General features: G+C 41.5%; 3 protein-coding genes across 3 annotated transcripts in view; all 3 read left to right on the top strand.

The window, feature by feature from the left end:
- The window catches only part of LOC124615986 (ejaculatory bulb-specific protein 3-like), an 11,866-nt gene extending 3,803 nt beyond the window's left edge, over nucleotides 1-8,063 (top strand). The window contains exon 2 of the mRNA XM_047144195.1: nucleotides 7,661-8,063. Within this exon, the coding sequence (XP_047000151.1) occupies nucleotides 7,661-7,860 (200 nt within the window). The 3' untranslated portion in view covers nucleotides 7,861-8,063. The remainder of the gene's footprint in view (nucleotides 1-7,660) is intronic.
- A 29,435-nt stretch (nucleotides 8,064-37,498) lies between these two features.
- On the top strand, nucleotides 37,499-54,867 carry LOC124616447 (ejaculatory bulb-specific protein 3-like). Its single transcript, XM_047144756.1, has 3 exons — nucleotides 37,499-37,689; nucleotides 48,370-48,509; nucleotides 54,839-54,867. Exons 1-3 carry the CDS (start codon nucleotides 37,499-37,501, stop codon nucleotides 54,865-54,867), a joined length of 360 nt encoding a protein of 119 aa, XP_047000712.1.
- An 18,267-nt stretch (nucleotides 54,868-73,134) lies between these two features.
- Nucleotides 73,135-84,843, top strand: LOC124616122 (ejaculatory bulb-specific protein 3-like). Its single transcript, XM_047144387.1, has 2 exons — nucleotides 73,135-73,338; nucleotides 84,441-84,843. The coding sequence occupies exons 1-2, from the start codon at nucleotides 73,149-73,151 to the stop codon at nucleotides 84,635-84,637; spliced, it is 387 nt and encodes a 128-aa protein (XP_047000343.1). The 5' UTR covers nucleotides 73,135-73,148; the 3' UTR covers nucleotides 84,638-84,843.
- The last annotated feature ends 59,336 nt before the right edge of the window (nucleotides 84,844-144,179 follow it).

The raw sequence follows: 144,179 nt of genomic DNA, 5'->3' as shown, positions 1-144,179 counted from the left end.
GAAAGTGTTCTTAGAAACTGAGCCGTCACTGTACGTTTCCTGGAGAGAATCTCTGATTCAGCGTGCTCCAGCGGCTCTTCATCATGGAGTCTCTTCCTCCACGTCATATGGCTATTATACACCGATTAAATATAACTAAACGTAATTTCTAATCAGGTAGAAAATGAGCGTAGGCAGAGACTGGAATACATACAGCAAATAATTGAGGACGTACATTGCAACTGCTGCTCTGGGACAAAGATGTCGCCAAACTAGAGGAATTGGTGGAGGGCCACATCAAACGAGTCAGGAGACTGATCATTCTCAAAAAATAATAATAAAAAAAGGAGAGAGAGAAAGTTAATGTTTGTATGTGAAGGGTGGGCTGAGTCGGTACGGACACATGCTCATGTGTGACACCATCCAGCATATAATTCTCACATTACGAAAAAATTGAACGTGAATTCACTGTTTATACAGCATCCTGTGCAATGTTTATTTGATACCATTCTGTACAGGAACGTAATGCTCAGTAGTTCTACCATCGTGTAGACGTTCTCGTTAGTGATGGCACCCGTCGTTAATGTCACTCTATATTTGTTAGTAAATCCAATATTTCCTCCACTATTGTTGTAAGCAGGCGATCGCTTTCCAACGACTTCTTAGTAACGTCAATGCCCTAAATAGAAGTGATACTAATGACACAAATATATTTTCGACGTTTGATTTGGGTACACCATAGAAGCAGATGCTAAAAGCTTCCACTCTTATGTCGGATAATTGCGAAATGACAACAGATCAACATCGTAATATAATAATCTCAGGCGTACTGGCGTATCTGAATCCTTGCAGAGAAACTATATTTTGAGGTAAAAAATGGCAAGAAACCTTTTGAGAGGTCATTCAGTAAGTAGACTGCGGTAACGAAATGGTTATCGAATGGTATTCATATTAGTTTGTCGAACACTTAAATGGCACTGAACAGAGAATCATTGCCATCATCCTTCGCCAGTGTAGGCGCCCAGTAGTGAAGATGTCTTAACCTTATTCTGTGGTCGTATATCTGTTGCTCCAGGAGATCTTCCCACATCTGTTTCTACAATTTTCTTGGATCTCAACTTTTTATTTTTCAATATAGGTCCTTTTTCTGTATGCCACTGTTTCTCGTTCTTATTATAGAAATACTCGGCATTAACATACAGCAACATGCTTCGTCTACAATAAGTAGTTCTACTTTATATGAGAACGAAGCCTTTTCCGACGGCACTGTTGGATAAAACATTCTCGGACTTCTTGCGTTAGTTCAGTATAATATCTCGAGATGTAGAAGATTTTCACCACCGTTAGCGTGTGACGCTAGTGACTTAAAATCGCTGGTGTGGTGGCCTTATACAGCCCAAAGACGGCTTCTGATTGGTCGGTAGTTACGTCACGCTGTCGCAGAGGGTGTAAATGTCTGCGCTGGTGGCGCTGCCGCTCCCATCGTAGCGTAAACATTGCGACGATTATCTATGGCTCTCCTCTGCACCGACACCTCTCTTCCATGCTCTGCTAACACTATGGGATGAATGTCTCGGCCACTCAGTGTACCGCAAGCCGACGCACACTGATTTATATCTGAGCGCCAAGAGTTTTCATCATCCAGTACAGAAGAGAGTGGCTTCGAATACACTGGGTAAAAGAGCAAAAACCGTTTCTGACGAAGACCACTTGGATACCGAAACCAATCATTTGGAGCAAGTGTTTCGGAAGAACGGCTGTGGATCTCGTGATATGATGTCAGCATTCAAAAAGAAAAAGGAAACATTAATATGTTGGACATTCACGTGATGAACCACTGATTGCATTCCTTCCATTCTGCGGCGCTGCGTTTAGCAAAATTGGCAGGGTCCTGGGAAGACGAGGTATCAGATTTGTTTTCCGACCTACTAAGAAGATATAGCAGATGCTACGCCAAGTTAAGGACAGTCTCGGCCCCAGGATTCCCGGAATTTGCAACGTCCCACCTGAATGCGGAAGCAATTACGTCGGTTAGTCCATCCGCACCGTTTCCGACCGCTGGTTGCAATCAAGTCTTCGAACGAAGCACTTGGGATACAGTTTGAATTCACGAAATGCAGGAGTATATGACACTTTATAACAATATCGTTTATTTTGAGAGATGCATATGAGAGCTGAAGATGACATAGAGGAATACTGCAACTGGTAGTCAAACTTAAATACAATAACATCACAAACATACGGCTATTGGGAAATTTCATTGATAATAACTTACTTGTCCAGCTGATGTCCCTTGTCCATGATGAAACAACAGAGACTTACCATCAGTCACATTTTAGCCTCAGTCAAGTAACCCAAATCTAACAATAGCAGAGTAGAGGGAGAAGGGCTTCGTGTTTGCGGAAAGATGAAGTTCCTGTGGTAGTTCCTGCAGACAAGGGAAACGGCACGGTTGTTCTTAATACCACTGAATATCACAGCAAAGTGGCATAGTTGTTGGAAGATAGCACGTACAAATGCCTAAAAAGGAACCAACTCTTTCATACAATTGAAAAACGGTAGACCTCCTGAAGAATTCTGGTCAACCAGAGAATGGCATCAATAATCTTAAGAGCACGAGCCCCTAGACCTAATTGGCTGTACGGATTACCTGAAGTCAACAAGGCAGGTATTCCTTTGACATCAATTGTTAGCACCATTGGTTGTCCTACTTACAAACTGGCCAAATATTTAACTAAGTTGATGACTCCGATAGTTGGAGTCAACAGATCAACATATCAAAAACGCTCTGATGTCCACTGAGGAAATTAAACACATTAGAGTTGGCCCAAACGATATGTTAATCAGCCTGTATGTGGTCTCACTGTTTACAAAAGTTCCTCTTGAGGACACATTGAAATTGTTGGCATAGCATTTTCATCCTCAAACGATAAAGTTGTTCCATCATGTTATGATGACCACCTACTTCTTGCACGGCGGTATATTTTATGAAATGTCGGCCGAAATGGCTATGGTTACTCCGTTGTCTCCAGCAACGGCCAACATTTTTATGGAACATTTTGTGAAACGCGAATTAAATTCAGCACTCCTTCGTCTAGCTTCATTTCATCGTTATGTTGACGACACGTGTATGGTCTGGCCACACGGTGAAGAAACTCTTGAACACTTCGAGGAACATATGAACAGCAAGCACCAAAACATCCACTTCACCGTCGAGGCAGAGAGAGAGAGAGAGAGCGAAGGTTGCCGATTTTAGATGTTCTGGTATTACGAAAGACGGTTGGACGTCTCTGCCAATCAGCTTACCTCAAACCGACCCACATCCGACGCATATATGAATGCCCAGAGTTTTCACTATTCAGTACAAAAGGGAACAGCTTTGAATACACTGGGACACAGAGCTAAAACCCTGACGAAGACCACTTGCATTCCGAAGAACGGCTGTGCATAACGTGATATCAAGTCAGTCTTCACCAAGAAAAGGAGACCTGAAAACCTTGAACATTCACATGATGAGTCACCAATTGCATTTCTTCCCTTCTTCGGCGTTACATCCATAAAAATAGGCAGAGACCTGGGAAAAGAGGTATCAGGTCCGTTTTCTGACCTTCTTAAGAAGATTAAGCAGATGCTGCGCCCTGTTAAGGACAGTCTCTGCCTCAGGATTCCTGGAATTTACAACAGCCTATGTGAATGCGGAAGTAATTACATCGGTCAGCCTATCCGCACCGTTTCCGACCGCAGTGCACAACATAAACGGCATATTAAAAATCGTGAGCTGAATAAACCCGCAGTTGCTGAGCACAGCCTCACAAACATAAAATAAAGTTTGACGAAACAAAAGTCTTGGTCCAGGCTCCCACGTACTGGAATTCTTATAATTAATGCGGCTGTAGAAATAAGAATGTGTGAGAAAACCTTCAACCGTGACGGCAGATATAATTCTAGCGGTGTTCAGAAGCGGGCTCTCGATGCGTAGAAGAGCCGAAGATATTGTTCGTAATGTTTACGCGATGCCAGGGGCGGTGGCGCCACCAGAGTTGACGTTGACACCATTTTCGACAGCATGACGGAATCTACCGACCTATCACAAGCCGTCCTTGGGCTATATAACACCACCACAGCAGCGATTTTGACTGTCAGCTGACCCTGACGCTGACGATGGTGAAAATCGTTGAAAGCTAACGTTTTTCCGCGAATTGATGCATCAAGAAGTCCGAGAATGTTTTATACCACAGTTCTGCTTAATGTTACCTTCTGTTTTATTTGCCTAACGCCTTAATTTGACTTTTCGATTTATTGAGTTTATAGTTCGAAATCCTTTTTTCTACAGTTGTCACACCATTCTTTCTGGTTAGAAAGAACACGTTTACAACGCATAGATGACGAGATGGGTGAACGGCATATGCAGTATTGTTATGTTTGCAAATCTCTGTGTTTTGTTGTTCCATAAAGCGATTTCTCTTTTTATGATAATTTTTATGTTTCCTGGGTCGTGTTGGATATTGTGTGTTTAATTATTTTCTATTAAAGGTCTGTGATGCAGCTGTGCAGTCGTGCGTTACCAAGAAAACTAAACATCTTTACTCCTAATGCTATATGCCTGAAGATGTCGAGCTCCAGAGTGACGTTATGAAAAGCAGTATGATGGATCGATCGCGCCACTGTCGAATTTCGACATGTAGAATTTTCTTCTACTTACAGGCGACATAACATGATATTTTCAAAAATAAACTTCAGTTGTGATTTCTGTGTGACAAACCCATTGAGTAATCTATTATTACGTCCCATTCCGTGCAGTTGCACTGGAAAGCCAATCGCTTGCATATAAAAGCGCATGATGCCAATTTGACGGATTTCGCGTGCTGCCTTCAATGTGTTGTACATTTAACAATTAGCAGCGTATTCATGACGAAAGGGGACTCGTTATTTTCCGGATACGTTTTGTTTACTGAACATCACTTACGAACCCACATGGTGTTTGTAACATATGATGTGTGAATGTGTGGCTGCTTAATATTACCTCTACGATGGAATTTTCACGCCTGCAACTGATTATAACGGCCCTACCATTGATAGTCTTCAGCTAGGGATTTCCATAAAACGAAGTATCAATGTATTTTCGCCACATCACTTTCGCACATCAGTTATTGGTCTCTGGATGCTAGTAGAACTAATCACAGCGTGGACACCCTAAATTTTTTGTTCCCGCAACACAAGCAGAGAGCAAAATTGTCGTGTAAATATTTTTATAGTACACACTATCAGATTCTAGCCCACATGTAATTTGGAGATTAGCTCAACATATGTTTGACTTTCTTTAAACTGTGACCTCATTTATTAGGACAGTAAGCTTATTTACCAATGGATTTTTACGAAAGAAAAGTAGCCAACAGCTGTTTATTTTCATAAGTTACTTTATGAAGATCACTACTTTAGGCGTCTCATTAATATCTTCTTCAGGTCCCTATGGACTCCAAGTATACCGTCAGATAGATCGATACACATTGGAGCCATAAATACCTGCAGTCTGTGAATTTGCTACGGGTCTTGAGAACAACTGAGCATACTTTCCTCGAGTAGCAGGTATCCACTGTTATTGTACAAAAAATTCACTGAATCCAGGTACTGATGGCTCCAGTTATGCATGTACCAATGTATCTGATTATGTATACGTGGTGTGCTTTAGCGCCTGAAGATGGCTTTAATGAGGGTCCGAAACTTGTTCTCTAAATAAAATAACATCTGAAAATATAATGCTGTTTTACGACTTTCCTCGGGAAATATCTGACCAGCCACTACCCTGTATCCACGATGGATAAACAGATATACATAGCTGGCTGATACAGCGTAGCGATGAGAAACAGAAGATCTACAACCTAACTGAATCTTTCAAAAAATGCTCAGTGGGGAACCACGTGAAACTCTTCATATTTAATTTGAGTGTTTATCCGGAGTGCACCTATCATACACTGATGTACGAACAGCAGTCGTACTGCACCGCTGATTTACTCATTGGGGGTATCGGCAGCTGTGCAGCTGGCGTACATATAAGTCTTTGCTTACACAATGAACGCAATATGCCATCTGAAAACTCCGTGGTCTGAAATTACCTCAATACATGTCAGAATACAAACCACTATTTCTTTTGTTTCCTCACTAGACACGAACAGAAATTCCAGTTAAGTGTTCTCCCATAAGGAAGCAATTTAGCGTATGTCAGACTCAACAGAGAGCTAAAGAATCATGACTCGACGAAACAGAATAAGAACTCTGTTACACAGCATCGCCTTAATGTGCACCATGTGGCGAAATCAAGAGTTCTCAAAATCTAACGCCCAGATTCTCTCGACAGCAAAATCTCATGCTCGAGCACTAGATACAAATCCCTTTGATCAATCCCAGTAGGGATGCGCTCTTGGTCAATTCCTGGATGGACGTCCTTGTTCACGTGAAACTCCGCTCCCTCCTGGACACTTGGAGTCTAACCGGCCGGTTTGGCCGAGAGGTTCTAGGCGCTACAATCCGGAACCGCGCTGCTGCAGGTTCGAATCGTGCCCTTGGCATGGATGTGTGTGATGTCCTTATGTTAGTTACGTTTAAGTAGTTCTAAGTCTGGGGGACTGATGAGAGATTTTAAATCCCATAGTGATTAGAACCATTAGTACTTGGAGTTTTTGTTTGCACTCAGATGGCGAATCCCAGTGGCCGTTACAAAAACATTATCTTCCGCTACATAGGTCACTAATCGGCAGCCAATCACCTAAATCTCATACTCCTTTCGACAGATTTTCTGAAAGGTTCTGGTTCCCTTGCTAAAACCTTGAAACTCTGCCTAGCAAAAACATTTCTCTACTTTTCAGCCGGAAGTGTCTACCTTTGCTTCCCATGAGAAGACTCCTCAGAGGTCAACTCATGACTCGCATTTGTCCGCACTGAAAGCATCTCCTTTTGCCTTCTACTCTCCCCGTCCCAGCCGGCCGATGTGACCGACTGGTTCTAGACGCTTCAGTCTGGAACCGCGCGACCGCTGCGGTCGCAGATTCGAATCCTGCCTCGGGCATGGATGTGCGTGACGTCCTTAGGTTACTTAGGTTTAAGTAGTTCTAAGTTCTAGGGGATTGATGACCTCAGATGTTAAGCCCCATAGTGCTCAGAGCCATTTGAATCATTTTTCCCCCTCCCATCCCCACCCCAGACGCTCTTTCTCCAAGTATGGTAGTCTGAAATACTTTTTATCGTACCAGAGACAAACTTTCCCTCCGCTTTGGCGGCACTACGGTGTTCTGCCGCCTTGGCATCATAAGGTTCCGCCGCCTGTTGTGCTGTCTCTCATGGCAGTAAATGTCTGCTGATACAGAACACGAAAAATCGCTTTCCAGCTCACTTTAGCTGATAGTGGTTTCTGAGGAACGGATGCTCCATTTTGCTTTTTCTATCAGTGTTCAGCGCTAAGTAACTCTTGGTATATAATAATACAGAAATTGTTAGTACGTGGTGCTACAGGTATAAACCGTTGATATGATTAATAATCCAGTTGTGCACTGCAAAGAGTGCTTTTTTATAAATATAAATCTACAAGTATATTAAACTTACGGTGGCAAAATCTTGCCACGTTACGTACTCTTTGTGTCGTTTGCAATGGCAGTATTTCACATGATTTTCTTTGGCATGGCTCCAGGTAGACTGCCAAAATTCGTGGCGACGGGATGCAGCGACTGCACGCCTAGCCAACTGGAGAAGACCGTCAAGACCTTGAAGCACATAACAGAGAAGTACCCAGCAGAGTGGGCCAAACTGAAGGCCAAGTTTTTCGACCCTACGTGCGAGTGCACCAAGGACTTCGCTGAGACCTGGAAGCAGCGCGGGATCAATTTCTGAGCGCCACGCCAGTCCGACTCGCTTGAGAGCTGTCACAGTTGTACACAATTCAACAGCAAATATTATTCCTTCCCCGAAATTGTCCGTTACCATAAATTCATGTGACAACTTCATCCAATTTGGGCACTCAACGCAATTTCTTAACTTGCACTTGTTCACAATGTTACAATAATTATGCTATGAAATAAATTTTTATTGTTAAATTTGTGTTTCACGTTTTGGTACGCCGACCGATAATTAACAGCTTGAAAATATCAAGCCCTTTCCAAGTCCCACTTTTCTGTAACTGTATTTGAATCATTATGTATAACACTAGTAGCGAACTTGGGGGTAATGACCCTCGACGGCTAAAATGAAACTTTCTGAGGTGGAAAAACGAAGCGGCTCAATTTCGTTTCATCTGTGAAAGCCAATTATTTTTAAAAATCGTTACTATTATCACTGATTCGTAGGAGTGTAGTAATGATTGCGTAAGTTACCAGTAATTACATTTATTTTTCAAATACCAGAATCAACATGTGAAACTATGGTAGAGATTACAGCTACACATATACTTTGTACTATGCAATAAGCATCTATGAGAGTACAGTTTATACATGCACATTGCACACATTTAAATATTTCACAAAAATGCGTTTCCATGTGGTTGGTAGTCGCCGTAATGGATCACGTATTGATTCATTATTTACTTCGCAACAGGTAGAGGGACTAATTGACAATACAACACAACTCTAACTTTACAGGACGATTGTTACTAACGTTTGAAAATCCTCGAAGCTACATAGATGACACTGAGACAAGTAATATTATGTGAGACACATGGGGTCGCAGATGTCGAAAATACCCCAAAAATAAATGAGGAATGTTGAACATATGACGCTACCAGATGACGTAGCTCACCGCACTTGCAGCGGTTTGGGTTGGGTGTGGAGGGAGTATTGACTGATGGGATGCTTGCTCTCGAACAAACGGTGCAAAATATAGCACTTCTCGTACCTGTTATCTGTTGTAAACATAGAAATTATGAAATTGTTATCCTCACTAAAACCAAGTAAGAGCTGTTCTTAGTTTGTGTTTACTTCGTTTTGACCTTTTTTTTCTTTACAGACATTATTTAGTAAAGAAAACGTAGACCATTTACTGTTAACGACGCGGTTGGGAACCTTGCACTGATTTACTTTTGACGCAATGTACTTTGCTATAAACCAGCGGATAGCGCGAGAGCTGGAAAAAGTAATAAATACTACCTCAATGTAAACACTTTATTGTCTCACGCAATGAGGAAAATACTGCCCGTCAGGCGCAAAACTCGACCCTGAACTTAATGTCGCGCGTAGGCCAGGCTCTACATCGACATGGACACTTGGCTCAACCAATGAATGTGTGGCCAGGAATGTAATGTGGTGACGTCATATTCTCTACATTTTTCATCCACTTCTCAGTTAATTCCCGACATTTTCGACCCCATGTGTCTCATATTAAACTATTTATCTCAGCATCATCTATATCGCATCGGAGGTGTTTAAACGTTAATAAGTCTCTCTTTATAATGGCTACTACATTTCTGTAGGTCCTACACATAATTATTGTTGTGATTATTAGTATTATTATTAATAATATTAATGTGTCATGCTATAGGCCGCTAGAGTACCATATGGCGCGTTTACTTTATGTGAGGTGTTCTCAGGAGCCACACTTCTTTCATCTTCTCACTGTGTATTCTCTTCCTTTCTTCCGACTATCTTGCTCTTGTCTTGAATTTATTTACCTTTTGTGGTCAAAGTTATGATCTTATTGGTTTATGTACCTCCCAATCTACTACATTACATATCTTTCCGGTCTGTTGTCCACTCTGCAATCTGTACCCTTATCCAGCCTTACTGTGCCACTGGATTTTTCTGTCTCAAGTGATATTTTCGACTGTATCTTTCTGATCAATGACAAACTTTTCTGACGCATGTAAGATATCATGCCTGATGATTTGTACTGTCTCACTTTTACATAATGCAAAGCTGTTAGAAATAAGCAGTACCTATAGCTACATTGACTGATTAGTGTGTGATTCAATAAAACACCCACAAAAACTAAATATCATTTTTCTTTCGTCATTGTAAATATAAATGTTCAAAGAAAATTCTTTTTCATTCTAAAGTTTAGTTATGGGGTAATTTTGACGATAACAGAGGCGTGGTGCCGAGATGGTGTGGGGCTAGTCTTTGGTTTCACTCGAAGCTAATAGTGCCACAAAAGATTATGAATCACTAATATACAGAATAACCTCCCAATTAACAAAGGGAAAGATAAAATAAAGAAATTCTTATCCGTGAGGCACATCATCGAAACAAAATAGTTTGGTGAAATACACGGCAGGGAGTAAATAATGCCTAACGAAGTGCCACATATCGATGGGCGAAATATTTTACGTTTTTTGTGGAAAGCTTGTAAAATTTTTTTTTCTATTTTCTTGCGCCTATTGGATGGGAGAGTTAACGTAATTGCTACCAATGAAATAAGTTGTTTACCCTGTGGTTTCCCACAAGGCTGAGGGCAAATGACAGGGTGAGCAACATATATGCACCCAACAAATTTGCACGACGGGACGTAAAGAAGCAAAAAGCCCCGGCCTGTTAGCGTCCCTCAAGAGTCATGGTACACAGCAATAGGCTTCAGAGGGCCCCACACTCAAGCCAGTCTCAGCGTGATGCCTTACATACTATGGCCGGTCGCCTTCAAGATGGCGCATATGCCAGCTACTTTATTTTCCCTTACAAGACATTCAAATAGTCCATTCATGCGTCCACCACAAAGGAGGCTGAAACCCGGACCTAAAAAAAATACTAAACTCCGTCCAAACAGTCCATGGAAGGTAGGCCCAACGGGACCGACCGTCCGCCGTGTCATCCTCAGTTGTTGGATACACTCGAAACTTATACTGTGGAAGTGTCGTCCTGCATATACGATGTCTTTTCTGACACTGATAAACTGCATTTTACTCTGCTGGCACAGGAGCAGGATGGAAGCAATCGCAAAGCAATTTTTTTTTAGGACAAAAAAGCACGTTTGTCGATATGTGTTTCTGTTCAATTATTTTATGACAGTAAATCACATTAGATGTGTAGTAGTTCTGTACAAAAACTATGTTTTACATGATGTACAGTTTTATGGAGTCTGTAACTAATGAACCTCTAGCATTCACGTCTACGCCGATGATATCCTGCTGCCGTCAGAAAGACTGCCAACCCTAAGAAGAAATGTCATCTGAGCTAGGCGGAACATGGCGTTCTGCTGCAGATGAACAGTTCTGAGGCTGATGGTAGCATCGGACTACCGGTGGTTAATCGATATATAACACTCATCTTTGTGACTTCCCAGCGAACGGTATCCAGGTGGCTGCACATACGCAGGTGAACAACTTTAGGCAAGAACGTATTGGGAATCCCGCTTTCAATGCGTAGCAAACATTTAAAAGCAGATTAATTCTCATCCAGTGTACCGATACCCGAAGTGGTACTTTACCACAAATGAAGGAGATTCAGACACTGATATCTCATGAAATCGGATAGTTGCGGCAGATGTGAACAGTGTTTAGAGACTTTCGATGCCTTGTTGCCTGGCTTCTCCTTAGCTCTGTACTGCTTTTATCATAATAGTGATGTACTGACTCAGAAACGAGGATGCGACGATCCGCTCTAACCACAGAAGTGCCCATTTCTGTAGGCCTACTGTCATGGACCACTGCACAGTAGACGAGTAATACATAATTAGTATGTGGTGTAAGCATCATTTTAGTTTACTTATCTCACATTCCGTCCTCTCAATAAAAGTGCAAGGAGAACAGGCAGCTACGACAAAGTTCAAGCATTTCTGGAAACCCAGATTCCTCGGGCATGGATGTGTGTGATGTCCTTAGGTGAGTTAGGTTTAATTAGTTCTAAGTTCTAGGCGACTGATGACCTCAGAAGTTAAGTCGCATAGTGCTCAGAGCCATTTGAACCATTTTGGAAACCCAGAATCTACTCTGTAGGAATCAACACGGATTCCGTAAACACCTATCGTGTGAGACCCAACCCGCTTTATTTGTTCATGAGACCCAGAAAATATTACATACAGGCTCCCAGGTAGATGCCATTTTCCTTGACTTCCGGAAGGCGTTCGATACAGTCCCGCACTGTTGCCTGATAAACAAAGTAAGAACCTACGGAATATCAGACCAGCGGTGTGACTGGATTGAAGAGTTTTTAGCAAACAGAACACAGTATGTTGTTCTCAATGGAGAGACGTCTACAGACGTTAAAGCAACCTCTGGAGTGCCACAGGGGAGTGTTATGGGACCATTGCTTTTCACAATATATATAAATGACCTTGCCGATAGTGTCGGAAGTTCCATGCGGCTTTTCGCGGATGATGCTGTAGTATACAGAGAAACTGCAGCATTAGAAAATTGCAGCGAAATGCAGGAAGATCTGCAGCGGGTAGGCACTTGTTGTAGGGAGTGGCAACTGACCCTCAACATAGTCAAATGTAATGTGTTGCGAATACATACAAAGAAGGATCTTTTATTTTATGATTATATGATAGCGGAACAAACACTGGTAGCAGTTACTTCTGTAAAATATCTGGGAGTATGAGTACGGAACGATTTGAAGTGGAATGATCATATAATCTTAACTGTTGGTAAGGCGGGTACCAGGTTGAGATTCATTGGGAGAGTCCTTAGAAAATGTAGTCCATCAACAAAGGAGGTGGCTTACAAAACACTCGTTCGACCTATACTTGAGTATGGCCCATCAGTGTGGGATCCGTACCAGGTCGGGTTGACCGAGGAGATAGAGAAGATCCAAGAATGAGCGTCGCGTTTCGCCACAGGGTTATTTGGTAAGCGTGATAGCGTGACGGAGATGTTTAGCAAACTCAAGTGGCAGACTCTGCAAGAGAGGCGCTCTGCATCGCAGTGTAGCTTGCTGTCTAGGTTTCGAGAGGGTGCGTTTCTGGATGAGGTATCGAATATATTGCTTCCCCCTACTTATACCTACCGAGGATATCACGAATGTAAAATTAGAGAGATTCGAGCGCGCAAGAAAACTTTCCGGCAGTCGTTCTTCCCACGAACCATACGCGACTGGAAAGTGAGGTAATGACAGTGGCACGTAAAGTACCCTCCACCACACACCGTTGGGTGGCTTGTGGAGTATAATTGTAGATGTAGATGTAGAATCACTGATGTTGGCAGGACTCTGACCTTGGGTCAGAGCGGATAGGTGGAAAGAGTACAGTGAAGAGGGGAGAGAAATTATCTGTTGGCATGATAGGAAAAGAATTTGGGGTCGATATGGAACAAACAGAGGATTCAGTATTAGAATTTATAAAAGTTTTGGAAGAGTTGAGATAAATAAGGCAGAAAGCATAAATAACATCCCATTGGAATTCCTATAATTATTGAGGGTAGTGACAACCAAACTACTGCTTAAGTTGCTGTATAGAGTATATGAGTCTGGCCACATAGCATCAGACTTTCGGAAAAATATCATCCACAAAATTCTGAAGACAGCAAGAATCAAGAAGTGCGAGACACATCGCAATACCAGTTTAACAGGACGTGAATGCAAGTTTGTGGCTACGAAAAATCTACAGATGAGTAGAAAACAAAATTAAGAGTCTGTTAGATGACGATCGGCTTAAAGATATGTAAGGTAAAAGCATCAGAGAGAGAGACTCCTCAAATTTCGCTTGATTATGGAAGCAAGAATGTATAAAACTCATGATACGTTCATAGGGCCTGTCGACCTACAAAAAGCCATCGACAATGTAAGATAGTGCCAGATATGCAAAATTCTGCCAAAAATGGGAGTAAGCTTTAGGGAAAGAAGAGTAACATACAGGGTGGTTGTAATTAAACTTTCCCTATTTAGTACGTTATGAAACGGAAAATAATTACCTTACGAGTACCAAACCAGGTAGCATTAATGTCAAGGACGTAAGGAAGAGAAATAATGCTGAATCAGTTCAACTGAAACACTTTTAATTTGCTTCGGCGTTGCCTCATACCATTACATTTCGGTACCATTACTGCTACAAGAGGGACTCAATACGGCGCCTATCAGTGTCCAGAAGAGTCTGAAGGTGCAGGACTGCATTCTGCACAGCAGAACAAAGCATGTCCATAGGTAAGCTGGCTACCTCTCTTGATATGCTGCGCTTCAGATCAGATCATGTGTGAATGTTCCCTTGGTAAACCCTGTCCTTCAGATAGCCCCGCAACCAGAAATCACAGGGAGCGAGATCAGGTGATCGTGCCAGCTAAGGATTAGGAAACGATCGGCTGATAATTTAATCGTTTCCAAATGTGTTTCGGAGAAGTAGGTGAACTTCATGAGGATGTGCGGCGGGGTACCACTAGGGCGGGCATGACTTGCTGGGGAAGTATATCGTAGTAACGCTGGCCAGTCACTCTGCACATCTTTGGTGCTTGAGCGCCAAACTCTTCAAATAAGAAGGGGCCAATGATGAACGTAGCCGTGAAACCACACCACACGGTGATACGTTCACCAAACAGAGGAACTCTGCGCACAGTGACTACAGGGGGTGAAGATGTCCACACTGGGCAATTCTGTGTGTTCATCTCAGCCGTCAGAGAATAATGAGCTTCGTCTGTCCAGGGGATGTTCCAGGACCAGCCCTCGTCAACCTCAATCCTTTCGAGTAAGTGGAGAGCGAGGCCAACACGTCGCTGTGCGTCCTGTGGTGCAAGTTGCTGTACGATATGAATTTTGTGCAGATACCATCTCTGAGAATGCTTCGGAGCGCCTTCTGTACAGTGGACCATGGGATGTTCAACTGTCGTGACACAGTACGCACACTGCCTGACCATTGGTAATTGTGCGCAGCGTTTTCTGCCATAGCAACAGCGATTTCATCAACCAACTGTGGTGCAACCGGTCGTCGCCCACTTTCCGGAACGATGCCCAGTTCTCCAGTTGACTCGAACTTCATCATGCTCCACGCAGCAGGTGGAGAAAGAGGAGCCTTCCGTAATCCTTTCAGCCGGCGGTATTTTCGAAGTGCAGCTGCAGCGTTACTGGTGTTTTGATAATAGAGCTTCACCAATAATTCCCTGATCCTTTTGTCGAAACACATGTCGACACGCCCACTAGTTCACTGCTACTCGTCAGGTGTGTGAGACTATGAATCACGATGACTGACCACGGCACCTGGTGGCCATAGTCAGAACTGGACGATCGCACTGTGACGCATGGAAATCAGGCACCCCGTACTCTGGACATTAATGCTACCAAGTTTGGTACTCCTACGGTATTTAGTTTCCGCGTTATAACTGTTAAATAGGGAAAGTTTAATTGTGTTTGATTATAACTACCCGGTACTATATCTGCAAGAATCAATGGACAACAATAAGATTGGAAGAGCAAAAATGAAGTGGTCGGATTGAAAAGGGTGTAACACATGAGTGCAGTATTTCGACCCTCATGTTAAATCAACGGATCAAAGAGGCAATGGCGGAAATAAAAGAAAGGTTCAAGAAACTGAAATTTTATAAAGACCCAAACGACAGTTTGTTCTGTAATTGAATAATTTCGTTCAGAAGCTGAAAGCTCACAGCTGAAAAATGCAGTGCTCTCAGTAACAACATCATTTTCCTCCATCTCTTGGATACGTAAACGCCAAGAGGTGTCTTGGAGCTGTTAGTCGCTATACAAAAATCGTGCGAAAGGCCAGGTTGAGGCAATAAAGGAGCATTTAGTAAAGCTAGTTTCAGTTTAACAAATTCCTTTTGTGCTTGTTCGTACGAAAAACCAATTTGAATATTTATCACTTAACTGACATAATCTAGCTTTGTCCAGAGCTTTTTAGTGAATGAAACGACGAAAAAAATTGACGAGTCCTAGAAAGCTTCTAAACTGCAATGTCACGAGTGGCTAGAAGTTTGCCTCCATCGAGTTCAATACCAGAAGTTGAAATGATATAACCTAAAAGTTCAATAGAAGATTTTCCAAACTCTGATTTGCTTAAATTGACCGTAATTCCATGATTTGATAATGTATCCAGTAACGAGTTCAAGACGCTGTTACATTGGTACCAGTTTTCCTCAGGAAAATAGTGATTTTGTCTTTTAATTGTGTTGGAAGAATGAAGTTCTAACCTGTGATAAAAACTGCAGATGAAATGTTAAGACCTAAATGCAGATTGAAAAATTGATAACAAATTTCGAAGCACAGAAAAGTCGTATATTTGTGACGAATGGGCTGTAATTTGATCTGTCAGAATCCTGACTTTAAATAGGGTGTCGAAAATACGGTGGCTCGGTGAAATTTCTGGAGCAACTCATCTGAAGCTTGCGGTCGAGCTGTTCCTGGTACTATGATCTGATTAATTAGTCTAGAACATAAAACAAGTGTGAGAGAAATGTGGTGTCACCGCCAGACACCACATTTGCTAGTTGGTAGCCTTTAAATCGGTCGCGGTCCGTTAGTATACGTCGGACCCGCGTGTCGCCACTGTCAGTGATTGCAGACCGAGCGCCGCCACACGGCAGGTCTAGAGAGACTTCCTAGCACTCGCCCCAGTTGTACAGCCGACTTTGCTAGCGATGGTTCACTGACAAATTACGCTCTCATTTGCCGAGACGATAGTTAGCATAGCCTTCAGCTACGTCATTTGCTACGACCTAGCAAGGCGTCATTATCATTTGCTATTTATCTTGTGATGAATGTACCGTCAGACCGATGTTCACCAATTATGGATTAAAGTTAAGTATTCCAGAAGCTACGTACCTTTTTTGCTAGTATAATTACTTTACCTGTTCCAGACCTCACGCCAGCCTGCCTGAGCTTAAACGTGTGCCTTTCGGCTACCTCCTGGTGGCTTGGCTGTCTTGCCAAGTCACAACAAGAAGCATCTTTTTTTGGAACTACCTGTAACGGACAATTATAAGGGCTAGCTGCTGTTCCAGTTATGGTTTATTGGAGCATAGATTTAGCTTCCTGTTTTACGGTGCCTCTATAAATGAATGGAGTGTTGGACTGTCTAGAAACAAAAGTATTGGGGTTTTCACTTGAAATTCGTAAACGAATTCGCGAATCGTGCCGGGATGGTCTGAGGCTACCTGTATTTGTATTTTATCCCTGTCTGTTGCAGCTTCACATCTGTCTATTTTTGCTGCTAGCGTTAGAGAAATAATTTTTATTCTTTGCTTTCATTAATTGCAGGAAATTTAGCATCAGTGACTAATGAAGTGGACATTCATGTTTTATTTTGTTTGAAAAACTGTAGATGTTAATCCGTAGTTCTTCCACTGAAAAGCTCTTCTCAAAATGCAGTGTAATCTGTGTATCATTGTTTTGTAGCCAAATACATGGATTCTCAAACCTAGTACTGATTTTTGGTTGTTTAAGAAATCCATGCCAAGCGTAATCTCTTTTGTCAGTAGTGGAACGATTTAGAAGTCTGCAAAGAAACTGTGGTGTTGTACAGGGCTGTTCTCTATTTTACGTAGACAACTATTCCTGAAACACCTCCACTGAGTTTTGTTTTTCGTAATGGTACAGTATAGGAAGTTTCATCTGAATTACATTTATTGAATACTGCATCGTGATTATTGAAACTTGAGAACCTCAACTTAAAACTATGGTTAAGGAACACCTCCACTAAATTTTGTTGTTTGTAATTACAAAATATAGAAAGTTTCATCTGAATTACATTTATTGAATGCTGCATCATGATTACTGAAACTGGAGAGCCTCAACTTAAAACTGTGTGAAGTATGTTTGCCTATTTGAATGCAGATGACTGAATGACAAATTGTTTCTCGATGTTGTTCTTCTTATTGTAACAACGTGTCCCTGATGTCATCTAAACAAAGGATATTTTCAGTAATGTCGATAGCATTGGTAATGCATCATTTTGTCTTTGCGTGTGAGGCTTCTGTAATCTTCTCCTATAGTCATTGTTGTCTGCCACTGTCGCGTCGATGTGAATAGGTTGCGAAACTACTTGTACAGATCGTCTCGGTTCTGTATTATTAGAATTAACTCCTCAGGTAAGAACAAAGTTATACAGTTGTCTGTAATTTTCATTTCTGCAAGTCCCATATAAGTCATTTTCTCGAAAGTCGCTGTTTTGCTGTCTCTTAGCATGAAAATTGTGATTGCATGCTTGTTACGTATGTGTATGGAAATTATTATTCCTTTGTATGCAATTGTGTACAAAATTACTAAGTTCCTCTGGAGGGTTCTGTGCGTTGCCCCATGAATTGTGAAAGTGCTGGTTGATGGGATAAAAATTCGGATTTTGTTACTGGACGTACCCTGGTGGTCTACTGAAATTGTAATGTTCCTGATACTGGTTTTGATACTGTTGGTTATTCCTGTATCTTCTACCTCTGTTGTCATCGAATGATATGAAATGTCCCATATTCCTACTGCCATTGTAACTGCGGTTGTTCTGATAAACTTTTCTGTGGAATTCTCGAATCTCAAGCAATTGTAAAACGCCACAGAATGCATTGATGTTTCCTATCCGATGTAACGTCAGTAAAGAGACACGTAAACATCTAGGAACCTGGACTAAGGCAGACTGGCTGAACGGTTATATTAAATGTTGATTCTGTTGTACCAAATTTTCTAAATTGTATCTCTCCAATACGCAGAAGAAATGAATTTCGAAATTCCTCTAAAGAAAAGCGTTGTCCTGTTACGAGGTTAGTTTGAAAAGTCCTTGGAACGGAATAGAAAAAAAGTACTTACATCATTGAAACTTTCTTTATTTTTCAATGTAGTCTCCTGGTAGATTAAAGCACTTGGTCCAACGATGTACCAGTGCCTTGATCCCATCTCGAAAATGCGTTTCCTCCAGGCCTGCAAAACAGTTGTCAACTCCAGATATCAATTCTTCGTTTGAAGTGAATCCTCGTCCACCAAGAAAACTTCTCAGTTTTGGGAAGAGACGGAAGTCTGACGGAACCATATCAGGTGAAAAAGACGAGTATGGCAACAATTCATACCTCAGTTCGCGTAATTGTGTCATGGCGACGGCACATGTGTGCGGCCGCGCATTGTCTTGATGGAAGATGACTTTCTTCCTTGCTAAACCTGGCCTTTTTCCGCGTCCAGGAGGTTACCATAGTATTCTCCAGCAATTGTTTCCCCAGTAGGGAGATAATTTACAAACAGAATACCCTTCGCATCCCAGAACACTAAACTTTCCCGCCGAAGGAATTGTTTTTTCTTTCCTTGGTGGCGAAGAATGATCATGTTTCCACTCCTTTGACTGTTGTTTTGTCTCTGAGGTATAGTAGTGCACCCAAGTTTTATCTGTGGTTACAAACCGGCGCAAAAAATCTTGTTCCTTTCTCGTAAAAAGGGCCGAACATTGATCCGATATGTCCATTCTTATGTGTTTTTGATCCAGCCTCATGAGTCACGGCACCCATCTTGCACATAATTTTTTCATTTGTAATTCTTCAGTTATAATGTGATATACTGTTTCATATGACATCTGGTAAGCGTGAGCAATTTCACGCACTTTCAATCGGTGATCCTCCATGATCATTTTTTGCACGTTTGCAATGATTTCTGGAGTAGTGTTACATCTTGGCCGATCACTGTGCGGATCATTATCTAAGCTGTCCCGACCAAATTTAAATTCATTTGTCCACTAGGCAACCGTTGAATATGAAGGAGCAGAGTTCCCCAGTGTATTCAACAGTTGAATTTGAAGGAGCAGAGTCCCCCAGTATATTATCGAAATCGGTATGAATGGCCTTTGCTTTCACACCTTTTTCTACGAAGTATTTAATCACTGCCCTAATCTCGATTTTTCCATCTTCGCAAATCACAACGCGGGAATAACAACAGAGCCACGTCACCACCACAGCTCTCATCCAAGAGCACTGACGCGGCACGTGTTTACAGGCAACAGTCCAATGAATATCACATGAACAACTCATTACACTAGCGCTAACCTCTCGTGGTGATCCTGAGAACTTTTCAAACCACCCTCGTAAACCACGCACATCAAAAAAATTTTGCATCACCTCAGTTCCGAGAGTTTCGGAACCTGTACAGAAAATTCGAATAGAGATCAACATAAACATCATTTCCGCCCTTTTTATTGGTCATGAAAATGGTACATTGCATGTTGTATCACCATACAGCGAGACCTTCAGAGGTGGTGGTCCAGATTTCTGTACACACCGGTACTTTTAATACCCGGTAGCACGTCCTCTTGCATTGATGCATGCCTGTATTCGTCGTGTCATATTATCCACAACTTTATCACGGCACTGTTGTCTAGATTATCCCACTCTTGAACGGCGATTCGGCATAGAACCCTCAGAGGGGTTGGGGGGTCACGTCGTCCATAAACACCGCTCTAAATCTATCCCGGGCATTTTCGGTAGCGGTCATGTCTGCAGAACGTGCTGGCCACTCTAGTCGAGCGATGTCGTTATCCTGAACGAAGTCATTCACAAGATGTGCACGATGGGGCGGGAATTGTCGTCCATGAAGAGAATGCCTCGCCAATATTCTGGCGATATGGTTGCACTGTCGGTCGGAGGATAGGCATATGCGACACTCACCACTGAATAGAACGTGATGCCAATCACGAGTGGTCCATTCGGCAAGTTGTTGGGCCCATCTGTACTGCGCTGAATGGTATCGTGGTTGCAAAGATAGATCTCGCTGTGGACGTCGGGAGTGAAGTTGCGCATCATGCAGCCTATTGCACACAGTTTGAGTCGTAACGCGACGTCCTGCGGCTTCACGAAAAGCATGCATTGTTCAACATGTGGCGTTGCTGTCATGGTTCCTCCGAGTCATAATCCCTAGGTAGATGTCATCATCTGCAGCCCTGGGCGGCCTGTCCGAGGCATGATATCGGCAGTTCCTGTTTCTCTGTATCTACTCCATGTGCGAACAACATCGCTTTCGTTCACTCCGAGATGCGGGAACACTTCCCTTGCTGAGAGCCCTTCCTTGTACAAAGTAACAATGCGGACGCGCTCGAACAGCGGTATTGACCGTCTAGGCATGGTTGAACTACAGACAACATAAGCCGTGTACCTCCTTCCTGGTGGAATGACTGTAACTGATCGACTGTCGGACACTCTACGTATAATAGGCGGTGCTCATACATGTTTTTTTTTTTTTTTTACATCTTTGGGAGGGTTTAGTGACATCTCTGAAGAGTCAAAGCGTCTGCGTCTGTGATACAATATCCACAGTCATCGTCTATCTTCAGCATTTCTGGGAACCAGGGTGATGGAAAACATTTTTTGATGTGTGCATATCGAATCAGAAAACTGCAAATAAGTTCTGACTTGTGTGTCACTGGCCAAACTGGTGGCAATGAATAACTAAACTGTTGTATCCAGTCTAAGGAATCTAAATCATTGATGCCGTTACAAAAAACTTTAAAATTTCTAATAAAAAATTTTGTCGTCAAATCCGTCGTGCCTTGTCATGTCAATAAAGTTCTGTCGGTTGAATTATGTATGTGAATGTTGGCGTTTATGTTCAAAGTCTCTTACACGTAAAAGTGGGCCAAAATGTTGGTCTTGCACGAAATCTTTCCCTCGTCCGTGATGTCTCTTATTCTTGTGTCAAATGCTTTTCTATGTCAGCTAGATGACTGAATAACCTATTGATTTCTTGTTTGTGCTATTTGTTTATCGTCATCTGTCCTTTCTGAAAACGCTCTAAATATTTAAAATCTTCGATTTCTTTAAACTGTAATTGTCGTGTTTGCCGAGTGATCGTCTGTATTTACTTCGTTTTGCTCAACATTGAAACTTCATCGATCTTTGCTTACAGTGTTCCAAAGTTTTCTTTAGTACTGGTGTCGGGTTTCTTCACTACTGCTTCCAAATTCTGCGCCCGCCTGCTTAGCTGGGTGGTAACGTGCCCACCTGCCATATAAGCGGGCCTCAGTTCGATTCCCGGCCGGGTTGGTGATTTTCTCTGCTCGTGGAGTGGGTGTTTTGTTATCCTCATCATCATTTCATGGTAATCCCGGCGTACAAGTCGCCCAATGTGGCATCGACTGAAATAAGACTTGCACTTTGCTGCCAAACTTCCCCGTATAGAGGCCTCGCGGCCAACGGTGCCATTTCGTTTCATATCGAAATTCTGCATCTGTTCAGAAAGCTTTAGTGTTTTACGCTTCAATTTGGCACCCGAGTCACTAGAAACTACTTTGTTCCTTTTTTCAATAATTGAGTCTTTCTCTTTCCGATATGTAACTGTAATTTCTTTAAATGTTGTCACTCTCTAAGAGAACTGACGTTGTAATTGTGTCTGTGTTTTTGCAAATTCTTCTATTCTTGTAGAGATTTTGCTTAGTTATGGTTTAATCAAAAGAAATATTTTTGTTTTTCGCAAAAAAAAACTGCCGTCTGAAATATGTATAATCTCCATATTCCTCGTAGCCTGACTGTACGGTAGGGAAGTACCTATCATTAGCGTTGCTGTCTCTGAATTGTTCTCTGTAGCATTAATAGGTGAGTGGTCCGAAGTTAAGGTATTGTTGTCACTTGAATTTTGTATATTGGGCGTCTGATAATGATTGCTAAGCGATATGCTGTTCATTGAGTTGCACGGTATGGTAATTAAAATAGCACAGAGAATATTTAAAAAAAGTAAAGATATTTTCAGAAATTGTATCAATGAGCTATAAAAAAACACAAATGAAAATCAAGTAGCGCAGCAGCAAAACAAATCTGAAAGGAAAAAGCGAACGGGAGCAATGCACTTCATCTGACAACTTTAAAAAATTTTAGAATATACCCCGGCGTCCGATCCGAAAACGAATTTCGCCAAGTGAAAATTATCTGTCTCGATTACTTTCAGTGAGTGAAAGTGAGTCTGAAGCTGAATGAGAATCTATAGGTAGCTTAATGCTAACTCTTAATGACAAAATACAGCTGCGAGAAAGACAGATAAATCTAACTGCGGCAATCTTACGAAAATCACTCTCTGAAACTCATTGTAATCACAAAATCTAACTATGAACTTTGATAAAAGAAAAGAGGATACTTTGAAAGTAAAGTTAGTCCCGTGAAATTTAATCAAAGGGAGAATCTTTTCTCTGCACGGTATGTTTTACCTTGGTACTACGTTAACAGAGCTACAAAATCCTTCTACAGAGGTACGAAGGGTACTCTAAATACATCGCTATCACACTTCGATCATAATTTTTTGATAATGGTTCTTAAATAATTGAAAATTAATTGACTCTTTGGACGTGGACAATGATTCTCTTTTAAATAAACTCAATTCCTATTTCATTTCTACAGACGTAATAAAATTTACTGAAACTTCAAAGATACTTAAGCTTTCTCTGAAATCATTTAATAATGACCCAAGAATTACAAAAATGGAACTTACAAATGTTGAACTTCATACGTATAATGCATCCATGAACAGAATTCCAAAATCTAATTCTTAAATACATTTCTCTCTCAATGATCGACATATCCGAAGAAAAAATGAAAAACAAATGGATTTCTGATCTGTATGTGTGATGAACCAAGATGCTGCATTATCTAATCGCTGCTGCAAATAAAACTCACTTGTTCATTACCCGTAATTCACGCTTCACAAATATTACCGTTCCAGTGTAAAAATTTATTGTTTTTCTCCACTAAATAAGTCTTCTACTTATTGAAAATATAATTTTAAAAAGTGCCAATGTTTGTTGTTGCTACTAAACAAAAACATCTAACACCATCTAACGCCAAAGCTCCTCTCTTCTCCTCGCGATCAAGAAATAAATCTGGCGTGTTTCAAATGGTTCAAATGGCTCTGAGCACTGTGCGACTTAACTTCTGAGGTCATCAGTCGCCTAGAACTTAGAACTAATTAAACCTAACTAACCTAAGGACATCACACACATCCATGCCCGAGGCAGGATTCGAACCTGCGACTGTAGTGGTCCCTCGGGTCCAGACTGTAGCACGTAGAACCGCACGGCCAAAATCTGGGGTGTTTCTCCGCAGAGCAAAGATCACCTATGACTCCTCTCTATAAGGGTCAGCACCTCTGTCGAGGCTGAGAGAGCATGTCTAAGCAATTCAAAGCTTACGAGCTCGATTTCTGACCCCCAAAACTATAAAAATTAATATAAAACTTAACACACACACACATTAAAAGGTGGAGAAATCGATCATTCGTAGGACACTGTGAAATTTCAAGCAAATTACAAAGGAAACTGACGACCAAAAATCGTGCGACCTGTGCTAGCGTATGGGAACCACTGAAAATTATACCCATCCAGGTTACTGAACGTATACAAAGACGAGCAGCATGAATGATGAAAGATTCCACGAAAATGCTGAAGATCGTGAACTAGCTGACACAAGAAAATTACGGGACACATACACATATTCAATCTGTCGTTCTTGCAACACTCAGTACCCGAAGGGAACGGGAAGAAATCTTAAGAGGGTACAATGGGAAATGGCCTCCGCCATGCACCTCACAGTGGGCTGTAGAGTGTGAGAGTAGGTGTATGTGAGGGGGAAGGACTTAAGTATGGAAACACCAAAAACACATTATCATATCTAATGCAGTGTAGGAAAAACACTGACATTCCAAAGAACTTCGGGGCAACTACCTCAAAATGAATAAAGGATGTGCAGTTTTTTTTACACCACCCTTCCCGCAAAATAATCGCAAATTCAGGTAACGATGATGGAGGTGGATAGAGATCACGCATCCTTCTATCCAAGGTAAATCACAAACCTCAATAATATTTAGATATGGTAACTGCGGTGGCCAGAGCAACAATTCATCCTCGTGCTCACAAAACCAGTCCTGGACGATGCGAACTGTGTGAAGAGAGGCCATGTCGTCTTAGGACACGGCATCACAATTGAGGAATAAACAATATACCGTGGGGTGGTCCTGATCAGCAAAAATGGTTACATAATCCTTGTCAATAAAGCGATCTTGAGGAGGAACTGTGTGTTCCATGGAATACCAGGGCGTTTCACTGTGCCTCGAAGGCTTGGAATGGCATACACCAACGTTAAATCTGCCAGAAGTTAGAAAGCGTGAAACAATCCTCATCCGACCAAACGATTTTCTTCCGTGGCTCCACAGTCCACGTTCTATGGTTCCGGCACCATATTTTACTGTAACGGGCATTTCCATCACTGATGTGTGATTTCGGAATTACGGCTCGCTCTTTACTTCCCAGCTTATGGAGTTCCATTGATGGTGTGTTGTTTTAGTATTGAATATGAAATTCAGTTCTAAAATGACTTATGCATCTGTCGGTCTCTTATTTTTCTTTACAGTCCTCTTCATTGAACATCTGTCATGAACACCAAACAGAAACTTTCCTCCAAGTTGTGACTTAGCCGATAAAGTTCCCGTGTATTTAGTTAATCTTCGATACGGTGGCCCTCGAAACACCACACACTTCCCCTCCCTTGGTTAAGGAAACACACGACGTACGACTACCAATAATATGCACAGGTTCGAATTCACTTTCATCCGACATAATGCAGTCTCAACTACACAAAACAATATTCCATGTACGGCTGACATTTGCAACGTATTGAGGGCATTGCAAAGGTGCTTTTCGTGGTAGAATAAAACAGCGGAAGCTGCTGGTTTCACTAGTATCTAAATTTATGTTCAAATACGCATTTCTCGCGGGTTTTGTCCAACCCCTTTAAACGTAAGATCACAAGATATGGCACGCACATCGATCTAGCTACTTTCACCTGTTTGAACCAAAGAACACTGTCTAAACAATAATACTCGCCAAATCTGCCCTCTCGCAGATTTTCTGCATGCAGAAGAATTATACCACAAACTGTTCCCTGATACTTGAACGCTAACAGTGATTTACATCAAACTCTGCAGCAGACACTTGTGAGTACTTTCTATCAAGAACGTTATGAGGATATTATTTCACCGCTCTACATACCTCATTTATCAATAACAGCTGCCAAGCATTTTTAATTGCATTAACATGCATCCGTACAAAAAGTTCAAAGCATACGTATCAGCGACTGAAGTATGAGATGGAGAGCCGCTACTCACTCACTGAATCTAGACTGTCAATGATTTCTAGTGCGTCCCGCCTCAAGGCAAGCGATTTAATTACAGGATTGTTCTCATTAGGCTCTGGAAAGAAACTGCCGTTGCGGCAGACGAGTTGGAACCAGTCTATTTTAGGAAGCACTCAGCATTCTGGCGTGTAGTCAACCTTCTTATCGTCTATATACTTATATAGATATTATGTCTGTTCTTTCGGACATGTCCGAAAGAACAGACACCATATCCATAAAGGGATATAGTTCTGGCAATACCAGCCATGGCCTTCTTCTTCCGTGCAGATGCACACATATTCTCCGAACTCTTACGGGACTTGGTAAGACTGTCTACTCACGAGTAATGAGTGCGTTGGGGTGGGACACTACGAATGTAGTGTGTGGACATGCAAGGTGAGAATGTGGGTCTCGCGGGAGTCGTGCACGAGATAGTCCCTGCAGTCACACTGCCCACTGTGCCCTTAATGGCTCAGATGGATAGAGCATATGCCATATAAGCAGGAGATCCCAGGTTCGAATACCGATCCGGTCACACATTTTCACCTGTGCCGTTGATATACAGGGTGTCCCAGCTATCTTGTCCACCCAAAATATCTCTGTAACAACAACAGCTATTGGAAAACGACTTTCACCGGTATCGATGTAGGGCTGGGGCCCATGAATGTACATATTTGGAAATATTCTAAAACGAAAGCATATGTGTTTTTTAACACAAACTTATGTTTTTTTAAATGGACCTCCTATATTTTTTCTTCAGCAATCCATAGCCTGACAAAGCACATAAACAATGGCGTTGATTGCATCGCATTATTCCCATTACATCCCGAGATATTGAGACGCGAAGTTGACGCTTGAAACACCCGACGTGGGCTGCTAGCGCACGTCCTGAGGCTCAGGCGTGAACCCCATGCTGCCCGTAATCGCGATGTGATTGACATGCGTAATCACACTTTCATACTTATCAAGAGGTCCGAAACGAATAATACGGTCTGCGGCCATCCTGCATTAACGTCGTACATTCCAGCAGGTATTTATCCCATAGGCTAGGGGTGATGCGGTTCTGTAACATATCTGTGTGCCGCAACGTTAGTCACAAAGTTAACTTAGCTTATCGTTAACCCGTTACTAAAAAGGTAATGCCGTTCAAGTTTAAAACTTTACTTTACTGTAGATCTAGCGCAAGTGACAGTTAATCATTCACTCGTAATAGTAAAATTCATGTTGATGGTTTTAGTGAAACGACCAAGTGGACTAAAAGTTTTACCGTTGTTTAGGTAAAAATGTTTTGATTTGGGAAGTTCAGGTAGGACATAGAAGATGAATGTAAACATGTTTAGCCAAGTAGTTTTATTATCACATAATTATCAATGTTATGTTTATCTAATGCGTTAAATGACAAATTGTTGCAAAAAAATGTTTCTTAACATCACTGGGTAAAATAGCCCTTTGTAGAAACTTCCACTGTGATACCAGCACTACATACTAAACATAGCGTTCACATCTCATGCTCAAAGTGATGCCCATTGGCTTGCATACATAGGGTCACTCTGCGGATGAAGGATGCCCTACTTCGTGCTACTGTTTCCTCTTTGATGGCTGTACAAGCATCAATAATGCGTTGCTTCATGTCCTCTGGTTTGTTGGTTCATGTTGGTAAACAGCATCCTTCACTGCTCCCCAAAGAAAATAATCTAGCGGTGTAAGGTCCGGAGATCGGGCAGGCCACCTGACTGAGCCACCTCGTCCAATCCACCTACCAGGGAACTTATGGTTCAGAAGTCGCCGTGCTCGTAAGGCGTTATGTGCAGGGCATCCGTCATGCTGATACCTCATGACCATTCTCCGGTTCAGAGCTACGGTGTCCAAGAGAACAGGAAGATTGTGTCGTATAAATCTGGAGTATTGTCTGCCGTTTTGGACGCCATTTATAAAGAAAGGTCCGATAATGGTATCTCCAATAATCCAACACCAAACATTAACTTTCCACGGACGTTGATGCTCTACCTGACGGAGCCATTTTGGATTGTCTGCGGACCAATAATGCATATTCCTCATATTGACAATTCCTTTGTTGGAGAATGATGCCTCATCGGTAAAGAGAACATCTGCAAAAAAATTTGAATTAATCAGAAGTTTTTGCTGAGCCCACCGACAAAATGTTAGCCTATTGCGGAAGTCATTTCCATGAAGGCTCTGAGCACTATGGGACTCAACTGCTGTGGTCATCAGTCCCCTAGAACTTAGAACTACTTAAACCTAACTAACCTAAGGGCATCACACACATCCATGCCCGAGGCAGGATTCGAACCTGCGACCGTAGCAGTCGCACGGTTCCGGACTGCGCGCCTAGAACCGCGAGACCACCGCGGCCGGCATTTCCATGAAGATCCTGGTGTAAATGAGGATGGTAAGGATGAAATTTATGACGTTTAAGAATACGCTGTGCACTTGATTTCGACACACCAACTTCACGTTCAATTTGACGTGTGCTGATTTGAGGATTCACAGCTATGGTAGCGAGCACAGCAACTTCAGCACGTTCATCTGTGCGTGTTCTAGGACGATGTCGAGGTCTTGGATTGATGCGAGACGACCACACATCCGGCGCGAAGACGATGGCTTGTCAGGGAATCGTCTTCTGTACAGTCGTTCTGCCTGAACAGCATTTCGTCCACCTACAACAGGGTACAGTACAGGTATGTAGAGTAGGGTAGAAAACAGACATATTAACTTAATAATCATAATGTTCGCTAACAGTACTATCAACAAACAAGCAATCTCATAACGTATTTCCCGTCAACGTACATTCTCCATAGATCAGCAGCATTTCTACCATATCTTCATGTGTACACTATACTCTACAGTATAAATTCCACAACACAACGTTTATTCACAATGTGTACTACCTCCGTGCCGTCACTAGATTGCTCTGATGCACGACTACACTGCCAAGCGGTGTACTGCACGCCAAAGCAACAACAAATGGGATGCTCGGATGGTGGTGGAGTACAGGAGTTTGCATGGGTCGCAAATCATAAACAAGGCGAAGTGGTAACTGTGGCAGTAGTGGGAACTACGTTGGACACTTGACTAGGTAGAGCCAGGCCCTGAGCGACAGGCACAATGGGTCATACAACGCATTAGATAAACCTTATTTTGGGTGTGCAGGATAAATAACACAATCTGACGGGTGTACAACGATCTGTACTGGTTCATATTGTGTACGTATATACGTAAAACGCGCAAGAGGGAAACCATTATGTGCTTATGAGAGTTGGTGGCAGCAGACCGTATTGATAAGTATGGAAGTGTGATTACGCATGTCAATCACATCGCGATTACGGGCAGCACGGGGTTCACGCCTGAGCTTCAGGACGTGCGCAAGCAGCGCATGTCGGGTGTTTCAAGCGTCAACTTCGCGTCTCAATATCTCGGGATGTAATGGGAATATTGCGATGCAATCAACGCCATTGTGTATGTGCTTTGTCAGGCTATGGATTGCTGAAGAAAAAATATAGGAGGTCCATTTAAAAAAACATAAGTTTGTGTTAAAAAACACATATGCTTTCGTTTTAGAATGTTTCCAAATATGTACATTCATGGGCCCCAGCTCTACATTGATACCGGTGAAAGTCGTTTCCCAGTAGCTGTTATTGTTCCAGAGATATTTTGGGTGGACAAGAGAGCTGGGACACCCTGTATATCAATGCCTGTCAGCAGCTGAAGGTATTAAAATAATTGCAATTTATTTCTCATCTTCTAGCCAAGCAACTACTTTCACACTTTATGTCGTGACAGTTTATACTTCATTATATCGATTGTAATATAAACTTTGAAGAATGTATTAAGAACGGTACAGAAAGCAAACAACGAAATAAAGAAATAAAAGAATACGAACTTGAAAAAAAAAAAAAAACTGAAATGTTAAGGAGAACATTGCTATATGATTTATGTAAGAACTTCATTTGAAGTAAAATGAATATTATAAACAGAGTACAGTCCCTCGATAATAAGAAACAATGTACACTTTAGGCAGTGTCCTACGTGAACGCAAGAAGCGAGCGACAGCGCGCGACAGCTTCAGGCGACATTACACAACCACAGGTGTAGTTACGGAAATGTCCTGCGTGAGCGACATCTGTGTCGCTGCCTGTCTCCCGCTGAAACTAGCGACGTTTGAATTCAAACGTTTTTGAATCTTGTCGCTGCAGCACGCGCGACAGAGAACTACAGCCACGTGCCTTCTCGGCAAAGCAGTGGAGCGGACGCGACGGCAGCTATAAATTACTTAACGTCCGATTTTTATTCTTCCGCAACCTATAGCTTGATATCTTTAAGCGATAAAGGTCTGAATTTATTTTCATTACTCGTCATAGTTACTGTACTATACGAAATTGAGTACATGGCTGCAAGAAACTTTTAAGAATCTGTAGGGGAAAACTTTCCGCATAGTTCATTTAACGCCATACATTATTGCGTATGAAATGTAACCACTATATCAAAATTGTATTTAAAGTTGAGAGCGGAATGAAATCTCATTTCATTCTTGAATTATTGGTTGTTATATCCGCGGACGGTTCGCTCGTGGCGCGTCCGAACCTTTCCTGCGCATCGGGAATCAAGTGGTCGTAAAAATCGTCGTATCTCAAAAAAGGTTCAAGATATCGAAACGACGGATTTAGGAAATGACAGCACACAGGAAGGACTATTTTATCATATGATTAAGACTCGATACGTTTTTGTGAACGCGTCAGCAGAGCGAAGACAAGGCTCCCTACAACTTACACCATGAGGTTTTGTCCAAACTTTCATAGCCAAACAAAGGGGAGAGAAACAGGTAAACGCGGTATCAAAGTGACCAGCGTGAGGTCTAGTTCGGAATGAAAACATTTAACTGCTTGAAATTAATCAAGGTAATTAACGAAAAACTTAATTAATAAGCTGAAGAGAAGTGGAAATATTTCACAAAAAGCTGCTGCTTAGGTATGTAAATGAAGTGTCAAAAATTTCATCTATTTTGCACATAAAAATATACATTGGTGCGGTATTTAAATGTCAAAAAGGCTTCCTTCGAATCGAGTACGTTAGGAAGGCAAACGGGGAGTCAGTAAGATCATGCTTTCTGAAGAAAACTTGAAATTAAAAAATGAAAGAAATCAATCAAATATTTTATGAAATGATTTGCGTAAAAGAAATAAGTAGGTCAGAGAAACGGTCTACGTACCTTTGAATGATGCTCGAAATCATGAACAGAAAATGAGGTGCAACAAACGTTTCCCTAATATTTTTATTTCACTTTTTTAGACAAATCCTTACACAAAACGTTTGACTTTCTTTTCAAAAATTTTGTAAGCTTTACTTTTACAGACTATTTAGAGAAACACTGATGCTGATGAATTAAGTTTGGAACATCAAATATCTGTAAAATTTCATGGAATTAAATGTCTGTGGTATACTGGGATAGGTGTGAAGATCAATTTCCTTGGCAAGACCTTAAAAGTATACTTAGCGATGCAGTGTAAACAGTATACACAAAATTTATTATACAGAATTGTAACTAAGTAAGTAAAAATACAAGTATAGCCCAGAATCGAACACAGAAGCTTTTTCAAACATATAAGCGCTGACTGTATACGCTACCCCTACACCACAGCTAGCTTTTGTTATCCCACTGTGAACTTTTCTTTGTATTTAGCGTAGTTAGTCATGTAGTAGTCGTTCATCTGCATTTATTGGCTATTAAAAGTTCTTGATCATACAAAAAACATTCGTATTTAATTTATTGATGAGGTAGTCGAATGTTCCTCTGCTCATTACCGTGTATTCGAAGAATTTGTCTGGTGATCTTTGTAGTTGATGATATTTATGAAATTCTCCATGGATATTCCTCCCTTTGTGAATTTCATGCACAGCATTCCTTGTCGCATTATTTTCTTAAGTAAACCTAATGCTGTAGCCTTACACTCCAGCTACAGTATTATACATGTCAGGGACGCCGTTTTATAGAAACAGCTGGTTGGCTCTAAGCAGCCAACTTATAGCGCGACATGGTCGCTCGCACACAAGACACCTAAGCTTTTCGCCGGATGCTGCTGCTTGTCGCTGGAGTGTCGCGTATCCAGGAGTCGCTCGCTTCTGTCGCTCACATAGTACACGGCCTTAGGCCTTAACGATTCTTCTGTGACCAAGATGAAGGTAAATGGCTGTGTTCACGTTGTTACAAAATTAAAACAAAAACATCTGAAATTTACAATGATTTCATGACAAAGGTAAAAAATAAAAAATCTCCTTGTTCCAAATCAATGCAAAAATATTTGAAACAGTGTAAGAAGTCCCTTGAGGAACAAATTTTGCATAGCGCCCTATGACCACATGCATAATCCTATGTCATCTTGCAATGACATTTACAATTCTCAAGTCAGGTAACTGTATCAGAAACTTTAGTACTTATTGACTCATTACATCAGCAAGCTACTGTTTGACTTTCCTGTCGTTTCATAAACCACAAACCTTTTCTGTGTATTCACTAAAGGGAGAAATAAATTCTTGTGTTTATGTTATGTAACTATTATCACACCAGTATTTTAATAATTATTACATAGCACTGTCTCTGCAGTACGAAAACTCTCCTTCGAACCGAAATATGATAAATTTATAGGTCTTTACAGAAACACTACGTTGTTTGAAACAACATTAAAAAAATTTTTCTAGTTGAAAGTGTACTTGCATACTGACGGGAAAAGAGAACATACGTAAAAACCACTTTACTTTGCCTTGCGCTGCTGTCTGTAGAAGCACTTGACCAACTCCTAGATTGTTCCCTCCACTGAAACGTTGCACAACAAGTTCTTAAAACTAAACGCCGTCAGCTCCTTCTCTGTAGCGGGTTTTTCATAACGAAAGGTGAATGCAAGTAGCTCAGTCTATGTTGAATATAGATTATAGTTCTGCGGCAACTGTGTGGAAAATAGCCTATATTTCTAGGAGAAAGACACTTGAAATTGCTCAGAGCTCCTTACTTTCGATAGCAATACTGTTGAACCACCTGTGAAATGTGAAAGCTGATTTATGCCGTGATTCACACTCTGTTCCTTTCAAATCCCTGTCTAAGATGGTCATAAAGTTAAATTTTGCAGAAGTGATGAATACAGCATATGACCCTCCAGTTCATGCACACTCCTCCCCTTGAAATTAGTAGAACCAACATCTGTAAACGCTCCGTTGGCGACGCTGTTCTCATAACATCACTCAAGAGCGCCTCTGCTATTGCAGTGAAACACTGCTATGTTCTCAGTGCTAACTGTTCACGAGAAACTGTTTCGCAGTCATCACCGAATCATTTATCTCTCCCTCGACTGTAAAGAGAGATTTAAATAATTCTACTGGGCAAAACGGGGTACACTTACTAATAAAATAACAATACTTGTCTGGTTGTCTACAACTGTGAACAATAGTTGCAGACATTGTACTGTGCTAAGTGAAGTAAATACAAAGAGTGAAAAAACAGTGATCAAAATACTGAAACAAAGCAGTTGTTTGAACGGATTGAGCATGTGTAGCAGGAAATATGAGACTGAAACAAAGTAGTTGTTTGAACGGATTGAGCATGTGTAGCAGGAAATATGAGACAAACCAAAGGCATGAAGAAGGGCATGTAACAAATTTTATAGAGCCTATAAAGCATCTGCAACCATCATGGCGTATGCTTTTATTCTTTGTCACTGGTCGTGTTATGTTTTCGATCGACTCACACAAAAGAATCACACAGTTAAATAGATAGTGCCCATGAGGCGATACAGAAAAACTAAGGAGAGTTGTTTTAGTACAACGGATAAAATGTGGGTTATGATATGTAAAAGCACTTCGTCGAAATCAGAAAGGCGTTCTTGCTTCCCGCGCCCGGGTTGCCGGGTTCGATCCCCGGCGGGGTCAGGGTTTTCTCTGCCTCGTGGTGACTGGGTGTTTTGTGATGTCCTTAGGTTAGATAGGTTTAAGTAGTTCTAAGTTCTAGGGAACTGATGATCATAGATGTTAAGTCCCATAGTGCTCAGAGCCATTTGAACCATTTGAACCAAAATCAGAAAGAGAAAATTCTAATATGATCTAAGTTGTCACAAAAATGTGTTATAAATAACCTATGTTAGAAGAAAAACTGCAAAAACTCCAAAACTTCATTTGCGTTGCCTTTAATTTCTTCTCATTGACTCTGGAGCCTTTGAACAGTTCAGCGCCATACAGAGCAACACTCTCACCTATAGTTTAGTATATCCATCCTCCTTGTCCAATTTTATGTCGTTATATTCTAGATGATGGAGTGTATCTGCTTAATTGCCCTCTTTCCATTTCCTGGCCTGTACTTTATTTTCTTGTTGCTTCCACCTTTATTCGAAATGGTTGTTCGTAAATATTTATGCGAACGGATACACTTTACTATAGATCCCTTCTTACACCTCCGAGAACCAAGTATTCAGTCTTTATGAAGTTATTTAATGCCCCACAGCTCATATTCTTCTTTAAACTTATTGAACATATGACACATCCTCTTCTTCCTTGACAGAAGTGACCTGATTGTCGGCGAAATTTAGGGAGATCCCGGTGTCGTCATCGACTCTAGTTCCCATGTTTTCCACTTCCTTTTCCAATTTTTCAGTGCTTCATTCAAAAATACGCAGTCTGTTCAGAAAGTAAGTTCCGATCGGTCGCGAAACGGAAACCACTGTGAAAATTGAAAATATTTTATTTGTAACAGTTAGGCACACATTCGAGCTAGTTCTCTACATAGTCGCCGCTCGGACTTGGACACTTGTTGTAGCGTTGTGCCAACTTTCCAACACTCTCGACATAGAAGGCAGACGGTTGTGCTTCCCGCCAATGCTCTACGCTGGACTACAGCTCGCTGCCTGTGCAAAACGTCGTCTTCAAACCCAGCGGTTGATGGGAGCAGAGATTAAACTTAAGTTAAGAGTTGAATTGTGTATGATCAAACATTCATCATCGAAAAAAGCTCCGGGAACATCTTCATTGCCCTCGAGAAGGTGGCAGAGAATTGTTATGAAGAAGAAATCTCATGGCAGTTGTGTTATGTGGACTGCATAGCATCAGGCGAAATTTGTCACCAGGCCCTCATTCTTGGCGGGAGACGCTATTTCAGTAACGTGCTCAATGTGCTCTCAGAACTAAAAAAGAGCGACGTGACGCAATCGACGGCGTACTAGAGACACTGACCACACATCTGTGCAAAGTTTCATCGGAATTTCACAGTGGATTCCATTTCGCGATCGATCAGAACTTATTTTCCGAATAGCCCTCATTCTTTGAAGAGGGTAGGCGCTAAACTTTGTGTCACTGCTTTACTAACTTCATGTTTATGTTATAGTAACGTCCCAACATCAACAATTCAAGTACTATCTGAATGCACATTTCCAAGGCTTATTGTTGCTATGGTAAAAATATCATTATTTCATTTGCTGAGCTAAGAAATATCTTCGTAACAACTCCAAGGGAAAAGTTTAGAATCAAAAGAATTATTATATAAATAGATAGAAAGGGAATAAAGAAACAATAAAAAATAAATAAAAGTATTGAAAGATAAAAGAAATCAACATTGCACAGTGCGATGCACTCGCTCAGTGTAGCGCATATTGTTAACATATGGTACTAACTAAATCTTTTTGTCCCTCGAAATGACTTTTGCAAACCACTCCCTTTCTATGTCCATAACGGACACTGACCACGCTACCAAACTATTACTCGTACAGTATCACTGTGGGATGTGGGACGTGGGTTTCTGTCTTTCTAGGGTAGTTCCTGGTAGCTGTACAAGTTTCTGGATATAAGTCCACAGTGTTCAGTGGACAGAGTGACACTGACATACAGACAAGTGGCCTCTATCACAGTTTGGACGTTCCATTTACTGAAAATAAATGGCGAGAAAAGAATTTTGAGTTTCCAAGACAAATAAACAAAATAAGTCATTTTTTTCAGAATCTGTCTTCTGATTGAAATACGTGACTGAAACGGAGAAAAATGCAAGCTGGGCTTCTTGTGATAAAATATAGCAATAATAATAACATATTTCAGTTTACTTACTACTACTGTTTTAGATCGCAATGCGCAGCAATCTATTATGATTCAGTAAAATTGCAAAGTTGCACAGAAGTTGTATTTTATTTAAATGGTGATCAGTTTCGGACATTTGTAGCATAGAACAGTCATACGCAAGTAGTGTCTTGCATTAAATCATTCATACAAACATGTGGGCAGTGTACACATATTATGAAAGAACTTGCCTGGATGGTTTCATACAAAGGTCAGAAACCAGTTTCTGACTTGGTCATCATTTAAATAAGTACAAACTTCGGAATAACGTTGACGGTTTTGTAATTTTACTGCGTCTCCTCTATTGTGAGAATATTTTGTACGAATATTTCACTACGAAATGTATGCTTTGCACAACCTACTTGTCACAGATCTCCTTTATTTCGCCGAAGCGACGTCGTGTAAAAATATTTACAAACGTATAAAGATATCTTATAATTTTGAGAATCAAGTTTCAAATTTCAGACAAGTTTTATCAGACAAGTTTCATCTTATCGCATCAATGTTCTCCGACAGTCACATTAAGGAAATAAGACGAATTACGACTTAGTTTAGCTGGTGATTCATAACACACTCTAAGAAGACATAAAATAAATGCATTATTTTTCACGAAAATTTACGCTTATACCTTTCGGGTAATTAAACTCTACTAAGAATGCAAAATCTTCGTTGCACCATACTTATGAAAAATAACGAAATTTTTCTGTCACACTTGACAAAAAACATGTCAGTTGAGATACTTGCTCGCACTCATATCTGCATTTGTTTGTACATTCGGATGTTGTGTCCAGTATAGGTACTGATATGTACCTATTTGCTCTATGAAGTACAGCCTCAAAATGCTCTTTTATTGCGGTGTCCGGACATTTTTTACATGCTTAGTCAACAACAGTTCATCAATCAACACATGTATGTCATAGAAATTTATTCCACGTATGTAATTTTTGTTGTTAAGAGAGAAAAATTTAATTTTCTTTCCGCATGGGACACGAAGTTCGACATCTCACCGGCTTCCACGGATATGATTCAACTACGGCTGCTTCCACATAGAATGTATTCCGTTGACTCTGATAGAATAAAATTAGTGTAATTGTGGAAGAGAACGACACTGTCATTGGCACAATTTTTCTGTGATAAAAATCAACTGCAAAGAGCGCAGCATATTTGTGAAAACGGCCCCATCCTGCGAATAGTGCTCATTACAAGTGTCTATTATTCTGCTGGTTCCCATATAGCAGGATTCTGGTGGGTTAATACAGTGAAAACTGGCTATTCAAGGTCGTGAGAGACAAGAGACACCCACGCAGGTTGCGCTTTATCGTAGATGCGAGTGGTAGATCTTCCCGAATGCGCCCCACCTCGATACCCCGTTACCCCTTCATGCATTCATTCGTCAGTGCGGCGGTATAAGAGGAGCTCACCAGATATTGCACGCCACAGTCTCCGCGGAGCTCACCGGTAGCCATGGGGAGAAGCCTGATCTTCTACTGCTGCCTTGTGGCCGTCGTTGCCATTTCGGTGCAAGCCGCGGCGCAAGACAAGGTAGACAACTTCGACGTGGACGAGATCCTCAACAACGACCGCCTCCTGATATCCTACATCCTAGACGCAGACGACGGAAAGTGCACCACCGAGGGCAAGGAGATCAAAACTAAGTGCGACTGCTAAGCTTCCTTCTTTCTGGTTCGTCTCTCGCTTCTTTCTTCCACTGTTCACCATCGTCAAACCTCTAATCTCGTTTTCCTGGTAGCTACAGATGTTCGATTAAATAATAAACTCACGCAATGTAAATGTCGTGTGAGTAGGCCTCTCGTCGGGTAGATCGTTCGTCGGGTGCAAGTCTTTCGATATGACGCCACTTCGGTGACTTGCACGTCGATGGCGATGAAATGATGTTGATTAGGATAACACAACACCCAGTCCCTGAGCGAAGAAAATCTCCGACCCAGTCGGGAATCGAACTCGGGCCCTTAAGATTGGCATTCTGTCGCCATGATTTCCCAGCTACTGGAGGCGGACACTCTCAGGGAATAAGGTGTAGCAGTCTGACACGCAAAAACGACCTACTCACGCTGTAGACTAATAACTACAAATTCTGCACCGTTTCCTTCACAGATTTCATGGCATCTCTTCAAGAGACGTCGTTTTTTATTCATTGTCAGATGTCCGATCAGAATCAGGCGGTACTGTGTTCCACTACGAGCAATAACAGTTTAACAACAGACAAATCACATGATGTCAAGAAGACGTATTTGCTGACCTTGTCACAAGAATCTTACACTCATTCGTAGCATTTCAGTGTTCTATCATGTTGGAAACTTCATTTCCTGCTCAGAAATATTCTTGGCAATTAAGGATATGTTTCTAGGGCTTACAATTCGGCTTTTGCTTTAATCTAAACAAAGAATCATTGACAGTTTGGATAATCAAGATTTTTCTACCTCCCTCGTTTATATCTTTTATTCGTACCCCTATCTAATACCGAGTGACGTATGAATTAGCTTCCTGCTAAAAATTTGCCACTTCTCCAATTTCCACCTCTTGTCAATCTCGGTTTCACTTTCTCTTCAACTTTTCACACGATGAACGCTTCTATGCAAAAGAGGATCGTCTTCGCTTCTTCTCTCAGCGAACCCAGTTTTCATCTCCTTTCCAAGAATCTCTTTCGATTCTGCGTGTAAAGTTGTTTGCGCCAAATTCAATTTTCTTTTCATATGCATTAGTGTACAGATTGTTTACTTTGCTATTGGATATTCTTATACGACGACGTTTTGCACAACATCTGTCTCCTACGTCATTTTAGCATTCCCTCATGTCCAGTATGAAGTATCCCCCCCCCCCTCCCCCACCAATTTTAAGGTCCAGCTGTTGATCCTATACTTTAGGTGCACAATATTGTTTATTTACCTCCAACTTTTTTAATCTGTCAATGATACTAATGGAAAAGTTTAGTGCCCAGTTTCAAACTATAGCAAAAATAATTCAACAATCAAAGAAGACAGCCTGCATTGTATGCTTCCCCTAATTTCTCCACAGGCAAACATTTGGACAAATGTCTTTGTTTAATACTTAACGTATCACTGACACATCTTCCTACCATTTACCTGATTCGCTATTTTCATTTACGGAGTACACAAAACGAGAATTAAATGGAAGAACTTAAAATTATATTTGGAGGTCAAAGAAAATAAAACCGAAAACTGACTTTTCGAGAATGCATTCTTTCAGACACAACCGTCACCACAAGTTTCCTAGAGCTTCAACGTGCTTCACATCGTGTGACTACTACACCAAGGTGAACGAATTTAACTGGATGTCGATCTGGGAGTAAATGACGGAGCTAGTTAAAGCTACTGTGTGCCGAGATGGGTCAGTAGGTATCAACGTTTGCCCACGTGTGGCCCCACCCAGCGTGTAATTATAACAACTCACATTACGAAAAGTAATTGTACCTGAATATATTGTTTACACAGCACCCTTCGCAATGTTCGTTTGATACCATTCTCTACAGACATGTAATGTTGAGATTATTGTTAGTAATAACACACATGACTGCTGAACAGAAGGCTGTGCGAATGGAGGCAAGCCGTGAGTTGCTATGTCTCTTCACCGATGGAGGGATAGCGTTTCTGGAATTATACTTAACGATGATAAGTCGTGGCTGCATCATTATGATCATGAAACAAACTCAGCCGGCACAGTGCGGAAATCGCAATGTTCTCCAACGGAAAAAAGGCAAATGTTTATCATCTACGAGAATAGTGATGGTGACCACATTTTTTGACTATCTTGTATTTATATACCAACATGCACTACTGTTAGGGCACCATACTACCCGTGAGTAAATTGGCTAAATTGAGGAACCACATTGCAAGGAAACGACCAGAACTTCCTCTGAGCGGGTGGCGACTTCATCATGACACTGCGCGATCTCAAGTAGCAAACCAAGACACACAGTTTCTGGATCAATTCGACATTACCTGTATACCCCATCCGTCTTATAGCTCCGATCCTGCATCCTTCGATTTTTTTCCCCATCGCTAAAGGCAAAACATTAAGAGTACTCGATTTGTGAACAACCAAACTCTCCTGAAGGAAAGCGAGGCTGTTCTTAAGGACCTGAAAAAGAATTGCTTGCACCATGTGTTTGAGAACTGGCAATGGCGCTAGAAAATATGTATTCATGTGGGAGTGGAGTAGTTTGAAATATATTGTAAAAACATTGAAATGGAGTTATAAACACCAGTTAAATAAATCAGTCTATATCTACACGGATACAGTGCAAATCACATTTAAGCGCCTGGCAGAGGCTTCATCGAACCACCTTCACAATTCTCTATTATTCCAATCCCGTATAGCGCTTGGAAAAAACGAACGCCTATATCTTTCCGTGCGAGCCTGAATCTCCCTTATTTTATTATGGTGTTCGTTTCTCCCTATGCAGGTTGGCGTCAACAAAATATTTTCACATTCGGAGGAGAAAGTTGGTGACTGAAATTTTGTAAGAAGATTCCATCGCAACGAAAAACACCTAGGTTTTAATGATGTCCACCCCAAATCCTATATCATTTCAGTGACACTCTTTGATCTATTTCATGGATTCAGTGTAGCTGAGCAGTGTGTGGCACATATTAATCCGAATCTTGTGCGAAAAATCCCTTGAAGTTCTCTCGTTTCCTTATTGCGACGAAGTCTGCAGGATGTGTGTGTGCTCTCTGAAATACAAATAATGGTATCGAGACTTATCAAAGTACACCGCTAGCATGGATCTCAGGGCAGTCGTTAGCGTTTCATTGTGAACAGCACGACGACGTACAGACGGAAGATCATGTGTTATGTACACGGATCACACCTCGAAAATTAATGAGTTGAATAACAAAATTCCACGCACACTACGCATTCAATAGATCCAAAGTAATATAATGAATAAATTTGTTTTGATATAAAGTACAAGGACACTATTGATAACTAATCTTTCTAAGTCTTTTAAAGTGCCAAACGAAAAAATTAAAATAATCATAATATAAGCGACTCGAACACCAACTCTTTATAATACAATACTGATCGTAATGTTTACTTTATCTAGATGAACTTGAAACAATGGAGCATACTACGCCTCTGAGTGTGCTGTAAATGATTAAAAAACACTATTAAGTAATAGAACAGCTCTCTTGTTGCCCTAAATTACATTTAATTAAAATAAACGAATGGAAGTCTTTACGATATCTGAACAACAGTTAAGCTCCTTCTCCTCCTCTCATACACACACTCAACACTGTGTAAGAGACACGTTTTGCCACTGTCGATGTACATTCTCAAACATCATTTAGATTACAGTCGCTGAGGTCCCGTGCTCGAAATTTTCTGGGTTGTATCATATCGGCCGTTCATTCAACACCATATGTGTTGACAGATTAAACGACAATCCGACAAACTTAGACAGATATTAAATTTGTCAACGAACTTAACATCTATTTTTGTCACAAGATTCTGATGAATCCGGAGTCACTTTCACCAGTCATTGCAAAGAACACTGCTATTTGCTACTACGTCAGACGAAACGGCAGTGGCGGTCGCCACGCCGAGGGACCAGTATGCCTCAGATGTCACTCCGCTGTCGTTGTGGGAACTTGTTTTGTTCTGTTACAAAGAAGTCCATTTCTGACCAAAAGTATGAGATACGGTTGTGCAGTCTAGCATGGTCAAGCAAACAAAACATTATTAATCATGATGTTAGAAGCCTGCGGATGATGAGATCCTGTGTGACGTTATGGCCTACCTGAAGCCATCGATTAGTTATACGTATGGGAATAGTGAGATGCCGAAAAATCGCAAAAAGTAATATCATGGAACAATAAACTTCAGTCAGTAGCCCACGATACGAACCACTGTAGCATTTCGACAAGTATAATTTCAAACTTCTTTATACTTATATGGATATGGTGTGGTCAGACACCATTGATGACCTGCGGCTGACTAGAACGAAATTATAATGATATTAATACCTTCAGCTGCTAACAGGCATTGATATATATCAACGGGGATAGGTGAAAATGTGTGCCCCGACTGGGACTCGCACCCGGGATCTCCCGCTTACATGGCAGACGCTCTATCCATCTCAGCCGGGGACTGATGACCTTAGCTGTTTAGTCCCCCTTAAACATCCCAACAACCACCACCACCATCTCAGCCACCGAGGGCACAGAGGATAGCGCGACTGCAGGGACTATCCCACGCACGCCTCCCGCGAGACCCAGGAGAAAATGATCCATACAAGGTACATCACTCAAATCTCTCGTAGTATCACAATGGTTCCTAAAGTAAATGTGAACAGTTTCCAAAATGCAGGCAAAGTACAATTTTATAAGTGTGAAGTAATCTAACTGTGTAATTACGTAAATATGTGTCACTGGCGTAGTAAAAAATATGTTTGTCTCTCTCAGTAAAATGATCAGATAGCTGTGTAATTCTGTGTTACAGAAATATGGTATGATGTGTAAAGATGTATAAGCAAATACCATATTAGCTAGGGCTCCTTGCGCTTGCCACACGCATGGTACACAAAGTAAACATGTACCCCCCATGAGGGTCATGTCATTATTCCCTCAGATGTTACAGATAACAACAACGGAATGAAATGTATCGCTGAAAATCTTCTCTGTATCATAGTAGGTCTAAAATATTTCTAAAAATATTACAGGTACGAAAGATAATCACTCAAATGCGTGACATGTAGCACTAAACGGCGCGTCTTGCTGGAAGATAATATCTGTCATTGGCTAACGGTAAAAATGTGCTGTGTCGTAGTTATCTTCGTTCATAAGCAACGTTCTCCAGAAGTTAATGTACTTACTTTATCACTTACAAAGTAAAGTGTTATGCGTATAAATGTCGTAGTTATTAGGTTCATGGCTGCCACGTTGAAAGTACTGTACCATAACGTATTGTGCTACGAAAAAATACCTATCTCATTGTAGCTATGACACAAAAGTTATTTCCAAAACTTGTTTTACTTTTCAAAAGAACGCAGAAAAACTGTACAGATGTAAAGCAGATACAGCGCAAAAGCAATAATGAAGATTGTGACACTCATAAGTAGCGACGTAGAACAACCGTGTAGCTGACAAACAAGCCAAATACTGTGTCATCTGTGCCCTCTCAGAAAGTACTTTAAATAAAAATGTCTTTTCAAGTAAACCAAAATGTTGCAGTGATACCTCATTAGCGGTGTATGTTCCAAGAATGTGGGCTTTATAGTCGGGACGTAATCGTGCGACCAACAAACAAAAATGTACACACAATAAGACTGGGTCGTCTGTTCTCTATACTCGTAAAAGTGAACTCGTAAAATCACTGTATTAATTGATATTCATGCCGGTTCTTGACTAGATAGTTAACTTCAAAACATCGCTGCATGCTAAATGTGACAAAGCGTAATAGTAGCCTGAAGTGAAACATTTTATGTAGTGTTGGCAGAAGAGCCAACACTGTGTTGCTAGAGGAGGCCGAAATGCACGCGTTTAACTACACGCAGACTGGCGTGAGGTCTGGAACAGTTAAGGGAATTAATAGTAGCAAATAATGTACGTAGTTGATATAATACTTAACTGTAATCCACAATTGGTGTACATCGCTCTTGACGGTACATGTTATAATGTCAATATCAAATGCTATGGCGCCTTGCTAGGTCGTAGCAAATGACGTAGCTGAAGGCTATGCTAACTATCGTCTCGGCAAATGAGAGCGTAATTTGTCAGTGAACCATCGCTAGCAAAGTCGGCTGTACAACTGGGGCGAGTGCTAGTACGTCTCTCTAGACCTGCCATGTGGTGGCGCTCGGTCTGCAATCACTGACAGTGGCGACACGCGGGTCTTACGTATACTAATGGATCGCGGCCGATTTAAAGGCTACCACCTAGCAAGTGTGGTGTCTGGCGGTGACACCACACTTTATAGCAACGACTAAGTCAGAAAACAAATTATTTCTCAATGAACGGTTTATTTTTTTTACTTTAATGGCCAGTTTTAAGGAAATGAGAAAAGCAGTAAGAAAATTGACAAAGCCAAGCCTGTGGAGGTGTATCATTACTAGGATTCTTGAATGTTCTGAATTTTCGCGTAGTCATGATGAGCTTATAGTGAAAGTCATTGTGTCGCCTAGTCGCAGATCCAACATTCTAACGTCGTGTCGGCGGTTCCTTCTCAAGGCTCGCTGCTCCTCGCCAACTCCTTTCAAGATCTCCAAAATACCACGCATTATTGCTTTGTTATCATTCTGTATTTCTAGATACCTCTTCTCGTGTCGGAGCTCGAGTATTTTCTGAAATATGTAACTCTTGTACCATGTGTGCCAACTGATTTTGTATTTCGCCCATTTTTCTTTTGTGTTGCGTGTTGATTTGTTTGTGACTTTGTTCGAATTTCCTAATTTTTTCGTACTCTTCTGAGTCAGTAAAGGCTACCGGTCCTGTGTCGTTCAGTTCATCATCTACCTTCGTAGATAAACTAGTTAACTGGTCCGAAAGTTCGGCTACTTTTTCCGATAACGAGCTAATTTCCTCCCTGTGTTTTTTTTTTAACCAAGTTTTAGTGTGTCCATTTGTGTCGAAATCGTATCTACTGTGCTTTTTAAATTTTCCTGATATTTTTGCCAGTTGTGTGATCGTATCCGTAGATGCAACTGAGTCAATTTTATCTTGCAAGGTGTCGTGATTTTCGTGAACAAAAGTTTGCAGTTCTTTTATGGCTGCTTCTGTAATGTCTTTTCATGTCGCAAAAGAATAGGCCAAAAATGGTCACAAATTTGTGTTTTTACATCTTCAGAAATGTTTTGACATTTCCATTCGATTTTACGTAACTCAGCGGTTAAACCTTCACGTGTTTGTTCAAGTGTTTCTTTAATTTGTTTCTGATTTTATTCCATTTGTTGCTGTGATTATTTCTGATTTTGTCCTGTTTCTTGCATTAATCGTAATAACAATATATTAGTGTATAGAAAATGTTCTTTGTGCTTTTCGGCAGTGCATTTGCACGGTAACATTCTCATTTTGAAACGCAAAGAGTGAGTCTTGACTTAATTGAGAAAATTAACGGTATTTTCAAGATTTTGTTCCGTCATTTCGCATTCCTGAGGCAAGCTATTACTGACCGATCGATCGACAATACTTCCCTGTTCACTAATTGTTTCACTGTCTACACCATTAATTACTGCGTCGTTCATTTCCCTATGCACACATACCAAATTATTTTGGACATTTGTCGCTTCATTACAAAGTAGTGCTGACACACTACGCTCATCGTCACTATACTTTCTCAATTTACTTTGTAGCCTAGTGTTGCGCTTTTCACACTCCATGATTATCGTAGAATTTCACATGATAACACAGAAAAAAACAATTTGAAGAGCAAAAATAGCATTGAAAATAGTAACTACCAATTTAATTGCAAAAGCGACTGCAAGATAGTGCATATCCACATGCATGCTACAACTGCTTTGCTCATTACAATATTGTACAACAATGAAAAACTACAACTACAAAGGAAATTCTCTATACGATTACGTGCTAATTGTTCAAACTATCAGAAAAATCAGAAGATTCCACTGAGGAGTCCTCGGCAAAGGGTCGGCAGATGAAACTTCTTTATTTAAATGTGTGAATCTGTACTTAAATTGCTGAATGACTGAAAAGATGTAACTTCTAGGTTATTAGATTCTGAAACAGCCGAGTAAAGCTGAGCGTACTGAGCCTACTTTCTGTTTACTTTTTCTTATCATATCAACACTGACCCACAATATTCTTGCGCAACGGAATCTGACTGCTCAAAAAAAATTACAACCTGACTTCAAATAATTAATACAAAAAATGGCCCTGAATAAGAAGCAATCCTGACAATAACCTATACATTTTATTAAGCACTTGCCTCACAAAAATCTTCATTACGCGCCCTACTGCAATACGCGAGCGGCAATACTGTCAGCTAAATAAAAGATTCTAACTACTAATAGGCATGTGGTTAGCAAAGGAAAGAATTTGTTGCAAACCATATAATGTATTTTTTACCTTAATGATGTGACATCCAGTTCAAACACGAATATAGATCGTTATTGAGACCGACCAGCCACAGAGTCTCTTACAAAGTGCAGTCAGAGATTTAATACAGGGCGCTGCATAGCGCTACCAACATACAAATATCTAAACAGCCTACTTACAAATTTTCTTCTACTTACAGGCTGCATAACATGACCTTCTCAGAAAGAAACAACCTTCAATAGTGGTTTCTGTATGATAAAACTGTCGAGTAATCTATCATTACATCGAGAATGTAGTTGCTGTTAGTCTGACCCACTCTCTGCAGTTTAGCTAAAACGCCAATCGCTTGCCCCTCAAGGCACGTGATGCCAGTTTGACGGATTTTCGGTGCTCACTTCATGGTATTGCAGTTTTAACAGTCAGCGGTTGTATTCATGATGAAGGGAAACTCGTTCTTTTTCCGTATACATTATGCTTAAGGAACAGCACTTGTAAACGCACATGGTGTTTGTAACATATGATGTGCGGATATGTGGCTGCGTAATGTTGCCTCTATAACACAATTCTCGCGCCTACAAATGATTAAAATGACCCTGCTATTGAAAGTATACACCTAGAGATTTCCATAAAACGAGATATCGACTTGTAGATTTTCATCACTTGTGTTTAGCGCAAATACCTCTCGGGATGCTACTAGAATGAATCACAACTTCCACACCGTAAATTGTCGATAAACGCTTAACTGGAACCCAGAGTACCTGGATTCGATGAATTTTTTGTAGAGCCTGACGACATCTCAGCACACATTTCTCCGACTACAGGTGTGCACAATTTTTGTAAATAAAATTCAAAGAGCCCTGATATTGATGCCAGGGCATCTACCTTTGTACAGAAGACATACATGGCGAACATGGAATTCTATGCATATCCAGTGGATGCAATATACCGTTTACACACTTGTAGGGCTACAATTAACTCAGAACAAGTCAGAGTATTAGTCAATATTTCTGTTTGCTCACTAGCCACGAACAGAATTTCGAATCAAGTGTTCTCCCACACAGAAGTAATTTAGCGTATGTCTTACTTCACAGAGAGCTTCAGAACCATGGTCGACTAAACAGAATTGACTTCATGTCCTCCTTGTGGTGAAATCAAGACACCTCAAAATCTAAGCACCAGGTTCTCCACTCTAGCTCTCGCCAGCAAAATCTCATGCTCGAGCCCCAAAGGGAAATGTCTTTGATGAATCCCAATAGGTATGTGCTCTTGGTCGATCCCTGGATTGAAGATCTTGTTTACATCGTACTCTACTCACTCCTGGACACGTGGCGTCCATGTTTTCACTCAGGTGACGAATTCAAGTAGGCTTTACAAAAATATTACTTCAACTACACAAGGCATCACTCTGCAGATAATCATCTGAACTTCGTACTCGTTTCAGAAGACTACCTGGAGGGCTCCATTTCCCCTCCTACGTCCTTAAAACTTTGATTAAAAAAACATGTCTGTCATTTTCAGCGGGAAGCATGCAACGCGCTCCCCATGAAAGGATTCTTCAAAGTGCAACTCATGACCATCATTTGTGATCCCTCGCAATTCTCAGCACTAAAATCATGTTATTTCGCCTTCTTATGCCCCCAAAACTCTTTCTCCAAGTACACTATTCTCAAAAAATTTTCAGCCCAACGGAGAATAACCTCCGCACTGCAGAGCTATATCACCCTGAGCATCATAAATTGCCGTCGCCATGCTCTGCTTTCCCTCATGGCATTACAAGTCCGCCCTTGCAGAACATGACAACTCTATTTCCAGCCCACTTTAGCTGACAGCAGCTTCTGAGCAACGCATTATCCACTTCACCGTTTCTGTCATTGCTCAACCCTGAGTAACTCCTGGTCCTGCAGTACTAAAGGAATTGTCAGTACATGGTACAGGCCAGTATCACCCAATTAAATGATTAATAATCCCATTGTGCACTGTATACAGTGTTTTAATATAAATATAAATCTTATAGAATATTAAATGTAGCCGCATGGGATTAGCCGAGCGGTCTAGGGCGCTACAGTCAAACACTGGGCGGCTGATCCCGTCGGAGGTTCGAGTCCTCCCTCGGGCATTGGTGTGCGTGTTTGTCCTTAGGATAATTTAGGTTAATTAATGTGTAAGCTTAGGGACTGATGACCTTAGCAGTTAAGTCACATTAAGATTTCACACACATTTGTACATTTTTTAAATATTAAATGTAAGTGCAAAAAATTACAATGGACTGTTTCACAAGATTTTCTTTGATATTTCTACAGGCAGGCTGCCAAAAGTGTTGGCGGCGGGATGTGGAGACTGCTCGCCTAGCCAGCTGGAGAGGGCTATCAAGAGCCTGAAGCACATCACAGAGAAGCACCCTGCAGAGTGGACCAAGCTGAAGGCCAAGTTCGACCCCACGGCGAGTACACAAAGAAGAACGCTGCCCTCCAATACTAAATTAGAGATCCCTCGATGTCTCAGAACATGTCCTACCAAACGATCCCTTCTTCTAGTCAAATTGTGCCACAAGCTCCTCGTCACCCCAACTCTATTCAATACCTCCTCATTAGTTATGTGATCTACCCATCTAATCTTCAGCATTCTTCTGTAGCACCACATTTCGAAAGCTTCTATTCTTTTCTTGTCTAAACTATTTATCTTCCACGTTTCACTCCCATACATGGCTACACTCCATACAAATACTTTCAGAAATGACTTCCTGGCACTTAAATCTATATTCGATGTTAACAAATTTTTCTTCTTCAGAAACGCTTTCCTTGCCATTGCCAGTGTACATTTTATATCCTCTCTATTTCGACCATCATCAGTTATTTTGCTCCCCAAATAGCAAAACTCCTTTACTACTTTAAGTGTCTCATTTCCTAATCTAATTCCCTCAGCATAACCCGACTTAATTCGATTACATTCCATTATCATCGGTTTGCTTTTGTTGATGTTCATCTTATACCCTCCTTTCAAGACACTGTCCATTCCGTTCAAGTACTCTTCCAAGTCCTTTGCTGTCTCTGACAGAGCTACAATGTTATCGGCGAACCTCTAAGTTCTTATTTCTTCTCCATTGATTTTAATACCTACTCCGAAATTTTCTTTTGTTTCCTTTATTGCTTGCTCAATATACAAATTGAATAACATAGGGGATAGGCTGCAACCCTGTCTCACTCCCTTCCCAACCACTGCTTCCCTTTCATACCCCTCGACTCTTATAACTGCCATCTGCTTTCTGTACAAATTGTAAATAGCCTTTCGCTCCCTGTATTTTATCCCTGCCACCTTCAGAATTTGAAAGAGAGTATTCCAGTCAACATTGTCAAAAGCTTTCTCTAAGTTTACAAATGCTAGAAACGTAGGTTTGCCTTTCCTTAATATTTCTTCTAAGATAAGTCGATGATTGCGTATGTTACAAATATGTTTCATTATTAGTGACATTATAATTTATATATGCAACAGAAAAGAGTGTTACAGTAACAGAAATACATAACGTGAAAGAATTGCAAGGAAATGGTCAGGTACTCCTACCTTATGTAAGGGGGAAAAACTACGATCTACATATACCTAGGATGAACTGGCTTATAACGTATCTTCTACACATTTACAATATCCACTCGTCAACGAGAAATTCACGCGTATCACAACATGACCATGCTAAGAAATGTGTACTAACTAGCAAAAGAAAAAATGCTCAATGAATTACTCTATAAAATGTTTCACATTGGAAATGTGGTGTAGACCAAGTGTTTTTTCTTTTCTTTTGTGCGCAATGTTTCAACTTCAATCACATTCGTGATAGCTATTTGGTGAATACGGAATGGTCCATTGTAGATTAAGAAGGATCTGTGAAACTTGTTCTTTGAGATGCATGGTAATTGGTGAGAGCGAACTGAGGCCTGTTGCCCTGCCTGCGTCCTTCAGTGTTGCCTCCCTCTTCTGTAGCCGTTGTGTCTTCTCCGCTATGTGTTTTATGTTTTTAGGGGCTGTTTCAATAACTTCATGATTTCTGAAGCAATGTGTCGTTGGAAAAGGTAGGGTTTCTCTGATTTTGTCTGGCGTCAGTTTATTTACAGTAACAAATGAAGAGACAGTAAAGTTGAAGCTTTAGGTAAAGAATGTATGATGTCCTGAAAGATTTGATTATACCTGCCCTAATCTATGTGTTTTTTTGTGACAGTAGAATCGGCATAATTTTCCAGTTTCTTTCGTGATTCTTTCAGAGTCGTTGGAAGAACCTTGGTCCTGGGAAATTAAAACTGGTGTAATTTTTCTGTTTTTCAATCTACGCATCGAACGACATTGAGTTCCATTGTCAGAGATAGCTTTGTCGATATGTCCAACCTCTCTGAAAAAATCCTTCGTAAATGCTCCAGAGACAGTTTTCGTAATCGAAGTAGTGTTAAAGAGACAAATTTTGATGTGCGTTCTACCGCCACAAAAATATACGAACTTTGGCTGCTCGTTGGAAGGGTTCCATACAGGTCCACGGCTGTTAAATGACGTAATTTATGTAAAATGATTGGAAACAGCTGAGCAGAATGTGAAGTCATGGATGTTTTAGTTTTATGACGGAGTTTACATTTGGTCAGAACACGTCGGATGCTTTCTTCCATGTTGAGGAAATAAGGTGTCTGACGAAATATGTAAAAACATTTCTTGAGCCAAAGTGTGCGTAACTAAAATCAATGTACTAGACTAACTTCTTGACCAAATCATGCGGAACGCAAGCAAGCCAGATAACGCTGTCAGGCTCCAAACGTTTGAAGAGAGTGTTGTTCATAACCGAATACTAATGTTTAGCTGTCGAATTGTTTGTGTGTCTCCACAACTGCCTTGATATTCATACACATGGGATCTGTATCTTGTTCTTTGGAAATGTTCTTTAAACTGGAACAAACACGACTTTCGAAAGCAACCTGTTGTATGTATATCAGACTGAAGTTAGACTTACAGAATTATGTGGATGAACAAAATTATGAGCCGCTAAGAGATCGTGAAAGGGGTCAGCAACAACACTCTTTTTTCTAAGAATGTGTATAACTATGAAATGAAGTTACTGTAAATATAATACTAACCTCCCCAAGTGATTATGAGAAAGGTTAGCGGTCCTAAGAAACTGTAACGCATGGCTGTCTCTGAATATTATTGTGTGTTTCCCAAAAAACAAAAAAATCGAAGTATTGTAAAGGCCCAAACAACAGGTAATGCCTCAAGTTCCGTAACTGAATGACTCCGTTCAGAAGCGGAAAAAACACTGTCGGAAAATGCAATGCTCTTAATAACATTGCACAATCTTTCTCAATCTATTAAAACACGTGATTGCGAAGGGTTGTCTTGAAGCTGACAGTGGCTATGCAAAAATCACGCGAAAGGGTCGGGTGAGACAGTAAAGGTGCATTTAGTAATGCTTGTTTCTGTTTAACAGATTCCTTTTGTGCTTGTTCTACCTAAAACCAATTCGAATTTTTATCGCTTAACTGACATAAACTTTGTGTGTCCTGAGCTTTGTATTGAAGAGACGACAAAAAACAAAACAAAACAAAAAAACTAAGGAGACCTACGAAACGTTTAGCTTGGCATTTAGTAATAGGAACTGCAATGTCACGAATGGCCTAAAGTTTGTCTCGATCGGGTCCAATAACAGGAGCTGAACTGATTCGTCCTAAAAATTTAATAGAAAACTTTCCAAACTCCGATTTGCATAAATTGAGCGTAATTCCATGATCTGGAAATGTTTCCAATAATGAGTTGAAGATGTTCTTATGTTGGTAGCAGCAATAAGTATGTCATCGACATAATGATTCTGGCCTTTAAATGTGTTGGAAGAATGGAGTTCAAACCTCTTATGAAAGCTGCAGACAAAATATTAAGACCTAAAGGCAGTTTGCAAAATCGATAACAAATTCCGCAGCATAAAAGGCTGTATATTTGTGACAATTTTGGTGTAATTTGATCTGTCAGAATCCTGATTTTAAATCGAGTGTAGAAAATAAGGTGACCACGTGAAAGTTTTGGAGCAACTCATCTAATGTTTGCGGTGTATCTGTATCTGTTGTTATGTCTCGAATCTAAAACAAGTGCGAGAGAAACATCCTTACCTGGAACAACGTGTAACAGACAGTTATATGGGATAGTATCTGTTTCAGTTATGCCTTACTGGAGTACGGACTCAAATTCCTGGTTTACTTTGTCTATATAAATGAATGGAATGTCATAATGTCTAGAAACAGAAGTACTATGAGGTTTCACTTGAAATTCATAAACAAATCTGGGCATAGTGCCCGGAACACTGCCAGAAATGTAGGCCTACCTGTAATTGTTTCCTATCCCAGTCTGTCGCACCTTCGTGCCTGTCTACTGTTTTTCTCGTGCTGTTTGAGAAACGTCTATATTCTTCATTTTCATTACCAGTAGGAGATGGTTCAAATGGCTCTGAGCACTATGGGACTTAACTTTTGAGGTCATCAGTCCCCTAGAACTTAGACCTACTTAAACCTAACTAACCTAAGGACATCACGCACATCCATGTCCGAGGCAGGATTCGAACCTGCGACCGTAGAGGTCACGCGGTTCCAGACTGAAGCGCCTAGAACCGCACGGCCACCCCGGCCGGCACCAATAGGAGATTGTGCAGTAATGAATAATGAAGTGTTCCAATTCATGCTTTTGTTTGACGTGATAAACTATAGCTTCCTAATCTCCTGTTTCTCCACTGAAACACACTTCTGTAAATGCAATGCAACCAGCGTGTCACTGTTTTGTAGCGAAATACATGAAGTCTCTGAACCCAAAACTAATTTTTGTCTGTTTAAACAAATCATGCTAATCATAATTCTGTTGTTATTAGTGGAACGATCCAGAAGTCTGCAAAGAAGGTCTGATCTTGTTCAGCAGTTTTAAGATTTTACTACGTCACCTTTCCTTCAAACAACTCCTCTATCTTTCGTTGTATGTAATACTAAACCAGAGTAAATTTTATCTTAATTACATTTATTGAATGCTGCATCACTGATTACAAAGTCGAGAAGCAAAATCTAAAACAGTGTCTAAGATATGTTTGCCTATATGTGTGCTGATTACTGGATGATAAATTAGGTCTCGAGGCTCCTATTTTCTTGTAGCAACGTGTCCCTAAAATCTTCTAAATAAATGGTATTTTCAGTAACGTTGGTAAGATCGGTAGTACATCGTGCTGTATGGATCTTCTCCTCTAGTCATTGCTGGCCGATACTGTCGCATCGCTGTGAAGTAGGTTGAAAGATTCCAGGGCACTCTCACATCTGATACGGTGTCATGCTGCTTAATGTTCTTAGGGAAGATGATATACACTCCTGGAAATGGAAAAAAGAACACATTGACACCGGTGTGTCAGACCCACCATACTTGCTCCGGACACTGCGAGAGGGCTGTACAAGCAATGATCACACGCACGGCACAGCGGACACACCAGGAACCGCGGTGTTGGCCGTCGAATGGCGCTAGCTGCGCAGCATTTGTGCACCGCCGCCGTCAGTGTCAGCCAGTTTGCCGTGGCATACGGAGCTCCATCGCAGTCTTTAACACTGGTAGCATGCCGCGACAGCGTGGACGTGAACCGTATGTGCAGTTGACGGACTTTGAGCGAGGGCGTATAGTGGGCATGCGGGAGGCCGGGTGGACGTACCGCCGAATTGCTCAACACGTGGGCCGTGAGGTCTCCACAGTACATCGATGTTGTCGCCAGTGGTCGGCGGAAGGTGCACGTGCCCGTCGACCTGGGACCGGACCGCAGCGACGCACGGATGCACGCCAAGACCGTAGGATCCTACGCAGTGCCGTAGGGGACCGCACCGCCACTTCACAGCAAATTAGGGACACTATTGCTCCTGGGGTATCGGCGAGGACCATTCGCAACCGTCTCCATGATGCTGGGCTACAGTCCCGCACACCGTTAGGCCGTCTTCCGCTCACGCCCCAACATCGTGCAGCCCGCCTCCAGTGGTGTCGCGACAGGCGTGAATGGAGGGACGAATGGAGACGTGTCGTCTTCAGCGATGAGAGTCGCTTCTGCCTTGGTGCCAATGATGGTCGTATGCGTGTTTGGCGCCGTGCAGGTGAGCGCCACAATCAGGACTGCATACGAGCGAGGCACACAGGGCCAACACCCGGCATCATGGTGTGGGGAGCGATCTCCTACACTGGCCGTACACCACTGGTGATCGTCGAGGGGACACTGAATAGTGCACGGTACATCCAAACCGTCATCTAACCCATCGTTCTACCATTCCTAGACCGGCAAGGGAACTTGCTGTTCCAACAGGACAATGCACGTCCGCATGTATCCCGTGCCACCCAACGTGCTCTAGAAGGTGTAAGTCAACTACCCTGGCCAGCAAGATCTCCGAATCTGTCCCCCATTGAGCATGTTTGGGACTGGATGAAGCGTCGTCTCACGCGGTCTGCACGTCCAGCACGAACGCTGGTCCAACTGAGGCGCCAGGTGGAAATGGCATGGCAAGCCGTTCCACAGGACTACATCCAGCATCTCTACGATCGTCTCCATGGGAGAGTAGCAGCCTGCATTGCTGCGAAAGGTCGATATACACTGTACTAGTGCCGACATTGTGCATGCTCTGTTGCCTGTGTCTATGTGCCTGTGGTTCCGTCAGTGTGATCATGTGATGTATCTGACCCCAGGAATGTGTCAATAAAGTTTCCCCTTCCTGGCACAATGAATTCACGGTGTTCTTATTTCAATTTCCAGGAGTGTATACTACGTGGTTGCTATACTAGATACGTTCTGACTTCATTCATATGATGAAATGGTTGGCAGTAGTTAACGCTCTTGCTTGTGAGCTCTAGTGAAGGAATAGCGGTAAGCTTTACCTACGTTCAATGGAAGAGGGTGCAGTTAGTTGACTGCAGTAAAAGCGTACGGCGACTGAGGGCCGACGAGAGCGTTTTTCCTGTGGAACCTGGGTGAAAACGTTTGTGGACTGCCAAGTCCGCCGATCTCATTGCGCAGACACACTGGCTGCCGCCAGTCGGTCGTCGGCCGCGCCCAGGTAGGCTGACTAGCGCCAAGGAGTCGCTGAAGCTATGAGCAGAGCATTGATGACTGGCAATAAAGCAAAGGATGGGCCCTTCTAAAGTAGGAAGCTGATGAGACGGCTGTGAGTTTCTGCGAATTTCCGTTGGACAGGTCAGTGGCGACCAGGCGTCCAGACTCTGCTACAAAACATATTGGTGAAGGCATGACACTTTCACAACTTTATGGCCATTCTTTGCAAAGTTCGAAATGGACGCTACAGGGAAGATAACGATGTTTCTATGGAGGGCTGTGGTTCCATCCGGGTCATGCTTTAAGCAAAGACACGGGGTAAACGCTTGGGAAAGAGGCTGTGAAGCTGATTCTTTTTTTCCTTTTCTCCCAATTAATTTTTAAAGTCACTGGTTGGTCAAATCTATGTATGCAGAGAATGGGGCGTTCTCCCCGCTTCAAATGTCGGGCTCCAGCTGGTGTTTGGCATGTGCTAAAGTCGGAGTAGTCTAAGATGGAAATGTGCTATGCTACCACGATAGCGAGGAAAGCCGAGAGAAAGAGAAGGACGTTCTTGTACTGGCGCTTCACTAGTAATGAACGGCAGGTCTTTACCTTAACTCTGAGACTTGTGAACCTTGCTAGTGTGCCACTTAGAGCCTGTGCCAGTCAAAATGTTCACCATCAGAGGTACTGCATCTTGCACCATGCACACAACAAGTGATGCGTGGGTGTACTTATTTGTTTTGAGTTGGCCATCTAAAGGTTAGACATATTCCGTCACACATATTCATGTCGCGGAATCAAATTGGCATCACGTTCTCTTCACTGATCAGTGTCGCATATGCCTTCAACCAGACAATCGTCGTGTTTGGAGGCAACCCGGTGAGGCTGAACGCCTCAGACATACTCTCCAGCGAGTGCAGCAAGGTGGAGGTTTCCTGATGTTCTGGAGTGGCACTACGTGGGGCCGACGTACGCTACTGGTAGTCCTAGTAGGCGCCATAACGGCTGTACGATACGTGAATGCCATCCTCCGACCGATAGTGCAACCATATCGGCAGCATGTTGGCGAGGCATTCATCTTCATGGACGACAATTCGTGCTCCATCGTGCACATCTTGTGAATGACTTCCTTCAGGATAACGATATCGCAAGAGTCGCCAGCATGTTCTCCAGACATGAACCGTGACGAACATGCCTGGGATAGATTGAAAAGGGCTGTTTATGGATGACGTGACCCACCAATTACTCTGAGGGATCTACGCCGAATCGCCATTTAGGACTGGGACAATCTGGACCAACAGTGGCTTGATGAACTTGTGCATAGCATGCCACGACGAAAACAGGCATGCACCAACGCAAGAGGGCGTGCTACTGGGTACTAGAGGTGCTGGTGTGTAGAGAAATTTGAACCATCACCTCTGAAGGTCTCACTGTATGGTGTTACAACTTGCAATGTGTGTTTTTCATGAGCAATAAAAAGGGCATAAATGTTGTTCATATTGATCTCTATCCAACTTTTCTGTACAGGTTCCTGAACTCTCAGAACCGATCTGATGCAAAACTTTTTTGATGTGTGTACAAAGCTGGATTAAAGCCCATTGGCTGAACGGTTCTCTTAAAGGTTGGTTCTGTTGTACCACGTGCTCATTGATTTGCGTTAAGGTTACTAATGTGAATTTTCTAATTTTGACACACTAATCAGTTTGTCCTTCTCTTGAAGCCATGTAGTCTCTCACCAGTATGCTGCAAGAAATTCATTTTGAAATTCCTCTAAAGAATAGCATTGTCCCATTTTACGTCGAACCAGCATAGCTGGTTCACCTTCCAAAAAACTGCAAATTAAATCTGACTTTTGCGTCACTGGTCAAACTGGTGATAAGCAGAAGGTAGACTGTTGGATCTTAGCTTACGGAATGTAAATCATTGATGCTATTGTAAAAAACTTCAAACTTTCTGATAAAAAATGTTTGTAGTAAAATCTGTCGAGTCTTGTTAGGTCGTTAAAGTTCTGTCTGTAAGATCACAAGATTTGTCAATCACATCGCTCTAGAAACTTTCACCAGTCTGAAACCAAACAATGCTCTTTAAACGATCGTACTTACTTTCCAGATCATCCCACTCGCAGAATTTCTGTACGCATCAGTATTACACCACAAATTATTCCCTCATACTTGAGCACTAACAGCGATTGACATCAAAGTATGCAGCAGAACACTTGCGGCTACTTTCTATCAGAAACTTTACGAGGATATTATTTCACCGCTCTACGTACCTCCATGGTCATTAAGAGCTGACAAGCAGTTTTAATAGTATTAACTTGCATGTGTGTGTTATTTCCCGTACAAAATCATCTTTCAGATTTGTAAGGTAAGTAGAGACGCACACATGACATTAAATAAGTTTTGTGATAGCACGACTGCACACTGAAGTGAATGAATACATGATTGAATATATGAAAGAAGTATTAGCAGCCAATTGAACCACTCTACACTTATCTATGAAGATTTAGTTTTAAGCTAGTGTTAAGTTTTTTCGTTCTGGGAACGATGCATCGACACGTCCTCAAATGAAGAGAGATAAATGCTTGTAGAGTGTTAGGTGTCATATAAGAATAAGAAGGACGTCACCACAAGATAGATAGAGTTATAAGTTTATGATACGAATGAACGTGATAGAGTGAAAGTATGTGAAGAAGAAAACAGTTGCAGTACGTCTCGTATCACTAAGGTTGAGCACTACCACACATCAAGGGGTTGAAACCTAACTACTGTGAGCGTCGACTACCCCTGAAGGGGTCAAACACCTGATTTACAGTGAAATTTTTATGCACGTTCTCTTTTTACATAAACACTCATTGTACGTAACATGCCGTCCTGATAACATAACTCTGTATATCTCAGCATATGAAGTAGTTATCCTTTATACAATGAACAGAACAAGTGAACAATGAACTGCACTTTTAAAGACGGAATAAGTGCTTAATACGATTGGTATCGTCAGATTTGAGTTGTGTTAATCAATAACGAACTATTTTGTTTTTGGGATCACAGTTAAGTCTAGTAACGAGAAGTAACTGAACACATAAATGCCTTTCTGTGGAATTTACTCAACCCTGTAGTGCGTAGATCCTTCCTAGAGAATGCTAGAGAGGTGAGGCTATGCGTAGTAACCTGAGTGGCGAGTAGTATCTATTGTAGCGACTATTGTTTAATACTTTAATTCTTTGGAATTAATAAATATGCTCCGACGAGAAGTCACTGTAAATTGAAATGAAATGTATGTCAATTTATGCCCTGAAGGAAAACAGAATCTATTATTGTATGAATGTTACAGGAAGAAATTATAACCAAACGACAGTAATGGGTGTACTCATATAACTGGAATCAAATAATGAAACGAAATTTTAATTTAAGGAGATGTACTAAAATATAACGACGAGCAATGAAAAAGGAAGAGGATACGTAGCAGACTAAGCAAAGATAATGGCAAGTGAGCGAATGAAAAGAATAAGTGTATTTTGTAATCGTATTTGCATTTTTTGTTGTTGTTTGTGTAATATGTGGAAAGGACAGTACAGAAGCTTTATGTAATGCAACTGTATGAAAGACGCTCAGAAACAAAGAGCAAAAACATACGAAACCTCGCTGCAAAGTGTTAAGCGTGCGTGTGATACACGTCGGTACGCTCGTGATAAACTAAAGACGACAATACTTTGTGTAACATGAATTTTCTGTGCTCGACAACGTCGCAAAACGTGAATTTTCTGTGCTCGACAACGTAGTAAAAGCGGTAAGAATCGTACCTTTGTAGACGGATGTCGGCTGTGCGGCTGGTATCCCGACTGAATAAGTGGGTGCGAGGACGTGAAATAAAATCCTAGGTCCACTCATGCGGAAACCAGCTGTCACCGCATCGAATATTTCACAAAGGGTAACGCTACTGAACACGAGCTTCACGAATGTGTGTAGAGAAAGCCACTGTAAACGCACGACACGGACACACTGACTTTGTACTAAACATGCGAGCGCGAGATGGGACGACATCGACCGTTGCGCTGCGCGCTTGTGCTTCACGAGCTAAAAACGCTGGGCAAATATTGACTGACAACAATGGGACTAGGCAGCCGTAGCAAGCACTTTGTTATGAAGGAAAACGTATGTATGTATGTGTTAAAAGAAGATGACTCACGAATACAAATTGATAATCATACAGGATAACTCCAATGGCCGAAAATAAAGGCTCTGCCCATATCGGCCAGGGTTAACCCTCAGAAAGGGAAATAAGCTTAGACATTGTGCACCTCCGTATGACGTCAGTATACAGTACGTGGGGAGGGGAATTGTTATAGGGCATATTATTTTTCTTTTTTTCTTCGTTCATTTCTTATTATACAGGTAAAACAGACCGTGAATTAACCAATTGCTTTGTGCCAGAGATAATGGTTTCATACAAAAAAGAGAAGAGATACGCTTTTCAATTGATTAATTTCTATATCTTCATCCGTTTGTTTCTGTACGTGGTAGCAGGCGGACGTATGACTAGCTCCGCCGTGCCAGTATTGTTTAAAAATGAGTATTCCAATGGTATATTAAAAAATAATATAAAAGTTATTAAGAAAACCAAGTTTATTTATACATATTTATATCAATAATACCCGTGTGTTCGTCATTTAACCCGCACTGAGAATCCTGCATTATGAGGTTCGAAGACGACAAGAGGAATTAGCGTGAGCAGCGGAGGGACGATCCTGTATCAGCTCTATGCACAATGAAACCAATGGGAAGAAGTACGCAACTTCAAGGAATGAATATAAGTCTTAATTGTATTGACACTGAAGGTCTATTGATATTAGTGCCAGTTAAAGTTCACCCAGAATATGTGTACCATCCAATTTCTTTCAATTATTCATTTCAATGAAATTTTTTAATCAATCAAGCGACAATTATTTATCAGTTTCCATTATTATTTCGTCGCCCTACTCATATGACACTATTCAATGAGCACTCGTGGAGCAGAACGTTTGCTATATAGAGCTGGGAAAACTTATTCTGTGTTTAAAGCTGCATGGCCAGATGAGAGTATGTGGAACACCTATGGATCAATATCGTCGTTATGTTGCGTAGATCCAGATTTTTCTATTCCTAAACTGATTCACGTTAGCTAAAATAGATATCTTTCCAAAGTATGGCGTGGTATATGCTCACTGCGAACAAGCATGCCTTTGGGTCACGTTACAACAAGCTGTTAAGAATATCTGTGGCATGACGTCGTATTTCTACCTGGTGGGTTATATGGATGCCTGAAAATGCTAGCCAGTCTTCGGCATCGTTTGTGTACCACGTTCTATACGTACATCTCTTTATTATGGCACGGTTGAAAGTGGACAATAATCTGCCTGTACTATCGGAGCTCAAAAAGTTCTGTTGCAGTGGGATACACAGCATGGATAACATCAGAAGTCATACGAATGGGAACACCATGAAGGCCTGTCGCAGCAGCATTGCTCATTGCCAACGAATATATGATTGTTCTGGCGGTGACTGTCGGACAAGGAACTAATCGCCAGGATTTGTGGGAGAAATCCCATCACGCTTCACAGGTGCGTCCAATTCGGTAGGTGTTGTGGAGAAGTAATAGTCCAGTTTTTCAGTTCAAATACGTGATACTACTATGGGCTAAGCAGTGATCGTGAAGAGGAAGCTGATTTCCGAAGTCCTACATTTTTTTAAGTTAATTAGGAAGAAATGTGGTTGGTTCTTTATCCACAAGGTGTGTACACACATAATCTTCTATCTGCACAGACTCAATGACTTCTTACTGCAGTGGCCTTCGATTCAATTCCTTTCAGATTCTGTAAAGACTTTTTGACTGAGATAGCCCGTTAGTTAATTATGACAAACCATAGGTCCCATGCAATAAAAAGCCGTACCATGTAATTGGAAACGGCACAAATATCCTGTCAAATCTTGATAAGACTTCAAAGTGGTGCAAAGATTGATATTTCATCGGTACTGTCATACATTCAGTACACTCAACGCAGAAAGTTGTATACGAGTCGCAGTTAAGAACAGTCAGCTCAACGATAGGGTGCAACATCTTGCGGGGGAATATAATGGAATGATAATGTAGACTCAGTTGTAGGCGAAGCATGTGGCTAGCATCGGTTGGCTGGTAGGATACTGTGAAATTGGAAAGCATGTGGCTGACTTCAGTTCTCTGGTAGGACATCGTCAATCTTCGAACAGTTGACAGACGAAACTGCTCACAAAAGCCTCGTGTGACTTATTCTAGAATGTTGTTGAAGCGTATGGGAACCATAGGAAGTAGCACTAAAGCAGGTTATTGAACAAACAGTCCCGTTGCTTTTACCACAGTTTTCAAACTCACAGAATGTTAATTTAAAAAATGAAATGTATTATGAGCACCAAGGCAGAGATAAAATGGTAGCGTGTTCTGATACCATTCCAGAGCATATTCACATCCATGCAAATTATAAAAAATTTTGTACGTCTGTATGACTGTGTGTTACACAGCTGTATGCATTTACAGTCTGGAAAGAATTACTGTGGTAATAAGAACCATCCACATATCAAAGGAATTCAGTCATCCAATATATGCGAGTGAAACCACTCAGCGACTTGCAACAAACTTACACATAATTTCAACTTTTTACGAAACTTTTTCTCGCTGACTGCCCCTACAAAATTAAGAAAGGAAAAAAGTTTGTCGCTTCCTCCGTTTTCGCTTTTCATGCCGTAAAACTGCCATGCGGCGCAAGAATTTTAATTTATGACATCTTTACTACGAACTCTATTCACAACACATTTCGCAGACAGTATTCACATCTGCCACTGAATATATCTAGAAAAATATACCATTATACGATAAATAGCTGAGATGACATGAATGAGACATAAGAAAAAACTGGTGCCCTATGCATGACGTTTTACTTTATTACTTCTTTGCTCCTTACTTCAGTCGCAACACATTTGTTGACAGTATCCACGTACGCCGCTAAATGTACATAAAGAAGATATTTCTCTGTATGATGAGTAATTCAGGATATACGACGTCATAAACTCTGAGATATATGCGTAATCGTTGCATCATGCATCACGTTTAAGTTTGTTACTTCTTTACTACTAACTCTGTTCATGAGATATTTCGCAGGCCATAACCACTTATTCGTATAACACTGGATGTACCTGCAAAATTACATCATTTTACAGCATATAGTTCAGGAAATATGACGTCAGAAGCTCTGAAACTGCAGGGCAAAATTCGTTAGGCATATAGGTTAAATATCTGTACAAGTAAGCTTCAAATATGTTAAACATACGGGATATATATTTTACATGTGCGTGTGCAGGCAGATTCGCGGGTAAAAAGCTCATCATAAACTCCAGAAACGACTTCAATCAAATTTGTTACATATATTAGTTACAAATGGAAAGAAAAATACTGTTGGAGTAAAATCAACAACCTCCTGTTGAAGTGAGTGCAATAACTTGGTGAGAGAGCGGAGAACGACGAGATGGAGAGACAGCAAGAGGGAGAAATAGATAGGCCCCGATAGGAGATGGGGAGATCGACACAGATATGGGAGGGGGGAGAAACAGAGAGGAGAGAGAAAGTTATGGGAAGAGAATGGAAAGAGGAGGAAATGGAGAGAGACAAGGGAGGAAGAGACGGACAGAGACAGGGGAGAGCAGAAAATTTACATAGTTAGGAAAGCGGAAGTGATGAACAGGAAGAGCGGGATAAGATCGGCGGAGTGAGGGGAGAGGAGTAGGTGGAGAGACATAGGTGTAGGAGGAGATGGAAATAGAAGGGGGAGAAGGAGATGGACAGGGGATGAAAGAATAGACAGAGAGAGAGAGGGGCGGGAGGAGGAGGTGGATGGAGAGAGAGGTGGGAGAAGTGGGACACAAGTGAGGGGCAGAGGAAGTGGACAAAGAGAGGGGAAGTGGTGATGTACAGGGAGGGGGGAAGGAGGAGATCCATTAATAGAATACTAGAATAAATACATATCCATGCTACGCCAGGTATTCAGCAACATTATATTTAAATACACAAATACGTTTTACTAGAGGATAATATTGACTCTGTTCCTTTCTTCACAAAGCCCTCATCTTTAGTACCTAGTTTAAAATTGCCCTTGCTGTTAAATATCGCTTGTCCAGTATCCATTCTTCATATTAACCTTTCATTCCACTCCCCTAGCCAATCCAAATGCATATTGTCTCTGGTCCAATATCGGTACTGGTAAATAATATGCTCAGGAATATATACATAATCTAAGACAAAAGAACGACACATCACGAAGGAATTATCCGATTGGGAGGGAAATAGGTAGATGTCGTGAACATGTACAAACGAGCTAATGATCATAGTTTCACAAAAATTTAATGATTTATACAAGAGAATCAGCTTCACAAATTGAGTAAGCCAGTAACACATTGTTCTACATATGACACTTATGCAAGCAGTTATTCGGCATGGCACTGATTGATAGAGTTTTTGGATGTCTCCTTGAGAGATATCGTGCAAAATTCCGACCAACTAGCACGTTGGATTGTCAAAATCCTAAGGTTGTTCGAAGGTACTACCCATAATGCTCCATACATTCTCAAATGGGGAGATTTCCGACGGCGTTGTTGGCCAAGGTAGTGACTGAGAATCACGGAGACATGCAGTAGAAATCCTCACCTTTTTCAGCTGGGCATTGCCTTGGTGAAACATAAACCCAGGATGGCTGGACCTGAAGGGCAACAAAACGGGGTGGAGAACATCGTCGACGTATCGCTGTGCTGTCAAACTGTTGTGCATGATAACCAAAGGGATCCTGCTATGAAATAAAATTTTGGGCACGCCATCACTTCTGATTGTCGGGACGTATGGTGGATGGCGAGCGACAGTCAGGTTGATATTCCACTGCAATTTGGGAAGCCTCCAGACACGTCTTCGCTGGTCATACAGGCCAAATTCGAAGCAGAGCTCGTCACTGAAGAGAATTCCATTCCAGGCCGAATGTGACTGACACCTCAGCAGACGGAGTTCCTGTTGTACAGAGGTCAACGGTAGTCGGCGCAATGGCGCTGTGGCCTCATCCCCCTTTCTGTGAGCTGCCTGTTATTAGCCCTTGTGGTCACTGTAGCACCAGTTGCACATCATCACCTTTTTTCTACATTATTCGGCGTCTCTCGCAAGGAAGTTTCCATCTTCTTCTATCCTGACAGTCCTCTTCTTGCATGGCCCTGTCCTGCATCATACGCCTCACTCCATCGTTTGAGTATAGAGGGGCTCTTCCTCTTTTTCTGCGTCATGGAGCTCTCTAGTGCCATATTTCAGAGCGCCATCTTTGCTCTGCCATTCCTCTAAGTTGCCCATAATGTGTTAGCTGTTCATTTTCAATTGTGTCTACAATGCGTTTTGTAACTCCCATCTGTTCTCATAACACTTCACTTATTATTTTGTCTCTTCTTGTTACTTCAAAACTTCATCTCCAAAACTCCATTTCCATTGTCTTTAATTTCTGCTCACTGATCTTGGAGACACCACACAGTTTAGCACCGTATAGAGCGTTGCTGTATGCTAGTTTCGTATATCTTCCTTTTAAAATTGCCATCCAGATAATAGAGCGTAACTGCGTAATTGCCATCTTTCCCTTTGTCATTCTGTGTCATATTTACTTGTTGCTTCTACCTATATCCGAAATTATTATCCCCAAATATTTATATGAATGGCTGCACTTCACTATACATCATCAAACGTAACAAGATCCCTTCCTACACCTCCGAGAACCAAGTATTCAGTCTTTGTTAAGTTAATTTTCATGCCCCACTGCTCACATTCTCCTTTAAGCTTTCTTATAGTATAAGACACATCCTCTTGTTCCTCGGCAAAGATGAGCTGATCGTTTGCAAGATTTAGGAAGAACAGAGGATCATCACCGACCCTAATTCCCATACTTTTACACTTCCTTCTCCAGTTTTTCAGTGTTTCATTGAAAAAGACTTTAAAGAGGGAGGAGCTTAATAGCTTCCTCGTCCCAGTCTTTGGCTAACTTTTTCTATAAGAGTAGCTTCCCAACTATAACATGACAAGTATTTTCTGAATGCAGATTTCTAAAGGCCTCTACATAAGATTTACGTAACTTCTGATTTTTCATTGCTTGCCACCTCCTACAAAGCGGTACACTGTGACAGACCTTCTGCAAGTCTACGAAAAACACGTGTGTCTTCAGATTATGTGCCAGCCTCCTCTCAGTCACCTGTCTAATGCTAGGATACAAGACGTTCCTGCCTGAAAGCCACTGTGTTCTTCCACTTTCTCAATTTCTCCCCCGGTTCTAGCAGTAAGTATCTTACCACACAATCTTAGTACAGAACTGAGAAGTGTGATGTCTCGATAATGTGTGCAGTCATCATTGCTTCCCCTTGCAAAAGTGTTTGTGATGAACCCTTTTTTAACACGACAGACATTTCCTCTCCACAGAGGCGACGGTGAAACAGCGTTGCGAGATTTCCAGATAACACATATGGCCCGCGCTACGTCAACTCCATACATACTGCTCCAGGTGTTGGTGCTTTGCCATTTTGAATTGCTCTGCTGTATCTTGTACTACCACGATTGTTACCGCGGAGAAGGACATTAGCGTTGAACGTCCTGCCGACAACGCAGTCATTAGAGACGGAGCACAAGCTCGGATTAGGGAAGGATAAAGAAGGAAATCGGCCGTACCCTCTCGAAGGAACCTTTCCGGTATTTGCGTTATGCAATTTAGGGAAATCACGGAAAACCTGAATCAGGATGACCGGATGTGGGTTTGAACCGTCGTTCTAACGTATGCGAGTCCAGTGTGCTAACAACCGCGCCACCCCACCTCGATCCTGTTATTGTTTTCCGGACTTCTATGTCAGGTTCCTTGTCTGAAAAGGAGCACTTATCGAAATTCGGCTCGATCTTTCTTCAATAAATCTTCATAGTATGTTTTCCATCTATCTAGGCTGATCAGCTGTAAGTTTATACTACTTATGTCAATTATTCCTAGCCGTTTCACCACCTTCCGTGCTTCTTTGGACTTTCAACTACCCATATAGTTATTTATATTTCGCATTTAAGGTATCACATATATTTTTGCTCTAATTACTGCTTTCTTTGCCTCTCCCTTCAGTCTTACATAGCTACTTCTGTCATCAATCTTACTGTTCAAAAGATATCTGTTACAGTCCTCCTTTTTCGCCTTCACCTTTCCGGCAATATCATTATCCCACCAATCATTATAAAACTGCAAGACGAGTTCTCGGCTATTCAGACACTTTCAAAGGCATGTTCATGAATAGCTCTAAATGGTTCAAATGGCTCTGAGTGACTGATAACCTCAGAAGTTAAGTCCCATAGTGCTCAGAGCCATTTGAACCATTTTTTGGCTCTGAGCACTATGGGACGTAACATCTGAGGTCATCAGTCCCCTAGAACTTAGAACTAATTAAACCTAACTAACCTAAGGACATCACACACATCCATACCCGAGGCAGGATTCGAACCTGCGACCGTAGCAGTAGCGTGCTCAGAACCGCTCGGCCACAGTGGCCGGCTGAACAGCTCTCACTGATGTCTTACACGTTACTTCCACTACTGTATCATCAGTCTGATACAAATTCCCACCCATTGTAAAGTCGTATAAGAAAGCACTTATGTATATCCTGTTTTTTACAATTACCTTATTATTAATATTGCTATAGTAAAAATATCGTTATATCAGTTCATAAGCTCAGAAATATCTTCGTACCAATGAAAAGGAAGAAGCTTAGAAAGACGATTTCTTATGTAAAAGAAAGAGTATGCATGAAAGAGCAGTAAAATAAATAAATAAAGATATTGAAAGATAAAAATTAAATTAATTTTTCAGTGTCGCAGCATGCCTGTCGTCTACACTGCATAGTGCGACACACTCGCTCAATGTAGCGCATCGAGCTAATATCTACGTATGGTACTAATTAAGTCTTTTTGTTACTCGAACTTATTTTCAGAAACCACAGCCTTTTTATATCCCCAACGGACGCTGATCACGCGACCGAGATGTGCAAACAATTATTCGTACAGTGTGACTAAGTTATGTGCGTACCTGTCTTTCTACAGTAATTCTAGGTGGTCTTACAAGTTTTTGGACATTAGTCATAGTGTTCAGTTGACAGAGTGTCTGTCACTCACACACAGGCAAGTTTAATGCACTCAAAATAAACGGCGACAAAATAATTTTGATTTTCCAAGACAAATACATAAAATAAATTATTTTTGGATCTCAGTGAAATACAACTTGTGATCAAAAGTATCCGGACACCACCAAAAACACACATTTTTCATATTAGGTGCATTGTGCTGCCGCCTACTGCCAGGTACTCCATATCAGCGACCTCAGTAGTCGTTAGACATCGTGAGAGAGCTGAATGGGGCGTACCGCGGAACTCACGGACTTCGAACGTGGTCAGGTGATTGTGTGTCACTTGTGTCACACGTCTGTACACGAGATTTCCACGCTGCTAAACATTGCTCGGTCCGCTGTTTCCGAAGTGAAAGTGATGTGGAAACGTGAAGGAACACGTTCAGCACAAAAGCATACAGGCCGACCTCGTCTGTTGACTGACGGAGACTGCCGATAGTTGGAGAGGGTCGTAATGTGTAATAGCAGACATCTATCCAGACCATCACACAGGAATTCCAAACCGCATCAGGATTCACTGCAAGTACTACGACAGGTAGACGGGAGGTGAGAAAACGGATTTTATGGTCGGCCGGGTGCTCAAAAGCCAGACATCACGCTGGTAAATGCCAAACGACGCCTCGTTTATTGTAAGGAACGTAAACATTTGACGACTGAACAGTGGAAAAACGTTACGTGGAGTGACAAATTACGGTTCAAAGTGTGGCGATCCGACGGCAAGGTCTGGGTATGGTGAATGCCCGGTGAACGTCATCTGCCAGAGTGTGTAGTGACCAACAGTAAAATTCGGAGGCGGAGGTTTTATGGTCTGGTCGTGTTTTTCATGGAGGGAGCTTGCACCCCTTGTTGTTTTGCGTGGCACTATCACAGCACAGGCCTACATTGATGTTTTAAGCGCCTTCTTGCTTCCCACTGTTGCAGAGCAATTCAGGGATGGCGATTGCACCTTTCAACAGAATCGAGCACCTGTTCATAATGATCGGCCTTTGGCGGAGTGGTTACACGACAATAACATCCCTGTAATGGAGTGGCCTGCACAAAGTCCTGACCTGAATCCTATATAACACCTTTGGGATGTCTTGGAACGCCGACTTCGTGCCAGGCCTCACCGACCGACGTCGATACCTCTCCTCAGTGCGGCAATCCGTGAGGAATGGGTTGCCATTCCCCAAGAGACCTTCCAGCACCTGATTGAACGTATTCCTGCGAGAGTGGAAGGTGTCATCAAGGATAAGGAAGGTCCTACACCATACTGAATTCCAGCTTTACCGATGGAGGGCTCCACCAACCTGTAAGTCATTTTCAGCCAGGTGTCCGGATACTTTTGATCACGTAGTGTATGTGACTGAACTGGAGAAAAATGCAGCCTGGCCCCTTCATGATAAAATATGGCAATAATAATAACACACCTCACTTTAATTACTTCTTGCATAATGTGCACAGAAGTGCGTTTTTTATTTAAATGGTGACTACTTTCGGACATTTGCAACACTGGAAAGTTGTATGCAAATGGTATCTTACATTCAACCACTCATATAAGCAAGTGGGCAGTGGTAGATTTTATGATGTTATGGTAGAACTTACCAGGATACTCTCATAATCGACTACAAAGATCAGAAACAGGTCACCAATGTAATACTCGTAAGTACAAACTTCTGTGCTACTTTGACGTTTTTGTAAATAAATTGCGAGCATATTTTGGGCGGATATAACACTTTGAAATGAAGGCTTTGCTTAAAAGTTTTTGTCGCACATCTCGAAACAGCGAACGTGTTTCTTGACAGTATACGTAGCTGAAGTAAATAATAAGGGATGCGTCCTTAGTGATAAATTTACTTAGCCGAAAATGGCGTCTCAGTACATTCAAAAACCTATAGAAATATAATTTTAAGAATCACTTTCAAATTTCAGACATGTTGCCTCGAAGAAGACGCGATAGCCTTTAACTCATTTGCCATCCATGTTACACAACGTGTACATTAAGGAAATAAGACTGATAACGACACTGTTTAGTTGGTGGTTCTAACACTCTCTAACAAGGCGTAAAATAAATGGTTTAAATTTCACGCAAATTTACACCAGCAACTTTTGCGTTATTAAACAATACTAAATGTATAAAATTTGAGTTGCTATATACATTGGCGTTTGTGAAAAATGCAACACCGTGAAGCAATTACCCGAATAGCGCCACACAATAATGGCGACGGGTGTGCAAGCAATACGTGATACATTTTGCAGCGACATGGGTTACACGTAGGCCGAGCAGAGCCTTCTCGTGTAGGTCCACCTAGTGTAGTCAGTGCAGAGCTGTCGCACAAAGTGGAAACAATATAGTGAGTGCCAGTATGCCTTGTCGATGTCAAAGGGAGCCATATCAGCAAGTGAGCGAGGTCGAACGGGGCAGAATGATCGGTCCCCGGGAAACGGGGTTGTCATACCGTGACATTTCGGCCCGCACAGGGTATGCTGCTACGACAATGATGTGTGTGTGAAGCAGTGGACAGAGAAAGGTCGTACGCAGCGACGGGCGTGAACTGGACCACGGAACATGACCACAGCAGGGGATGACCGTCATCTTGTCCGCATTGCCATTACCGACCGTACAGCGTCATCCACAGTGTTGGCTTGTAGCTGGAGCACTGCAACAAGTGTGAACTTGTCTGCATCGACTGTTCGTCGCCGTTTGCCGCTGGTTGGACTGGTTGCACACATACCATTACGTTGCCTTCCATTGTCCAGAAGCCACAAGTTCCTCCGACTGCAATGGGCAAGTGAACACCGCCACAGGGGCGCAGAGTGGCAACTCGTAATCTTTTCGGATGAGTCCCACTTCAACGTGTCCTACAGTGATGGCCACATACGCGTCCGGCAGTACCGTGGTGAGCGCAACCTGGAGGGCGGCATTGTGGAGCGGCATAGCGAACAAACATCAGATTTTATGGTTTGGGAAGCCATTGGGTGCAACAACCGATCTCGCCTCGTACGTATTGAAGGCACTTGTGACAGCAACCGGTATCTAAAGGAGGTTGTGGAGCCTCAGGTATTCCTCCTGTTTCAGGCATCTCCACAGGCCACATTTCAACAGGACAATGCCTGGCCGCATATTGCGTGGAGTATACAGGTACGGGTACCATTGGTACCCTGGCCTGCACTTTTGCCAGATATGTCGCCCGTCGAACATGTCTGGGATATGGTTGGTCGCCACCTGGTGCGTCACGGTCCTCCAGTAACTGAGGTCACGGATTTGTGGGCTCGAATACAAAGTGCGTGGAGTAAAAACCCTCAGGAACGTTTTCAGAACCTTACTGATTCAATGCCACGGCGTATTGCAGCGCATGGTGACTCTGGCTCTAAGCACTATGCGACTTAACATCTGAGGTCATCAGTCGCCTAGAACTTAGAACTAATTATACCTAACTAACATAAGGACATCACACACACCCATGCCGAGGGCAGGATTCGAACCTGCGACCGGAGTGGTCTCTCGGTTCCAGACCGCACGGTGAGCACACGATGTATTGAATACTAGGGCTCAAAGGACATGTACCGGTTTGAAAAGGCAATCATTTGTTACTTGTTATGTACACAAGCTGTGGTATTAAATTAATTGAATTCATGCGTTTTCTTCTTGGTATTGTAATTTAACCAAACAGTAGTGTACTTCAAAAAAATAAAATGAAATTTTTTGCCACTTTTGACAAAAAGTATGCCAGCTAAGACAATTCCTCGCACTAACGTGTGTCTGTTTTTGTGCGGTGGGATACTGAGACGAGAACTGGTTTGTAGTATTTGACCTACGAGTTACAGCGAGAAAAAGTTAGTTTATTACGGTGTTTTGGGATTTTTCGCATAGATACACTCCTGGAAATTGAAATAAGAACACCGTGAATTCATTGTCCCAGAAAGGGGAAACTTTATTGACACATTCCTGGGGTCAGATACATCACATGATCACACTGACAGAACCACAGGCAGATAGACAGAGGCAACAGAGCATGCACAATGTCGGCACTAGTACAGTGTATATCCACCTTTCGCAGCAATGCAGGCTGCTATTCTCCCATGGAGACGATCGTAGAGATGCTGGATGTAGTCCTGTGGAACGGCTTGCCATGCCATTTCCACTTGGCGCCTCAGTTGGGCCAGCGCTCGTGCTGGACGTGCAGACCGCGTGAGACGACGCTTCATCCAGTCCCAAACATGCTCAATGGGGGACAGATCCGGAGATCTTGCTGGCCAGGGTAGTTGACTTACACCTTCTAGAGCACGTTGGGTGGCACGGGATACATGCGGACGTGCATTGTCCTGTTGGAACAGCAAGTTCCCTTGCCGGTCTAGGAATGGTAGAACGATGGGTTCGATGACGGTTTGGATGTACCGTGCACTATTCTGTGTCCCCTCGACAATCACCAGTGGTGTACGGCCAATGTAGGAGATCGCTCCCCACACCATGATGCCGGGTGTTGGCCCTGTGTGCCTCGGTCGTTTGCAGTCCTGATTGTGGCGCTCACCTGCACGGCGCCAGACACGCATACGACCATCTTTGGCATCAAGGCAGAAGCGAGTCTCATCGCTGAAGACGACACGTCTCCATTCGTCCCTCCATTCACGCCTGTCGCGACACCACTGGAGGCGGGCTGCACGATGTTGGGGCGTGAGCGGAAGACGGCCTAACGGTGTGCGGGACCGTAGCCCAGCTTCATGGAGACGGTTGCGAATGGTCCTCGCCGATACCCCAGGAGCAACAGTGTCCCTAATTTGCTGGGAAGTGGCGGTGCGGTCCCCTACGGCACTGCGTAGGATCCTACGGTCTTGGCGTGCATCCGTGCGTCGCTGCGGTCCGGTCCCAGGTCGACGGGCACGTGCTCCTTCCGCCGACCACTGGTGACAACATCGATGTACTGTGGAGACCTCACGCCCCACGTGTTGAGCAATTCGGCGGTACGTCCACCCGGCCTCCCGCATGCCCACTATACGCCCTCGCTCAAAGTCAGTCAACTGCACATACGGTTCACGTCCACGCTGTCGCGGCATGCTACCAGTGTTAAAGACTGCGATGGAGCTCCGTATGCCACGGCAAACTGGCTGACACTGACGGCGGCGGTGCACAAATGCTGCGCAGCTAGCGCCATTCGACGGCCAACACCGCGGTTCCTCGTGTGTCCGCTGTGCCGTGCGTGTGATCATTGCTTGTAAAGCCCTCTCGCAGTGTCCGGAGCAAGTATGGTGGGTCTGACACACCGGTGTCAATGTGTTCTTTTTTCCATTTCCAGGAGTGTATTAAACAATAGTTCGTCTTATTAACCCGTACATTTTTCTAGAATGTTATTCGATATATGTAATTTTTTGTTGTTAAAAGAAAATATTTGTTTTTGTTTTCGCATGGTACGCAAAACTCGACTCTCACGGCCTCCCATGGAGGTGACAATTGCAGAGCATGATTCAGTTACCCCTACTACAAATAGAATTTTCCACATTAAATCTGAATTGCATAGAGCGTAGCATAGTTAAGGAAACCGCAACATGCTACGTATATTGCTCAATAGCAACGTCGACTATTCTTCCATACCGCGGGAAGTTGGAGAGGTAATTACAGTGAGAACTGGCTGTTCAAGGTCGCAGGAGTTGAGCAAAGCCACGCAGTTTTCGCATTATCGCACGTGTCAGCGCTAGTTCTTCCCGAAGGCGCCCCACCTCGTGACCCTGTTATCCAGTCATAGGTATTCATACGCCAGAGCGGAGGTATAAGAAGCAGTCACCTGTGACCGCATCCCACAGTCCGGGCGGAGTGCACCAGTAACCATGGCGAGAAACCTGATCCTGTGCTGCTGCCTCGTAGCCGCCGTTGCAGTTTCTGTGAAAGCCGATGACAAGTTGGACAAACTGAACGTGGACGAGATCCTCAACAACGACCGCCTCCTGAAATCCTACATCCAGTGCATGCTCGATGCAGACGACGGAAAGTGCACCACTGAGGGCAAGGAGATCAAAAGTAAGTGCGACTGCTAAGCTTCCTTCTTTCTCGTTCGTCTCTCGCTTCTTTCTTCCTGTGTTCACCATCGTTAGAGTTCTATTCCCGTTTTCCTAGATGTTCGATTAAATAATACGCTCGTGGATTATGATGTAGCACTCTGATATACAAAATGGCCAAATCATGCTCGAGATTAATAACAACAAATTCTTTAAGGTTGCGTAGGAGGTTTCATGGCATCCCTTCAAGAAACTTTGTTTCTTATTCCTGGTCAGGTGTGCAATCGCAATAAGGTGGTATTGTGTTCCCCTAAGAGCAACAACAGTCTATGAACAGACAAATCCCGTGATATCAGGAAGACGTGCTGCTTTATCCTTGTCAAATCAATCTTACACTCATTCGTAGCGTTTCAGTGTTCTATCATATAGGAAATTTCATGTCCTGCTCAGAAATGTTCTTGCCAATTAAGGTACAGCTTACAATTCGCCTTTTGCTTTAATCTAAACAAGGAATTATGGCACTTTGGTATAATCACGATAATTTCTACCTCCCTAGTTTATATTCTTTGCTCGCCCACCCCATTTAATCCCAAACGATGTATGGTTTAGCTTCCTGTCAAAAATATGATACTTCTCAAATTTCCACCTCTTGTCCATCTCTTTCTGACTTTGTCTTTACCTTTTCGCACGCAGCCGGCTGAAGTGGCCGTGCGGTTAAAGGCGCTGCAGTCTGGAACCGCAAGACCGCTACGGTCGCAGGTTCGAATCCTGCCTCGGGCATGGATGTTTGTGATGTCCTTAGGTTAGTTAGGTTTACCTAGTTCTAAGTTCTAGGGGACTAATGACCTCAGCAGTTGAGTCCCATAGTGCTCAGAGCCATTTGAACCATTTGAACCTTTTCGCACAATGATCGCTTCTGTGTAGAACAGAATCACCTTCGTTTCTTCTCTCTGCGAATCCAGTTTTTATCATCTGTTGGATTCTTCGTTTCAAGATGTTTGTGCTAAAGCGAACGTTTCATTCAGTATTAGGGTACAGATGTTTCCTTTGCTGTCTGATATTCTTATACGATAACGTAGCAAGCGGCATCAGTCCCATGCGTCAGCTTTAAAGGCCCATTGCCAGTGACAGTAATTTTAGCATTGCCTGTTGTTCAGTATGAAGTATTTTCTCACTGTTTTAAGGTCCAGGTGTTAACCCTGTACATTTTCAGTTCAATGTTGTTTATTTACGTGCACACTGAATTTCTGCCGTGTTCTTATTGTGACGCAGTCTGCAAAATATGACCAATTCGAAATACAAATATAGGCATCGAGTCCTATCGGAGTACGATCGCTAACAGACAGATGCATGCATCTCAGGGCAATCGTTAGCGATCTAATGGCAACCGCACGGACGAAGTACAGACGGAAGGTCAACCGTGGTGTCCACGGATCACACAACAGAAATGACTGGTTCCGCAATACAATTATCCACGGGTACTACATATTCAACAGATTCACAGTAACATTATGTATAACTTTCGTTATGATATGAAGTACAAGATACTATCGGTAACTACTGTTTCTACGAATTTTAAAGAGACAAATGAAATGAAATAATCATAATAATAGGTGACTCAAACAACAATTCTTTATAATACACTAATAATCGTATCGTTCATTTGATGCAGATGATCTTGAAACACAGGTGCGTATGTGTGTGCTGTAAATGAGTCAAAAACATTAGTACCTGATAGAAAAGCTCTCTTGTTACTACAAAGAACGTTTGATTGAAATAAACCAAAGGAATACTATTCGGTATCTGTAGAACAGTTAAGCTCCTACTTTTTTCTCTTACATACTCCCCAGACGGTGTAAGAGACGTGTCGTTGCCACCATCGATGGACAATCTCAAACACCATTTACATTACACTCACTGAAGTTTTGTGCTTGAAATTTTCTGGGTTGTATCATATTGACCGTTCATTCAACGCCACGTGTGTTGACAGATTAAACGTTTGGACGAGAAAATCAGGCATATAATGAATTTCCCCGTGGATTTGATGTAAAATTATTTCGTCACTAGATGCTGATGAATCTGGCGTCGCTTTTACCTTTCATTACAAAAAACACTGTTAGCCATGAAAATTGGAATACCAGAAGGGATAGAAATGAAATATTACTAGTTGTGTGTATCGATATGGTAGGACGAAAACATGATTAAAGTTGTAGGAGATATGGAGTGCACACCGTTCGCATTCTGGTATGCAGATCTGTCACGTTTGGCTGCAAGAACGGCATCGAATCGACCTGAGCTTATGTTAGCTGTCGGTACGTCCTTCCACACGGCTTCAACTCTGTATCATATGTAGTCATTCTTAGTGGCTCGCGAACGGTTTCGTGCCAGTCTCTCGTCAGTTGTTCGCCAGATGTGATCACTGAGTCAGATATGTGGATAACGTGCTGTCGACGGAAACAGTCTAAATAGACCAGGATAGCACGGGTAACCAGTTGATTTGCATTATTGTGTTGAAAGACAAATTCATGAAGACGTCGGAGATAGGACACATCCGCTAGCCTGAGCAAGAAAGAAACTTAATGACTGTCGTTTAGGTAACAGATTACGCAAAACGAATGTAACCATGTTCCAGTGAATACATAGTGCGTAGTGGGGCGATCACACTGATGTAGAAATAATTCAAAAGCCAAGATCGCTTAAATACTGTTTACTGGATAACTGGTTTCAACACACTAAAGGTGCCATGATGCCGACCGCTGTTAGTCGAGCAGCGGTCATGTACCAAATAGCTTTATCTTCTGGCTGCAGGTTTACATATCCTATGAAAAAGAATGAACAAGAGAGCAGTTGTCTTTTATTTTTTGTGACCATGATTTTATATCAGCTGGTCTGCCTCACGTATCGTTAAATCCTAATGGTTTATAAATGTTAATCTACATTCAGATCCGATGATGGCACCTTTAGTGTGTTGAAACCGGTTATCCAATAAACAGCATTTAAGCGATCTTGGCTTTTGAATTATTTCTACAAATGTAACCACGTTTCATACTAAAGGTATCCCGTGCCAACGAACCAGTGAATAATGCGTTCTGGTAACGTTCGTTTTCCTCTGTGTCTCCAGACATGAACACATGCATGGTGATGCTGCATGCAGAATCGGCACCCATCTGGAAGACGACATATTGGCAGCCCTGCCGCTACGTGCTGCTGCGTCAGTGAAAACGGCCGTGGTGGTCGCCATGCTGAGAGTCCCACAATCCAGCTGCTGTCGGATTACAAGTAGAATTTTCTTCTCCTTAAGGCGGCATAACAAGTTCTTCTCCGAAAAAAACTAACTTCAGTTGCAATTTCTGTATGACAAACCCGTTGATTAACCTATCGTTAGGTCCAGAATATAGCTGATTTAGTCTTACCCATTTCCTGCAGTTGCGCTGAAATGCCAATCGCTCGCACGTACAAGCGCATGATGTCACTTTGACTGATTTTGCGTGCTGTATTTATGGTGTGGCAGTTTTAACGGTCAACAGCATATTCATTGCTAAGGGAAATTCGTTCTCTTTCCGGGTACATTATGTTGAAGAACATCACTTGTAAACCCACGTGGTGTTTGTAACAAATGACGTGTATATGCGTGGCAGCGTAATGTTGCCTTCACAATGGAATTCTCACGCCCACAAATGATTAAAACCACCCTCCCATTGCCAGCCTACCTAGGGATTTCCATAAATAGTAAGATCGAGTAGTAAGTTTTCATCAGTTCAGTTTATGGCATCAAACCAATTATTTCTCTAGGGATAGTATAACAATAATCACAATGTGGATACCGTAAACTGTTTATTCTCAAAAGACATGTAGAGGGCAAAATAATTGTATTAATATGAAGTACACAATATTCGATTCTACCCCATATGTAATTTTGAGATTGGCCGAACATCTATTTCAGTTACTTTAGACCTCGATCCCCGTTATTAGACGAATGGAAACAAAGTTTGTTTACCGAAGAATTTTTACCAAAGAAAATTTGCTACACAGCCGTATATTTTCGGGTTTTATTTTATTTAGACGAATAGCTTAGGCAGTTCATTAATGCATACTTCAGACCCCTGCGCCTTTAATGTGTATAGAATCACATAGACCGATACGGGCATAAGTGGAGCAATGAATATCTGTGTTCCGTGAATTTTTTGTGCAACTTGACAAAAAATGAGCACACGTTACTCGGGAAGCATGTTAGCACGGTTTTTGCAAAAAAAAAAAAAAAAAAAAAAAAAAAAAAAAAAAAAAAAAAAAAAAAAAAATAAATAAATAAAAAAAAAAAACATCACGGAATCCAGGTGTTATGGCTCCGGTTATGCGTGTATCGGTCTATGTGATTCTGGATACATGGAGTGCATAGGGGCCTGAAGATGGCATTAATGAGACTCCGAAACCAGCGTTGTAAATAAAATAACATCAGAAAATAAGCGGCTGTTTGGCGAATTTTCTTTTTGTAAATATCTGACCAGGCGCTGTCCTGTACCCACGATGGACCAACAGGAATACAAAGCTGGCTGGCAGTGGTTGGCAGCGAGGCTCATATGACATACACCCTGACTCGCTTGTTCAGAAAACGCTCAGTGGGTAACCATATGGAACTCATCTCATTTACGGCGAGTTTTTCTCTACATGTCGTAATGGAGTGCACGTATCATATATTGACTTACGGACAGCAGTTGTACTGCACTCCCAATATGCTCACTGCAGCAGATGATGTACATGACTTAGATGCAATTCTTTGCCTACACAGTAGATGCAGTATGCCATTTGCAAACTCCTAGGGCCAAAATTACCTCAGTACAAGTCAGAACAGAAGTCAATATTTCTGTTTACTCACTAGGCAGAAACAAAAACTCTAGTCACGTGATCTCATGTTGTTGTTGTTGTGGTCTTCAGTCATGAGACTGGTTTGATGCAGCTCTCCACGCTACTCTATCCAGTGCAAGCTTCTTCATCTCCCAATACTTAGTGCAACCTATATCCTTCTGAATCTGCTTAGTGTATTCATCTCTTGGTCTCCCTCTACGATTTTTACCCTTCACGCTGCCCTCCAATGCTAACTTTGTGATCCCCTGATGCCTCAGAACATGTCCTTCCAACCGGTCCCTTCTTCTTGTCAAGTTGTGCCACAAACTCCTCTTCTCCCAATTCGATTCTATACCTCCTCATTAGTTATGTGATCTACCCATCGAATCTTCAGCATTCTTCTGTAGCACCACATTTCTAAAGCTTCTATTCTCTTCCTGTCCAAACTATTTTTCGTCCATGTTTCACTTCCATACATAACTACGCTCCATACAAATACTTTCAGAAACGACTTCCTGACACTTAAATCAATACTCTATGTTAACATATTTCTCTTCTTCAGAAACGCTTTCCTTGCCATTCGCAGTCTACATATTATATCCTCTCTACTTTGACCATCATCAGTTATTTTGCTCCCCAAATAACAAAACTCCTTTACTACTTTAAGTGTCTCATTTCCTAATTTAATTCCGTCAGCATCACCCGAGTTAATTCGACTACATTCGATTATCCTCGTTTTGCTGATGTTGATGTTCATCTTATATCCTCCTTTCAAGACACTGACCATTCTGTTCAACTGCTCTTCCAAGTCCTTTGCGGTCTCTGACAGAATTACAATGTCATCGGCGAACCTCAAAGTTTTTATTTCTTCTCCATGGATTTTAATACCTACTCCGAATTTTTCTTTTGTTTCCTTTACTGCTTGCTCAATATACAGATTGAATAACGTCGGGGAGAGGCTACAACCCTCTCTCACTCCCTTCCCAGCCACTGCCTCCCTTTCGTGCCCCTCGACTCTTATAACTGCTATCTGGTTTCTGTACAAATTGTAAATAGCATTATCCCGAGGGCATGCAGCTTTACTGTATGGATAAATGATGATGGTGTCCTCTTGGGTAAAATATTCCGGAGGTAAAATAGTCCCCCATTCGGATCTCCGGGCGGGGACTACTCAAAAGGACGTTGTTATCAGGAGAAAGAAAACTGGCGTTCTACGGATCGGAGCGTGGAATGTCAGAACCCTTATTCGGGAAGGTAGGTTAGAAAATTTAAAAAGGGAAATGGATAGGTTGAAGTTAGATATAGTGGGAATTAGTGAAGTTGGGTGGCAGGAGGAACAACACTTTTGGTCAGGTGACTACAGGGTTATAAACACAAAATCAAATAGGGGCTATGCAGGAATAGGTTTAATAATGAATAAAAAAAATAGGAGTGCGGGTAAGCTACTACAAACAGCATAGTGAAAGCATTATTGTGGCCAAGATAGACACGAAGCCCACGCCTACTACAGTAGTACAAGTTTATATGCCAACTAGCTCTGCAGATGACGTTGAAATTGAAGAACTATATGATGAGATAAAAGAAATTATTCAGGTAGTGAAGGGAGACGAAAATTTAATAGTCATGGGTGACTGGAATTCGAGAGTAGGAAAAGGGAGAGAAGGAAACATGGTAAGTGAATATGGATTGGTGGTAAGAAATGAAAGAGGAAGCCGTCTGGTAGAATTTTGCACAGAGCATAACTTAATCATAGCTAACACTTGGTACAAGAATCTTAAAAGAAGGTTGTATACGTGGAAGAATCCTGGAGATACTAAAAGGTATCAGATACATTATATAATGGTAAGACAGAGATTTAGGAACCAGATTTTAAATTGTAAGACATTTCCAGGGGCAGATGTGGACTCTGACCACAATATATTGGTTACGAACTGCAGATTAAAACTGAAGAAACTGCAAAAGGGTGGGAATGTAAGGATGACTAAACCAGAGGTTGTACAGCGTTTCAGGGAGGGCATAAGGGAACAATTGACAGGAATGGGGGAAAGAAAAACAGTAGAAGAATGGGTAGCTCTGAGGGATGAAGTAGTGAAGGCAGCAGAGGATCAAGTAGGTAAAAATACGAGGGCTAGTAGAATTCGTTGGGTAACAGAAGAAATATTGAATTTAATTGATGAAAGGAGACAATATAAAAATGCAGTAAATGAAGCAGGCAAAATGGAATACAAACGTGTCAAAAATGATAGCGACAGGAAGTGCAAAATGGCTAAGCAGGGATGGCTAGAGGACAAAGGTAAGGATGTAGAGGCCTATCTCACTAGGGGTAAGATAGATACTGCCTACAGGAAAATTAAAGAGACCTTTGGAGAAAAGAGAGCCACTTGTATGAATAACAAGAGCTCAGATGGAAACCCAGTTCTAAGCAAAGAAAGGAAAGCAGAAAGATGGAAGGAGTATATAGAGGATCTATACAAGGGCGATGTACTTGAGGACAATATTATGGAAGTGGAAGAGGATGTAGATGAAGATGAAATGGGAGATACGATACTGCGTGAAGAGTTTGATAGAACACTGAAAGACCTGAGTCGAAACAAAGCCCCGGGAGTAGACAACATTCCATTAGAACTACTGAAGGCCTTGGGAGAGGCAATCCTGGCTGAACTCTAGCATCCGGTGAGTAAGATGTATGAGACAGGCGAAATACCCCCAGACTTCAAGAAGTATATAATATTTCCAATCCCAAATAAAGCAGGTGTTGACAGATGTGAAAATTACCGGAATTATTTACAGGCGAATGGAAAAACTGGTAGAAGCCGAACTCGGGGAAGATCAGTTTGGATTCCGTAGAAATACTGGAACACGTGAGGCAATACTGACCTTACGGCTTATCTTAGAAGAAAGATTGAGGAAAGGCTAACCTACGTTTCTAGCATTTGTGGACTTAGTGAAAGCTTTTGACAATGTTGACTGGAATACTCTCTTTCAAATTCTAAAGGTGGCAGGGGTAAAATACAGGGAACGAAAGGCTATTTACAATTTGTACAGAAACTAGATGGCTTTTATAGATGTCGAGGGGCATGAAAGGGAAACAGTGGTTGGGAAGGGGGTGAGACAGGGTTGTAGCCTCTCCCCGATGTTATTCAATCTGTATACTGTCCAAGCAGTAAAGGAAACAAAAGAAAAATTTGGAGTAGGTATTAAAATACAGGGAGAAGAAATCAAAACGTTGAGGTTTGCCGATGACATTGTAATTCTGTCAGAGACAGCAAAAGACTTGGAAGATCAGTTTAACGGAATGACAGGGTCTTGAAAGGAGGATATGAGATGAACATCAACAAAAGCAAAACATGGATAATGGAATGTAGTCGAATTAAGTCGGGTGATGCTGAGGGAATTAGATTAGGAAATGAGACTCTTAAAGTAGTAAAGGAGTTTTGCTAACTGGGGAGCAAAATAACTGATGATGGTCGAAGTAGAGAGGATATAAAATGTAGACTGGCAATGGCAAGGAAAGCGTTTCTGAAGAAGAGAAATTTGTTAACATCGAGTATAGATTTAAGTGTCAGGAAGTGGTTTCTGGAAGTATTTGTATGGAGTGTAGCCATGTATGGAAGTGAAACATGTACAATAAATAGTTTGGACAAGAAGAGAATAGAAGCTTTCGAAATGTGGTGTTACAGAAGAATGTTGAAGATTAAGTGGGTAATCAAAATATCCACGGGTGTACTGCCGGTCTACAGTGTCCAACGGGCAGGGGGAACTGAGCAGCCATAGCGTACGGATCTCCGTGCCGGCACGTTCACAGGAGCTCTGTCCGTCAGTTCGCCTGATGATGGCGACATGTATGATCGCCAAAATATTGTGCCCGTTGGACACTGTAGACCAGCAGTACACCCGTGGATATTTTGATTATCAAATACGCCGGGAGAAACTCAAGAATCACATTAGGTTGGTAGATCACGTAACTAGTGAGAAGGTATTGAATAGGGTTGGGGAGAAGAGAAATTTGTGGCAAAACTTGACTAGAAGAAGGGATCTTGATAGGACATGTTCTGAGGCATCAAGGGATCACAAATTTAGCATTGGAGGCCAGCGTGGAGGGTAAAAATCGTAGAGGGAGACCAAGAGATGAATACACTAAGCAGATTCAGAAGGATGTAGGTTGCAGTAGGTACTGGGAGATGAAGAAGCTTGCACAGGATAGAGTAGCATGGAGAGCTGCATCAATCCAGTCTCAGGACTGAAGACCACAAGAACAACAAACATTTCGCTCCCTGTATTTTACCCTTGCCTCCTTTAGAATTTGAAAGAGAGTGTTGTGTCTAGACAAGACAGCCTAGACACAATGAGAGGAAGCCGACAGGCACGCGCTAAGCCAAAGAGGGTGCGTGAGGTCTGAAACAGGATACGTAATGATTGCTATAAAGAAAAGTACGTAGCTTCTGTAATACTTAACTTTAATCCATCCTTTTGGTACATCTGGAGATTGTGGCGATACAAGTGAGACTCTTTAGATACATGCAATGTTACTAATGGCGCCTTGCTATGTCGTAGCCATTGACTTAGCTGAAGGCTATTCTAACTATCTGCTCGGCAAGGGAACGAGGCTTCGTCAGTGTAGTCGCTAGCTACGTCGTCCGTACAACTGGGGCGAGTGCTGTTCCGTATCTCGAGACCTGCCTTGTGGTGGCGCTCGGTCTGCGATCCCTAACAGTGGCGACACGCGGGTCCGACATGTACTACTGGACCGCGGCCGATTTAAAGCTACCACCTAGCAAGTGTGGTGTCTGGCGGTGACACCACAGAGAGTATTCCAGTTAACATTGTCAAAAGCTTTCTCTAAGTCTACAAATGCTAGAAACATAGGTTTGTCTTTCCTTAATCTTTCTTCTAAGATAATTCGTAAGGTCAGTATTGCCTCACATGTTCCAACATTTCTACGGAATCCAAACTGATCTTCCCTGAGGTTGGCTTCTACCAGTTTTTCCATTCGTCTGTAAAAAAATCGAGTTAGTATTTTGCAGCTGTGACTTATTAAAATCTCATGCAAAGATTCAATTTAGAGTATGTCAGATCCACAGAGAGCTACAGAATCATCACTCAAGTAAACACAATAAGATTTCTGTTACTGGAAATTGGTTTTATGTGCCGCTTCTCACGAACTCAAGGATTCTAAAAACCGAACCGCCAGTTTCTCCACTGTGACTCTCACCAGGAGGATCTCATGCTCGAGCCCCAGAGGAAAATGTCTCTCATCAGTCCCAGCAGCGACGTGCTCTTGGTCAATTCCTGGAGGGAAGTCCTTGTCCATATGATACACAGGTCTCTACTGGTAAAAAAAATGGCTCTGGGCACTATGGGGCTTAACATCTGAGGTCATCAGTCCCCTTGAACTTAGAACTACTTAAACCTAACTAACCTAAGGACATCACACACATCCATGGCCGAGGCAGGATTCGAACCTGCGACCGTTGAAGTAGCGCGGTTCCGGACTGAAGCGCCTAGAACCCCGCCGGCCACCGCGGCCGGCTCCATACTGGTCACATGGCGTTAATGTTTGCATTCAAGTGACAAATCCCAGTAGCCTGTACAACTGCATTACGTTCCACTACACAGGCCATGAATCTGCAACCTATCACATGAAGCTCGTTTTCTGGAAGGTTCCATTTCCCCTCCTACATTCTTAAAGCTCTGCCAAACAAAAACATGCCTGTGCCTTTCAGCGGGACATATGCTCCCCGAGAAGATTCCTCAGGGGACAGCTTAAGACCATCATTTCTGACTCTTCGCATTTCCTCGCACTAAAGGCATGTCCTTTCGCCTTCTTCCACCCCCGACGCTTCTTCTTCAGGTACACTGTCCTGAAATAGTTTTCATCACACCAGAGGCTAACCTCCCACCCGTTGCGACAGCACATCGCGGTTCTGCTACCTTGAGCAACATAAACCGGCACCGCCTTGCTGTACTCTCTCTCATGGCAGTAAATGTCCGCCGCAGCAGAACACGACAACTCTCTTTGGAGCCCACTTTACCTGATAACGGCGTCTGAAGAATGCATTCTTTACTTCGTCTTTTACTTAAGTGCACCATTCTAAGTAACTCCTAGTCAAGGAGTACTGCATCTATTGTTAGTACATTAGCGAGTATCATCCAATGAAATGATTAATAATCCGATAGTGCACTGGAAATATAAATCAACAATAATATGAAACTTAAGGAGGCAACATCTTGCGCCGTTTGCAATGAAATATTTTCACGTGATTTTCTGTTACATTGCTACAGGCAGGGTGCCAAAATTGGTGTTAACGGGATGCGCCGACTGCACGCCTAGCCAGCTGGAGAGAGCTATCAAGGTCCTGAAGCACATCACAGAGAGGTACCCTGCAGAGTGGACCAAGCTGAAAGCCAAGTACGACCCCACGGGCGAGTACACCAAGAAGTATGCCGAGGCCTGGAAGCAGCATGGCGTCAATTTCTGATCGCCGCACAAGAACGACTCAGCTCTGAGCTGTCACCATCGTCGTACACAATTCAACAGTAACTCCTGTCTCTTTCCAGGAACTTTCAGTGACCGTAAATTCATCTGACAACTTCATCCAATTTTGTCACTCAACGCACTTTCTTAACTTACACTCGTTCACAGTATTCCAAAAATTATCATATGAAATAAATGTTTATTGTTAAATTTGTGTTTCATATTCTGGTAGGTTGCTCGACAATTTCCTGCTTCAGAGTATGACTCCTTTCGAAGCCCACTTTTCTATAACTGTGTTTGAATCATCATTTATAACAGCGGATCTGAACTTGCCAGTAACGACCCCCCGAAAGTTAAAATGAATATTTTCTCAGGTGTAAGAACGAAAGGGTTCAACTGACTTTCCGTTGTGAAACTAATTTATTTTTTAAAATAACGTTACTGTTATCATTGATTCGTAATATTGTAATAATGATAGCGTAAGTTACCAACAATTTAATATTTTCTTTCAAATATCAGCACCCACATGTACACAATGTGGTAGACGTTACAGCTACACATACACATTGTACTTTGCAATACGATCTGTGACAGTAAAGTTGAGACACACACATCGCACACGTTTAAATATTTGACAAAAATGCGGCTGTGAGTGGTTGGTAGTTATCGTGATGGATTACCAATTGCTCCATTATTTACTACACAACACATAAAGGGACCAATTGAAAGTAAAAAACAACTCTACACGTACAGGGCAGTTTTTATTAACGTCTGGAGACCCAGGAAGCGACTTAGATGACGCTGAGACAAGTAATATAATATGACACATGGGTCGAAAATATCGGGAAATACTCATAAAATGGATGAGAAATGTTGAACATATAACGTCACCAGATGCCTATCTTACCGCACTTCCAGCGATTGAGCTTGCGGTGAAAGGAGGATTGATCGATGCGAAGTTTGTTTTTGTAGCTCTGATCTGTTGTAAACGTAGACGTTACAGTATTATTGCCCTCGGTGTAATCAAGTAAGACCTGTTCTTACTTTTTCTTTCTTTCCTTTTGGCTCCTTGTATATTGTTTACAGATATTATTTAGTATAGAAAACGAGGCCATTTACTGTTAACGACGTAGTTGGGAAACTTATACTGATTTACTTGTGACTCAATACGTTCGGTTTCTGTTGTATTAAACTTTGCAATAAAACAGCGGAGAGTGCGAGACTGGAAAAAATAAAACATTTTGTAAACGTGTAATGTCTCATGCAATGAAAAACATACAGCCTGACAGACCCAAAACTCGAACCCTGAACTCTCCGCACATAAGACGTACACGTAGACCTTGGTCGACACCGACATGAACACTTGGCTCGAACTACTTACTGCCCGCCCAGGGAGGCAACTTGTGGTGAAAGAGTTTTGAGGCCACGTATCCAATATTTGTCATCCGTTTTTGAACTAATTTCCAACATTTACGACACTATTTTTCTTATATTAATTAATTTCTCTCAGAGTCATCTACGTCCCTTCGGAGGTGTTTAAACGTTAATAATAATCTTTCTGTATGATGCTACAACACTGCTGCAGAGTGTGATAAACCTTTTGCATTTCCTTTGTGTTTTCGTCTTCTTTAAAGGCAAAGAGAGAAGATGAAGCGGTAGCACATCATAGAGCCTATGCCTACCGTCATGTATTTTTTGACTTTCAGTTGCTAAAAAAAAGAGGATATTTTCTGGTACCAGTAGGAGGAAGGAAGGATTCGCGCTCAGCTAGTGAACGAGTGAGAAGCACGCCATTTTTAGCGAGTAATTGCAGACCGCCATTTTGGGGGCGCTATGAGTAAGTGAGGAGTATGTATTTCATATGTGCACCGTTTAGAAAAATTCAGTATTGTTTTATTAACAGAATGGTCGAGTGAGTTGTTATTTCAAATAGTACAATAATTACAAGAACTGAAACCCACCTGTGTACTTTGGAAAATTACGAAGATCCGATAAGCTTAATGAGAACACGGTCAAGACTTCAAAGGTGAACACGGCGACCAAACGTAGCATTATAAAGAATGGTAAGCACAAATCTACAGCGGAGAAAGAAACTACTTCGCCCTGCAAAATAATATGAACTAATACGAACTTATTTCCAGGCATAGCTCAGCTTATTGTGCTTGTCATTCATGCCGAAAAATTAATCTCAGTAATTCAATACATTTTAAAAAGCCACGCATTTCAACATTTTATTATCATCTATTCCATTATTTTATTATATTATAAGGGTCTACAACACAGTGTTTGATATATACTTACAGACCGCTAGATTACTACGAAAAGCGTGTACTTAATGTGAGTTTTTCTCAAATGCCATATTTCTTTCATCCTTTCACTATGTATCTTCTCCCTTTCTTCCAATCAACATGTTCCTGTGTTCAATTTCTTTACCTCTTGTGATCAACGTTACGTTCTTAAAGTTTTGTATACATCCCAACATCTGTTCAGTTCGTCAGCTTTCCGAAATTTTCTTGATATGCCCGTCATATTTCAGTCGACGTTTTTAGGTCATATATTATATTTGATATCTGCTCAGTCTCTTGTCTGTTCTGCAATCTGCACTTTTCGTTAGTCTTACTGGGCAATAGGACCTTTTTTTATGAGTCTTCTGTCTACTTTCTTGATATTTTCTAGTGTATCTTTTCGGGTAATGATCAACATCTCTGATGCATATCAGATTTTCGCTTGATGATTTTTACTGTCTGACTTTTACATTACGCGAAGCTGTTAGATATAAGAAGTGTCAATTGTTTCACCGACTCATTAATGCTGATTTAGTAAAAGACCTACAAAAACTAAATATCATTTTTCTTTCGTATAACTGTTCAAAGAAAATTCCTTTCATTCTATAGTTTAGTTAGGTGGTAGGATTGATGACGGTAGGGGCCTGGTGCAGAAAGAGTGTGAGTGGTTACTAGCTAGTATCTGATTTCACTCGGGGGTAAAGGTGTCAGAAAGGTTGTGGTCCACTGATATATAAAGTAATCTCTCAATTAAAAAAAAGGAAAAGAAAAAATAAAGAAAATAAATGATCCATGATGCACACCATCGAAACAATCATTATACCACGTACTGGGTGTTTCTTAAACTCCGTTACAAAATAGTTTGGTGAAGTACACCTCAGGGACTAAATAATGGCTAACGAAGAACCACATCAGGTCGGCGAACCGTTTACGCACTTAACGGAAAACTTGTGAAATAATTTTTTCAATCTTTCTGAGCCTAATGAGTGGGAAGTTTACCATAACTGCAGTTAGCATAGTTGCTTCCAAGAAATGTTGATAATTTTCAATATCTCTCCTCTGACACCTATAAACTCCATGTTGCTCCATTACTGCTCAGCCGTTTGCACTGAACACCGTTACCATTCTAGTTAATTCCTTAAAATCAACGTTATCCTAGTTACAAGTAGGCAAGTTACTATTACTTTTTACTCTCTTGGCCCTGCAGAGAAGCAAACTCTAAGCGAACTTTTTTTCTCCAAACATGTACATTTATGAATACAGGTTGCTGTTCAGTCGTTTTATGACGACAATAAGGTGAATTAGATGTAAGGTGTTTTGATTCCAATTTTTACCACAACTATATTTCAGGTGAGGTATAACTTTACGAAATGTGTAACTAATCAATCTCTAGCATTCACGTCTACACCGATTACATCCACGTCCCAAGGAATCCCAGTCGCAAGAGGACATTTCACCTGTGCTAGCCATTTACCCGTTAATCGTGAACATGGGGCCTCTGCTCCAGATGAACAGTTCTGGGGTTGACGGGTGGAGCAGACCACCGGCTCCTACTCGATATGCCACTCAATTTTATGGGTTCCCAGGTAACAGTAACAACATGGCCGTATATATGCAGATGAACATCTTCAGTCAAGAAAGTATTGCCACTCCCGCCTTCACCGCAAATAAACCTATAAAACCCGATTATTCCTCATCTTGTGTACGGATGCACAAACCGTTACTTTACCAAAAATGACGGTGACTCAGAGGCTGACCATCATGAAGTAGGATAGTTGCGGTAGATGTGAACAGTGTTTCGAGACCTTTGATGCCTTGATGCCTGATTTCTCCTTAGCTTGGTAGTGCTTTTACCATAACAGTGATGAACTGACTCGGGAAGGTGGATGCGGCGGTAGGCTCTAACCACAGAAGGTGTCCTTTGCATGCTAAACGAGTAGTACAGCAGCTTTTCTGCTTCCTTATCTCGCATGCCTTCTTCTCGGTGAAAGTGCAAGGAGGGCAGTAACATTGACAAAGCTCAAATAATATGTAAACCTTGTGGCAATAAGGGAGACAAAGGACTTCCATTGAAAGAGATGGACTTACAACTACGTTTAACAATAAACAAAGTTAAGTCAGAAGTAATTTAGTATAGTATTTGAACATCAAAATTAGGGTAGACACATTACTAGATGATATAAAAGTGTTGTGCTATGTGAATAGCAAGAGTACGCAATATGGCCGAAGAAAGTAAGCGGAAAAAAGCCTACGTCTGACATATTCAAACAAAACTTTTTCAATAAATCGCGCCTCACCCTTAGGAAGTATTAAAAGACTCTAAAGGACATGGGCAGATTGAGTGAAAGTTGAGAAAATACTTCAAGCATAGGCCGTGTAAAAAATTCCCTTTTTTGTTAGCACGTGAAAGCTGCAGTGTAGTGAGACACTCAGGAATAGTGAACTTGTCAGTATATAGGTCAGTCGAGAGTTGGAGCTCATCTGGAAGACAAAGGCAAGGAAATTAAAACAGAATGTCGAGGGTATTTCGTATAATACATGTGGGGAGGGAAAGTTTAACACGAAACAGAATAAATGAAAGATGGTATCACAGGAGTTGGATAAAAGATGGGCCATATAAAACGTTGTTTATAGTGAAATATCGACCGACGACATTTTTTGAGAGATTTCTTAGATTACTATGTGAGATGCTACAAATTAAGAGCAAAAAGAAGGTCAGCGTCGGTCGTAAGGTCATCTGTCATTTTTGTTGCCATGTACATCTACTTTTCAACTGATATTGCAGGTATCGCCGGTACGTTATATGTAGTCACGTAGACTAAACGTAATCATAACGACACATTCCCATCTAATTAAGGTATGTACAATCATTAGTCCAACTATTACCTGTACATGTCTCAGTTACATCTAAATATGTGTCGTTATCATTATACAAATGTCATCATCCTACACAGGTGGGTCAAATTCGGTAGTGTTGCACAGAAATGATGGTTCAGTTTTCAATTTAAACACATGATTCTACCTTGGGCTAATTAATGATCTTGAGGAGGACGTAGATTTCAGAAATATTATAATTCTGTAAGTAAATTCTTGAAGAAATTTATGGGTTCTATACCCACAAGATTTATACTCACGTACTCTTCTTGCTGTACAAATTCAACTTCTAGTGGCAATAGCTTCTGACGCAATTCCGGTTAGGTTTTGTACAGAATTTCTGACTAAGGTAGTCCTTTGGTTACCTATGACAAACTGTAGATCCCATAGAACGAAAAACCATACCAAGTAGTTGGAAGATGCACATATATCCAGTCAGGTCATCATGAGCCTTCAAAGTGGTGCAAAGATTGACAGTTCCGTGACAACTATCATACAGTCATTACTTTTATCACGAGTCACAACTGAAAACACTGAGGCCAGCATCGGGGTGCGACATCTTGTGGGGTAATGTAATGGAATGATCACGTAAGCTCAGCTGTAGGTAAAGCAGGTGGCAGTTCTCGATTCACTGGTAGGACACTGCGAAATTGCAAACAGTTTACAAAAGAAGCTGCTGCCAGCCGGAGTGGCCGTGCGGTTCTAGGCGCTACAGTCTGGAACCGCGTGGCCGCTACGGTCGCAGGATCGAGTCCTGCCTCGGGCATGGATGTGTGTGATGTCCTTAGGTTAGTTAGGTTTAAGTAGCTCTAAGTTCTAGGGGACTGATGACCACAGTTGTTAAGTCCCATAGTGCTCAGAGCTATTACAAAAGAAGCTGCTCACAAAAGTCTCATGTTACTTATTCTGGAATATTGCTGAAGTTTGTGGAACCGCAAAAAGCAATACTAAAGCTGGTTATTAAACAAATAGTCCACGGCTTTTCTCAGACTGTTTTCAAATACAGAAAACCTAAGTAAATAAAATAAAATGAAATAGGAGTACGACGGCAGAGAGACAGTGGTAACATGCTCTGAAACCATTCAAAGAGTCATCAGTGTCTGATATAGATTTTTTGTTTCCGCAAGCTTTTACCACGCGTCCGCTGTTGTGCTTTGCGCTAGAGGGCAGTTACGTCTGTGCACTGGCGGTGCACCGACAGGCTTTGTTCGTAGGAGCCTCCGCTGCCGTTCAATTCCAGTTCCGACGATTTAGTACGACAGCTTACTCACCTGAAGATGCCGGCCAGGTGGACGGCCGAAATATTATGTTTTTGTATGTCATATCTTTTGACTGGATGTCTGGAGGATTACAGCCGCTCACTGTGTAAGAAAGCGAAACACATACAGCCGTCCTTATGGTGTCATTTATTGCGTAACTACTGCCTTTGGCACTTCAGTGCATCACTATCAGTCCTGTATGCATAAACAATAATGATAGCATCATCAAATTACCTACCACGCCGTACAAAGACAGATTAAAAAAAGAATGAGAATCCAGTCAAGTCTCTAGAAGTGAATTTACGGTAATCATTAGATAGAATGAAAAGATACATCCACTGTCACATACTTAAAATATACCATAACGAATTTTCACCCAATACATTCTTCGAACTCACTATTTATTAATAACTGCATTACATAAATATTCCATGAATTTTATTGGCCAGGCGGACAATACATTATCTGCGGAACCAATAAATCACCTATGGACGAAAAAATAACCGTAGAAAATGATAATTGTGCCAAAGAGATTACTATGGCAGAAACGAGTAAAGCGAAGAAACATCATCTATTTGTCATGTACATAAAATGAACGTCCCAGGCATGCCAGAGGACCAAATATAGGACACTACCTATGATCATAGCATACGAAAAACATATGGAAACCCCCCACAAGAAGTCGTCATGGTGAACAACTTTCATGTGCAGTAGCATCCATATATCATGCACTGCCGTGAAACAGTAACACACAATGACACTAACTAGCCTATGACGAGGCAGTGCACCCGAAAGGATGACTCAACATTATCTATTCACGCCGGATAAGGAAAGTATTCTGACTAGTAAACCCCTCAGAAGGTACTCAATGTAAGTAACACAAGTGAACACAAAACGAGTAAAATGAAAATTACATATACTTATGAATAAATATACTGTAACCACAACACACCTTGGTCTTTCAACCATGCCAAAAGAAAAAGCCATTACATCCATACATCAAATTTCATTAGAACTATACTGACCACACAAATCGCCTAACACACAAACCACTTTATCAGTTCACCAACTAGGAGGTTACACAAGATGCCAATTATTAAAACGTAAGTAAATCCAATACTTCTGTTTAATGTATGTGTTTTCTTTGGAAATTTTGATTGCACGAATGTAATGGATTAAGGTTTTAAGGTGGTGGAAAGACCAAGGTGTGTATAGGTTACAGTACATTTATTCATAAGTATGTGTAATCTTAAATTTCATTTTACTTTTTTTGTGTACACTTGTGTTTAATACATTGCTTAACGTTTGAGTGGTTTGCTCGTCAGGAAGCTTTTCTTATACTGCGTGAGTAGATACTATTGAGTCATTCTTTTTGGTACACTGAACCCTCACATGCTACTTAGTGTCCTTGTGTGTTATGGTTTCATGGCAGTACATGATATATGGATGCATTTGCATATGAATGTTGTTCACCATGCAGAGTTTCTTCTGGGGGTTTTCAAATGTTTTACATGTGTTATGACCATCGGTGTGGGGCCATATTTGGTCCTCTGACACGTCTTAGACATTCATTTTACGTATATGACACATAGATCATATTTCTTCACTTTACTTGTTTCTGCCGTTTTAGACTCTTTCATTCATTTATCATATTTTACAGTTATTTTATTTTTCCTTAGGTTATTTCAGGATTGTGCAGATAATGTATTGTCCGACTGGCAAATAAAAATCATGGTATATTTATTTAATGAGTTTTTTAATAAATTGTATCTTTTTAAAATGTGTTGAGTGGAAATTGTTTATGATATATTTTTAAGTGTGTGACAACGAATGTATCTGTTTGTTCTATCATATGATTACTGTAAATTCAGTTCTATGGTCTTGTCCTTGATTCTCGTTCCGTTTTTAATCTTTCTTTGTATTACATGACTGATAAATTGATACTGCTGTCATTACTGTTGATGGACACAGGCAACGAAGCACCGAATCTGGTAGCTATACAATAAATGACATAAGGACGGCTGTGTGATTTTCTTACAAAAACTGAAATATTAAGTCAAGATGACGTTTTTGTTCCTGCTGTAGACCCAATATGAATATCACCTGCCACTGTTGCCCTTACAACACGACGATGCTGGAGGTCGTCTGGTTTGCGTTGACGTCCAGAACCTCATTTAGGGTGTCAGAATTTTCACGTGACCACTGACACCAGCCACGTTGCATGCATGACGCAACATGTCCATCTTGTGTGGCAACTCTCTAGTTGGAATATCCCGCTTATCGAAATTTCAGAATTTGACATCTTTCAAACTCGATCATAAGGCTGTAGGAAGCACGAGTACGTCTCTAACATCTTACATTTGTTGATCTATGTTGGATGAAGGAGGAGTTGCCATTTTCATAAAACAAGGGTATCAATGCAAAACTTTATAAGTATTCGAATTTTGTGTTGATCAGCACTTTGAGATTTGTGCATGTGAACTTCAGCTAGATAATGTAGTATTGATATCAGAAACAGTCTACAGGTCCCCATTAGGAGACTGCGAGCTGTCCATAAAAAAGTTTGACTCCCTACCATGCTGTCTGTCAGACAAAAAGAATCAGTGATCAATTTCCCTACACATATAGCTCAGGAGAGTAGAACGCTAATAGATAATGTATTTGTACAGAAAGAGAATGTAAAACAAACATGTGCTTTCTCTGTGGTAAATGGATTGTCAGACCATGATGCACAACTGATTAACTTACAAAACCTAACAGGGTGTACAGTTAAGAAACCATTAAGTAAAAAAGTGTGAGGTCGCTCAACCTGGTATCTATACATCACTTCAGAAAAAGCTTAAGAAATGTCAATTGGGGAGATGTATATAATGAGCCAAATGCTAATGATAAGTGCAATATATTTCTTGATAAATTTATATACCTCTTTGAACATTGTTTCCCAAAGAAAATTACTAAGTGTAACACCACACACTTTTCAAAGAAACCTTGGATTACTACAGGTATTAAAGTTTCTTCAGAAAGAAAAAGAAAACTGTATGAGACAGCAAGAACTTGTAAAAATCCAGAAGTAGTTTTACACTATAAAATTATTGTAACATACTGAGAAAAGTTGTAACGATATAAAGAAATATGTATGTTAGAGAAGAAATTAACAACTCCGGCAATAAAATCAAATTAATATGGAATGTTTCTAGAAGGGAGACAGTAAAAGTAACCACTGGGGTAGGTAGTATTACTGTTAAAGAGAACGAGACCAACAGTACACAAGTAGCTAATATATTTAAAAATCATTTCTTAAGCGCAGGAGAAAAAATTGGTGAGAACAGTTCAAAAGAAAAAGCTTGGTAGTACACGGAAGAGTCTGTTTCGAAAACAATTAGTCAGATTAAGTATCACCTAACAACTTCTTGTGAAATAAGTAAAATTATTACAGTATAAGTAACCCAGTAGACAGGGTAGAGCATACTCAGTTTCTGGGTGTACATATAGATGAGAATCTTAACCGGAAAATTCGTATTTTGGATCGCCTAAAGCGACTAGGTTCTGCAACTTTTGCGATCAGAAGAATTGCCCATTTTGAGGATATAGAAAATAGTAAGCTAACATACTTTGCATACTTTCACTCTCTGATGTCATACGGAATAATATTTTGGGATAATTCAACATTTAGACAAAAATTATTCACTGCTCAAAAGAAATTGGTTAGAATAACGTGTGGGGGTTCATAGCCGCACATCTTGTAGGCATCTTTTTAAAAGATTGGGAATTCTTATAACAGCCTCACAATACATCTACTCACAAATGAAATTTGTTCTCAACAACATGGACCAGTTTAAAAACAACAGTGATATTCATGATTATAATACCAGAAAAAAGAAAGACTTACACTCTCCTTTGTTCAACCAATCTTTGGCACTGAAGCGGTAAAATATGCTGCTATAAAAGTTTTCGACATATTACCAGATGAAATAAGGTACCTGACAGACAGCAGTAATAGCTTCAAAAAGATGAAATCATATCTCTTTGATAACTCCTTTTATATCATCGATGAATTCTTGAATAGGAATAAATAAGTTTATATATACACTCCTGGAAATGGAAAAAAGAACACATTGACACCGGTGTGTCAGACCCACCATACTTGCTCCGGACACTGCGAGAGGGCTGTACAAGCAATGATCACACGCACGGCATAGCGGACACACCAGGAACCGCGGTGTAGGCCGTCGAATGGCGCTAGCTGCGCAGCATTTGTGCACCACCGCCGTCAGTGTCAGCCAGTTTGCCGTGGCATACGGAGGTCCATCGCAGTCTTTAACACTGGTAGCATGCCGCGACAGCGTGGATGTGAACCGCATGTGCAGTTGACGGACTTTGAGCGAGGCCGTATAGTGGGCATGCGGGAGGCCGGGTGGACGTACCGCCGAATTGCTCAACACGTGGGGCGTGAGGTCTCCACAGTACATCGATGTTGTCGCCAGTGGTCGGCGGAAGGTGCACGTGCCCGTCGACCTGGGACCGGACCGCAGCGACGCACGGATGCACGCCAAGACCGTAGGATACTATGCAGTGCCGTAGGGGACCGCACCGCCACTTCCCAGCAAATTAGGGACACTGTTGCTCTTGGGGTATCGGCGAGGACCATTCGCAACCGTCTCTATGAAGCTGGGCTACGGTCCCGCACACCGTTAGGCCGTCTTCCGCTCACGCCCCAACATCGTGCAGCCCGCCTCCAGTGGTGTCGCGAGTGGCGTGAATGGAGGGACGAATGGAGATGTGTCGTCTTCAGCGATGAGAGTCGCTTCTGCCTTGGTGCCAATGATGGTCGTATGCGTGTTTGGCGCCGTGCAGGTGAGCGCCACAATCAGGACTGCATACGACCGAGGCTCACAGGGCCAACACCCGGCATCATGGTGTGGGGAGCGATCTCCTACACTGGCCGTACACCACTGGTGATCGTCGAGGGGACACTGAATAGTGCACGGTACATCCAAACCGTCATCGAACCCATCGTTCTACCATTCCTAGACCGGCAAGGGAACTTGCTGTTCCAACAGGACAATGCACGTCCGCATGTATCCCGTGCCACCCAACGTGCTCTAGAAGGTGTAAGTCAACTACCCTGGCCAGCAAGATCTCCGGATCTGTCCCCCATTGAGCATGTTTGGGACTGGATGGAGCGTCGTCTCACGCGGTCTGCACGTCCAGCACGAACGCTGGTCCAACTGAGGCGCCAGGTGGAAATGGCATGGCAAGCCGTTCCACAGAGCTACATCCAGCATCTCTACGATCGTCTCCATGGGAGAATAGCAGCCTGCATTGCTGAGAGAGGTGGATATACACTGTACTAGTGCCGACATTGTGCATGCTCTGTTGCCTGTGTCTATGTGCCTGTGGTTCTGTCAGTGTGATCATGTGATGTATCTGACCCCAGGAATGTGTCAATAAAGTTTCCCCTTCCTGGGACAATGAATTCACGGTGGTCTTATTTCAATTTCCAGGAGTGTATATATATATATATATATATATATATATATATATATATATATATATATATATATATTTAAAAAATTGTTTCAAATGTGCATTTCGCGTGCACTTCACACGTGCCACATCATAACGGCTACCGTACCGTGTGATTAATCAATGGAACACACATCCAACTAACTAACCAACAACTAACTAAAGCACTGTTGCCTGTTTGCCTCACACCTCACTGAGCCTTCTGGGTGTGAGCATTCTGTAATATGGGTGACGTTCGGGTATCTTCTCATTATTTGTTGGAAGACGTTGAAACTGTTGTCAGTACACTTCTGTCGTTTAGGTGGCATATCCTATCATCGGATCCAAATCTGCTTCGTCTTTTCGGGTGCACTAATTCTTTTCCGGCGGTATTTATATCGCTGAACAAAGAAATAGTTGTACGACATAAAGGAAACTTGGTAGGCGTGTTTCTACATCTAAATGGCGATGTCTCTTAAAATTTCGCACCAGTTTAATGAGATCGGCGCTAGTGCGCCACTATGACGTTGCACATCTGGTTTTCTTTCAATACACGCTGTAACGGTCGTGGGCTTTAGTTATGTTTATGACCGGACGTGGTAAGTTGATGTTAGTCAAGAATGCCTTTAAGACGCTGCTGGAATGTAACCACGGAACACGACAGCTGGCAGCGGTTGTCACGAGAATGTACGGCTGTCTACGATTTCCCTGTGGCACTACGGAGAGGTAAGACGAATGTGTTAGGAGTATAGCTCTGGCGCCTCGTACTGTAACTGTAGCAGCAATTTGATCAGCAGCTCCAACCACCGTGACATAAGAAACTGTTATAAATCGGTTACTTCAGTGACAGCTCGGAGCCAAATGCCCTGTTAAGTGCATTCCTCTGACTCCAAACCACCGATATTTGGGACTTCATGGTACCAAATGAGAGCTCATTGGAGCGCAAGGTGGAAGTACGTTCTGTTTACTGATGAAAGCTAGTTCTGCCTAGGTACCAGCACTTCACTTTCGCATTGGTTTATCTCGCGTTTACATTAAACTGTGAACCTGCATTGTTAATCACTTTCCTTGGCAAATGAGTTTCCCAAATTTCATTGATCTACATTAATCACTTTTTTGCATTGCCATTTGTTCCCGTCAATATCTATAAAATTCCTTTTTGGAAATTACTTACTTATTATTGTTGCTACAATAGTAATAACGTTGTTTCAGTAACTAAGCGTTGCTTCAATAGCGAAGCTATCTTTGTAGTCAATCAAAACATGTAACAAATTCAAGCCAAAATTTGAGTAACGTGACTTATTACATAAATATAGAGAGGAGGCATGAAGAGGCAATAAAATAAACAAAGAAAGAAAAATACGAGGGTCACTCCAAAAGAAATTAACACTATTTTTTTAAATCCATCATTTATTCTACATGTTTGAAAGGCTTACAGTGTGTGGCTACATCCTTTAGGAACAATATTTTCATTTCTTCACATAATTTCCATTCCTCTCAACTGCCTTACGCCATCTTGGAACCAGTACCTGTATACCCGCACGGTAAAATTCTGGACCAACCTGCTGGATCCATTGTTTGGCAGCGTGCACAAGGGGGTCATCATCTTCAAGCCTTGTTCCACGAAGAGAGTCTTTCAGATTCCCAAAGAGATGATAGGTCAGGACAGTAAGGCGGGTGTTTCAGTGTTTTCCATCCGAGTTTTGTGATCGCTTCCATGGTTTTTTGACTGACATGTGGCCGTGCATTGTCGTTCAACAGCAAAACATCCTGTTTTTGCCGATGTGGTCGAACACGACCCAGTCGAGCTTGAAGTTTCTTCAGTGTCGCCACATACGCATCAGAATTTATGGTGGTTCCACTTGGCATGATGTCCACAAGCAAGAGTCCTTCTGAACCGAAAAACTCTGTAGCCATAGCTTTTCCAGCAGAGGGTGTGGTTTTGAATTTTTTTTTTCTTGGTTGAATTTGCATGATGCCAGTCCATTGATTGCCTCTTCGTCTCTGGAGCCATGTTTCATCACCTGTCACAATTCTTCCAAGAAATTCATATCCACCATTCTCGTGCTGTTCCAAAAGTTTGCTGCATACCGTTTTTCTTGTTTCTTTGTGAGCCACTGTGAACATCCTGGGAACCCACCTGACACAAACCTTTTTTAACGCCAACACTTTCAGTATTCTGCAAACACTTCCTTCCCCTATGCCAACGTAGCGTGACAATTCGTTCACTGTGATGCGTCTGTCAGCAGTCACCAATACGTTAACTCTCTGCACGTTGTCTGGAGTGTGTGCAGTACGAGGCCTGCCGCTGCGAGGACAATCCTCCAAATTGCCGTGCCCGCTTTCATCACGTAACCTGCTTGCCCACCCATTCACTGTAATGCGATCTACAGCAGCATCTCCATACACTTTTTTCAACCTCTTGTGGATGTTTCCCACTGTCTCGTTTTCACAGCACAGGAATTCTATGACAGCACGTTGCTTCTGACGAACGTCAAGTGTACAGCCATCTTGAAGACATGCTGTGACGGTGCCACTCACGGGAACAGGTTGGACTAAGTTTGAAAATAAGCGGGAAGGATGTATCTACACACTCTAATACTGTCACACATGCAGAATGAAACGTGTATTTTTATAAAAATAGTGTTCATTTCTTTTGGAGTGACCCTCGTACTAAAATATAAAAAAATTAACCGAGCTTTTCAACGCCGCGGCACACCTTCTGCGCCGACCGAAGTGGCCGTCCGGTTAAAGGCGCTGCAGTCTGGAACCGCAAGACCGCTACGGTCGCAGGTTCGAATCCTGCCTCGGGCATGGGTGTTTGTGATGTCCTTAGGTTAGTTAGGTTTAACTAGTTCTAAGTTCTAGGGGACTAATGACCTCAGCAGTTGAGTGCCATTTTTTTGAACACCTTCTGCATACAATAGTGCAATGTCCTCGCTCAGTGTGGAGCATTGTGCTAACATCTACATATGGTACGAATTAAAGCTTTTTGTTATTCGAACTAATTCTCGCAATATAACCAATTTCTATGTCAATAACGGATACTGATCAATGCGGGCAAACTACTGATCGTACAGCGTGACTGTTGGACATGGATTCTTATCTTTCTACGGTATTTCCAGGCAGTTTCTGCAGGTTATTTCACAATTGTCTCTAGTGGTTAGTAGACGGAGTCACACAGATACACAGGCAAGTGGAGCCTATCACGATCATTTGAACCTCAGGGAGCTTCATTTACTCAAAATAAACGGCGACAAAATATTTTTCAATTTCCAAGAGATATAAACAAGTTATTTTTACAGAAAATGTCGTCCTACTGAAATATATGTTCCTCTTCATTTTTTTTTTTTTGAGTCATCAGATTTTCTGTCAGGGTTGATGCGGCCCGCCGTGAATTCCTCAGATAATCTCTTCATCTCAGAGTAGCACTTGCAACCTGCGTCCTCAATTATTTACTGGATGTATTCCAGTCTCTGTCTTCTTCTACACTTTTTCCCCTATGCAGCTCCCTCTAGTACCATGGAGCACATTTCCTCATGTCTTAACAGATGGTCTATCATCCTGTCCCTTCTCCTTGTCAGCGTTTTCCACAGATTCCATACCTCTCCGATTTTGCGCAGAACCACCTCATTCATTAACTTATCAGACCGCCAAATTCTCACCTTTGATCTGTGGTACTGTAACGTCCACCCTCGGGCGTACGTTAACTCTTTAAAGCCTGTACTATGATAAGTTGACAGGCTTCACCTTATAGGAAAGGATTTTAGTACATATGTTGTCCGCGTGTACCTAAATGGAAGCAAAACGGGACTTATACCCAGTCAGTAACAACAATGATACGTCAAGCAAGTATAAGTGCAATTACACATTAGGACAGGTAAGAAACGTACACTGCAGATGCTACTAATGGTTAATAACACGGTCGCCAGCCTAATTAGGCATTGAGTGAGTTTTTCCCTTGTACAAGTAGATGTACGTACAAGCATAACCACATGTAGTAATACTGTATTATATGGTGGATAGTAGTGCCAGAAAAATCTACTGAATTAACATTTTCCCTTTTTGTACTAGTTTGAACAAGCTATAAATACACAACATTACACTACAATGATTACTACGAACTGCGTTTTGTCTATTGATCCGACTGAAATCGGACATAGGTCACCCTAGAAATAGCACTTTTGACACACACACACATACAATGTCAATTTTAATAATGGTAAAACACTGATAAATTTCGGTTTTATCTTGACTTTAACTTTGCTGGTCAAATCAGTGCAATCACTTCTGAATTTAAATGAATAGTAAAAAAAAGAGTGAAAGAGGGGGGGGGGGACCCTGAAACTGTTATGATCACAATGTTGAAACCATTAACTATTGGAAACATTAATTACTCAAGATTTAAAAAATATGAATTATTACTCTTATTGTCCAATTACTTCCTCATTTAACTACCATTAATTTTGTCTCAAATTAATTTAACTTCCTTACTAAGTCAATTCCAAATTTATCTTAGTACTCTGTCAGACCTTTGCTCTTTACTCATATTTTCATTAACAATAAAGCTCATTAAGATTCATTCTAGCATAAATAGGTCTGCAGTTAATTCTTATTAACATAAACTTTAAATCTTCATTTCGGGACACTCGGATTGCACAACATGTGGAAAGGACCCTGTCTAGGTTAGTGATTAGGATAATTCATTGATAGAACAAATCTGGTAAAAGTTAAGTTATTATTGAACAGTCAGGAACAAAATTAACACTGGTCCACACGAATACAATTCTAAAGATTCAACCTGTGCGAGTCGATGCGGCGGTTGGCGGGCGGCGAGATGGCGAGACGCATAGCACACATACAATCACAGCTATGGCTTTTGCTGTAGCGGCACTTTGCTTCTTCTTGGCGTCGTAATCCTTTTCAATCCAGTGCCATTAGAATATAGCCATGCTGTATAGTCGTCGGACAAGGCACATCCGAGGCTCAATGGAACCACTTTTTCCAGGATAGCCTCCTCGATCCGGTACGTGTTCCTTAGACCGATACCCAACTCCGACTAGTACCGCTGCTGAGCCCCTTATGTCGTGCCGCGCCCGTGTGCATTTTCCCGCGCTCGCCTGCCATCCACCTTTTTCCGCTCCCCTACAGATAGGGTATTCACCAAAGGTTTTACATTCCACATATCTTAATACATTGCCTACGCATGGACCAGGCGCACAATTACAATTTCAGACATGTTACAAAAGATTCAACAGGGATTACACCTCAATTTTGTTATAGAATTGCTTGAAATCTGACATAAATATTAATATTCACATCTAAAGTTGCTTACATTTTCTTTAACATAATTACACGAAAAGAAAAAGAAATGAAATTAAAACATTACGTACATTAATTCATCGAAATTCCAAAGAAAAAATTTATTATATGTTCAGTAGTTGTTCTTACACATGCCCCTGTTTCCAGAAAACTTTAAAAAGTATAAATTTTATGGAAACACTAAATTTTACATTTATACAGTTGTTCTGAATCTTTAAGTGAATGTCCAAAAAAATTTATACCACATACTCCCTTTCACTCATATTATACAGGTCTATATTTTTTAACATATCAAGAACATTTACTTGTTATTTACTTAAGTGCCTTTTGCGCAGTCCAACCTCCCATCACAACATTATTAAAATAACAAATTACTCATTTTTACAAAATTTTTCAAAGAAATAACTTCAAAATCTGGAACCTAAACATTTAACTACAAAAGCAAATGCAAATATCTGTATATCCTATAAGACAATTTATTGCTGCTTGCATTGAATGGCAGTCCATTTCCTTACTTACAAAAAAAACAAACACACACACTAATATTCAGAAAATTTACTACACATATTTGCTGCCTATTATTCAGATTTGGGCAGTCCTTTTCACCTCATTTTACCACATCACCTGTATCACACTTACAATTTTCCATTGATTATTTATCTGCCCTCAATGGTGTTTGGCAGTCCTTTATATTATGACTCATATGCTGTCCACTTTGGTTTTTGGCATTTACCCTTTCCTTTTTAGTCATTCTCTCCATACATTCTTACATTTATAGTGCATTTGGTAATCTGAAACTCACATAACTACATTAGCAGATTGATATTTGTATACATATATTTACAGAGATTAGTTACATTTTGAATAAAATAGTTTCATCATAGGGTACAGCACATTTACTGCAAACTGCTTTCTGAGTATCCTTATGTCACTCATTTCTAGGAACATACAGTTTCAGGTCCACAACATTTCTTACACCTAAAGGTCTTTTGGATTTTGGGTAGGTCAGGTAGTAAGCATTGTCGTGTGGAATGTTCTGTATTATATATGATCCATTATAAATATATTTAAATTTGGAAATTTCATGGTTCAGTTCACTAGACTTTTCGTGGGTTTTTAAAAGAACATAATCCCCAGTTTTAAATTTTGAAACTTTCAGATTTTTATTGTGTCTTTTTGGTCTAGATTCAGCTTTTTGCTTTGCCCTTTTTCTGACTAATTCTTTCTGTTGACATAACCCCAAACTTGTACAAGGTGGAAACTCTAGTTTTTCCTCAATTAAACTTTTACTTCTGCTGCCTAACAAAATTTCTTCCGGTGGGAACCCAGTAGATTCATGATGTAAGGTGTTCATGACATTCTCAAAATCCGATATAAATCTGCCCCAGACTATGTTTGTGACTGCAGTATGTTCTACACAATCTCCCAATTTCTCGCATGTACCTTTCAACCGGGTTGCTAGCAGGATGATAAGCTGAGATATATTTAACCTCCACACCTTTTTGCTCCATTCCTTCTTTCCAAATTTTGGATATGAACTGGGGTCCATTGTCAGATAGTACTGCCATGGGTTTCCCGATGGTTCTGAAGTATTCGACCATTCTACTAAATACAGCTTTTGCTGTTGCTCTTTTCAAGGGGTATAATATCACAAACTTTGAGAATACTTCCAAAATTGCTAAAATATATGCACAATTTCCCGAAGTCTTTCGGAGGGGACCATATAAATCTACCGATAATAATTCTAGAGTGTCTTCAGGTAATGTACTTTGCATTGGACCTCTATTAGTTCTGTTCGGTACTTTGGCTCTTTGACAGACATCACACGACTTAATTCGTTCCTTTACCTTCTTACTGACACTACCAGCTAGCACTACTACATTATTCAATTTATCCAAACATTTCTTTGGCCCACTATGCCCCAATGCTAAACGAAAATAATTTATGACATCAGTATCAAACTGGTGTGGCCAACATACTGTAGCGTTGCTCTTGGGGGGACAAAAATAAAAAGAATTGTTACTTTTTTTTAATGTCGAAAAAGTGAATATTTTGGTGGGCCACTTGGCAACAGAATCAGGGATTTATTACGCTATTATAATAACATACGTTGACCATTAAATACCTGAATAAGAGCAGCATATTGATATATATATTTGAGATCGCTCGGAAGAAACATTATCATTTCTGTGCATTTTTATAGTCGCGATGTAATCATACCCGGATCAACGCTAAGGGACCAGAAGATTTATAGACTTTAAAAGAAATGCAACACTACACGAAAAAGTTGGTTCAGAAATAATAGGAAAACGATAATGTTCCTTCTGCCTCATGCTGCGTTCGGCCCATCAGCGTGATCGTAATTTCTGATGAAGTAACACAAAAATAATTATCATTCAGTTAAATAAGGAGATGGAATCATCAAGGTTAATTTACGAAAATAAGCACACTTATCTTTAACACACTTTTTTTTTAATGCTACGTACCTTTTCATATTAAATTACAATAGATGACCATTGTGGTTAAATACTTTATACATAACAGTCAAAATGTCCTCTTGACGCTGTCTGTTCGATATCAGTTACAAGAAACTACATGTTTTCTGATTGAAAAAAATAACAATTAGCATATTCACTAAATATTTTCACATAAAATATAAAATACAGTTGCGGAACGCAGCAAGTCCGCGTCCGCCTCTCATGGAATACAATCAGTAAAAGGTGAGGCGCGAAAAGCCTCATTTGTCTTGAAACAACAGAATTCTTTTTTATACCATTAATCGATACATGTACATAGAGATTTACTGGCACCGCGCAAGAACGGCAAAGATAAAGAATAATAGATTCTGTCCCTGCTATGCGATGATTCATTTCTTTTGCTTTACAATTGTTCGATAACTTTAGGCCATCAGGCGTTTACTATTGAGCGTATATTAATGTTTGTGAGGCGAAAATTACTAATATTACACTGCCTCCCATGAGGAGGGAAGGAATACCGAAGGTATTACTTTCATCCTCATGCCCATTGGAATATTTGTAATTTTCGGATGTAACATACAGGTTATTAAAAGTCTCATTTCATATTCATTCCATAATAAAAGAATTAACGTTTCAATTTGTAATTACTGACGGTGGATCATTGTGAATTTGTTCTGTATGTCTATCAGTGTTTGTATGGATTCAGTCTATCTTGATGATTCTTAAAATTAAGGCTATAAGTACACATATTTACAAGATTTATAAGGAAATAGAGTCACACTTCATTTTTCATCGTTGCAAAAGTAATTTGACTATCACAACTGGTACACAACTTTCAGTTTTGACAGTATTCATTATATTGTCATCGTCTTGTCGATTGATTGCCTTGTCCGTCGTCGCATTTAATTATACATTTATTTTCGTCGCACATACACTATTTATGATAGACTTGGATTGTAGAGCGGCCACTGGTGATGGCTTCGAAAAGGAAGTCCATATCTTTCACTTTCAGGGCTCGAGTGTGGCTCTCCGAATTATTTCACATATGAAACAGATAAAATGTCTTATATTAGAATAGCTTACAAAACTAATTTTATATACATGTGGGATGGGATATAGGAAGGATCGGATCCTTTGACGTATTTTCGTGTGCTTATTTTCATTCGTATCGTGACCTCTCGTCAAAGTTTACATTTCAACAGTGTTCAGAGGTGACCTTGTGACTTGTCTCTGTGTACAATCAGTCATTATAATAATTACGTTAACTTCTCTATTTTAGAGTCTCTCGGAAGGTTTATGATACATACAAAATGTTTTCAGTACTGGGTGTGAATGTTTTTGCTACAGAATGTAGCGCACAGCAACTGTGTTGTCGGTTGAACGTTTACATTATTTCGTCACGTGGTGGCTGTCCGCCTCCACTGTTGCGAGCAATCTTGAAATTCAGTCTGTGCGCCCGCACGTGACCGGAGCTTTCTTGCAGAGCGTTGATTTCGCGCTTGAGGTGCCGTGCGTCGCTTTTGTTCGGCGGATCGTGGCTTTGTGCTTTTTAGATTGCTGGAGGGAGCTTCTGCCACCGAAACTGCCTCACATCACTTCCTGTCCACTATCCAGTTACGGATTTACAGGTAAGTGGTAGTTACCGCTGCAACTGCATGTGTGGAATGACACTGATTATTACACACTGCACACATCAACGAAATTTTCACACATATGGTGCAGTAGAATACTGCCACTGACAATCGTCGAACTTTAAAACTTCACTTGCACTGCGGTGAGCGTCTGCGTGAACGGTGTATTAAAAGAAATTCTCGCGTCATAACATCACACGGTGTTTACAAGTTGATTTACATACTAATATTTACAAGAGTTCATTTAAATCGATAAATAATCTAATTGACCACTTTGAATCAAAACAATTGTTTCTCAATTAGTCTTTTTTTTTTATTTAAGCCTACGGTCACAGGTAGGCTATTATGAGTCCTTTTTCTTTGACCAAATCCATTCCAATCTCCTTTACAAATTAATTTCATTCATAGTAATCTTTATCACGCTTGCTTATTCATTTTGTAGGACCAATACTTTTTTTTTTTAGTGCTCGTCTTGTTTAGTGTCAAAAGTTTTTCTCGTATGTGCTTGTCTTTAAAGAAAGTTCGAGGACAGATTTGAAAATAGCAATTCCGCCTCTGAGTTTCGTGTAGAAATACAAACAGTCGAAAAAAGAAAGGTGGGAAAAGCGGGTCTACTCGCGGATCGTCGACAGAATCTAAATTACTCCTCAACCAGGTCGAAAATTTAATTTACCTTGCGCATTACAAAAGCAATATGCGCGTCGCGAACCTACTCATTTTTATATGTAGTGCCTCACTTCCTAAGCACACGTGCATCTTTACAAGTTGATCCTGAGGAGTGGATAGGATCAAGGATCTTAAAGGATTTGCACTTAGGAAAGGGATTCAATAATCACATAATCACAGAGAAAACAATAAATATTGCAGTGCACACTTAAAATAAAATCTATCACTTCAAGCATGTATATCTAATATGTATCTTGCTGCAGCTTGCTTACTACTCTTTGCTCATTTCTTAGACTAAGTCAAGTTTATGCATTACGCATTTGGGTATTAATTATCATTTGTATATATAAGCCTCTCACTAGAGTGTTGTTTGCTGCTGTCGCTACCTGTGAAGCTTGGGCGAGATCCTTATTCTATGTGCTGCTAGCTTGTGAATTTGCAGTATCGCTAATGCTCAATAGTACCGTGAAGTTGGCATAATAAACCATGTTACTCATATGTTCTTTTACTCAGCTTGTTTATAGTCTGGACTCATCTTACTTTGCGTTATACAATAAACTTCCTTTTTATTCCATCACGCTTTTACTTAAAGTTAACGTCAGGCCTTTTTAGAACAATTGCACTGCGTCATCAATCTGTTCATGCTTAATCCTAGGTATCTGTTCACTTCAAAGAGATGTTATTTTATCGCTGGCACAGCACTGTGCTGGAATTTACAAGTTAAATCTACCGACTGTTTTACGCTAACAGGTGGTGCCTTATTTACGTCACATTTGAAAATAGGGAATAACCTCATGGAATCGAATCTTTCTCACAACTTTCCTCTTTTGTTTGGACGTTTAAGTATTTCCTTTTAAAACAGGTAATTAATTTGTCCTCGATTAAATTTCACTTACTAATACTAAGCACATATAATCATCATTTTCATATTACTATTTTGGGAGAGAAGTGCATTATTCGCTCCTTCCTGCTCATTCTCAAATTACTATTTAGCGAGAGAAGTGCATTATTCGCTCCTTCCTCTTTCCTCATTTTAGTACCTCGGGGCTAATTAATACCTCTCGAGTACATCATTTTCCTTACATACTAACTTATAACTAAAATTGAAAATCGCCTCTAGGACATGTCCTCCTGTTTACATAAAGATTATTCATGTAAATACTTGTCTGCAACTTATTCTGTATTTTATTTTCCAGACGCGTTGTTTTAATACATAAGGTTTCCTTTTAGCACCGGCTAACGTCCGTAGTCAGTTCAGTTCCGTTCTTGTTACCCATTGGTTAATCCTGATCTCCAATACCTTAGAATTTTCTTACAGCTTAAATTAACTTAATTCCTGGCGTTATAAAATTTTCTTAAATCTTGATGGTGGAACAATCCTTTGATTTTATTCGTGGCAGGGTCAGATAACAAATAGCTACCAATGTGTGGTTTCCTCATTATCACAAAGGGACCTTCATAAATGTGTTGCCACTTACGATTCTTCTTTAACAACAGGGATGGTTTAAAGTGAGTCCTGACTAATACCTTTTCTCCTTCTTTGAAATCTATAACTCTGTTTACCTTCTTATCAAATGCCTTTTTTCGGAGGTTAGCATACGTTGTCAATGATATGAGAGCTTGCCTGATTTTTGCGTCTAGGTCCAATTCGTTGACTTGTAACTTTGGAAGGGGGTCTATCCATTCATTCCTCTCTTTTGATCTTGACATTAACTCATGTGGCGTGAATCCGGTCGACAGATGAGGAAGGTGGTTTACAATCTGTTCGAATGGTGTTACGAAGTCTACCCACTTAGACTGCTTATTCGGAATGTACGTCCTTATAAATCTGTTAAATTCTTTGAAGATTCTTTCTGTCGGATTCGATTGCGGTCGAAACAGGGATATCAAAATTTGTTTGATTCTATGGCGAGCAAGAAATGCACGCCACGGGCGTGATTTGAAATTTGAAGCATTATCAGACAAAATTGATTCTGGAACCCCGAATCGTGGGAAATAATCATTTTCAATGCGACGAATTATTGGATTTGCACAAGAAGATTTTACTGCGTACAGTCTTATGTGCTTAGAAAAATTGTCCAGGATTGCTACTAAGTATTTAGCGCCTCCCCTACCGGTGGGTAGTGGACCTGCTAAATCAATACTAAGAAGCTGGTTTGGCCTTTCAGTAACTATTGGATTTAGTGGAATTGAAGTGGAAATGTTTAAGGATTTTGCCTTTTGACAGATGACACAGTTTCTCAATAATTTATGAATTCTCTGGTGTAGATTCGGAACATAACAGTAAGTCGAGATTTTCCTTTTACATTTTTCTGGTCCGTAGTGACCCCATGAAATGTGAGTGTACCACAGAAGATGTTCAATGAAATTTCGAGGGATGCAAACACACCACCTCTCAGATGACTCAGACGTCTTATGAAATAGCACTTGGTTATGAACTTTATAAAACTTGGACAACTTGTGGGCTGGATTTTCGTGAAGAATTTGTATAACCTTTTTCCATTTTGGATCTGTATTTTTAAGAATCTGAATCTGCCTACATAACTGAAGAAAATACTTTCTGTGAATTGGATCTTTCATTAACAAAACTTTATAATTAGACATTTGTTCCACCAGTTCGCTGGTTTCTAGTAAGCCCTTAGGTGAGCGAGAAAGTGCGTCTGCTATAACATTATCTTTACCTTTTATGTATACAATGTCAAAGTCATATTCCTGCAGGAATAAGCACCATCGAGTAAGACGAGGGTGTTGCAACTTGCATGTAAGGAGGAATGATAAGGCTTGATGGTCTGAATAGACTTTAATTTTTCTTCCATAGATATAATAGTTAAATCGCCTAAAAGCCCATATTACGGCAAGTGCCTCCAACTCCGTAACCGAATAAGACTTCTCACACTCTGATAACACTCGACTCGCAAAGCTAATCACTTGGATTTGCTCGTGTCCATTTACTAATTGAATCTGGAAAAGACAAGCGCCGATACCCACAAAGGAAGCGTCTGCAGTAATACAAAATTCCTTATCCATCTGAGGATGATGGAGAATGTTACTGTTAACCAGACTGTCTTTAATTTTCTTAAATCCGTCTTGGCATTCCGGCGTCCAATTCCAATGTGAATTCTTTTTTAAAAGGTTGTGAAGAGCGGGATTGTTCAATACCTGATTGGGAACAAAACGTCTGAAAAATGACGTAAGACCGATAAATCCTCTCAGTTGCCTTTTTGTAACAGGGGTTGGAAAGTTTTTTATAGCAGATAATTTTTCCGGGTCGGGTTTAATTCCTTCAGGGGTGATGATGTGCCCTAAAAATTTAATTTCACTTTTTCCAAACTTGGATTTCTTAAGATTTGCTGTAACACCATACTCTCTGAATCGTTGAAATATCTTTTGCAGAAGGGCCACATGATCTTCCCAATTTTTCGATGCTACAAGAACGTCATCCACATAGACTGTTACCTCATCTAAAAGTTCAGGACCTAGTACATAGTCAAGGGCAGAAATAAAAATTCCGGAACTCACATTTAGTCCAAACGGTACAACTTTGAAATGGTAAGATCTACCTGCAAATATAAACGCAGTGTACTTCCTAGACTCCTGCGCAAGTTTTACTTGCCAGTAACTGCTTTTCAAATCAAGGGTACTCAAATACTTAACTCCATGAAACTTCTGCAGATGCTCTTCAAGAGCCTCTGGTCTCGTTCTTATGGGTACTATAATTTTATTGATTAATCTTGCATCTAGGACTAGCCTTACGCTACCATCTGATTTTAGCACAGACAATAAAGGACTCGAATAAGGTGAATGAGATACTTCTATCACATTCCAGCGTAACATTTTCTTGATCTCGCACTTGACAGCTTCGCGTCTCGCATATGGAATGGAATAGCTTGTTCTACAGTAGGTTGAATGGGGCAGGACATCCATTCGATATTCAAAGCCTTTTATTAGTCCAGGTTTCTTAGAAAATACTTGAACGTAATCTGTTAACAAATTGTAAAGCTCATTCTTCTGTTGTTTGGATAATTCAATGGACTCACTAGCTTTACCGTATAATTCATTCTGACCGGGAATTAGGTCTTTATACTCATCGTCATTAACACTTTCAAGATCTGTCATGTCTTCTGTCTGACTGTACTGTTGTCTTTTAGTCCATGGCCGTACTGCTGTTTGAAGCACCCCAAAGTTTGTCTTCACCTTACTTCTTAACAAATTTACAGTTACTTGTTGCTGGCTCGCTACTAGAGTACAGATTCCACACTCGATGTCAATTTTAGCTTTCGTCTGCCTCAAGAATTCCATACTCAGGATACATGGCACTGATAGGTTTTTAACAATAAGAAAAATGCACGTTACTGAAATAGACTCTATCTGGATTTGAAGCTGAGTCTGAAGATTTACACGTTGTGTTAGTGGACCAATTGCTCCCGATATGGTGCAACCTTGAATTGGAAGTGATAAAACTTTGCATACAGAGGATATTTGCTTAAATAAACATAAAGATAAGACATTTATATTAGCTCCTGTGTCTACAATAGCTGTTACAGGTATGTTGGCAATTGATACCCTTATGGAAGCTTGAACTTGTTCGTCCCATACGTCATCATTGTCTTTCGTCTCAGTGTCTGCTACTAGATCATCCCGTAAGTTTGTCTCTTTGTCATACCTAATTGCTTTAATTTCATGTGGACTAACGGACAGGGTGCCACCATTCAAACTTGCAGCATCCTCTAGGAGGCTCAAAGGTGCTGCTTTTAATTTTCCGCTCGACGCTTACTTTCCTGCTGATTTATATTTCTTAATGTTTCTTCCGTCTGGAACTGGTGTTGGTTTTGTGGTACGAACTCTGTTGGAAACGGATCTTGTTGTCCTGGCGTATTCGCTTGCGCATAATAAATTTGCGTATTATGCGGGCGTTTAGGCTTCAGAGTTCCCGAAGGTCCGTTCGCTTGTTGCGTGAAGTGTATATTTTGTGGCTGAAAGGTATTTTGCTGTGGCTTGTGTTGATTGTAACCGTTACTGAAAGGTGTACATTGGTCTCCACCTTGATTATGCCATTTATTTCTTTTCCACTGACGATTTGAATCGTAAGACTGATCGTTTTGATAATTACCGTTGATCGGTTGCGTGTTTCCATATTGCTGGGGCTGTGTGCTATAATGTGTATTTTCGTACTGAGGTGGTGACGAATTATATATTGGATTGTATCTCTGGCCGTTATTGTACTTATTTTTGTATTTGCTGTTGGAGTACGTAGTGCGTTTATTTTTGAAACCGTTGTGGGGTTGGTACTGGTTGTCGCTGTGACGCGCTTTCGCTCGGCCACCAGTGTTGCCTACGTATTCTGTATTGTGCTGGCCGCCTGCACTGAAGTGAGCGTTGCCAACATCAACTCTAGCGTCCTCGTAAATCAGATCTAACGAGTCTAACACAGATAGGAAAGTGTCCGTATCGTCCTCAGACACGTTTACTAACTTTTCTCTGATCGCAATCGGTAGCTTAGTTTTTAGAATCATAATAACGTCTTTGGCGGTGATCGGCGAATCCCAGAACTTGATTTTCGCTAAATACTTTTCAAAATATCTTCTCAAACTACCGCGCTTACTGTTAAACACTTCGGCGTTGTAAACCTCTTTTCTCAGGCGCTGCTGCACACCAGAACTCCAGAATTTAGCTAAAAACATCTGTTCAAACTCTTTGTAACTTTTACAAGAGTCGACCATTTCGGTCCCCCATAAGGCAGCATCGCCTACGATAAATCCACTAACAAATTGAATTCGCTGGCGGTCACTCCAGCTACTCGGGAAAATTCCTGAAAAATTTCGGAGGAACACTATAGGATGAATTTCTCTTTTCTGTGGGTGAAAGGTCGGAAAAATACGATGTTTGATCACGCTTTCCTCGTGCATCAAACTGACAAAAGTGGATGGGCTGGTAGTCTGGTTAACTTGTGCTTCTATAGAACTATGAGTTTGAGCGTTATCAAATGGTGAACGGTAATGTACCTGCTGTTGTTCATTACTTCGTGGTGAATTATTCCAGTTTCCTGACACGGGAGGTGGGGAATTTTCAACTTGACATTTTAGTGTACGAACTTCATCAACTATCTGTTGACGCCATTCAGGTAAATCTTGAGCTAACGCTCGTCTTATCTGGCCTAATTCTGACATCACCGTGTCTCCTGTTTTTCCAGGGGCTGCCAATATTTCAAAGGTCATGTTTTTGACAGTTTCCCTGAGTTCGTTCTTGACCTTGTTTTCTATGAATCCGTCTTTGTTTTTTAATCCACTCTTGGTAGTGATCAGACAATGCTTCAGCATGTGCCTTAACAGTATTCTTTATTTGGTCCTCTACATTAAGAGTCTCAATCTGTTTCGAAAGATCATCAACAACATTCTCGATCGTGTCTACTGCGGTTTTAACTCCTTTGACCTCATCAGAGATTGCAGTATAATCTTCTTTTAAGGTCGCAGCTTGTTTTTGATATTCTATCACTTTTGAATTTATCTCCCCCTTGGCTGCTTCGATTTTTTCATCTAACCGTTTTGAAATATCCTCTATTTTTGACTCTACTTGTGTGTCAATTTCTAGCCTCATGATCGTGATCTGACTGCTGATTTGGCTTTGGACATTACCCAACAGGGTATTTAAATCAGCTGTTATGTCTGCCTTTAGTTCGGCCTTTACCGAATTTAACCGTGTATTTAGGTCATTTATCTCCGTTTGCAGATCTGTTTTTAATGAATTTATGTCTGTTTTTACCGAATTTATTTCTGTTTTTACTGAATTTATGTCTTCTTTTACTGAGTTGCACAGATTTGTAAGGACCTGATTTTTATTATGCCGTCTTTCGGCCTTCTCTTTTTCTTCGCGGGCCTTTTCATCTAATTTTTCCTGCTTTTCACGTTCCTGTCTTTGCGCCTCTCTCTGTCTTTGACTTTCGAACTTGCGTTCCATTATTGCTTCGATCATTGCAGCCAAGTCATTTTTTTCAAAAGCGGGAATAGTTTGCACACTAGGACCAGCTTCTAAAACTTCGGTCGAGGCTGCTTCTGCCTCCGCTCGTGTACCTATCGCGCGTGATCGTAATGGATAGTGAGGTCCATTCGCATCACCGCTGTCGTCTGGTTTTGTTTGTGTCCGCTGTTTACCGTCAGCCATGTTCATGAATTATTTGTCAAACGTCAAAATGCTACAGATATTGTTTGTCACTGCCGTCAGTCGTTTGTCTGTGACGTAGTGCTATGGCTTACTGGGACCTAAGATAAAATTTTAACTCTGGGTAACAACTGACGTTCATTTACGCCAAGAAGACAAGATGGTTCCTACTAATTACAAACAAATGAAATATCACACGTTTTACCAGTTTTGAGCGTAGTTATCCGCCATATCGTAATTTTTTTATGCACTGACAACAATGTTACACTTTCACTGAATTTAACTACGTAAGAATGGACTATGGACAAATTGAAATAAAGCTGTTTCAAGGCAAGGAAAGACAGGTTTATGTTCTGATCAACTCGAAAGATGCTACGTCACTACGAAAGCTTGGCTACTGCGTATAAAAATTTGACTTACTATGGCTGTCTTGATAATGATACAGCTGGATACTCGCGTTTTTTTGGTAATTTCATCAATGGTTCTTCTGAATTAATTAAAAGGTTTTCCCACTTCTCTTTCTCGGTTGAATTGTATCCACATGAAAAAATGAAACAGTTATTAGAACAAGCAAAGAAAATTTTTTAAACACATACATGAAATGATTTTTTGATCAAGTCCCTGTTCGGGCGCCAAGTGTAGCGTTGCTCTTGGGGGGACAAAAATAAAAAGAATTGTTACTTTTTTTTAATGTCGAAAAAGTGAATATTTTGGTGGGCCACTTGGCAACAGAATCAGGGATTTATTACGCTATTATAATAACATACGTTGACCATTAAATACCTGAATAAGAGCAGCATATTGATATATATATTTGAGATCGCTCGGAAGAAACATTATCATTTCTGTGCATTTTTATAGTCGCGATGTAATCATACCCGGATCAACGCTAAGGGACCAGAAGATTTATAGACTTTAAAAGAAATGCAACACTACACGAAAAAGTTGGTTCAGAAATAATAGGAAAACGATAATGTTCCTTCTGCCTCATGCTGCGTTCGGCCCATCAGCGTGATCGTAATTTCTGATGAAGTAACACAAAAATAATTATCATTCAGTTAAATAAGGAGATGGAATCATCAAGGTTAATTTACGAAAATAAGCACACTTATCTTTAACACACTTTTTTTTTAATGCTACGTACCTTTTCATATTAAATTACAATAGATGACCATTGTGGTTAAATACTTTATACATAACAGTCAAAATGTCCTCTTGACGCTGTCTGTTCGATATCAGTTACAAGAAACTACATGTTTTCTGATTGAAAAAAATAACAATTAGCATATTCACTAAATATTTTCACATAAAATATAAAATACAGTTGCGGAACGCAGCAAGTCCGCGTCCGCCTCTCATGGAATACAATCAGTAAAAGGTGAGGCGCGAAAAGCCTCATTTGTCTTGAAACAACAGAATTCTTTTTTATACCATTAATCGATACATGTACATAGAGATTTACTGGCACCGCGCAAGAACGGCAAAGATAAAGAATAATAGATTCTGTCCCTGCTATGCGATGATTCATTTCTTTTGCTTTACAATTGTTCGATAACTTTAGGCCATCAGGCGTTTACTATTGAGCGTATATTAATGTTTGTGAGGCGAAAATTACTAATATTCTTTGGCCCACTATGCCCCAATGCTAAACGAAAATAATTTATGACATCAGTATCAAACTGGTGTGGCCAACATACTCTCCATTCCTCAGTGACTAAATCCTTCCTCCTATATAAAATGCCTTTAAAAATTTTGTAATATTTCTTAATTTTAGGATACTGCACACTGTCAATATTTACCTTCACAGATTTCCACGTCGGATCCTCATTCTGATGGTATCTCATATTTTTACATATTTGCTCAATTTTCCTTTTTCCTGAAACCTCTTTCATATACCTTATCTGAAAAGTACCGTCTTCACCATTTTCATTGGGCACTTCACTCATACCATTAGGCAATCGAGATAAAGCATCTGCCACATAATTCTCAGTACCCTTAACACAGCAAATCTCGTAATCAAATTGTTGCAGGTACAAAGCCCAACGAGTTAGCCTGCCATTAAGTAAACAACAACCTTTAAGAAAAGTTAAAGCTTTGTGGTCAGTATGTATGATGAGCTTATGGCCCCACAAATAATTTCTGAATTTCTTTAACCCCCATATTATGGCTAAAGCTTCCTTTTCCGATATAGTGTAGTTTCTCTCGTATTTTGTTAGAGTTCTACTTGCAAATGCAATAGTCCTGTGTTCGATTTCTTTGCCATCACAAATTTCTTGGAAAACTTCTATACCAATTCCATAAGCACTGCTGCCAGTACTCATATGGAAAGGTTGTGAGAGTATGGGGTGATGCAAAATATTGTCATTCAAAAGTTCCCTTTTTAAATTTTTAAAATCTCTCATGCACCCTTCAGTCCACACAAAAGCACTATTTTTCTTAAGTAGATTACTCAAATGAGGACTATTAAAAACTTGCCCCTTGACGAATTTTCTATAGAACCCACATAAACCCAAAAAGCCCAAAAAGGCATTCAACTGTTTTCTATTTCTAGGAGCTGGACACTCTGCTATTGCACTTAACTTTTCCGGGTCCTTGCCAATACCGGCTGTAGTAATAATGTGCCCCAGAAACTTTATCTCCGATTTCACAAATTCACATTTCTTCCACTTAAGCGTCATCCCACCTGCTTGTAAAGCAACGAAAACTTTACGCAATAATTCACAATGCTCTTGCCATTCCTCAGTAGCAATCAGTAAATCATCTACATAAATGGTTAGCCGGGAACTCATTTCTCTCCCTAATACAAAGTACAGCGCCCTAATAAATACTGCCACAGAAGTGCCAAGCCCAAATGGCACTACTTTATACTGATAGCATTTCCCAGCAAATAGAAAAGCGGTATATTTACGGGATTCTTTACTTAATGGGATTTGCCAGTATCCGGTGGTCATATCCAGACTGGTTAAATACTTCACGTTATAAAATTTTTGGAGCATTTCGTCCAGATTTTCAGGTCTGTCTATTTCCTTCTTTACAATTTTGTTCAAAGTCCTGGCGTCGATAACTACTCTCACTCCTCCATCCCTTTTGTTCACGATGATAAGGGGACTATTATATTTGCTGCTACTCCGTTCGATTACACCCCATTCTATCATTTTATCTATTTCCACTTGCACAGCCTGCTTCTTTGATATGGGTACCGAAAACGGTCTTACAAAGAAAGGTTTATGCTCTATTGTCTCAGTATGGTATTCGAACTTCTTAACTAGGCCAGGTTTGTCCGAAAATACGGTGCTGTTACTATCTAAAATACCAAGCAATTTTGTTTTCTGTTCGGGAGATATTCCCTTCAAATTTTCCACCATTTCTTTAAAATCATGCTCCTGCTTGTCACTCTCATTTATTAACCTCTAGACATGGTACACCTCATACTTGTTTGTCAAACCATCATTCCCTTGGTCAATCTCCAACAATAAAGAATCAATTTCTGAATTGAATACCTTCCCATTTTCCTCAAATTTTACTTCTAAATTCCTAGATGTACTATCAATTTTGATTACTTCCTGGCTACAATCAATAATAAACTTTTCTTTATCCAACCAATCTATTCCCAGAATCATTTCAGTACTCAAGTCTGGCACAACCAAAAAATCGTGTTCAAAGTTTTGTCCTTTTATACTAAATTCAACCAAAATCTGGTTCTTTACCGGCTTGCTAGTCTTGCCCGTAGCACCAACAATTTTTACACCCATCACTGACATAATTACTAGTCCAGGCTTATCACAAATGTGTTCGAAAAACGACTGGGAGATTGCACTTATCTGAGATCCAGTATCAAGAAGTACTTGCAATTTCACATTATAAATTTCAACTGGTATTACAGTTTGTTTCACCGTTGAATGTTTTTCATTGTTGTGATCTTCCCTAAGCAAATCTGGGTCGACGATAACATCGTCCCAAGATATGCTTTTAACATTCTTCCCACATATATCTGGCGGTTTCTTTGGTTCCGGGAGTTCAAAATCATTAATTACTTGAATTCTTTGTAAAATAGACCCTGAGTCGTCAGGTGGCTCTTTCTTTCTTGGTTCAGTCTCAGCATCTGGGTTTTGTTTTGAAACTTCGTCATCATTAGTTACAATATCACAATTAGCTGTATCCCCCTTATTTTCACTATTACCGAAATATTCATCATCTGAACTATCGTCAGAATCCGACCATTCTGGATCGCTTTCAGGTTCTAACATAAACGCTTTTCTGAGACAGGCACTAAGTTCTCCCTCTGCATTTTGGTCAGGCTTTAATTTTAATTCAATATCCTCTTTCGGGAAAACGGCCTCATCATCAGCTTTACTCACATCTACTGTTAATTCATATTTCGTGTAATCCTCGTGAGCTTCCATTACTTTTAGGTAATCATCTGCCTCTTCCTCACGGTGCCTTTCGGTAGCAGCTTTTACTTTTGGCGGATCATTAACAGAAGTTACTTCCTCGTCAATGCTAAGGATTTCGTCCTCCAATTCCTCCCTATTTTTCACCTTCGTCCTACCGGCAGCACGCGTACTTTGCGCGGCGCTATTTACTCTCTCCTCTTCAAACTCGGGCCACGTCACCTTATCGACGTCCCTACTACCTCCTTTTTCACTAATCAACTTCCTTGCCTCATACTCCTTCTTAAAGTCCTCCCACTCACATTGCTTCAGGCCGTTGTACAGATCGTCGATCTGCACACGCCAATCAGTTACTTCTGCTAGATCATTCCCGCCTTTTACTTCATTGTAAACACTGCTAACCGCACCTCTCTGTGTATTCACAGTTTCATCTATTATTTCCTTCTCCACGGGATTATCACTCATAATATATTCACCAGCTCTTACGGCTATGTTCGTACCTAATGCTGCCGTATTGCTAGCGGCTTCTCTTCGAACAGCTGTTCTGCTAGGCTGGGTCGTTGCCCTCTGATGCTCCACTCGCCTGTTAACATGTAGCGCTCTGTGCGGCAGAGATGACTCATTCTGGCTCGCACCTTACGCTTGTTTCGCAACAACACGTTGCGTCGTTCCACGCCTGTCTCTAACCTGTCTCATAACTTTACTGTCAGTTCGGTAGCCTTTCTTAAATCGGGGCCGGTATATATTGTCCGCTTCCGTTTGGCCCGCAACGTTCGCGGAAATCAGTTTCCCGCGTCGTTATTATTTTGCGCGGTGTATCCTCTACCGCGACCTAGATAACTTCCTCGGCCTCCGCCTCTGCCTCTACCTCTCTGTATCATATTGACGCGAAACCCTTCGCCGTCATTTCTCTCGTCATTATTACGGTTATTTCGGTTACCAAAATTTTGATAATTGGCACTACTTTCGCGCCAGTGGTCTTCGTCTTCGATCCTTTCGAGAAACGCTTGGAAGCTGCGCTGATTGCTTCCCACGTATCTCTTTGAATCTTCTGGAAGCTTTTTAAATAGTTCCCAGATGATTTCTGAATCTGATCTTCGACCTCTTAAATGCGTCAATTTCCGGTACCAATATTCGCAGAAATCTCTCAAAGAATTCCTGCCCCTGTTATCATGAAGCTTGGCCATGATAAACTCGCGCCATAAATGACCCTGTTTTTGTTCGGACCAATATTCTTCCGTAAACTTTAGTTTCAACTCTTCGAACGTCATTCGTTCAGTATTCAAATTAATTCCCCAGCGCTTAGCGTCACCTGCTAAGGCGCTAATTACTACGTTTATCTTTTCCTGATCAGATAAGTGTTCAGGAAATATTCTCTCGCAATTTTTGATGAAATCTAACGGATGTCATCCGTTATGTTTCTTGGCGGGATAGCAGCGTTCCTCACCTTCTAACAGCTTTGTAATTGGTGTGCCATTACAAACAACACCAAGTCTATCTTTAATTTTACTCTCTAGATCGAAAATTTTGCCTTGAATTTTCGAAGTATTTTGTTCACATTTTTGTACACATCCGGTAACTTTCTCACCTAAATCTCTTTCAGTGTCTGAAACTGCCTTTTTCAATTGCGAGATTCCGTGTTGACATTCGTTTACGATCTCAGTTTTGAGACCGAAAACTTTTTCGTCTACTTCTGTTTCGATCAGAGGCTCTACTTTCTCTTGGATGTTGAGAATTTCAACATCAAATCTACTATTAATGTTGTCAATTTCCCCCTGCATAGTATCCATATTCTTATTAATTGTGTCAATTTCAAACTTCATAGTATTTACCACAGAACTTAAACTACCCACTTTTTGTTCTACCTGTTCTATTTGTTTACTAATTTTAATTCCTTGTTCTTCAACCTGTGCTTTAAGCTGACCAACTTGTTTTTTAAATTGCTCGTCAACGTGTGTTTTAAGCTGATCATTCTGAGTTTTGAGCTGCTGATCAATATGTGTTTTAAGCTGATTAACCTGATTACTGACTTGTGTTTGAAGCTGATCATTCTGTGTTTTGATCTGCTCACTCTGTCCTGAAATTTGTTTGGTCAATTGTTCAAATAAATCGTTTATGCTTAAAATTTTCACACTGTTTTGTTCTGCGGAATCGGTGTATTCCGATCCTACTTCAAAAGTTTCTTTCGGTTCTTTCTTTATCTGTGGAGAATCAAACATGTCAGTGGATTCATTCACATACCCACTATCATCTACAAAGTCACCCTCTGCTTCCTGTTTTGTCCCTTGCTGTGTTCGAGGCGATCTCAACCTTTCAATCTGTTCATTAACATGTTCGTGGTATTGTATGTACGCCAATTGTCTTTCGCTAACGCCATCTGTTATGTGGCCGCGTAAACTCCTGCTACTTCCATGTGCCTCTTCCATTACGCTCGGCATATCTACTGTTTCTACATTCCTGTCCATATTGAATGCCAATTACACCTCTCCACTGTACTTGACGTTCACTGCTATTTACTTTACTGAATACTATTGCAATACGTGCCACTGAACATCCACTGCTCGGTATTCACATTAATTTATGACCGACAACAACTGGATGTCCTGTCACCGGGAAGCCACTTGTAACGTCCACCCTCGGGCGTACGTTAACTCTTTATAGCCTGTACTATGATAAGTTGACGGGCTTCACCTTATAGGAAAGGATTTTAGTACATATGTTGTCCGCGTGTACCTAAATGGAAGCAAAACGGGACTTATACCCAGTCAGTAACAACAATGATACGTCAAGCAAGTATAAGTGCAATTACACATTAGGACAGGTAAGAAACGTACACTGCAGATGCTACTAATGGTTAATAACACGGTCGCCAGCCTAATTAGGCATTGAGTGAGTTTTTCCCTTGTACAAGTAGATGTACGTACAAGCATAACCACATGTAGTAATACTGTATTATATGGTGGATTGTAGTGCCAGAAAAATCTACTGAATTAACATTTTCCCTTTTTGTACTAGTTTGAACAAGCTATAAATACACAACATTACACTACAATGATTACTACGAACTGCGTTTTGTCTATTGATCCGACTGAAATCGGGCATAGGTCGCCCTAGAAATAGCACTTTTGACACACACACATACAATGTCAATTTCAATAATGGTAAAAAACTGATAAATTTCGGTTTTATCTTGACTTTAACTTTGCTGGTCAAATCAGTGCAATCACTTCAGAATTTAAATGAATAGAAAAAAAAGAGTGAAAGAGGGGGGGGGGGGAGGGGGACCCTGAAACTTTTATGATCACAATGTTGAAACCATTAACTATTGGAAACATTAATTACTCAAGATTTAAAAAATATGAATTATTACTCTTATTGTCCAATTACTTCCTCATTTAACTACCATTAATTTTGTCTCAAATTAATTTAACTTCCTTACTAAGTCAATTCCAAATTTATCTTAGTACTCTGTCAGACCTTTGCTCTTTACTCATATTTTCATTAACAATAAAGCTCATTAAGATTCATTCTAGCATAAATAGGTCTGCAGTTAATTCTTATTAACATAAACTTTAAATCTTCATTTCGGGACACTCGGATTACACAACATGTGGAAAGGACCCTGTCTAGGTTAGTGATTAGGATAATTCATTGATAGAACAAATCTGGTAAAAGTTAAGTTATTATTGAACAGTCAGGAACAAAATTAACACTGGTCCACACGAATACAATTCTAAAGATTCAACCTGTGCGAGTCGATGCGGCGGTTGGCGGGCGGCGAGATGGCGAGACGCATAGCACACATACAATCACAGCTATGGCTTTTGCTGTAGCGGCACTTTGCTTCTTCTTGGCGTCGTAATCGTTTTCAATCCAGTGAAATTAGAATATAGCCATGCTGTATAGTCGTCGGACACGGCACATCCGAGGCTCAACGGAACCACTTTTTCCAGGATAGCCTCCTCGATCCGGTACGTGTTCCTTAGACCGATGCCCAACTCCGACTAGTACCGCTGCTGAGCCCGTTATGCCGTGCCCCGCCCGTGTGCATTTTCCCGCGCTCGCCTGACATCCACCTTTTTCCGCGCCCCTACAGATAGGGTATTCACCAAAGGTTTTACATTCCACATATCTTAATACATTGCCTACGCATGGACCAGGCGCACAATTACAATTTCAGACATGTTACAATAGATTCAACGGGGATTACACCTCAATTTTGTTATAGCATTGCTTGAAATCTGACATAAATATTAATATTCACATCTAAAGTTGCTTAAATTTTCTTTAACATAATTACACGAAAAGAAAAAGAAATGAAATTAAAAGATTACGTACATTAGTTCATCGAAATTCCAAAGAAAAATTTATTATATGTTCAGTAGTTGTTGTTGCAGTACCCCATCTTAGATTCTTCCATTCTCTGCTGTTCCGGTTTTCTCACAGTCCATGTTCCACTACTATACAATGCTGTGCTCCAAACGCACATTCTCAGTAATTTATTCCTCAAATTATGACCTTAGTTTGATACCAGCAGATTTTTCTTGGCCAGGAATGCCCTGTTAGCCAGTGCTAGTTTGCGTTTGTTGTCCTCCTTGCACCATCCGTCATTGATTATTTTGCTGCCGAAGTAGGAGAATTCTTTAATTTAATCCGTTGCCATACATCCTGATATTAAGTTTCTCAGTGTTCCCATTTCTCCAACTTCATTGCTTTAGTCTTTCTTAGATTTATTCTCAATTAATACCCTGCAATCATTAGACTGTTCATTCCACTCTTCAGATCATGTAATTTTTCTTCTCTTTTACTCAGGATAGCAATGTCAACAGCGAATTGATGTCCTTTCACCTTGAATTTTAATTCCACTCCTGAATCTTTCATTTATTTCCACCATTGCTTCTTGGATATGCAAATTGAACTGTAGAGGCGAAAGACTACATCCCTGCCTTACGCCCTTCTTAATACAAGCACTTAGTTCCTGGCCGTCCAGTCTTATTACTCCCACTTGGCTGTTGTACGTGCCCCCAGGGGGTCAGCATTCATTTGCTGAGTACGGGCTTGGCGACCCCGGGGTCCTGAGCTGGGGACTGGTCAGCGCCGCCAGTCTCCTGTCACCGTAACCCCCGGACATGCTTCAGCGACCACCGTATGGCGCGGCGGTGGAATGTTGTGTGCTGTGGGGAATGGTAGTCTTGGCTTCACCGCCTGGATAGCGAGGAAGGCCAACCTCTATAAAAAACCCTCAATCTTACGGTGTGCTCCGCGCCTATAAGATGCATGGCTGTTGGGGTGGAACAGTCGCAAGCGGGCAACCTCTGGGGCACCTGCCGCACCCCAGTTGTATAAGGCTTACTCAGGCACGCGGGGCTCTGTCTGAGTGGACCTTTAGTTCCCTAGCTGCTCGTGGGACCGCAATGGACCCTTCGACCTCTACTTTTCCCCCTACCAGTGGATTGTGTGGGCCACTGGTAGGAAAACACACCCCATCGAAAAAGCGACTTCGTGCTACGAGTCCTCCAGCGCCTGGTGTTGCTAGAGATTTATCAGACTGTCGTAACAGAGCACATGCTGATAATCAAAATGTGTTTTAGATTATTAAACGGAAGGAGGGTAGCTTTGAGAGGGTTTCTCCCTTTTACATCCACAAGGGTCTTGAGGGAATTGCAGCAACATTGAAATCTGCGAAGCGACTGCGCAATGGGACTCTGTTAGTTGAGACTTCTAGTTCCCATCAAGTCGCTTCTCTTCGGAAAGCAACCAGTCTCGGAGAGCACGCTATCGAGACAGAGCTCCACTCCACTTTGAATTATAGTAAGGGTGTTGTGACATGTAGGGACTTGGTGGATATCCCCACAGACGAGTTAAAATCTGAGTGGGCTGACGAAGGTTTTGTTGACGTGCAGCATATCATGAAACGAGTTGATGGGGACCTCGTCAAATCCGACTCGTTTATTCTCACGTTCAGTTGCCCGAGACCCCCAGAGCATGTTAAAGCAGGGTTCTTACGTTTGCCAGTACGGCCATATTTCCCTAACCCAATGCGCTGTTTTAAATGTCAACGCTTTGGGCATACTACGTTGGGGTGCAATGGGATAGCCACTTGTGGTAAATGTTGTCAGCCGGCCCATGAAGGAGCCGATTGTTCATCGCCTGTGAAGTGCGTGAATTGCTCTGGGAGTCACCCTGTCTGGAGCCGGGTCTGCCCCATCTATCTCGAAGAACGGAAGATACAGGAGATCAAAACATCTAAGCGCATCCCCTATGGTGAGATCAAGAAGCTCTTTAAGGCCATGCAACCTCCTATGTTTTCAACATCTTTCGCTTCCGCTCTAAAAAGCCGGTACAAATGGCCACTGTTGATACACAAACGGGACTTGCTAGTGTTAGCACTAATACCTGCGTTTGCCAGTGCACTTCTGCTGCTGCGGTTGTTTTGCAACCTGCAGCTCTCCCCGCAATGTCTGACAAGGCCGTGGTTGCTGACATTGGGGTACTTCCTGCCTCTCCCCATATGGCGCCTTCTGCCCAGGCGAGTACAGCTCCAAGGCTCTGCATTCAAAGCCCCCCAAGACAAAGACGCCGAAGGTGAAGGTTTTGCCACCTCACGAGACTAGTCAGGGTCAGTCAGATGATGAGGCCATCGTACTGTCTGACATCTCCCGTGGGTCGTCATCGGAGCTGATGGACATTGATGTCGACCATAGCGATCTTCTCGCCCCAGGAATTAATCTCCGGCCAGTACAGGCTCTCCTCCAAAGCACAGAGGCAGAGTGAAAGTTCAGCCACCCTGATCACTGGCTCCCATATTACAGTGGAACCTGAATGGGTTCAGGACGCATGTGGCCGAATTACAACTCCTTGTACGAGAGTGCCCATGTGCTTATGTCTCCAAGAGACACATTTTCGGGCCACTGATGCTCCTTCTTTACGGGGCTATACCGTATATCGAAAAGATGATCTGACGGGGGAAAGGGCAAAGGGTGGTGTTGCGGTTTTTGTCCGTGACATGCACCCCTCATCTGAGCTCCCTCTCGTTACAGACTTGCAAGCAGTTGCAGTTGACCTTCTTGTGGGTCGGAGGCTCACAGTCTATTCAGTTTACTTACCACCTCAGTCCGCCCCGGTAGCTGAGTGGTCAGCGTGACAGACTGTCAATCCTAAGGGCCCGGGTTCGATTCCCGGCTGGGTCGGAAATTTTCTCCGCTCAGGGACTGGGTGTTGTGTTGTCCCAATCATCATCATTTCATCCCCATCGACACGCAGGTCGCCGAAGTGGCGTCAAATCGAAAGACCTGCACCAGGCGAACGGTCTACCCGACGGGAGGCCCTAGTCACACGACATTTCCATTTATATACCACCTCAGGATGCGATAGACTCTGCGGCTCTCACAGACCTTATTAGCCAACTCCCCCGCCCATTTCTTCTTCTGGGGGACTTCAATGCTCATAATGCCTTATGGGGCTCTCCAACTACTTGCCCCAGTGGTCGCATTCTGGAAAGCCTCATAATGTCTGAAGAACTGTGCATCCTCAACTCTGGTGCTCCCACTCATTTCTGTACTGCTTCCGGGTCGTCATCGGCTATTGACCTTTCCTTTTGTTCTCCAGCACTTGCGGATTCTGCTCTGTGGGAGGTTGCTGCTGACCTCCATTCTAGTGACCACGACCCCCTTTGGATTCGCCTCCTGGATGAGGCTGTGGCATTGCCAGTGCCGCCCCAGTGGCACCTCTGCAGAGCTGACTGGACTCTTTTCAGCCAACTGGCTGTTTTGGAACACCGTGCCAGCGTCCACGAATGGGTAGACCACGTTACAGCCGTGATCTCCCTTGCTGCTGAATTGTCAATCCCACGGTCATCCGGTCATCCCAAGAGGCGTCCTGTCCCTTGGTGGACCACTGAGTGCCGCTCAGCCATCCGAGCCCGCCGTGCAGCTCTGCGCCGCTTCAAGCACCGTCCCTTAGCTGACAATCTTGCGGCCTTTCGGGTGGCATGGGCCAAAGCGCGGCGAGTGATTAAAGGGTGCAAACGACGGTCATGGCAATCGTTCTTGAGCTCCATCTCCCGCTCCACTAGTTCTACGAAAGTATGGGAAGCCGTCAGGAGGATTTCCGGGAAACTCAGCCAACTACCTGTCACGGCATTGCTGCATCAAGGATGTCTCCTCACGGCGCCGGGAGACATTGCCCAGACACTGGCCATGCATTTTGCGGAATCTACCGCCAGTATTAACTGTGATCCAGATTTCTGCCGCTACCGCACTGCCATCGAGAGGGGTCACTTGGACTTCCGGTCTCCAAATTCTGAACCCTACAACTGCCCCTTCACAATGTGGGAACTGAATTCGGCGCTGTCTGTGGCTCATGATATTGCGCCTGGTCATGATCAAATCCGTTACAGCATGCTGCAGCACTTGTTGCTGCCATCCAAGGAAGTTCTCCTGAATTGTTTTAATATGATATGGTTAACCGGCACGTTCCCTGGCTCGTGGAGGGAGGTGATTTTGATTCCCATCCTCATACCGGGGAAGGACCGAACGCATCCCAGTAGTTATCGAATATTGCTTTGACGAGCTGTGTCGGGAAGACGTTGGAACGCATGGTCAGCCGTCGCCTAGTTTGGCTGCTCCAGACCAGGCAGCTCCTTAGCCCCTCTCAGTGTGGCTTTCGGAGATGTCGTTCCACTATAGACAACTTGACCCTGCTTGAGGCGGCCATCCAGCAGGCCTTCCTACGTAACCAGCATTGTCTAGGTGTATTCTTTGACATTAATAAGGCGTATGACACTACTTGGCGCCGCCTTCTCCTCAATCAACTCCATGAGTAGGGCTTTCGTGGCTGTCTCCCGATCTTCATTCGGTCCTTTCTTTCCCACCGCCTCTTTCGATATCGGGTTGGTAATGTGCTATCTGATTTGTACGTGCAGGAGAATGGTGTTCCTCAGGGAAGCGTTTTAAGTGTCACCATCTTTGCCGTCGCCATTAACAGTATCACGTCTACTATCCGGAGTCCTGCCCAGTGCTCCTTGTTTGTGGACGATTTTGCTGTTTTCTGTTCTTCCTCCAGTCTTGTCACTGCTAGTCGGCAGTTGCAGCTTACGATAAAGCGCTTAGAGGCATGGACTGCGGAGACGGGTTTTACCTTTTCTGCAGACAAATTTGTGTGTATTCATTTTAATCGTTCTCGACGTCTTTTTACCTCCCCTGAATTGTGTCTGAGGGACACCGTTCTTCCTTTTCGAGACACTGTGAGGTTCCTGGGCCTCACTTTTGATTCCAAGTTATCGTGGTTGCCTCACCTTAAAGACCTAAAGGTGCGGGCCCTGAAGGCACTGAATATTTTGAAGTGTCTGAGCCATCGGTCCTGGGGAGCAGATCGGGCGCGTCTGCTGCGGTTTTATAGGGTTTACGTCCGATCGCGTCTTGACTACGGTTACACCGTGTATGGGTCAGCAAGGCCTTCGTATCTGAAGATTCTTGACGCAGTACACCATGAGGGTATCAGGCTGGCCACTGGTGCCTTCCGCACCAGTCCCATACCCAGCCTGTGTGCTGAGGCAGGAGAACCGCTGCTCGCCATCCGGCGGAACCTCCTCATGGTGCGACGGGTGTGTCAATTCCTTGCCTGTCCTACCTCCCCTGCATACCCTGCCGTTGCCCGACCGCCTATAGAACGTCGCTTTTCCAGTCGCCCCAGGGCTGAGTCCCTTGGTGTGGAGCGTGTGGCCCCCCAACGACAAGGTCTTACCCGCCTGCCTCCCTGGTTGCTCCAGAGGCCCAGCGTCCTTTTAGACTTGTCGGAATACCGGAGGAGCTGCACTCCTGCGTTTGTTCTTACCTCCTTATTTTCCGATATTTTACACCAGCATCCGGACCATGTACCAGTATTTACGGATGGCTCTAAACAGGGGGACTCTGTTGGTTGTGCTGTTGTTTTCCCTGATCGAGTCGTCAAGTTACGGCTTGCTGCGGCGTTTACCATCTTTGATGCCGAATTGTTTGCGATCTTGCGGGTATTGGAGCAGATGAGATGTGTTCCCAGTCTTAAGTTCCTCATATGTTCTGACTCCCTGAGTGCCCTTCAGACCATGCTACACTTGTACCCAGCGGATACGGTCGTCCAGAACATCCATGATGCCCTACTCCACCTGCAACGGCAGGGGAAGGAGGTTTCTTTCTGCTGGGTGCCGGGGCACGTGGGTATTAGGGGAAACGAACTGGCGGATGTGGCTGCCAAAGATGCATGTTCCCTCCCTCAAGTTGTTGAATGTGCCGTCCCCCTCCATGCTGTTACCTACCTCCTGCGTTTTCGCGTTATGCGTCAATGGGAAGAGGAGTGGCTAGCAGTCGGTGACAATAAGCTGTGTCTGGTCAAGGCCACCACGCGGCCATGCTGTACGTCCTACCAGTCATGCAGGCGGGATGACGTTCTCCTCACCCGCCTCCCCATCGGGCACAGTCCCTTAACCCATAGTTTTTTACTCTGGCGGGAGGACCCCTCAATCTACAGTGCTTGTGGCGTTCAGATTACTGTCCGCCACATTTCACTTGACTGTCTTTTATTCTCTGACCAGAGGGCGGTGGTTTCTTTGCCACCGGATTTGCCCTCTATTTTGCAAGACGAAGCTACGACTGTGGTTAAGGTCTTACGGTTTTGTGTCCTGTCCAATTTGTTGCCTCGGATTTTAGGGAGAGGGTATTAATGTGCTGCTGGGTGACTGGCTCACCCAGGTTTTAGGTAAGAGGTCCGCCAGTCACGAATACCTTCTTGTTTCCCTTCGGTTTCTGTCCTCCTTTCCTTGTGTTTCCTTTCCTTTTTTAGTGCGTTTCTTCTCATCTTGTTTTGCCTGTGTATGTGAGGATTTGGAACTGTGTCAGGTCTGTGTCTTTTAGCTGCTCTCCTTGTTCGCTGTCCGTCTTAGTCCCTTCACTGCATGTGTTCCTGTTTTTATGCGTTTGGGCGCTGATGACCACGCTGCTTAGCGCCCGTAAACCTCACACACACACACCTTTTGTACGTATTGTGTATTACCCATCCCTCCCCATGGCTTACCCCTATTTTTCTCAAAATTTCGAACATCTTTGCACCATTTTATGTTGTGGAACGCTTTTTTCACTTCGAAAAATCGTATGAATGTGTCTTGTTTTTTCTTTAGTCTTGTTTGCAACAACCACAACGTCAGAAATGCCTCTCTGGTGCCATTGCCTTTTCTAAAGCTAAACTGGCCGTCGTCTAAGATATCCTCTACTTTCTTTTTTATTCGACTGCATATTATTCTTTTCGGGAACTTCGTGCATGAGCTTATAACCTAATTGCGCGATAATTCTCGCTCTTGTCAGCTCTTCCAGTCTTTGGAATTGTATAGATGAGACTTTTCCGAAAGTCGGATGGACGCACTCTACAACCAACGTGAATGAGCAGTTTGTTACCACTTCCCTAATGATTTTAGAAATCCTGATGGAATGTTATCTATCCCTTCTGCCTTAATCGATTTTAAGTCCTTCAAATTCTCGTTCTAATACTGACTCCCCTATCTCTTTTAACTCAACTCCTGTTCCTTCTTCTGTTATATCAGTCAAATCTCCCCCCCCCCCCCCTCATACAAGCCTTCAATGTACTCTTTTCAACTACCCGCTCTTTCCTCTGCATTTAACAGAGGGATTCCCGTTGCGCTCTTGATGTTACAACCCCTGGTTTTAATTTCACTGAAAGTTGCTTTGGCTCTCCTATATCATGAGTCAGTCCCACCAGCACTCATTTCTTTATCTATTTCTTCACATTTTTCATACAGCCATTTCGCCTCAGCTTCCCTGTACTTCCTATTTATTTCATTGCTCAGCAACTTGCGTTCCTGTATTCTTGAATTTCGTTGAACATTGTCGTACTTCCTTCTTTCATCGATCAGTTGAATTATTTCTTCTGTTGACCATGGTTTATCCGCACTGAGCTTCGTTGTGCCTATGTTTCTCTTACCGAATTCTGTGATTGCCCTTTTAGAGATGCCCCTTTCTCTTCAACTGTACTGCGTACTGAGCTATACCTTATTTCTGTATGTATAGCCTTAGAGAAATTAAAGTGTAGCTCGTCATTGCTTAGTACTTCCAAATCCTCTTCTTTGTGTATTGATTCTTCCTGACTAATCTCTTAAACTTCAGTCTGCTCTTCAGCACTGTTATACTGTGGTCTGAGTCTATATCTGCTCCTGAGTACGCCTTACAGTACATTATCTGATTTCGTAATGTCTTACTGACCACAACGTAATGTAACTGAAATTTTTCCATATTACCCCGGCTTTTCCAGGTACACCAAGTTCGTAAAATGACGAATTAGCGAAAGACACTGAAATGGTAGAAAATGCAGCCAAAACCATTTATGATAAAATATGGCGCATTGTTGAAAATGCAACGTGAAACATGAAGAAGAAGAACAATAAGAGCAACAAATCTCGCTTAACGTACTTCCAGGATGCTGGATGGCCATAGGCCGCAACTTATAATGATTCAATACTATCAGTATACCGTCAAAGTTGTACCTAAGTTTCTTTCAATTTATATGGTGATCAGTAGTGAACGTTTGTACGCTACAATCAATGCATCCACATGAGTCCTATCATAACGCCATAGCATGTGTACGCTGAACACATTGATTGTGTGAATGGCTGAGTGCAAGGAACCATATGTGGACGACTGTCCAGTCATGCATGCGTGGTTGTGTGGCTGGATGCCAGCCGTTGTGGCCGAGCGGTTCTAGGCGCTTCAGTTTGGAACCGCGAGACCGCTACTGTCGTAGTTTCGAATCCTGCCTCGGCCATGGATGTGTGTGATGTCCTTAGGTTAGTTAGGTTTAAGTAGTTCTACGTTCTAGTGCCTGATGACCTCAGATGTTAAGTCCATAGTGCTCAGGGCCATTTGAACCTTTTGTGGCTGGATGCTGCTGCATGATGGACTTCTATGGTTCGAAACTGGTCACCATTTAAATAAAAAGAACAGTGCCACATTGGCGGTTTTGTACTACACTCCTGGAAATGGAAAAAAGAACACATTGACACCGGTGTGTCAGACCCACCATACTTGCTCCGGACACTGCGAGAGGGCTGTACAAGCAATGATCACACGCACGGCACAGCGGACACACCAGGAACCGCGGTGTAGGCCGTCGAATGGCGCTAGCTGCGCAGCATTTGTGCACCGCCGCCGTCAGTGTCAGCCAGTTTGCCGTGGCATACGGAGCTCCATCGCAGTCTTTAACACTGGTAGCACGCCGCGACAGCGTGGACGTGAACCGTATGTGCAGTTGACGGACTTTGAGCGAGGGCGTATAGTGGGCATGCGGGAGGCCGGGTGGACGTACCGCCGAATTGCTCAACACGTGGGGCGTGAAGTCTCCACAGTACATCGATGTTGTCGCCAGTGGTCGGCGGAAGGTGCACGTGCCCGTCGACCTGGGACCGGACCGCAGCGACGCACGGATGCACGCCAAGACCGTAGGATCCTACGCAGTGCCGTAGGGGACCGCACCGCCACTTCCCAGCAAATTAGGGACACTGTTGCTCCTGGGGTATCGGCGAGGACCATTCGCAACCGTCTCCATGAAGCTGGGCTACGGTCCCGCACACCGTTAGGCCGTCTTCCGCTCACGCCCCAACATCGTGCAGCCCGCCTCCAGTGCTGTCGCGACAGGCGTGAATGGAGGGACGAATTGAGACGTGTCGTCTTCAGCGATGAGAGTCGCTTCTGCCTTGGTGCCAATGATGGTCGTATGCGTGTTTGGCGCCGTGCACGTGAGCGCCACAATCAGGACTGCATACGACCGAGGCACACAGGGCCAACACCCGGCATCATGGTGTGGGGAGCGATCTCCTACACTGGCCGTACACCACTGGTGATCGTCGAGGGGACACTGAATAGTGCACGGTACATCCAAACCGTCATCGAACCCATCGTTCTACCATTCCTAGACCGGCAAGGGAACTTGCTGTTCCAACAGGACAATGCACGTCCGCATGTATCCCGTGCCACCCAACGTGCTCTAGAAGGTGTAAGTCAACTACCCTGGCCAGCAAGATCTCCGGATCTGTCCCCCATTGAGCATGTTTGGGACTAGATGAAGCGTCGTCTCATGCGGTCTGCACGTCCAGCACGAACGCTGGTCCAACTGAGGCGCCAGGTGGAAATGGCATGGCAAGCCGGTCCACAGGACTACATCCAGCATCTCTACGATCGTCTCCATGGGAGAATAGCAGCCTGCATTGCTGCGAAAGGTGGATATACACTGTACTAGTGCCGACATTGTGCATGCTCTGTTGCCTGTGTCTATGTGCCTGTGGTTCTGTCAGTGTGATCATGTGATGTATCTGACCCCAGGAATGTGTCAATAAAGTTTCCCCTTCCTGGGACAATGAATTCACGGTGGTCTTATTTCAATTTCCAGGAGTGTATTTTATGGATCTCGCTTTATTGCGAGAATTTCTTATGCAAATATTGACTATGAAGTGAATGCTTTACAAGGCGCATTTGCCACAGATCTCCAGACAGTGAACTTGTTTCATAACAGTCAACGTAAGTGAAAATTAATAACAAGGTTTGCTTCCTTAGTGATAACGTTTTTTCGCCGAAACGATAAAGTTCAAAAAATAGCCCTAAAACCTATAGAGGTACCTTACAATTTTCTGAACTAAGCTCCAAATTTCAGACAAGTTTCATCGAAGAAGATCCGATAGTCTGTAACTGCCTTTCCCACCCATGTTATACAACGAACACATTAGGAAAATAGGACGAAATGGGACATAGTTCACTTTGTGGTTCATAACACTCTCTAGCCGGGCCTAATGTAAATACTTTACATGTCATGGAAAATTTAGACTTACAACTTCCACCTTATTAAACAATACGATAAATGAAAAATGAGACTTGCTGTATAATGTAAAACATAAAACGAACTACTTTTTTACTCTTGATAAGAAATATTTCAATTAATACCGTTCCTTGCACTCACATCTACCTTAGTTTTATACGTTAGGATGCTGAATCTAGAGTAGGTATTGGTATATACGTATTTGATTCAGGAAGAATGGTGTCCTGAAAAAGTTCGTCCACTGCAGTGCCTAGAGTTTTTTCACGTAGGTGGTCAGCTGCAGTTCACCAAATTTATACGTATATTTTCCTAGAATTTTATTCCCTGTATGTCCTTTTTCGTTGTTAACTGAGAAAAATCTATTCATTTTTTCGTATGGAACGAAAAGCTCGATATCTTACCACCTTCCACAGTATAGAGATGAAATCTGCTGAGCATGATTCAACTATGGCTTCTTACATGTAGAATGTTTTCTGTCAACTGTGATAAACTTAATATTGTAAGGTTCTACAGGTTGCGCACAGCTGTACGATACGTAACACGCGCTCGCCAGCCGACCTGCCTGGAATGCTGACAATTTGCTTGATCAGTACACGTGCGTCCGGTCGCAGTACGACACAAGGAGTAAGCGACTGGCCGCCGACCGCAGGGCGCCGAATTAACTGGCGTGGCGTCGGGTGCGAATATGTCTCTTTTCTTAGCTCATAATGGAGCAACGTGGTGTTAAAGAAGAGTCAAGTCAAAAAGTTTAAGGAGTTTTGGAAAGCACCACATCCAATCTTGGAGATGTTATCGCCCGTCACTCTTAAGCTCCAACTGCCCTTTTGTTCGATTGTCGCTCATGACAATCATGTAAAGCCATTTCTGGGTAGATTTCCTGTAGTATTGCAAGACGACAAAGACCGGCTGAGAGGCAGACCTGCTGTTCTCAAACCCAGGAAGCGAGAATCGTGAGCTCAGGGTCCAGACTTCGAGGCTGAGGCATCGCCACCTTCCAAGCGATCCTGTTCCAGACACCCCTACAATCTGCAAAAAACGTGTGTAGTGTGTGAGACTGCAACGCGTGAGTTTATTTTAGTCATGTGCTTATGCGAATGTGTTGTGAAAATTTAGTATTGAAAAATGTTTAAAATGGCTCTGAGCACTATGCGACTTAACTTCTGAGGTCATCAGTCGTCTAGAACCTAGAACTAATTAAACCTAACTAACCTAAGGACATCACACACATCCATGCCCAAGGCAGGATTCGAACCTGCGACCGTAGCGGTCGCTCGGCTCCAGACTGTAGCGCCTAGAACCGCACGGCCACTCCGGCCGGCTTAGTATTGAAGATATTGCACGAGTGCACAAGTGGAACTAAACCTTTTATTCCACAGATTACCACAAGAAACTCATTTATTTTATGTTCATTGTTAACTCTAGTATTAAGAACTAATTAACCAGGTTCATTTTTATTTTAATGTTTGCTATGATAGCGTATTCTACTAATGCTGTAGTAATAGTACCACAGGGTACAGGTGCTTGGTTTGAACCACGATTAGACATGGTAGTTTCAACAATTAATTCAAAATTTGTACTCAAGTACAATCTGAGTGAAATCCAGCAACAGTTCAATTCTGTAAAAAGCAAATTGATCTAATTCATTCTGTTGAGGGTAGTGATACAATTTTGGAAATGGCTTCACCTTGGTATAATGAATGGATCACTGCCAAAATGCAGGTAGAGGCTACATTTGCTAATTATGAACAAGAGATTTATTGTTTTCTGATGCTTTTGCCACACAAAATTTTTATTAGGCATAAATGTGCCTCATTTGATTTTGGAGGGAGTATCCTTCATACTGTATTTGGTACTTTAACTAGTCGAGATCTACTGGAAACAAAGGCAAAATATTAGATTTTGAACGCCAGTCCAGTACAGATTCAACTAATCTCTCTAATGAAATTATTGTATTAAAAATAGGCAAAGAACCATTACTAACCACACAGTTTCATTGAACAAGTTGAAAGCAATTTATCTCACATTTCAATGTAATTCATAATGAAACGAACATAAATATCGAAGAACTATTCCAAGGATTAAATGCTGTGAGTGCACACTTAGTTTTAAACACTTATTTGTTAAGGATTATTGATAGTTTAACAAATGCTAGAATTGATGACCTTAACTTAAGAACAGCCTTAGAAAGTAGTTCAAATGCTTGTTTGATCAGTGTACTACTACATCCAGAACAATTTTTACATTTCCTACTATCAATTGAACGAAAGCTAGATGAAATACGTACTTTGATTCACCCCATTAATTATGAAATTTTATATGCTTACTACAAGTTAACCACCACACACTCTTTAATGATGGAAGATGAATCAACTGTTATTGTTTCTGTATCCTTTGCTAGATCAAAGCATAATTTTAAATGTATAAGATTTACGCTTACTCTGTGAAATGGAGACAGACAAGTATTCATGTAAAGTACATACTGAATGAGTATCTATTGATCAGCAAGGAGCGAAGATATTTTGTGTCCCTAAATGAAAATGATTTGCGTATGTATAATTGTAGTTGTAAGTTAATTTGGCCTGAATTGGAAGTATTCTTAGTAGACACTAGAGTGTACAGCTGTGAGAAAGAACTGTTTATGAATCATCACCAAGAGATGATTGGCCTAGAATTTTAATACATTTTTAACATCTATTTCTTAAACGATGTTGTGAGGGTATAATTTTCTTATTTAACTCCACCCTTGATGTCACATTTACATGTAAAAATGATACACCTGAGCTACCCTTTACATTGAATTTAACAGTAGCGGATTAATCTTGAATGCCACAAATTGTGATTTATTATATGCACTATTTGATATGCCTAGTGTATTGCCAACTACATTTCATGCAACTGGGCATTTACCATTAACGAGAATGTTATCTGTGCAATACAATGATTCATACATATTAACATATGGAAAGTACTCCTAATCAATTTTTTCTGGAGGCAATAATTTAATTAAGGATATCGATGAAAATTAGATTTCTTCAATAATGAGTTACACTTCACTGAAGCAGCAAATAGAATTAAGTCCTTCGATTCATCCAGTAATGTTAATGTATACTTGATTGTCAGTATCGCATTTTTATTGCTTTTATTAATTTTTCTTTTGTCAACAGCATTTGTCATATATGAAATTGTCATCCTGAAGGCACGCTTCTCTGTGTTGAACGTTACTGTGTCTGCAAATGAAATACATGTCGCAATGCCTTCTGATGCCATGAATGGTGAAGTAGAGGAGCCTTTCGATACGACTGTAATTAGGATGTCAGACACAGTGATGATGGGTGCTTGTAGTGTGTGTCTTACAATCCGCCATTGTTAACAGAACTGTTAAAACTTACTTCTCAGTGTTCGCATATTGCCGTACCTCAAGGACCCACCGGTTAAAAATCCTGACTAACATTTAGTCTAATTATCATCCGGGGCAACAACACAAACAAACCCCTTATAATATTAGTGTATCTGTGGTAGTATTTTTCTGTCATGAATGTTACTGCAAAGAACGCAGCATATGTAAGGTAATTGCGCCATGCTAAATGCATTGCTCATTACACGTGACGAATACTGTGCTGAGGAAAAAAAAATGGCTCTGAGCACTATGGGACTCAACATCTTAGGTCATAAGTTCCCTAGAACTTAGAACTACTTAAACCTAACTAACCTAAGGACATCACACACACCCATGCCCGAGGCAGGATTCGAAGCTGCGACCGGACTGCGCGCCTAGAACCGCGAGACCACCGCGGCCGGCTGCTGAGGAAATCCCAAGCAAGTTTCTCATTGCTGCAGGTGTTAGCGCTAGTTCCTTCCGAAGGCACCCCACCTCATTACCCTGTTATCCTTTCAGATGTCGTCATACGTCAGAGCGGCGGCATAAGAGGAGCTTACCTGTGATCACACCCCACAATCTCGGCGGATCGCAGCAGTATCCACGGCGAGAAACCTGATCTTTTACTATTCTCAACATTGTTGCCGATTAGGCCCAACCTGAGCTACAGGACGAGCTATACAACCTGGATGTGGACGAGATCCTCAACAATGGCTGCCTCCTCAAATCCAGCATCTAGTGCATGCTCGTGCAGATGATGGGGGGCACATCACTGAATGCAAGGAGATGAAAACTCTCTTCCACTGTTCACCATCGTCATAGTTCGATCCCCAGCTTCCAGGTAGCTACAGATGTTCGATTAAATAATACTCTCTTGGAATATGGTAGAGCGCTTCCATTTTCAAAATGTTCAAATCGTGCTGGAGGTTAATATAGGCTAATTCTGTATGGTTGCCTAAGAACTTTCATAGCATCCTTTGAACAAACCATTTCGTATTCCTTGCCAGGTGCCTGATCATAATAATGACGAGTTAGTGTTCCACTACGAGCAACGACAGTTTGTCATCAGCCAGCTTAGGTGATGCCTGGAAGACATACAAATTTGTCCTTGTAAAAATAATTTTACAATCGTTTGTAGAATTTTAGTATTCTGTTACATTGAAAAATTCGTGTCCTGCCCAGAAACATTCTTGAAAATCAAACCGATAAAATCAAAAAGCCCTTTTGTGCAGTACCAAAAATTTTTTAGGAGAAGCAAGAACGAGTTTATCAGAAAGACCAATAACTGAACGTTGTTAACAAAAATCCCACACTTTCTAGTACATGGTGTGGTTCTCTAGACCAAAGTGGTTGCACATACCCATTAAAGAAACCGAAGTACCCATATATATATAACTTTGGTGCTTGAGAGCTTCCTGTGTAAGAATGTGGACATGATGGTTACCATAACAATTAATTGCAGCTAACGGCGTTTTAGAACAATTTGTTAATGTATGGATATAAATATGTGCTGCAATGTCTTTGAGATATATCCTCAACGAAATATTGTACAACTTGTATGTATTCACAGTCATCACCATGCTATGCCTCTCTATTAGCAGGAACTCCAAACATCTGTGCATTAAAGTCTCCCACTTGAGTTTCTTCAGGCAGGTAACGCCGAAGGTTCCTGATATCTTCCATTTCCTCTTGACTGATAAAGATATGTTCATTATAGTCTCTTAATGCAGGATAAGTAGGTGAAAGTCAGTTTGCGACAAATATTAATACTGCCAACCCATCAATGAAGGACTTTGCTGTTACTACACCACTCACGTTTGTCATGAATAGAAATTGGTTGTATTGTGAAACACAAATTTGTCTTTCTTGTCTGATGGCAGAAACGTTCCTTGTTTCCTCAGAAATGACAACCTTTTTATAGCACTTAGGCCACCAGTCGCTTCTTGAGGTCAGAGGTTTCAACCATCTTCACTCCAAACTTATTTTGAACACTTGACTGTAGAATAAGTTCTGTATATTCATTAAGAATATAGAAACGGTCAGTTTTTTTAAATCTGCGTGCTGCAGGTCCTGTCACTGGGTAGATACGACTGACTTCTGATTGCGAAACAATGTGTTATATCTCCCTGCATTCACGTATGTAAGTAAGACACCGATAGGACTGTGATTTTTGTTGCACATTAGTCTGAGAACACTTACAGAAGTTACACTTTGTAACTGACTTTCTCTTCAATCTAATCAAGAAGAAAGGAGCAAACCTTATTACATCCTTTCTTCACAGTCGTCATGGTAAAGGTAGAATCTGGCAATGTAGATTTTGAGGCAACGGGTCTTAAAAACATTCAAAACATTCACTGTCACTTGGAGTAGATAGGTTTCTTGCCTTGGAGTTATAGGAAGCATTGCTTTCTGCATGAAATCATACGTTAACCCACCTACAACGTCATGAGATTTTGCTAGTTCTTCAACTTCAAGTTTGAAATATAACTTCTTACGGCAACACTTATGTGCCGCCAGTTCCCTTGAAGCAGCGCATTTGGTGTGGATGTTGACATCCGATAAGTAAATAGCACAGCAGCAGCAAAACAAGACCTCAAGCAAATAGCGATCGAGAGCAGTACAACTTGAGACAACTTAAAAAAAAAACCTGAGAAAAGTCTGAATCTATAAGGTATCTCGCCAAGAGAAAGTTACCTGTTTCTATTACCCTGAGATGAAAGTGAATCTAAAAATGAGCCAAAATCTGTAGATGGCTTAATGCTAACAGTTGTTGTCCAAATTCAACTGTAGAATACACATACGAATCTAACTGTGAGAATCTTAAGGGGAGACGCCCATGAATGGGCTGCATTTTTAGCATTAACTTCATCCTCATAGTGCAACTGATCTATAAATGAGAGATAGCTCAAAATTCTTACACACAATTAGGGTCATAAGTCAAAGCATTTCACAAAAAATGATTCAGATATTTATTATATTTTGGCACTGACAAGAATATTTATAATAATATAAAAAACGGAACACTATTTGCCTGCCGTACTATTTTCTTTGGAACCACTGTCCGCAAAGCTTGAAAAAAGAGTGAAAGGACATACAACATTCACGTAAATGTTTTATGCCTGCAATTTGGTTCCCTGATGTTGATCTGTGAAGTAGAAAAGCAATTTATTTTACTACAACACAAATATTTAAAAATGAGCCAAATATCAACGACATCATAATCAAGCTACAAATTTTGCTGGAAATAGTATTCAAGGGAGGTAGAGGAGGTCATTCTGAATATCTGTACCATTTTTTGTGAGTTTAACTGCATTCATTTAGGAGAAAAGTGTACCTGAATGATGAAAATTCAAGTTTTCGGTAAATAGCGAAAGAAGATTTACAGATTTATTAACTTTCCACTATGATTGTTTACAACATTTCAGCTGTGTACTCCAGTTATCCTCTTGTTTCCTTATCCTCCATACTCTTTATTCTTTTCTTTAGTCTTGGCTCCATGGTAGCAGCTTCTGTAGGTGTCTCTGCTTCGGTTACCTGCCGCTTATCAATAGCAGTTAGAACTGAAGCCATATTCCTTCCCATCTGGATGTTCAATTTCTTCATAACATTGATCCTTGAAATTGCACCATCATTGAATGTTATTACTGCATCCACTACACCAGTCTTCAGGACTGTCAGCCCAACAAGTACAGCTTTGGGTATTCTCCCCTATATACAACTGTCGAAGGTTCCACTTGCATTCTGAGAGAGACCATGCATACTTTTCCTAAGTAGATTTTTATTTGCCAGATAGATACATGTAGGCCTAATTGCCTCCATTACAGCAAGTGGTAAGGAATTCTTGTGGGTACATTGTATGCCTGTAGCATTTCTCAACCAGTACTTGCACCACGAATCTTCCCCTTTTGGACACAAACAACTCTATAGGGTTTCATCTGTTGACACTCTGTAAAACTATGTTGCCCAGACAGCTCGTCTCACGTTCTCCAAATCCCCTACATTTCTCCTTACTGCTAGTCCATAATATTGAGTCAAAGAATCATTTTCACTTTTTGTTAGACGACGTGGACCACCTATGTGTTTTCCGTCTGACAGTTTTTTCCCAATGATGTCTTTACATAATTTTCTCACCCGAACTCCCATTCTTTTTTGTACATGCCCAACACATTCAGGTTTTCCTATCAGATTGTCCCCATATTGTCTGTCATTAACAAAAGTAGTGTATCCTTTACAGTCTCCATCCCCAAGGTAGCGTACATACCACACATCACGACTGACCTCTGATTATCTAAAAATGTTTAGAATGCTTTTCGTTTCCAGGTTTCCACTTGGGCCATCAAAGGCCTTTACACATACAAGGGTGCCAATATATTTACTTGAACAACCCTGGCAGTGCTTTGGTAGACATTCAAAATCTAGTTCTTGCCAGTTTCAATAAATGTGCAGTTACAACCCCATTCAGAGAACTATGATCTCTCTTCTGCCAAGATCCATCAAATGCTGATACAATATCTGTATTCTCAGACATGGCTACTGCATATTCTGCAGCTCTTTCATTGAATGTTCACTTACAACTAATAAAGCATTATGTATTAATTTATTGTATCTGTCAAATCTCAGTGGAGGTGGAGGCAAATCCATCACTGCACAAAAAATCTGTGCAACACTCCTTCCCTTTCCAATACATCGCATTGAATAAGCAAGCTGAATATTCACGCTGTGATGTCGAATATCAGTTGCTGCCGATGTCATAGTATCACTGTGCATCTAACACGAATTACAGGCAATCACTAACCGACTCGAAAGACCCTTCCTTGCTAAAATGTCCTCTGAAACGACAATACAATCTTCACAATTGCACTACTTATTCACAGCACTCTCCAAAAGTCTTGACAGCATATTTAGGTTCATAATAACACAATACTACTAGGCTTGTCCTTATTACATTCAGAGAGCGAAAGTTTATGTCTACAAGCACTGCCTGTAGACACAGTTTTCGCAGGTGACTTTTGAAGCCACTGATGTGTATTATTTGGTTGTGTTTGGAGATGGTTGCCTCGAAACTTTCGTTTGGGGCCTAATTTCCTTACTCTCAGCATTTGTAGCACAGGAAACAAACACACAGAAACAACACAACACAGAATAACTACAAAACCAGATGCGTATGGAACTCAGAAATTATATGTTCTCAGATCTTTGTTACATGCGAACTACAGCCTTCTAGAGATGCATGCACTTTGGTTCCAGGAGTCAGTGCCTTCTAGAATACACCTGTGCTAATGATACATAACTAACGTCGAAAGAAACGGAAGAACAAAATAATGCATCACATATTCTGCGCACTTCAAACTAACAGATGGACGTGCCCCCTATGCAACATTGCGTTCAACCTCAATTTTAGAATGAAAGGAAAATAATAATTCCAATAGACTATACATTTTTGAAATCAGCATGAAATGCTCTTCTCTATAGACCAAGAAATTTATTTCAAATTTTTGGGCATACTCATGGACATGACCCCTTAACAAAATCATGCTCTGTCACAAAATAATCTTAATCACGAAATCTGAAAAGGAACTTTGTTAAAAGGAAACTCATTACTCTGAAATTAAACTTGGTCCCTGTGAAATACAATCTGTTATCTACACAATTTGTTTTACTTTGGTGCAAGCTGCTCTCATAGCTACCGTGCATCTCGATATCAGAGTCGTAAAATTTGACTACAGATATATGCAGAGCTGCAATGTGTACTCTAAAAACATTGCTGTCATTCTTGGTTTATAACTTTTGATAATGGTCTTTAAATAATTGGAAATTAGTTGACTCATGAGACTTGAACAATGATTCTGGCTTAAAAAAACTTAAATCTAATCACATTTTCTTAGACTAAGTAACACTTAACGAAACTCTAAAGGAACTTAAAGCTTTCTTTGAAATCAAGCAACAATAACACAAAAATTACAAAAACAGATTTTACAAAAAATTAACTTAGCATGTATAATTTCTCCTTAAACAAAATTCCAAAATCTAATTCTTAAAACCATTTCTAAGTGATAGATAAATCCTAACTAAGAAAAAAAAAAAAAAAGAAAATCCAATTGATTCTTCATTTGTGTGTCTGACGAACCGAGAATGCTAAATTATCTAACCGCTGCCACAAAAAAGAAAAAAAAACTTAATTATTCCTGTAATCTACTCTTCACAAATATGATTGAATCAGTGTAAAAATCGTTTCTTTTTATTTCCGAAATAGGTCTTCTTGTGATTCATAATACAATTCTAAAATTGACTGGCGACTCCATGGAGTGCTGTGTGCACAGCAACCATATATGTTAAATTAAAAGGAAGGTCAGCGTTGGCCGTAACATTGATGTTTTATTGATAGCAGAATCGATTTTCGATCACATAGTGATCATCTTCGGTGCTGTACAGATTAAACTCAGACACTGGTATCAAGTAATCAGTAACCAAAACTGAGAAGCGATCACAATAACTCTACTATCAATAAAACATCAATATTACAGCCAATGCTAACATTCCTTTTTATTTTAACGATTCTAAAAATCTCCATTGTTCGTCCCTTGCTGCTACTAAACCAAAACTCGATTGGTCATATATAACAAAAAACATCAACAGACTGTCTCCTCTCCTCTCCATTACCACTAACAACTTCTGTTGTAGTACATGAAAAATTAATCTTGGCTCCTACAAAAGTAATAGGGCCTGAGAGTAGTTCTTCTTGTGCAACATTATTAGGTGTACTACTAAACGTATCAACTGTCTTATAGACAGGCATTCTTGATCTTCTTGTATATCTCCTCCTCCGGTATGGCATGGCTGTGTGCTTCGTGCGGCTGCCTCGAGTCAAGTGAGCATGCTGCTGCTTGCCTACCGGATGTCAGTACTGATAAGACTGGGCGCGGCAGGAAGCAGCGCGCTAAAAAACTGTCATGGCGGACCGGAAGCTACTTTTCGACACGGATCGCGCTTAGTTAAAACTAAGCGCTATCCGCCAGGCGCCTCGTGCAGCGGTTAAGTCCCGTTCAAGGTCACCCGCCAATATGGCTGTGTGCGCCTGGCGGATCGCGCTTAGTTTTAACTAAGCGCGATCCGCGGCGAAAAATAGCTTCCGGTCCGCCATGACAGTTTTTTTAGCGCGCTGCTTCCTGCCGCGCCCAGTCTTATCAGTACTGACATCCGGTAGGCAAGCAGCAGCACGCTCACTTGACTCGAGGCAGCCGCACGAATCACACAGCCATGCCGCACTAGAGGACGAGATATACAAGTAGATCAAGAATGCCTGCCTATAAGACAGTTGATACGTTTAGTAGTACACCTAATAATGTTGTACAAGAAGAACTACTCTCAGGTCCTTTTACTTTTGTAGGAGCCAAGATTAATTTTTCATGTACTATAACAGAAGTTGTTACTGGTAATGGTTGGTTAACTATTGCCATTGTAAGAGGTAGTGATAAGCCATTAGAGGGTTTGGAGGCTTATTGTGACAGAGACATTGTTGCTTATCGTACCTTCTCTATTGGAGTTAAGGGCGATAGAAATTATGGTACAGCTGTTGTATTAAGAGACAAGGCATTTGCATTGTATACGAAGAACAGAAGACGTGTTAATGCTAATGAGAGGATTAATATTTGGATTAAAATTGATGGTGCCTTGACTAAGTACATTAAGGTACAAGGCGATGTGACTGTATATTATCATCCTTAAGAAACGAACCATCCTTATCTATCCCGTGAA

The sequence above is a fragment of the Schistocerca americana genome, chromosome 5 (genome assembly GCF_021461395.2).
Source record: "Schistocerca americana isolate TAMUIC-IGC-003095 chromosome 5, iqSchAmer2.1, whole genome shotgun sequence".
Taxonomy (NCBI): domain Eukaryota; kingdom Metazoa; phylum Arthropoda; class Insecta; order Orthoptera; family Acrididae; genus Schistocerca; species Schistocerca americana.
The sequence above is the reverse complement of the archived record's forward strand: the minus strand, read 5'-3'. Positions and strand labels throughout refer to the sequence as shown.

What these genes read in the sequence shown, in the direction of transcription:
- LOC124616447 (XM_047144756.1), top strand. Translation starts at nt 37,499, where the DNA reads ATGGGGAGAAGCCTGATCTTCTACTGCTGCCTTGTGGCCGTCGTTGCC. An exon ending in GGCAAGGAGATCAAAACTAA is followed by an intron (nt 37,690 to 48,369) that starts GTGCGACTGCTA and finishes TTCTACAGGCAG; the next exon opens with GCTGCCAAAAGTGTTGGCGG. An exon ending in CAAGTTCGACCCCACGGCGA is followed by an intron (nt 48,510 to 54,838) that starts GTACACAAAGAA and finishes TTCAATTTCCAG; the next exon opens with GAGTGTATACTACGTGGTTG.
- LOC124616122 (XM_047144387.1), top strand. Translation starts at nt 73,149, where the DNA reads ATGGCGAGAAACCTGATCCTGTGCTGCTGCCTCGTAGCCGCCGTTGCA. An exon ending in TGAGGGCAAGGAGATCAAAA is followed by an intron (nt 73,339 to 84,440) that starts GTAAGTGCGACT and finishes ACATTGCTACAG; the next exon opens with GCAGGGTGCCAAAATTGGTG.